Source organism: Neolamprologus brichardi, chromosome 14, assembly GCF_056152115.1.
Source record: "Neolamprologus brichardi isolate AB-2024 chromosome 14, ASM5615211v1, whole genome shotgun sequence".
In the NCBI taxonomy this organism is placed as follows: domain Eukaryota; kingdom Metazoa; phylum Chordata; class Actinopteri; order Cichliformes; family Cichlidae; genus Neolamprologus; species Neolamprologus brichardi.
Genome location: NC_142117.1, coordinates 18,376,432 through 18,520,610, shown reverse-complemented (window position 1 = coordinate 18,520,610; position 144,179 = coordinate 18,376,432). Strand labels below are relative to the sequence as shown.

General features: G+C 40.6%; 3 protein-coding genes across 4 annotated transcripts; all 3 read right to left on the bottom strand.

The window, feature by feature from the left end:
* Positions 1 to 34,768: 34,768 nt before the first annotated feature.
* rab38a (RAB38a, member RAS oncogene family) lies at positions 34,769 to 42,483 on the bottom strand. The gene is made up of 3 exons (XM_006802090.3): positions 42,160 to 42,483; positions 38,829 to 39,109; positions 34,769 to 36,028 (listed from the first exon to the last, which is right to left on the bottom strand). The coding sequence occupies exons 1-3, from the start codon at positions 42,359 to 42,361 to the stop codon at positions 35,873 to 35,875; spliced, it is 639 nt and encodes a 212-aa protein (XP_006802153.2). The 5' UTR covers positions 42,362 to 42,483; the 3' UTR covers positions 34,769 to 35,872.
* Positions 42,484 to 43,957: 1,474 nt separating this feature from the next.
* ctsc (cathepsin C) lies at positions 43,958 to 52,649 on the bottom strand. Its single transcript, XM_006802091.3, has 8 exons — positions 52,296 to 52,649; positions 51,811 to 51,956; positions 50,852 to 51,006; positions 49,258 to 49,413; positions 48,267 to 48,385; positions 46,473 to 46,604; positions 45,641 to 45,873; positions 43,958 to 45,118 (listed from the first exon to the last, which is right to left on the bottom strand). Exons 1-8 carry the CDS (start codon positions 52,453 to 52,455, stop codon positions 44,852 to 44,854), a joined length of 1,368 nt encoding a protein of 455 aa, XP_006802154.1. The 5' UTR covers positions 52,456 to 52,649; the 3' UTR covers positions 43,958 to 44,851.
* A 6,191-nt stretch (positions 52,650 to 58,840) lies between these two features.
* On the bottom strand, positions 58,841 to 141,980 carry grm5b (glutamate receptor, metabotropic 5b). Of its 2 annotated transcripts, none has more exons than XM_006802092.2 (18): positions 141,902 to 141,980; positions 132,585 to 132,978; positions 131,614 to 132,042; positions 131,299 to 131,413; positions 120,907 to 120,981; positions 120,311 to 120,485; positions 82,784 to 83,019; positions 81,893 to 82,014; positions 78,726 to 78,850; positions 78,465 to 78,633; positions 78,038 to 78,164; positions 75,111 to 75,228; positions 74,818 to 75,004; positions 74,486 to 74,644; positions 73,692 to 73,817; positions 72,778 to 72,960; positions 72,053 to 72,219; positions 58,841 to 67,993 (listed from the first exon to the last, which is right to left on the bottom strand). In XM_006802092.2, exons 2-18 carry the CDS (start codon positions 132,738 to 132,740, stop codon positions 66,913 to 66,915), a joined length of 3,750 nt encoding a protein of 1,249 aa, XP_006802155.1. In that variant the 5' UTR covers positions 132,741 to 132,978; positions 141,902 to 141,980; the 3' UTR covers positions 58,841 to 66,912. The 2 variants fall into 2 exon arrangements, with proteins under 2 accessions (XP_006802155.1, XP_006802156.1); XM_006802093.3 differs by lacking the exon at positions 141,902 to 141,980 and adding an exon at positions 138,741 to 138,901.
* Positions 141,981 to 144,179: the final 2,199 nt, after the last annotated feature.

The window sequence follows — 144,179 nt, the reverse complement described above, 5'->3', positions numbered from 1 at the left end:
AACGCTTTCACCGGTCCAATGTAATCAGGAGGATAATGGCTGTTACACAAGAAAGCAACTGTGTTAGCACTTTTTCTAATATGCACATAATGAACCCTCAGAGGTGTAATCTGTTGTGTACAGTGGTTTTTGTATGAGAGGAGAAGCAAATGTGTGACGGTGGGAAAAAAAGTGATCTCGTGTGGGTGAAAGGCTGAATGATTCTGTGTTATTTTAGTAGGACATTTGTCAACTTTAGAAATGTCAACGGTTCAATTCAGTCACGCTCACACTGATGGATTGCGGGGCAGCAGGGAATATCTGACAGAAAAACAGACTGAAAAATGATGGGGGAGAGATGGAAGAGCAGGGGAGGAAATGAAACAGAAGGGGAAACTGACTGAGAAAAAGAGGGGCAGTGTTAAAGACAAAGTCAGAGAAGAAAATGCAGCAAAAAGACTGAAAACCAAAACCAAAAAATGAGTCCGTTGCTTTTGTCAATTAGACAGTCAGTTTGGCAGACTGGCTGACTGGAAATGACTCATACATAATCTAAATTCAAGAGCCTGTCAGGGTTTGTTTCCTATTAGTTTTTCTGACCAGCAGGTCTCACTACCAACTCCTAAGCCTTCCCTATCACTCTTGAAGCTATCCTTAGGTCACATATAATCCTTGACACTCACCTCCATCCACTCTACCCCACCTGCACTCTCTTCTTCATCTCTATTGTGTAATGTCTGTTGCTTTCGATGGTTGGCCCCATCCACTTTTACTACAGCTTCTCCTTAGACGTTCATATTTCCACCTGTCTCCTTCTCATTCATCTGTATTCTGTCTTCTTTCCAGAGCATACCTCCACCTCTCCAGCCTCTCTTCCACCTGCTCAATGCTCTTAGCACATACCACAGTGTCATCTGCAAACATTATAATCCACAGAGACCTCATCTGTGAACCTGTCCACCACTATTGCAAATAAAGGAGTGCAGATCTGATCCCTGATGTAATCCCACCCCCACCCTTACCGCACATTTCATGACTGTCTTGCTGTACTCATACATGTCCCACACCATCTTCACATACTTCTTTGGCACTCCTGACTCCGTCATGCATCATAGTTTCTCTCTGCACTGCAACATCCTCTGGCCTTCTCGATACTTCACCATCAACAGTCTCAAAGCAATCATCACATCTGTAGTGTGCTTTTTTTTTTTTTTAGATGAGGCCGTACTGTTACTTCATGGTACGGCTCATAATCTGACCCTTAAGAAAAAGTCAAGCTAACAGTAAAGTCAACTATAAATTTTGACTCTAAACTAAACCTAAAGTACAATTTGGAACATCTGAACAGTTAGTGAATGAAATGGATCAGACGTGTGTGTTCTCTCAACTGTAAACCTTTAATTCCCTTATTCTTTCATCCGGTTTGAATAGCTTATGTGACTGAATGTCGGGCTGTATTAGTAAGCTTTATACCGTCGCATATTTGACAGCATTTGTGGGTGTGTATGTTTGTTTGTTCACTCATGGGTCACCCACTTTGTGCTGCAGCCTTTCTATTTCGTTGGACACCCGCATAGGAAGGAGACAATTATCTAAAGCCTATGATCCGGGACTTGCTGCGCCCTGCTTATTAGAACTGGTCTAACACACTACAGCTGCACCCAGTCACTCCAATATGGAAATGTGGGACCATGCACAGACAGATTAAAACTCAAAGACACTACAGTCACAAAACAAACACAATCAGATAAGGAAGATGAAAGCAGCCATAATGCATTTTATCATTCACATGACTAATGGACACATGAGCTCTTTCCAAGAATTTGTACTTAAGAAAGAAATCTAACAAATATCCTGTATTTTGCTCTGAATTTGTGTTTTTTAGTTTTGTTCTATTCCACTGCACAGCTAACTTTTTTAAGTGCAACGAAGCACCTAATTTTGTTTGCCTCTCAGCCCCCAGCTGAGAGGCACTATTGCTATAGTGGTACTATTGATATGTTAGGGACAGTCAAAGGTTATTTTTGTTGTTGTTTTTGGTGTTTGTTCTCAGTTACAACAGAAAATGGGCTACAGCAGTGTAACATATGCTTTGAAGGGACAGTTTGGCATGCAGTCGAGACGTTTCCTCATGTAAAAGTCTCTTGCTATAACAAAGAAACTGGTATAATTACTGTTGCTTAATCCATGTGATCCTCCTAAAGTAGGTTGACCTTTCATCCCAGAGAAATGTTTGATTGGATGTATCATATTCTCCTGGTTTATGTAAAAAAAAAAAGTGCTATTAAAGTCACTGATTTATCAAAGAAGGATCTGTAAATTGTACAGGCCTTAAATCTCATGAATTCTCCTAATAATAATAATCTAACCATATCCCTAAACTACCAAGCAAATACCAAGTGAAATAAAGAATTGAGGACATTTATGGGGCTTATTTTTATTCCTTGGCATTAATCCAACAGGTCAATGTGAAAAGTATGTCACAAAAACTGCCTAAGGTAAAGCAGTCAAAGTATTAATGGCAGTTTCATTTGAAATGGCAACAAAACTAGGTAAAATGAAAAAAAAAAAAGCATTTAATTGAACTTACATGAAGGGCATCGCTTTTTACTCTGTGTTGAAAAGATTTTATTCAGGATAAATAAATAAAATGTCTCAAAAGCTGCTTCGGGCTATGCAATTCTTAAAAAGGAAATGAACATATCTTGAACTGAATTTTGATTAGTTAGTAAATTCAAGGATGTTGCTGGATGTCAAGAGAGAGTTTGCCATTTAATAAAGAAGCTCCATCTTAAAACCATGATTAGATCAACTTGAAATAATGTGGAAAAAAAATAGTTTTAATGAAATCATCATGTATTAGTCAGAATATTCCAGCACAAATCCACTTAGTTGGCATAGATGTTACACATAAATAGTGCTCTGCAAAGTATTTACTGAGCAGTGTAAGTGACTGTGTAACCACGAGTGTAAGTGATTGACATAATTAGGTTTTGGAGTCTGTCTCTGAGTTGCAGTCATTTATATGATGGCAGTTTGTGCATCTTGCGACTCACCCAAAGCTACAAGACTAAGTATTTGAATGCAGTATTACATGTAGCTATTGGAAACAAATAACAGACAAAAACCAAGTCATTTTGGATTCACATCATACAGAGTGTATGCTTGCTGTGTTTTCATTGCTCTTCACAATCTAGATCTAAATATCCTCTTGTCAACATCACTAGTGAAAACAATACAGTTATTACAGTGTAGATTTTTCAGTGTGCTTGTTTTTCAGTAAAAGACATAAAGCACAGCTGTAACCAATGATGGCAAAGCTCCACTAATTGACCCAGTAAGCCTCAACAGTGGCCCAGCACTGAAAAAAAAGCCAGACCGCCCCAAAGCAAATGTAGCGAGGCCTCATTAATACACCTGTGCCTCCTCTACTCAAAGTCTAATGTGAAAAACATGTGCTGGAACAGTTGAATAGGTCATTGCTGTTATTAGTAACATCTGTCCTTTTACCACTAAGAAAGGTCCAAATGTTTCCTGTGAAGTGAGCAAATCAATCACCTATAAAGGATTCTGTTTCCGGGTCTGTGGAGTCGGTCTGTGGGTTGCAGAATAACAATTACAAATCTTAGCTTTTCAAGGTTTCATGAATAATAATTGACATCAGCTGCAAGTAAATGCTTCAAAAGATGAGCCATGTATAACTAAATGGGACTGAACAGGCGAGGCTTGTAAATATAATTTTCACATGTAATGGTGTAATTGAAATTACAAGTAGTGGCATCTCTCTATACAGAAACACCTGCATCTACAATGTTTAATTAATCAGTTAGCTCCCAAGGCTGCTATAATGAAACATTGATTTTTAGCGTTTACACAAAGAACAAAGGTTATGGACAACACTTCTGGGTCTGAGAAGTGTGCTCAGTGCAGAAGGGCCATAAACCTGCATTCTTTAAATTGGCCAGCAGGGGATGAGCAAAGATAGACCTAATTAGAGCACAAACACTCTTTTGGCCTCTTACTTGACAGACGCCCTTTTTGCAGGACACTTTTTTTTTTTTTTTTTTTACAAATTCTATTTGAAAATTTTATATTTTAATTTTAAACTTAGCCATGGTATGGGATGGCTGGACTCGTGAGGAGGTGGGTCATTGCAGAGGGGATCAGAATGGAGCCACTACTCCATATCAAAAGAAGCCAGGTGAGGTGGTTTAGTTTCTGACTAGACTGCCACCTGGATGCCTTCTAGCTGAAGTGCTTCAAGAGGGAAGTCTGCAAGTCTCTGCTTAGGCTCCTGCACCTGCTACCCAAACCTGGACAAATGGCAGAAGATGGGTGGATTCCCATTTAAAAGCATGTGATGCCCAACAATTGTATTTGTATAATTCTGCATGTGGCTTACATTGCTTACTTCCATAGGGGCTCACTGAGGAAGAGCCATTTCTGAGTGGACTCATCAGGGGTAGAGCAAAAGGAAAGAATATGTCAGAGTCATGACTAGCAGCATTTAGTGTATGTGAATCTGACGTGGTGCAGAGGAAACAACAATGTCTGATAATTTGCCTGATTTTCAGACATTCACAGAGGCAGTACAAGTGCAAAAAACCAGAGTGCAGCTCCAAAGCCCCCCCATCAGTGGCTAGTCTCACATTATATTGAATACAACACGATCAAATTGCTTTTCAGTGGGGTATAGTCAGGAGGGTTTTTTAAACTAAACGCAATGCTGCAGGGGTCTGAGGGTTTTTCATTTATTGGTAATTAGAATGTACTCGTCAGTTTCCTCAGTGCTTACTGGTTTTCTTTCTTTCTTTTCCCCCTCTTTTAACACTTACCTTTAGCCAACAGTTGGTTTATATCTGGTGCCAACTGATATATCTGGTTAGTTATTACAAATGTTAGTTTGTGCCGATGAAGCCTTTGATTGACCGAACAGAGATTAAAATAACAGGATGAAATTAGAGATGGTTGACATGCAAAAATGAAAAGTGTCATTAAACTATCTGATAAGGGATTGCAGTAGTTTCCCATTCAGCCCTCAATATTCTTTTATTTCTTAGAAATATAAATTACTGAATTTAAATTAAATTAATTTTGGTCCTTCTTCTTGCTCTCTGCTTGGTAACAGTTTGCTGTGCCCTTTCTTCTGATTATATTTGATCAGATTTGTGGTATTATGACTGTAGCAGACTGTCTTCCCACAAATATCACAGCTGGCAACATTCTTATTAGTGGGCTGTCAAAGAAAATACTTGTAAAAATATATTTTCAGCCAGAAACCAGCTGGGCCATTGTGGCCAGGTAATGGACAATCTCTTTGTTTACTGTCAGTGGATATAATGCCACTGTGTGGCCTCAATTCCACAGTAAATAAGAGAAAAATGGGTGTTTTTTTGAGAGGGAGAAAAAAAGAAAGGAGAGTTGTTTTTTTATGTTCAGTGGTACAAAATATTACAATGTATGAAAATGTAGAAAATATGAGGGATTTGGGCTTTGAACACTAATGTAAGTATGGATGCAGAGCTGCCGTTTTTCTGGTGAAAGAAATGATGGATTTTGTTTTAGGAGTTTAAAAAAAAAAGCACTGAAGGCCTTTTAGGCACTTTTGTCTTTTTACTAAAATTATCAATTAATAAGTAATTACTGCTATTGATTAATTTGCTTGATCTGTAAAAGATATACTTAAATGACAAATTTTATCTCTAATAATATTTTATGTTTGCATTAATTTAAGTATTGTAATTATTATTAACCATTTGCCTACAGAAGTATAAATATAAAAATATATATATTTCATCCTACTCTTTCGTGCAATCCCTAAGTACAAGCCTGTGCTTGTGCCTTTGGAAGTACAGTGATATGAGACACATACGGAGGTGTGTTCTTAGGCCAAGAAAGCCACTGATATCACTGTGATAAAACCATAAACACTTCCCACCAGTGACTTTGGGAAAATATAACAATACAAGTGAGAGCTTCAGTGCTCTTTCTTCCTCCAGCAATGCAACTATGGAGTTGTCCAGGAGGAAAAGGTTTCTAGCTCAAAGACAACACCACGGAGTACTTTGTCCCAGTGAACATTCATTGCACTCCTGCTAGCAGAAAGCCTGAGGTGTTCGATGTCAAACCAGCGACAGTAAAAACAATAATCCACCAACATTAACAACCACATTATTTTCAGTACAATGCAAAGATGCTGAGGCAATAAAATGTCTCACATTACAGTGTAGTGACATAACTTTAGAAAAACACATTATGGGATAGGCTCCAGCTCAACCATGAATTAGATGAGCAGATGGATGAATGGATGGATGATGGATGGATTACTTCAGGTGGTATTTTCATTGCTGATACATAATGATATGCATTATGATCACACGAGGAAGTCTGCAGCATTTAAAGTCTTTGCTGCCATCTGGGTGGATATATAGAGCGTAGCGGGAGGAGAGTATGACAGCTGCTGCAAAAACAAAACAAAAAAAAAGAAATACAGTTAATACTTTTACCTGAAACTAAATGTCTGGTTATTTCTTCGTGTACAGGGATTCTTTTACAACCTCAGCAATGAAATGCAAAAAGTATTTATTTTATTTACATTTCATATTTTTAGAGCTATAAATGATCCACAGAAATGAAATAGTATAGGACTGCATACCCAGTTATCACACAAATATTCACATGGGTGGACACGGGAAGTGTTACTACAACTGAGCACACTGAGGTCCTGTTTTTCAGGAAATTCTGGGAATTCATTTTCTACAGTAACAACGTGATGCCAAAGACTTGAAGCTGCCTTGCAGGGATTAAATATTTTGAGCAGTTTCGTTAGTTGTGTGAAAAATATGAACTTTTTGTAAGACTCAGCCAATCACTTATCAGCTTTTCAGTTTCCCCTTATTCAATATGTAACTTAAAATTTAAACACAGATGTTTAAATGTGAATTGTCAGTGCTCTGTAAACACATTTAAATAAGAAAAACAAAACAAAACACGTGTACTCTACTTTAAGCATGGTTTTAAATTTAAATTTAAATGCTGTTTTGTGGAAGCTCAATTATACAGCAGAGAAATATGTTGATCTTCTTTTTGGTTTGGTTTGTTACCCACTCTGAACAAAATGTTTTGCAGCAATTAGTGCATAGTTTTGTCCATGTAGGCTGACTCACCTTTATCATCACATCTGAAGCTAAAAAGAAGAAAGCAAAAAGAATTTTTTAAAAAAAGCACAAAGTAACCCGAGGTCTCACCATCTTTTTCATATAACTTCGCTGCTCCTCCAGCAACCAGTGATTGATCTCTGCTGGTGAACAATACAATGTATCAGATTAATGGAGCATTTCTGTGTCAGTTTAATTGAAAAAAAAAAGCAGTGTGTGACAAAAAAAATGTAGCTCGAGTGTTGCTATAGAATAAATCCTGTGGTATATACCATCACATGGTGTCTGTTTCAGAAAACTTAAATAAAATAATAATATTTGTATTTTTTTTGTGCATGAGTGGAGAATAGTTCATACATGAAACTAAGTATTGCCTAAACAAATAATGTATAGATTTCATCAATCACTTAACTGACTAAGCAGCCTAGATTTAATAATGGATTCCCACATCATTGTTATTTATTTATTTATTTTTAAATACTAACATACTTCCGTGAGAATCATTCAGTTTGTTAGCCTTTTCCTGGTTTGGGTTTATCTGGTAGCAGCATCTAAATACAGGAATGCTGACAGCTCTCTGATATAGACGCTGACACTGCTGAATTTGCAGCAGCATATTAGTTATTCATGCTGAGAAAATGGACAAAGAATATAGGAAGAATAACAAACATATGAATAGTCTATAGATATGAATGAATTCTAATGTATATTATTTGAACTTCACAAAATAACCCAGGTCTATAACACCTTCAAAAAAACAAGTGAGCATCTGTTGGATGTACAGATGCTCATGTCTGCTTCATGAAACCCACATAGATGAATAAATCCCCGACATGAACATGCTCATTCATTCACAAATCGCTGATAGGTTCCAACCTGCAGCCTCCCAACTGTCTGAACTGACTCGCCACGAAAGGGTGATCAATGGAAAGTGCTTCACATTTCTTACAGTGATTCATGCCTGTGTCCACAACATATGGCTTCAGGTGTTGTTAAACAACTGCAAAGTAAGGAGCTCTGGCACTAATTGCATTTATAAACCGCCAGTGCTGTGTGGTCCAGCAGTAGCACGCTGAACATGACATTCTGCATGTAGGCACTTTTCCACAGAGCAAAGTGCATACAATGTCCTCTTAGCCAGTTTATGTGACCATGTTCACCATCATATTCTGCTTCATCTAATGCTGTTCTGCTCAAACTCTGTAGATGCTTTCCTCATCCTTCTGTCAAACTAAAACTGTATTTTCCTTCTGGTACTAGGATACAAGTATGAAACTTAAGTTAAGGGTATGATCTTGAAAGCAATAAGTAGTTTGAATATCATTCACCAGTATGATGAACACACGCATGTATGCAACTGGATTGAAAACATTAACAAGTTTATATGTCAGGTTGGGTCTTAGACTCAACCTCTCTGGGAACATCTCAGGCTCTCCGAGGTATGGAGGGCTTTCTCCCCTCACCACACTCCCTGCCGGTGGCTGATGCCCTCAGACGTTGGTGTGTTGGTGGTCCTTGTCATCTGGGGCTGGGCGCTCATGTATGTACCGGCTCACTCCTGGTGGCCGATTGGCGGGGCCTGGCGCCTGTGGCCCAGCTGGGCCCCTTCCGGGGGATGGGATGCCCTCAGGCCTCTGGCCTCTGGGCCTGAAGCTCAGTCCTCTCTGGCACAGCTGGCTGCTGGCAGAGCCCACGGGCACGCCACTGCAACCCCCTCTGGCCTCTGCTCCGTAGCTGCTGGGTGACCTCTCGTTTGGGGCTCTACTCAGCTCTTCCCAGGAGGGTGGCACGGTTCCCCCCCTTTCGGTGGTCCTCCTCGGGTCCTCGTACTCTGGGGCCTCTGGGGCCTCTGGGGCCTGGATCTCCTCCATACCTGCTTCATACCCTGGGGGACGGGGCTATGGCTCCCCACACTCCCTAGCAGATCGTTACATGGAGAAATCTTTGGAATACAAGCATGCTGATCCACACAGGCGTGCACACAGGTGTACACACGGGTGTTCACAGACGCGGACTACACCCTTCTTGGCTGCTGCCTCAAAGCACATTGTGCGCTGTCGATCTTGCGTGCTGCACAATAGCGTTTAATATGTAGTATCTACTGTTATCTACTGCTAGCTAGTTTATTGTGATGGTGCTGTATTTATTATGTTGCTCTTTTTTTGTTTGCTTTCTCTTCTGTCATTTTTTCTCCATACAGGTGATCCAGGTGTTTTGTTTGTTTTTCTTTCTTTCTTCCCCCCTTTCTCACCATCTCTTCTCCCCTCTGGTTTTCTTTCTCTCCCTCTCTTTCTTTCATTCTTTCTCCCTGTTCTATCCCCCAGTCATGTCTGTCCCGTTTGTAGCAACCGAAAATAAAACAAATTCATAATTATAATAAAGGTCAATCAAATGGACCAATATGGCCATGATGATCCACTTGGTAAAATAAATCCGCTTGGCATCTTTCTTGGCCTTAAGACAACAATTCTGATGGCTAAAGATCCAAACGGGACACAAAAAAAAGAAAAAAAAGAAAAGAAAACATTAACAAGCAGAAGCAACAATAAACGTTACATATTAGGTCACTCTTATATCTGGTTCTGGCCTTCTGTAGGTATACATAATCGCTGTCGTGCATTTAAGAGCAAAAGCACATACTGAGGTGGGTGATCAGTCTTATTGTACAGCAGCGGTGGAGTTGTCTGCAAAAATCAATGGGAAATTTAAATGTCAGACGAGTCTTTAATGTCAGTATAAGTAAAATGTCAAGAAACCTACTTTCACTTGCTCGAACAAAAATGGATGCATACAGACAAATGCACATACCCATTTACAAGCACATCGTGCATTTTCTTTTATATTTAGGCTACTTCTCATTTCTCTTATAAATCTATTCTGTACATTCAATACAATAGACATTGATTGTCATTCTTAATTAGTCACGCTATCTTTAAATGCTTGCAAAACATAATACATATTATGATGGGCCATAGACTGGATATGAAAGAAAGACTCCAGGTCTTTAAAACTGAAAAAATTGCAAAGCGTCTTAAACTGGTCCAATGGGAAATTGGGAGCAATCCTACACAAACCATGACAAAAATACCCATTCCTCACTGAATTTTAGTCATCGATCTATCTATTCTCTTCTGCATATCCAATTCGGGTTACTGGGGAGCTTATCCCAGCTGCCATCCACAAGGCGAGAGGTTGGACAGGTTGGCAGTAGCGCTAATAGAGAGACCGATGACCATTAATGCTCATGGGCAATTTAGATTCACACATTAACCCCACTAACTGCATGGGGAGAACATGCAAACTCTTCACAGAAAAGTCCCAGCCAATTTCTGAATTCAAACCCGGGACCTGCTTGCCATTAAGCAGTGCTAACCACTGTACCACTGGAGTCGGTAAGCATTTTCCTGATGAGTTTGTGGTTTTGAAAGCTAATTCCAACTCTTCTTCAAAACTGGATAATACTTATTTGTAAACTATGGTCACATTTGGAGTCTACTTTAAATAGCAGAGTTATTTTGCAGTTGAAGAGTTGCTACTACATCCAGTTGTAATGCTGGAGTCAGCTGTTCAGTTTTCACGTAATATAGATGCAGCTAGAATTAACATGCGAGCTAGCTAGCAGCAGCATCACCCCGTCTTCACTCAATAACAGAGCAGTTTTAAAAAAAAATCAAGATAGTAACAACCAAAAACCGCACGCAAGCCTTCAAAATAACAGTCCAGAAACGAATTTCTGAAAGTTGTTTCATCCATTTTTCATACATATGTTGGGCAAACAGTTTAATGTTTACTGTTGCCTTAAACGTCTCTCATGGTTCTGGGTCGGTTCGACCCAGTATTTTGAGTTTTGGTTGTTTTGGTTATTTTTGAATGATTGTTGTGTTTTTCGGGTGCTATGTGTATGTACTCTGGTCGAAAGAATCCACGCTTCGTACTGATGTCCACAATTCTTTTATTCCTCTCACAATCATGGAGCACCATGAAAACTAGAAACAAGTAAAATAATATCAATAGCACATATGATATTCATCTCAGCCACTTATTTCCTTTCACAAAGTGTACAAGTGTTAAACAAATAACAGCATAATGATTTTTACCGTGTACGCCTTGTAAAACCAGCAGTAGAAAAGTTGTACATTCCGAAAAGTCCGCCGTGTTACCGTTCTGTCTTGTCTCTCCCGCGCACAACTTCCGGTTCCCGCAACTCACAGGAAGTGACTACTTCACAATAATATTTTAACAGAAACATTTCTTATAAGAAGGATATATCACTGGATTCATAGATTATCTTTTCCTACTGCAAATGTACACAAGCATGAGTAGCAAATAAAGAAAACAAATAGAAAACAATAATGATCTCAGATGCACTTTGGTGTTGTCATGGCAACCCACACAAACATTTCAGCGTCAGCTACACTCCCACCAATTACCTTTGATTATTACAATTGTGAACGTAAATACACTTGCATTGCTCTTTAAATCAATGGTAATTCCCAAGCACCATGTTGTTGTTTTAAAACACTCTTGCATTGACATAAACAATATTCTTTTCTCAACAAATGAATTCAACAATATGAACAGTAGAATTTACATCTCCATAACATGTGCATGAAGTACAGCATAATGACAACTTCTATTTTAGAAGAGAAATCTAATCAATGAATGACATTTTCCCAATTTTAGCTGTTTTTCACCAGGACCACTAATTTCTGAATGGGTCTTTGAATGATGGAGGGTTGGACGAGGCGTTCGCCTCCCTTTCCTAACTTCCGATCACCAGTCTGGATTGTCACCTTCCGTACAAGTCCATCATCATCCTCATGTGCTTCCATAACCCTAGCGAGTTTCCATTCATTGCGAGGAACAACTTCCTCTTTAAGAATCACAATGTCACCCACCTCCACACTACGTCTTGGTGTATGCCATCGCTGTCTCAGAGCAATATTGGCCAGGTATTCCTTCCTCCATCTGTGCCAAAATTGCTCAGTCAAATACTGGACCCTTCTCCACCATTTCTTAGCATACAGGTCCTCCTTGACAAATTTACCTGGAGGTGGAAGTGGGACTGAGGATTTCATGGTGATCAAGTGGTTCGGTGTGAGTGGCTCCAAGCTTTTGGGGTCATTGATGTTATCAACAGTGAGTGGGCAGTTATTCACGATGCACATAGTTTCATAAAGGAATGTCCTTAATGAGGCATCATCCAACCTTCCCACACTGCAGGCAAGGACCGTGCTCAGTACGCTTCTCACTGTCCGGATTTGACGCTCCCATGCACCTCCAGCATGACTAGAGTGGGGCGTATTCATCTGGAAGTCGCACTGATTTTCTGCTAGGTATACAGTCACTCTTTCCTTATCAAGTTCTTTCAGAGCCTTTACCATCTCGTTTCTTGCCCCCATAAAGTTAGTTCCCTGATCGGACCTAATGTGCCAGCTCCACAAAGGGCAATGAAGCAGCGCAAAGCATTGATGAACGCGTCAGTCGTCAAATCCTCCAACATCTCTATATGCACTGCCCTTGAGCAAAAACATGTGAAGAGGAGGCCGTACCGTTTTTGATCTTTGCGACCTTGTTTGGTGTGAAAAGGACCAAAGCAGTCCATACCACAATAAGTGAATGGTGGTGTGGGATCAACACGGTCACTAGGTAGATCTGCCATTCGTTGCTCCTCTGGTGGCGTGCGTGTTCTCCTGCACTGTACGCACTGCCTGATGTAGTGGGCTACAGCCTTACTTCCACCAGTGATCCAGGAAACATTGGCTCTCAGTGCATTGAGGGTTTGTCCTCTGCCTTGGTGTTGTATCTTGGTATGATGGTGTGCAATGATGAGGTTTGTAACAGCACCATCTTTAGGAAGGATCACTGGGTGTCTTAACTCGAGAGGCACAGATGCCTTCCTCAGTCTTCCTCCTACTCTCATTATGCCATCTTGGAGGAATGGGTCAAGCTGAAAGAGTTGGTGGTTGCAAGGCAGCCTTCTTAGTTTCTGGCTGAGTGTGTTTAACTCCTCTTGAAAGGCATCTTGTTGTGCAAGCTTGACGAGAGTCTGTGCAGCTCGTTTCCTCTCTTCCACGTTTAAAGGCTCAGCGGTCCTGATCCTCTTTGCCAGCCGCTGGATACGAGTAATGACATTGACAGCTGTAGTCCATCTTGAGAACCACAGCAGATGCTTCTGGATGTCAAACTGCCTTGCTACATCAACCTTCAACACCTGAGTAGTCCTCACCTCTGGGTCTCCCACCAGCAAATCTGAAGTAGCCTGTTTTGTGGCTATCTCTCTTTCCCATAGAAAGCTGGGACCAGAGAACCAATTTGACTTGATGAGGTCAGCTACTTTGAGGCCTCTCGAGGCATGATCAGCAGGGTTTTCTCCTGTGTCAACATAATACCATTTCCGTGCATCGGTGGTTTCTCGAATTCTCTGAACGCGGTTTGCCACGAACACATGGAACCTTCTTGCTTCATTATTGATGTAACCAGGCACGACCATTGAGTCTGTCCAAAAATATTCGTCATCAATCTTGAGTTCTAGCTCCTCCCTTAACATGCTGCTCACAGATGCCGAGGTTACTGCTGCAGTTAACTCAAGTCTCGGTATGGTAACTATTTTGGTTGGTGCTACCCTCGCCTTGCCCATGACCAAGGAGCAGCATACCCTTTCTCTGCTTACCACTCTGATGTAAGAGCACTGGCCCTACCCTTGACTGCTTGCATCAGAGAAATGATGAAGCTCGGCTCTCTGAATCTCACCAAGGCTGTCAGGTATGAAGCATCTTTGAATTTCAATTCTTTCCAGGTTCTCCAAATCCTTCATCCAAGTCTTCCACCTTAACTTCAAGCCTTTGGGTAGTGGCTCATCCCACCCTGTGCCTCTCTGACACATCTCTTGCAGCACTCTTTTCCCTTCAAGAATGACTGAGGCTAGAAACCCCAAAGGGTCATACAAGGAGGCCACAATTGAGAGAATCCCTCGACGCGTTGCTGGTTTCTCCTCAAGTGAAACCTTGAAGGAGAAGCTATCATTTTCAATGTTCCACCTTATACCTAGCACTCTTTGAACTGGTAAATCATCGTGATTAAGACATTCTTTACCTCCGTAGCATGCTCTACAACATCAACAGAGTCAAGGACCTCTCGGCTGTTGGAGAGAAATTTGTGAAGGTACAGCTTTCCTTTGGCACACACAGCTTGGGCTTCTTTGACCAGTTCAATTGCCTTACCCACCGACTCTACACTTATGAGACCATCGTCGACATAGAAATGTTTCTGGATGAAGCTAGCTGCGGAGGGGTACTCTTTCTCACATTGGCCCACAAGGTGTTTCATGCCATAATTGGCACAGCCAGGGGAGGATGATGCTCCAAACAGGTGAACCTTCATTCTGGGTTCAGAGTTTGTGTCTCCATTTTCCCACCAGAGAAACCGCAGGTAGTCTCTATCATCCTCGCTCACATGAAACCTGTGGAACATTTTCTCCACATCACACATGACTGCGATGGGATATTTACGGAAGCGGCACAGCACGGCTGTTAGGCTATTTGTGAGGTCAGGTCCTGTTAGCAGATAGTCGTTTAAGGAGGTGCCTTCATACCTTGCAGAGCAGTCAAAAACCACTCTGATTTTGCCTGGTTTTCTGGGGTGGTAAACTCCTTGATGTGGGATATACCAGACTTTCCCCAGCTCTGCTTGGTTTTCCACATTCTCTGCATCTCCATCCTTGAAGACACCTTCCATAAATCTCACGTAGTCTATTTTGAATTTGGGATCTCTGTCCAGCTTCCTCTTTAGATGCTTCAGCCGTACTAACGCCAGCCTTTTGTTGTCTGGGAGATGCGGACGTGCTTTGAAAGGGAGAGGCATCTCCAGGTGACCATCCTTATTTTGTTGGATTCTGTCTTTCAAGATCTGCAGGAAGGAAATATCTTCTTGAGATATGCTTCTGTCACCAGGTTTTGTGTCTGCGAAATTGGACTCGAGGGCCTTGATGACAGCAAATGGTGTTATGGGTGGCACCTCTCTGACAGACACTCGATGGCAAAAACCAGTCACATCTTTAGCCTGCACACGCTGTGGTGCGCTTCCCACGATGCTCCAGCCAAGGTCCGTCTCAATAGCATAAGGCTCATAGTCGCCCCCAGTGATGACCCTTCTTGGAATTAATGCTCTGGAGCAGTCGTATCCAATCAACAATCCAACACCACATTCCATCAACGGGGTATCTCCTGGGCCATGCTTACAAGGTGTTTCCATTTGTTGGCTGTCTGACAAGTGGGAATATGTGTGCGGTCAAGAGGAATGAAGTTCCTTGTGTAGGCTGGAGGCAAACTGATGGAAACATTAGAGGAAAATCCTCTAACTTTGAGCTTGCATACTCTTTGACTCTTTACGACTGAGTCTCTCCCCATTATGGTGGAAAGTTTAAGTTTCACTGGTTACATTGTTGCTTGTAGCTTTTCGCACACCTCCTGATCAACAAATGTGTGACTGCTTTGAGTGTCCAATAGTGCATACACTAGGGTTTCAGTGTCCAGAGCACTAAGTGTTGAGATCCACACTGGGACTATCATCGACGTACTCCCACCTTCACCTCCACTCACACAACATGATAATGACGACGTACTTTCTTCAACTGCGCCTTGTGTTGATGCTGCTGTAGAACGATCTTCATGCAATGGCGTTGGGTGACTCTTTCTGCATATGCCACACATGGCCCTGTTCCTACAATCTTTAGAATTGTGACCCTTTCTTAGACATGCAAAACACAACTTATTTTCAAGTATGCATTTTTTCTTATCCTCTACAGACATGTCCATAAGCCTCTTGCATTTATGTATGGAATGGTTCTCACTACAGCAAATACACTGGCCATTATTGGAATTTTGTGTTGGTGTGTTCCATTTCTTTGGTTTCCCTGCATCTCCCAACTTGATTTCACCAGGGTCAGATTTGGCGGTGGAGCTTGATGGAATTGGGGGTTTCACATTTGTGGCAAACGTGTTTGCTTTTGAACGCTTCATCTCTCTTGGTGGTGCCTCTGCAGAGTGCCTTAAGGCATGTAAGGATGACACTGGATTGCATGCTATGCGTGACACCTTAGAGATAAAGGAAGCAAACTCATGAAAGCTTGGATAGTCGTTGCCCTGATCTAGCTGCTCTGTGACATTACGGTTCCATCTAGATGTCACCCAATCAGGAAGCTTGACTAGTATTTTCTGATTCTCCTCACAGTCGTTAAGAACCTGCAAGCCCTTTACGTGAGGCATGGCATTACTACATGTTTGGAGGAAATCCCTGAACTCTCTTAACTTGAGATATTCCTTTCCACCAATCTTCAGCCACCCATTTAGCTTATCTCTGAAAGCCCGCTGCACCACAAAGGAATGGCCATATCTAGCATTTAACCTATTCCATGCTTGTTGATAGGCTTCTTCATCTTTTCTGTAGAAGCTGCCTTCAAGAGAAGATTTTGCCTCACCTGCTATGTACTTTTGCAGGTAGAATAGCCTGTCTGCAGGGTCAGAGCATCATCTTTCTATGAGGGCTTTGAAGCTTATGCTCCATTCTGTAAACTTCAGAGGATCGCCCGAGAATACAGAAGGTTCTGGAGTTGGCTAGCAAGTGAGAGCTAATGACTCTTGTAGAGATTGTACCAATGATGTCTCGTTTTGCACAACCTGCCGTTCTTGATCTGGGATGTGGTGAGCGAAGGGGTGTGCATCACTCACTTTGCTGAATTGAGGAGTGCATGTCCCATCCCTTCCCTCTTCTTCAGTGTAGACATTTAGCTTTGCCTGAATTACATCAATGTCCCTCTGATTTTCAAGTTTTCTCAACTGCTTACGTTGAGCTTCGATGGCAGCTTCCATATCAATTTCAGCTCTTTTTGCAGCCAGCTGAGCAGCCACTTCCGCCCTCATAGCTGAAATGCTAGGTGACTCGGAGAGATGGTTAGAATTGTGACAGCTGGGTGCAGTAACTCTGGAGGCTGTGGATCCATATATGGACCTAGCATATTCATTATCAAGTAGCATGCGTAACCTTGATCTTTCTGCCACCGTGTCAAACTCACCTTCATCTTCAGTCAGACGCACTCTCATCAGCTGCAGCAAGTCAGCCGTCACGGCTGAGCATGCATCAATCTTTCTTCGAATTTCTTGACTTGGTGAGGTTTGGAGTCATTCTGTCATACTGTTCCTTTAATTCAGACTCTAGCTTCTCAGCCTCATCCATCATATCATACATGTCACTCTCAGAGCATACTTGCTTTAACCTTGTGCGAATGTCTCTTACGTTGCTTTTCCATTTCTCATATGTTGCTTTGAACCTCTTCTCCTTTTGAGTTAACTCTTGATCTTTCAGTTCCTGCATTTTTGGCATTAATCGCCTTTCACGAGAGGATTTTCTTGTTTTTGTCTCAGATTTCTCAGACACTACACTTTTTTCCTCTTCCAAATCAACTGCATCTTGTACTTCTGACATAACATCAGGGTGACTATGACCATCTTTAGACATTTTCAGGTATCTTATGAAGAGGACAAGATATCTAATGTAATTACAAGAAAGGAATGGATGTAATAGGCGGAGAATTATTAAAATTAACACAAAGGCACCTTAGCTTAGATTCTTACGTACGACAGCAAATAAATCTTCAGTTTCAGCCTTCATGAAGCTTGCAAACAATAGGTAAGAAAACAACAATAATTTTTTTTTTTTTTTTTTTTTTTTTTTTTTTACACAGTCTGAAATTTGAACACTATTAATTTCTTGTCCATTATAGCAAATTTGTAGCTCATGTTCTATCCATCAACTCATGAGGCATAATGGCTGCACAATATAGCCTGAGGACTCACGCTTTAGCTGAAACCGCTTCTTGGAGTGTCCGCTGAATCTGCAGCTCCCGATTGGTTGTTACAAAATGCAAAGCAACGTGTCCACTGAAGCCTGTAGCTTGCTGCAGGATGAGAAGCAACCAAGACCTGTAGCTTGCTGCAGGAGGAGAAGTGCGTTGCAAACCGAGACCTGTAGCTTGCTGCAGGAGGAGAAGTGCATTGCAAACCGAGACCTGTAGCTTGCTGCAGGAGGAGAAGCGCGTTGCAAACTGAGACCTGTAGCTTGCTGCAGGAGGAGAAGCGCGTTGCAAACCGAGACTTGTAGCTTGCTGCAGGATGAGAAGAGCTTTGTACACCGTGGCCTCCAGATGGATTGGGACACGTTTTCACTGTATCTACTCTGGTCGAAAGAATCCACGCTTCGTACTGATGTCCACAATTCTTTTATTCCTCTCACAATCATGGAGCATCGTGAAAACTAGAAACAAGTAAAATAATATCAATAGCACATATGATATTCATCTCAGCCACTTATTTCCTTTCACAAAGTGCACAAGTGTTAAACAAATAACAGCATAATGATTTTTACCGTGTACGCCTTGTAAAACCAGCAGTAGAAAAGTTGTACTTTCCGAAAAGTCCGCCGTGTTACCATTCTGTCTTGTCTCTCCCGCGCACAACTTCCGGTTCCCACAACTCACAGGAAGTGACTACTTCACAATAATATTTTAACAGAAACATTTCTTATAAGAAGGATATATCACTGGATTCATAGATTATCTTTTCCTACTGCAAATGTACACAAGCATGAGTAGCAAATAAAGAAAACAAATAGAAAACAATAACAATCTCACTTTGGTGTTGTCATGTCAACCCACAAAAACATTTCAGCGTCAGCTACACTATGATTATTATTATTATTATTATTATTATTAGAATTCCATGTTTCTGTTTATTTGTGTTTCAGGATTTGTGTCTCATGTTTAGCATTGAGTTCCATGTGTTATATTCTGTCTGTCTCTCAGTGTCTAGTCTGCGTCCTTGTGTAGTGATCTCTTGTTTCCTGTTTTATTGTGAAGATCTGCGTCTCATGTGAGTGTATTCAGTTTTACCTCCCTTGTCTCGTGTTGTTAATTACTCCCAGCTGTGTCCCCCACCTGTGTGTAATCTCCCTGTGTTTCTCTGAGTGTATGTCTTCTGTTGTTGTAGTCGCTGGTCCGTCTGTGTATCCATCGTGTTTCATCCGTGTGTTCTTCCTGCTGTCCGTCATCACTTACCTCCGCCCATCCTTCTTCATGTTCGTGTCCTGGTTCGTGTTTTGTAGTTTAGTTGTTCCCAGTTCAGATAGTCTGCAGTCCAGTTTACCGTTTTTCTATTTTGTACTTTACTTTCAATAAACCACCTTCACACCTTTACAAGTGCCTGCGTTTGGATCCTACTTCATTATCTCCACACGGCTCACTTCACTCGCCGTGACAATGTCAGATGAACCTACGTTTGCATTTATGCTAGGAAAATGGCAAAGCGATTCCTTAGTAATCAATATTGACAGATCCAATTTCCTGTTGAGAAGCTCACTAACTGATAAAATATTGTAGGTGTTATCTGCATGTTTGTCATTCATTTTGTACCAATTTTTAAAATTTTTCAGGATAAGATTCATCTTTTTTTGGTGATCTCCTGACTTTTCGAGATGAGATGATGAGATAGCCTTTATTTGTCAGTTGCAGTTCGTCTAATGTCCGTTACTGGTCATTAATTCGCTCAATTCCCGTTCTTCTTCTCCAAGATCTTATCCATATTGTGTTCAAAACACAGTCTGAGTACTCACAGACCTGCCCAACGTCTATCATGTTGGCCAGCCTTGTGGGGTTTTGAACAGCTGTAGCTGCTTCTTGTTCTTAGATAAGCCAGGTCCAAGCCCGCTCCAATCAGCCAGAACTCTGTTATTGTGGTTCTGAATTGGTAGATGTCATTCAATGTCCTCAATCGAGAGTGTCGCCAGACACACAACGCAACAGACCATCGAGTGTCCGGCAGCAAACTAAAGGTTTTAGAGAACAAGGCTGAGAAACTCTTTGAGGGTGAGAGTTAGACGAGACTAGACAAAGACATAGAAGCAGCAGCAGGAAAGATAAGGGAGGGAGAGCATGAAAGATGCGTCCACATCATGGTTCGTCTATATACATTTTTTTTGTTTCTAATGTTTTAGGAAATCAATATCTGATCGGTGAAGTTCTCTTTTAACCATAGAGTTTAATGGCTGCATGGCCTGTTTCCCTCAAACTTTACATTTTTAGCTATAATACTGGTAGCCCTAAAGCAATATTACAAATTACAGTGGAGCTCTTTAGTATCACAAGGTAAAGTGACCACATTATGGTTCCTTAACTTTACACTTTCAGTATTGACTATTCCCTTATCCTCACTTTTCTTCTGCTCATTCTCTCTCATTCGCACATTCATCTTTCCCCAATTTTAACACAGTTCAGGCTAGTTTTAATGAACCATTTAAGACCTTTGCCACTTCTTCATTGATGACTCTTCTTGCTCCTCTTTTCACCTGATATTTCCTTTATACCTTTTTCCCTACACTTAGCCTGCTTCATCCTGTCCCTCCATCTCAGCCATGTTGCTCGCTCTTCTCTCAATCTCAGTTTTCTTCCCATCTTCTCATCGTGGCTGGTTAGCACTATCCCCATCGATGACAAAATTTTCTGGCAATGAGTAATTTCACACCATGCAGTGGTGTTAAAACTCTAAATTTCTTTCAATGTGCCTATGTGTATGTATTGAACAAGAAAATTCTGGGAGGTCTTGAGTCAATGGCAGGGAAAGTGTTAAGGATATAATCTATTTTCTAGTGGTCACTGCTGGCTGGGTCCCCAGGGAAACCGCTGCAGGAGACAGGTGGAGTGACAGGACAAAAGGAGGAAGCAGTCACTGAAAGATTGTGTGCGCAACAGAGAGCCAGAGAGAGCGCATGTGAACGTAGTAGAGGTATATCTAGTTCTCGTTTAAGACGAGTGAAACTTTTTCTTCTTGTTATGCTGCCTTTTTCTGTCAAACACACACAGGCTCGCACCCACAGGATAGGATAAACACGCTCTCTCTCTCTCTCTACTTCCAATAACCAGACACAGGTTTCATGCATTATGGATGAATGTGGATGACGGTAAAGAATAGACAGTTTGAGTGTTTGTGTGTGTGCCCGCGTCTGTGTGCTGGGCAGCGCAGCGTGACAGACTGCTTGTAGACTTGTGGTTTAAATCCTCTTTTAGACAGGTACATGGCTTAGATCGATTCCTGAGATATATAAGAGATGTGTGTGCTCAAGCACATCTTCATTTTTCCCTTCAAGTCCATCTGCCTGCTGATAAATATGTGTCTGCATGTTTGTTCATCTGAGTGGTATAATTTATTCCATTAGGCATTACAGGAGGAGAGCTAATTTCAGGTGTGAAAAGCTCTCACACATATGATATTTAAAGCTCACACTGATTAAACCATTTTGTGTGAGCCAATTTTGTTGTTGTTGTTTGTTTTTTTTTTTTAATTAGATGTGAACTTTGCAGTCCATGCATACAACTGATGAGCCATTCTAAAAGTAACTACGGAAAAGCAAAACCCACGCAGAGTAAAACTGGCCACCAGTAACTACAAAAACTAAAAAGCAGGTGCATTGTGTATTTCTGCATGATCAGATGAAGTTAGTCTGCCTGACATTTCAGCAGCAGAACGGCATACAGTATGTTGGTATTAAAACACTTCAGCCCACAAACCGACAATGTTTTTGGACACCGTTAAGCACATTAACACAGAAGTGTTCTGTTTTGGAGACGAACTTGTGACCGTCAGTGCGCTCACTGTTGTTACTCATCTGTTTGAGTGATCCCATGCACTGAGCTTACTGTCTTTGTTCATTCACAAAACTCTCAGTTATATAACCAATCCGCTTTTCCTCTTAAATTCATTAAAAATGGGCTCACAACGCACAACTGGGTGAGGATTTGTGGAAAATAACAGGAAACGTGTTCACATCGAATCACAGGTAGAAGTCCCGGGTAGGAAAAAACCCTGCTTTATTTAGACCAGGAATGTCAACCAAGTACAGCCTGATTTGATCTTAAGTGGGCCTGACCACTTTTTACATCAACCTTCTGTTGGTGTAAAGAAGTTTAACTATGTATGTATTACTGGAAATATTTTAATATAAGTGCAATTTTATCAATACGTCTCATTTTTTCTACATGATAAAGATGCTGCTTTGGGCCCAACCAGCAAGAAATAAATGTGTAAAATTACAGAAAAAAAATATCTGTTAACTCCTGGTGGAAACAGTCCTATAATTACAAGCACTGAATTTTTTGTTAACTAACAGATTTTTTTCTTTTACTGTAAACCCTCTGTAAAAGTCATACATTTCTATAGTAGATGTTAATAAAAACAGGAATTTTCTGTAATTTAGTTGTTTATCTATTACCTAATTCATCTGGTTATTATGAATGGCCATGAAGTAGTGTCTTTATCAGTAGGAAAAGGTGTTGGACTTGTGACAGTACAGTTCAAAGTCTCAAATTTACCCCCTTCACATTTTCCAAAGTCATTTATTGGGCCAAATTGGAGACTTTGGTAGCCCCATTCTAGCCCCTGGGCCTTATGTTTGACACCCCTGATCTAGCTGTTTGGTTGCAGCAATGAGCTGTGACTCTGAGGGGATGAAAGTCTCACATAAACATCATAATATATTTTTGAAAAGTATAAAAGGACATGTAGATGTATCCTTGTGAGTTTACAACAAAATCTAGCAACTGAGTAAATCCGTACTGAGTGAAAAACAGCATGTGGGATTTTACTCTGCAAATTGAGTTACTGATAAAGAAGCCTCATGTTTTTAATTCTACCAACCTCTTTATCTTGAAGCTGTTGCTTTATATCGATGTGGAAGAGACTGTTGTTGTTAATGTGGTCTACATTAGTTAGTTAACTATAGTGATAAGTAGCATTCTCTCATCTGTCACTGAGACAATAATTAGGGTATGCTGCTACCTGCAGTAAGAGATAAATGCTAGACTTGTAGTCAAGACCACCTAAACTAAGACCAAGACCAGAGGGTATTGAGACCAAGACAAGATCAAGACAAAGTCGAGACGAGACCAAGACCGAGACCAAGACAAGAAAGTCTTTAAACTTTTTTACGGGTGTGAGGCATATTTAAGTGTTTTTGTGTCCCTCCTCACCGCTGTCTACTGTCTCACTCACTTACTGAGAGGACAGACGCACGCTCCACTTGACTGTCGTGTCTCTCACCATCTCAGTTTTTCACATAATGATATTATCCTATATCCTCGCATGTGATTGGCCACAATGTGGAGGGATTGGAGTATAGCTGAGCTACTGTGTGAGAGCTGAGCAGCGAAAAAAAATTAAGTGAGAAGCTGGCTCTCGCTCAATGGGAGTCGACTCTTCTGATTCACTAGAAAGCATTCTCTAAGCACGGCTCTTAGAGCTGATGCTTTTGCGCATGACACATTATCGAACATTACGTTGTGTGTCATGGATACTGTTGACTCCAAATCTCCCGACCACTATGTCAATCTGAGACAGCAAGACTGAGACAGCGAGACCAAGACAAGACTGAGGGATCCGAGACCAAGACAAGACCAAGACCACGTAAAAGTGGTCTCGAGATGACCGGTCTCGAGACATCCAACTCTAATAAATGCTTTAAAGCGCCTTAAAACCATATTAGACAGCTAATTTGTCTCCTCAGTGTGAGTGTGTGTGTGTGTGTGTGTGTGTGCAAGTGTGGACAGTTACGGAGGGAGACAGTGTGCCCATAAAGCTGTGGAGAAAGAGCATGTGCCAGCTCCTGGCACTTCATCAAAGGCAACGAGATGGGGGACAGAAAGAGAAAATGACATGAAAGTGAGGCAGGAGGATAGAGATGAGTAAGGGCTTACAAGGCATATGGCCTGTGTGATGAGCCAGATGTTTGTGTTTGGAGGGGAGAGGTGAGGACACACATGCCCTGTTGCAACTGCTTTTGCAATGCCCCCCCATGGGATGAGGAGACAGATGTGTGGAGAGGCCATACCAACACACTGGGACTCGCAAAGCGCATCCAACCTTTCCCCAATGGTACTCTCTCTTCCCCTTTCCATTTATCATCATCATCATCACTATCTCTTCGTCACATCCTCATCACACCTCAGCTTCACTATTCTTCTAGAACTACTCACAGCTTACGGCTCCATTTCACTGATTTCTTTTTACTAGCCTCTCCTACAAGGTTAAATACTCAGATTAATGCAACTTTTTTTCTGTTTGTAGCTGATCGAAAACATCAACCATGATATTGTGTAGGCTGTTACGATAATGGTATGGATACACATTCATTATGTACATGTTGATTTCAATGAAATGCTTAACACTTGTTAGTACTGATAGACGTGATGTGGTCATATTCCAGTTTTCAGGTACGACCTCTAACCTTTTAGACAGAGTGACCTTGGGACATAAATGGCAACCTAAGACCACCTCAGTTGGCAGCGCTGTCTTTTTAAGATAAATCTTGGGAATTCCTGTCTTGTGTTGATAAGCTCTGATTAGAAATTGTCATATATTTCACATTTATCTTCTAATGCCTTTCTATTATCTCTCCTATCGCTTTCCCCCAATGGATATGGACAGATGAGTGTAGGGTCAGGTCTCAGCTGGGCTCATTTGTTTGCTCTGTTTTTTCACCTTATTTCCACACCCAGGGACACATACTGATGCTAATACAGCCATAAATCACATGGCATATTACTTGCCTCTGTATGTGAGTAAAGGACTGAGAGGTGATTAAGAAATACATAAGGTAAGAGCCACCAGGGAAAAGTAAATGTGGGAAACAGGTTGTACAGAAGTATTTATTTGTCTTGCTTCCTAAGTACATTCATCCATTTTTTAGAAGAGATTCGATGGATTGGATAGAAGAGAGTCTGTCTCAGCTGTCATAGGGTGAAGCTCATGTGGCAAGGATGTGGATGTCACCCAAAACTTTTCAATAAAAACGCTGTGTAACTAAATACAGTGTAAATGAAAGATGAATAGAGTGGTATAAGAATGAACTTTCTGTCATGGTGGCTGCACTACTTTATTAGTAATTAATATCATGACTAATTAATACTGTCTAACATTAATTAGTCATCATTTATATACTGATTAATTATTTTATGATCTATTTTGTGCTTGTGCTTTAAGGCTAAGAGAGGAATCTGATAACACCTTCCTAGAGACCTTTTCTTTGCACAGTTGCAGTTATGCGTGTCACCCAGCAGAGGTCATTTTTGTATTTTATCCCGTGATTTATTGTTTGGTTTTATTGGTGTGGACTTTTTTGCATGTTTTACATTTTTAAAAATGTTTGGCATTTTACTTCGTACACACGTCTTCCAAGTTAACAAAACAGTTCACAAATGCTTAGTCTACTGTGTTTAAATGGAGACAGGAGGCCAACATACAAGCAAAGCAAGGGGTTGGCAGAGAGGCACAGCTTAATGGCCACAGAAAATGGAAATTTTCAACTGGAAATGGAGGTCATGGAGTTGTTTCTTCAGGATGAGCATCTGGCCAAGAGGAGGAGACGGAGCCAGCAGTAATAGATGATTTAGAAAGATAGAGAACTGAACATGAAAGACTGAGCGTATTGCTGTTGCACTGCTGAGCTGCTGAGATGGGTTTTACTCTGGGACATTGTGCAATTTTATTTTCATAATTTTTTTTATTTTTACTGCCTTGGGTAGTAAAAAAAAACCCCACAAAACCATTTATTTGTTATTTTTTCATAAGATTCGTATTTTAGTGGGCAGGAATTTAATATTTATTTTAAATAAATTAACATTTTTTAAATTGCTGTCTGACTCTGTGACTCCTTGGTTTGCCCCCTCTTGCTCTTATTGGCTTCTCGCCACCCAGTCACAATGCTCAATTTTGCTGTTAGAGATACACAAGTTCCTTTGAATGTTTTTACCTTTTGTGATTTTTATCAAAAGAATCCTGTTGTATACAGAGTACAGTATTATTCTAATTGTGCCATTGGACAATTGTGAGAGGACTTTTGTGGACTTTCAGAGTTGTCATATTCAGGTTATCATGAAAAACTGAAACATTCATCTTAATGTGGATACAAGTAACAAATACAAATACAAATATTTTACAAATCAGTTATAAAAGATAAGACTTTGAAAAGAGATTCGATCTTTTAACTGACCAAGGTACAATCCTTGACCTTAGATGTAATTCCCAGTACAGATCATATGACCATGATCCACTATGTTTCTCACTCCCTGTAGCTCTCCCACCCCTGTTTTTTATGTATATGTGTTCTTTCAGTTTATATATATATATATATATATATATATATATATATATATATATATATATATATATATATATATATATATATATATATATATATATATATATATATATATATATATAATTATAAACCAGTGAATCATTAACAGTGAATACTGAAATGTAGTTTGTGTAACATTAGTCTTCAAGCTGATACAGTCAGCATGTATGTATGCACTTAAATGGCTTTTCTGGCTGGTCTGAGGGCAATAATAGTTGCCTCTGGTGTGATAATGGCAATCCACGTGGATTCTTTTGTTCATACAAAAAAATCCCCACTTTGACACTTGGAAGGACACACAAAAAAAGTCCAAATAAAGGTGAGGGCATCTCACATCTGTGTTATATCAAATGAATGCATCCTCTACTGGGGTGGAAATTTGGGAAATAAGGGAGGAGCCAAATGTACCAATTTCCAGTTGCCCCTTTACACAAAATCAATGTGCAATCAATACACACATCACAATCAGTCTTTTTTCAGCTCTGTTTTGGTCTCCACCAAGTTCTCACAAAATTGGTATAAAATTATTACCAATATATATAATATTAATAATTTATGTATGTGTGATATTTATATGTTTGTGTAAGGAAACCCGACAGCATTTTGATGTTTTTTGTTCTTTAAATTGTTACTGTTATTATATGTGCAGTATTTTCCTCCCTCAGTGAAAAACCAGTGAAATTTGAGATTGAGTAAAGTTGCATCAGTACTTTTTGTATCAGTATCAGCTGTTGTTTTTTGTTTGGTAATTGGAAATCAGCATGGCTGTAAATTAATGTGTCATGTGTGCAACATGTATAGAGTTCAGTACACACACGCGCACACACACATATAAATGCACACCCCAGCACCTTCACTGCAATTTATTACCTCTATTTATATCTGTTACAGCTATGTGGGAGAGGAGGAGTGAAAGTGAGTGGGAGGAGGAGAACTAGTGACTGGAGAATGCAGGGAAATGGGGCAAGAGGCAGCGAGAAAGGGATATAGAGAACGTCACAGAAGAGAGAAGGGGATAAGAGGGGGGCAAGGAAGAAAGGAGAGAGTGGGTGTTTTGGCATTTTTTTAAAATAAAAAAAAAGTATTCAAAAACAGGAGAAACAGATTAAGTATTGCAGAGAGAGACGAGAGAGGAGCGAGGTCTGTTTGATTCTGGGACAGCTGAGATCTCGCAGAACAAGACGACATCCTCTGTTGCCATGACAACTGCCTCTCTGTGAGCCATCGCTTCGTCCCATGCTCACTCGCCCACACAGAGCGAAATCGCACACATACGCACACAAACACACATACATGCACTCGCACACGTTTGCTTACAGACACAACTCTTAAACATGGCCTCAAACTCCCACGCTGCCTGGCAACTTACCTCTCATCCACCTACCTCCCTCCTTTCTATCCTCCCACTCGCCATCCATCCGTCCATCCATGCAGTCCACCTTCTATCACATCAACATCTGCGCTTCCTTGTACTCTGTCTGCTACCTTTAAGAAGATCAAGTGAGTCATTTCCATGCTTTAAGAATTTAGGTTGAAATATCAGATATACATGTCAAGTGCTAAAAGTGCAATATGCAAGAATCTTTTCAATGTCCTTTTCTTTTCTTTTTTTTGCTCAATTCCCTAACCTTTACAGCCATAACCCTTTTATTAACATGGCTTCCTCTCTGTTTGTGCATGCCTGCATTTTTGTGTCGTTAGATTAATCCATGAGTTGGGAGTGTGCTTGTTGGTATGCAGTGCTGCACATGCACTGCTAGATAGCGCTGTAAGGCACCAGAGAGGACCGCAGCTGTTGAACTCTGTCTGCAGACATACACAGTGACTCCAGAGTACAACTATAAACAGAGTTTTTCATGCATGTAAAAATATGGACAGACACACAAACACAGACAGACAGACAGACAGACACACACACACACACACGCACAAGGTCACATTAATGTGGAGATTTTGTCCACATGCTGTTCTGTACACATCCACTAGAGGAGACACAGTTGGCACAGAGAGGAAGGGCACTGCTGACCAATTTTCCACCTAGTCTTTTCCCTGCCAAGGCAAAAACAGACAGCAAACACTTTGCAGCTACACACACACAGAGCTGCAAAAACTGAATGACAAATGCAGTAGCAGAGAGAAGAATCTGATGGACAAATAAGCAGCAGCAGCAATTAACTTCCTGCAATTATAAGAGAAAAGCAATAAATATATTCTGACATAAATTAAAGACATTTCAGAACTTTAAGGAACAAAAACACTTTATTTATATACTAAATTGCTATTATACTTAAAATTAATACATCATAACAGCATAATACATGTACTAGCGTCACTCTCAGACAGCCCCATGTTTCTTGGTTGCTGTCCAAGGTGCTGATTTCGGACTGCCTGTGGAGTAGTAAATTCTGCGTAACAGAACCATATGTAGTGATGGCAAATCTATCTCAGGGAAAGGCAATATATAACTTACTTGTCTTGAACACCACTAATGCCTCTTAAAATGCAGTCATGCATGTACAATGCATTTATTTTTAGCAAGAACTATCAGGGGCCCTTTTATTCTCTCTTTTATTTTGTTTTTCCGGGATTAATGAGACACGTCGGACACGTCATCACTCCACTAATGCACTTCTGGATGAGAAACAAATATCCTTGAAAGCGTTATTTTCTCCCATAAATCTTCTTCTCCGCGTGAGAAACAGTGTATGCTGGGAATAAAGGCAACAAAATACCCAGAAGAAGTCAGTAATCTACAAAGGCAGCATAGCCTTATACATTTACGCATCTGTGGGCTGTAGAGAGAGGCCATTCTACCTGACTATGGAGTGTCAAAGGGAAACGTAGGTAGAAACATGAGGACAATGCTGAATCAGCACAAGAAGGATGATTTTTTTCTTGCTGTGGGTTGACCAACCTAATCTCTGAGCAACTTTACAAAGCTTCTCTTTGTAAACAGAAAGGCTCTGTCAGTTCCTCTGGTGATCTCTGAGTTAGGATGGATCGCAGACAGAATTTGCATCTTAGAGAAAATTGTCAGTTTTCCAAACCAGGCACTGATCCAATTGCATAGTAAGCTGTCTGAGAAGAGACCAGCAAAAGTAATATTTGTTGTTTCAAGCCACAGATTGTAAAACAATAAATGGTGATGTTTAACCTCCTAGGACCTGGCGTCCACATATATGGACATCACATTTTGGGTTATTTAGACCAAAACACTCAATTTTGTTTTACAAGGGCCTGATATCCACTTATGAGGACATTATACTGCTACTGTTCGATCGAAATTTTAAACAAATATCCTCAAAGTTCCTTAGAAACAAAAATCAGGTTAAAAAAACCCCAAAACAAAACAGGTAATTCTTTGTGTTTACATTCATCGGGTCCCAATATGCCCAAATATCAAAGAGAAATTAAAAATGCATGCCATGAAAGAGTTGGGGTCTAAGGAGGCTAAAGGAGTTTGGTGTGACAGTATAAAAAAATCTCATATTTCATAACATGTATAGAGGTGACCTGCTCACTGGCTGATGTGGTGCTTGCTGTACTCACAATCTGAGCACTTGTCTTGCTAAGACAGAGCCCTGTGTCCTCTGTAAGTGTCCAGGTTTATGACTCTAACAAAAGAAGCCTTCAGTGGGCAGTTGTTTGCGGTCTGAACAACCTTTCTATTCAGTTACAGACTGGTCGGCATGGATTACTTTATCTATGCATTATTTATTTTTGGCCTAGCTGGCTCGATATCAGAGGCTTTGTTTCTGTATTTGACCAGCTGCAAAGTCACACAAACTAAAAATTCCTGCAGTACTTCTGGCTGTGCTTGTGTGCATTGTCATTTAAGTGGCCTTTACTTCTTATCTCAACAAAGGGAGCAGAGCAACAATGTGAAGCCCAACATTTTCCAAAACATGCTGCCAGGTAATTGTGTAGTGAGTGCAGCAATTTGTCTGAGTATACTGTTGTGGACCGATGATGCGGTTGACCAACAAGTAAGCCAGCTCCACTGCTACAGACAGAAAATGCATTTCTCCACATTACCACTGTTTTACCCTGTGTGCAGCCAAAAGCTTTCTCCTCAACTGCTTGACATATTTCATAGCTTCAGTTTAACGCAATCATGTCAGATGAATCAATTCAGCCCATTTGCTACACAAATGACAATTTTCTAAGAGACCATCTTCTGTTTTTCACTGACATACGAATGCTCTTATGAAGAGCAAACAAAACAACTCCTTAAAAATGCCATCAATTCTAAAAGCACTGAAATGAGTGCTGGCGAGGAAAAGTGCAGACAAACCTCATGCAGACGTTTCAAATAGGATCTGCTATCCTATGATGTGTAAACAAATCCTCAAGTTTAATCAATTGTGTTGTGTTGTGTTGTGTGCGTGTGTGTGTGTGTGCGTGTGTGTGTGTGTGTGTGTGTGTGTGTGTGTGTGTGTGTGTGTGTGTGAGAGAGAGAGAGAGAGAGAGAGACAGAGAGACAAAGGGAGAGTGCACTAAGTCTAGTATTGAATCAGATTCACTCTCAGGCTGGACTGGTTGTGAATGATTAATCATTCGGAGCAAGTCTTTGAGAGTCGACATAGCACTATATTTTAAATTCACTGAAACTTTTGCTATTGTGAGGTCACACAGACATGGGCACACACACACACAAACACAAAGATCAGAGCTGGAGGTGCAGCCACTATTTTCATTCATCCAGAGTCTCTCCTGGCTCCTACTATTGATTTTCTTTTACTGTGTGTTTAATTCACAGCCAAAGTAAGCCTGCCACAGCCTCCACTTCCAACACCTCTCTCAGTGTTTATCGATTATGTAATAGCACTACAACTGAGCTCTATGCCCGTATTTGTTCTGTGGCTGCTTTATTGCAGCATTTATAATTTATTTATACTTATGCTGTATACAGTATGAATATCCTTTATCTCTTCAGGGTGATTTTTCGCCTGAGAACACGTTGCTAAGTGGAATGCACATAGTTTTTTTAGACCTCTGTGGGATTTGTTGCAAGCCGAAGAAGAAATCCCTGTAAACTTAAGCTAGAGGCTACAATACAAACACTTAACAATAATATAATAAAACAAAATAAAATAACCCCCCCCCCCCCCCCCCCCCAAAAAAAAAAAAAAAGTCTGACTGACGCCATCTCAGGGTCCAAATTGTGGATCCTTTGGACTATCCGTGAAAATATATGTGCGCATTAATGCATGCCAAGGCAACGCCAAAAAACATTCTGCTCATTATCCTGCTGACAGTAGCATGGCTCTGTAGCAAAAGAGTCAGACCTCACCTGTCATTCACTGAAAACAGTTGGAACATTACCAATTGGAAAACACCAAAAAGGACATCTGAAACTGTTGAGCAGCTGAAACCAAGTAAGAATGGGAAAATGTTTTGCTTTCAAAACTTCAACTTAATTCCCAAATGTTTACAGAGGTTTGCTAACAGAAGAAGTGATGTAACACGGTGGCAAACATGCCCAAACCTTTTCCAGCAATTGATCCAGAACGAGCACATGTTTTACAAAACTAACAAACTAACTATATAAATCAATCTCCGTTTAGAAATTGCATACGTATATATGTTATGCAACTTCTTGCGTTTGGAAGCAGGTTGGTGTATTGGTGTGAAAATAGAGTGTGCATGTTTGTGTTAGTGAGTGTGTAAATAACACGACTAAAGAAAGACTTTACGCCAACCTGAAATCACATGCAGCTCATTTCCTCCTCATCCTTTCCTCCTTATTCCCTCTACTTTTTCCTTTTTGTGTAACATTGGAAAAGAAATAGAGGAGAACTACAAGGGCAGAGTCAGTCTGTAAAGAGAAACAAAGCTATGACTTTCTTGGTAGCTTGTTGCCTTAGAGACTAGCAGAAAGCGAGAGATAAAGCTGTGAAATCTTCTGATCATCTGGGCATGTGTGTGTTTGACTGTGTGAGAGAGAGAAGACTGTGTCTGTGTGGGTGTACAGAGAAGGGGTTGGCTTCTGAGTCAGAAGGAAAAAAAAGAAGAAGAAAAAAATTCTCACACAACTCTACCCTGCGCCTAACCTCTCCCCTCCGCTTCCTCGTGGTTTCTCTCTCAAATTGTTACATCAATGCTGAAAATCCGATCTAATTATTGAAAATTAGAAAGTGACACCATCTCCCTGCAGCGTGCGGCCTAACCTCTAAACCAATATGCAATGGAGAGAGAAGCGCTAGACAACAGACGGCGTCTTTGTCTCCCAAGGATTAGAAGAAACCACAGTGTTAAACGAGGCTCAAAATGTTATCTTTAGAGGGAGATAATTAGACAGTGAGTTTCAGGAGAAAAGTGCTGAAAAACGAATTCATGAAAAATAACCACAAACATCAACTCTATGGTTGCTTAGATTTGTGGGGTTAAAGGCTCATTTAGAAATAAGTCACCGAACAACTTGTGTTGTGAGCTCTAGTAAAATGTTCCCTTTTGTAAAGCATGTGATCAGCCAACTTGTGCTGCCACTGCTCTTTTGGCTTTTCAGTTGAATTTAATAAGATTTAAGCAAATGTTTCACAAGCTACATGGCCAAGGGGGTTAAAGTGGGTTGGAACAACTCCCATGCAGTCACATGCAGCATGCAGTAATCAGGAAATAAGGCGCAGCCTGGTAGCATCAGATGGTCTGAAACATAATGTCCAGGGGTGTTCTACCTCATGGTAAATGGCCTGTATTTGTATAGCGCTTTACTTAGGAGTCAGGGTTCTGTTGCCTAGCCTGTAGAGGTCTTTGTGTCCCTCCATGGATATCCCCAGATCATCACTGACCCACCACCAAACCAATCATGCTGAACAATGCTAATGTCAGTGACTGCCACTTATAAAAACACCCCTGTTTTGAGGGTTCTCTTATCAGTACCCCTCTTTGCCCATTGTTGACCACATGCTGTAATCTGATTAAAAACTGTTCCTTTAACGTCTCTGAGGATTGGAATCCTCTGTGTATGCAGCATCACATGATGGGTCAAAAACAATGCACGAGAACGATTATGTCCCAGTTTGAACTTTTCACTGTGAAATCTTATCACAGGGTGTTACATAAACAGTGTAAATCCCTGCTCCAAAAGAAATGTCTGTGATCTCCTGTTAAAGTGTGAAAAATACAATTCAAAGCGTAGTTATGAGTTATGCTTGAACTGCATCAGTGATCCTGATTTGATTTGATACACTAAACATGTGAATTTAAAATGCTATGCTGTTGAAAACTGCTGTCAGAGTTCAGTTCCTTGTGCAGTACAAATGAACGACACAGAATGTACATCACCTTTAATTAATCATGTAGTCAAATGGCATATAAACTCATTAGTTGATGTTTTAAAGCAAGTTCTGTTCTTTTGCTTGCTGTCCTGTGAAGCTCCGCCTTAGCTGCTGTTCTATAAATGTAAACCCAGTTTTTCTAGTATAAAATCTGCATTAGATGTCTGGGAAAATGTTCTTTTTCTGTTAGATGAGCATAATGCATGAAACTGTTAAAACCAAAAGAACTGAATGACACACAGAGTACAGGTGTGGTTTTTGCATGACCAATAATTCTCTTTTACTACAAGACATGATACAAAGGGGAGTAAATGCAATCACAAATTCGTATCATCAGTTAAATACTGAAGTTGCTTGACACCAGGTTTGTCATGCTGTTATATTTAATTTCAGATGGCGACCTGATAAGACTTCAGCTGGGATAGGCTCCGGTGGAATCAGTGCACGGTGATCTATTACAGCATGCTCTGATTCCAGATACTCTGAATAACTGGTTTCATGTCAATCATTGTAGTATCTGCCATTTTAAAGAATAAACACAAAGAAAAGCTACATTAAGGTGTTGTTCTGCTGTATGAAATAGCTTTAGAGGAAGGATAGAGCCTTGTGGAGCAGGATGGGGGGAGTCTCAATGTTCACCGTTGTCACTAAAGACAAGTATCACCAGTGCTGATGACTGATTCTTCTTGTGGCACAGCAAATATTTACCCTTCTTCACATCAGACCAGAGGACACTGGCTGGCTGACTTCATGTGGCTATGTGAATAGTCAGCAAAACACTGCTGCAGGCTGACAGTGATGGTTTGTCAGATGTGCTGCTTAGACACAGCCCAGGCTTCTTGTTTTGCCAACAAGAGGCTACTGCCACCTAACCCTTCTGTAGAGAAACCTGTATTGTCTGGTTATACCTCCTCCCAGGACTGCGCAGCTAAGCATATAAGCAGACTTCTTAACTGACATCTCCCTCACGATCCTTAATTTATTGAATTGTTAGGATCCAGTCATTTATGCCCTGATCATAGTGCATAGAGTGAATGTTAAAACCATGTTTGTGGTTGTATACAGACTTTTTAATGTTATAATAAGAAGACAAATGGGAAACAGCTAGTCGTCAGTAAAGCCACGGTTTATTCACATGAACATTTTGAAAACTGGATACATCTTTGGTTCTACTGTATAATCTGCCTCAGTTTGCTGTATATAATATGTACATAGTTGTATACATGTTTGCATTCATCCCATAATTACAAACATTACAAATAAAAGAAATCACAGTGGGATAGAAATTTAATAGAAAACCACTGGATAGAAATAAGGGATACAATGGGCATTAACACACATTTAGCATTATTTTTAAAAGTGCTGAAATTGAAATGAGTTCAATTCTTAATTAGCGATGAACAGAAAGAGAAATGTGCACCATTAAGAGGACTTGTAAATAATATATAGTGAATATCTCTACTGCAGATATTAAATAAAATGCTTTAAAAAGGCACTTTAATTGCAATAATCTGCTTTACAGTGCTTCACTGGAAATAGTGGATGAACATGAAAAGTTAAAAATAAATGAAGCCATATTTGAAGAAGCCATGTAATGTGGCTGTGGTCTTATTAGCATTGAGAAGGAATTGCTTGGGAGAGAGTTGGTGAGAAAAAAATCTTAACTTGTTTTCTCTGCTTGCTTGTGAATGAAGCATGAAAAACGTGACAAACCAAAAGTGCCGTCAGGTACGGGTTAGGAATTACAAACAAGCAGAGGAGAAAAATGAGAGCAGAGGAAAAGAACAGAGACGACAGTAAGAAGAGAGAAAGAGGAGCAGCGACCATGGCTTCTATATAGTGATTACTTCCACACACCTCCAGTACAGATATTTTGTGATTTGCCACAACCTTTCTGTGCATGTGTTCATTAACTCCGTCTCCATGGTAGCCGAAGTGACAGTGTCGAGGCCTGAAGTCACCCAGAGGGTGACCTTGTCTTTGACAAGAGCACAGCTGCACCCATCTCTCTTTCTGCCTCTGCTCAAATCCATCCATTTCCTGAGCCAGCTGCCTCTCTGTCCACTCAAACCCCACACCCAACCCACCCAAGCTTAAAGACTGGAAAGGAGTTGGCACCCACACCGTCTACCTCGAAAAGAGCCAAAAGGAGCTCTTCCTTGTTCTCTTTCTCACACACAAACTGAACACTGTGTGTAATGAGAATCCAACTACCAGGTCCTACTGGGATCTGAAGCATGAGGAGCATGTCCCACCTTTGTCCTTTTCTAATTGAGGCGTGATGGTGTCTGGGACTTCTGACTGGAGCATGTCTTTCTCACTGGCAATGATGTGCTTCACCAAGCAGTTGGCTGCTTCATCGATGTTTATGTTTTCCTGAAAGCAGAGAGGGGGGAACGCGGGGGGGGGGGGGGGGGGGGGGGGGGAGTATGATAGAGGAGAGGGGGGAAAGAAAGACAAAGAATATGAAAAGGTAGGAAAACACAGAAGATCAATCAATGTTATAAGGCACTAAACAAGATAGAAAAAAGTGCCTGCAGGAAGAAAAACCTGTGGAGTTAATTGAGTGAATCAAATGGACCATCACTAAACTGAAGAGGTGGAAGAAACACAACAAAACAGTCAGCAGCAACGATGTGAACACAAGCTGGAAAGAGAATTTTGCATTTACTCTGAGTGGTTGCCTCTGGTCTGACACACTGACAAATGACAATGCATCCCTCTTTTACACACAAAAAATGACGACGAAAGCATCCACAGCAAAACCTAATGAGACCTGTGATTACACTAAAAATATATATTTTTTTCAATGTAATGTATTTATACAGCACCATATACCAACAACAGTCACCTCAAGTGACTGTTGTTGTACTTTATATTGCAAAGTAAAGACTCTACAATAATACAGAGAAAACAGAGAAAGCCCAGACAATCGGAGATGATTGCAAAAATACTGGAATAGGTAAAAACTGGAATGATCAATTTGCACAGTATGGAATACTTACATATGCAAGAAAGACCTGCATTATGCAGGCCTGAATTCTAATTTATATAAATTCTCAACATTAGAGTCTTTCTATCCTAATCTTAGAAAGAATTAAAAAACCTAGAGGAACTCAGTGATGACACAGTGTGTGTCTTTGATTGATGGATACTGCAGTAGCTCAGAAAGGAAATGTCATTGTAGTCAAATGAGGTCTCTAATAAAAACAGAAATAACTTCCAGAAGTGTCTCTCACCCTGCCCTGCTCTACTCTTTCAATATAAATTTAAATAAGCTGCATTTTTTTTTCTTTTTTGATCCGGTTATCCAAGTTTAGTTAGGAGGAATTTTACCTTAGTTTGATGAATAAAACAAATGATACCAAAAAGTTTCTTCATATAGGAATTGGGATGCCTAGTTTTAACATTTCAGAGCTAAATGATCCTCTAAGGAAAGTCATTATCTACAAAGCTTCTCCACCCACAGGAATACAACTCAAATGTTCTGCTGAGCGTCAAAAAAGATGAGAAAGATGCATTTTTCTAACATGTAAAGTCTACTGCAGCAGCAGTCGTATGTTTAATATTTTAATATCCTGATGATCTAGCAGTGTGCCGCTCAAGTAAAATGTATTATATATCACGTGCCAGCTTCACTTCTTTCCTTCCGCAGAGTTTTTCACAATAAAAACTGTTGTTGCAAATTTTGGAGGTTACTGAGCTCCAAAAAAGTCAGTTATCAGCTGAGTAAAATATAGTGTTTCCAATTAACATTCGAGGCATTAAGCTCTGAACTACTTAACATTTGTGATGGATTATTATTTATATTTATGGTTAGTGGAAAAAAAAGATGACAGATGATTTATTAGGTGCGACTGTTTTGCAATGTCAGGCTTTGAGCAAAGTTAATACTCAGTTTATCTCTGAGTGTTTTTTTAATCATTCTTCCCCTGAAACAATTATTGTTGTAGCCATTATCGTCATTATTTTTATAAAGCTTCATTAACTTGTTTGGTGGTCTTTTTTTTCTTTTCTTTTTATACAATTACAATATTTTGGAGATTGTATTTTGTTTTCTAATGGTATAAATGCCATTTATACAACAACTAAAACTATAGAGGACAATAATGCTTTGCTGAGGACACTGAGCATAATCTATTTCGGGCCTGTGGCAGCTGTGGACCTCACAGATTTGTACAAATATTTGTATAAAGAAACAAAAGTGCAAACAGATTTTGTATATGGTTAAGTGGCTGAGTGTTTTTGTTAAGTTTTATTTGAACTTTCAGTGCCGTATATGGCTAAGCTTTCTCACACCTCAGTCTATTTTCTCCTCTTACCACCCAGCTGTGAGATTCCTAGCAGCCATACTCTGGTCTGAGTGTGTTACTGTGTCACTGTGTTGCTCATTTCACAATCAGAATACACCCACCGCATTTTTATTTTCTGTCGTCATGAGTGAGCCTTGAATCAAACTTTTACTGTCTTTTATTTCTTATTTGTGCTCAGTATTTAAATATATTATCCCATTTCTTCTGTTTATCTTTAAATATTATTGCTATGCTATCAGTCCAGTCTAAAATTTGTTACAAAGGCTTCAGACTGACTGAATATAGCAAACGTAACAAAGTATATTTTGTAAGCAGTTTAGGTCTTTTAGCTGAAAGTTACGTTTTGGTTAAAAATATAATTTTTATAAATTGCATCAGAGTCTCTGCGAGCCTAAGAATAAGCACTTTTTTATGGTTTGTGCAGTCAGTGGAAAAAAGTGTGCCAGTATATTCCCTCAACACTCCTGGACATCCTGTCTGGATAACAGAGCACCTGATGCAAGTGCAGCTGACCTGGAACAACACAGAAGGAACATCGACTGTGAGACTCTTGTGCAAAAGCAGCAGGGCTCTGTGATTGATATGCAAATACTGAACAGACTGGGACTGTTAAACTCAGCACTTTTAAAGGATCTCTTCACATCCTGAATGTGCCTCTGTGGTGGCATCTCCACAGGGTAATCAGGTGCTAGGTCTGATAGAGTCAAGGAGTCAGCTGCTTCCCAAGGACATCTGAGGAGACTTGCTGGCACAGGGGGATTGAACCTCAGAGCTCTGTTGAAGGCTGCTCTTTGTTTCCTTGTAGTTAAAACACCATGTGTGTACGTGTATTCGTGTGTGTGTCTGTTTGTCATCTTTCTCACCTTAGCAGAAGTCTCAAACCATCCCACAAAGCCGTTCTCCTGGCAGAACTGCTCCATCTTTATTCCGTTATTGGTCAGTACATCCCGACCCTGGTCACATTTATTGGCCAGAAGAACAGTGGCTACATGCTTCCCGTTGGCAAGTGTCAGTTTGGAATCCAAATCCTCCTTCCACTTTGTGATAGCCTCAAAGGAGGCAGGCCGTGTGACATCAAACACGATGAATGCACCCATGGCTTCACGGTAATACACACGGGTCATGTTGCCAAACCTCTCCTGACCTGAAAGACGTGCAAACAAAGTGACACACACACACACACACACATAAGATTATTGCTTGTTGTCACTGTGATGCATTTTAAACTTTTCATACTTTATTAAAGCACATCGTGAAATTTTCGACAGACCAGTATAACAATGGTCTATCAAAGCTGTCACCTTATCAGCAAAACGTAAACAATGTTACCATTTTCTCATTTTGTTATGGATGCGTTCTTTACATATTTCACCTGCATCCGATACTTCAGACACACATTTTTTTTCCATTCCATTACAAGACAAGCAGGAACAGATGGAAAAGAGGCAGAATGGGAGAAAGAAACATTGCTCTGGAGTCTGTGCGTGCCTGCTTATGAAACTGTCTGTAAAGAAAACTCCTGAGGGTCAAATTAATTTGATAAGCCCTGTTGGAGTCTTGTATCCACACACATTTTCCCATCCATAATTTCTGCTGAAGGACCATCAGATTCAGCTGCGCAGCCGCAGAATAAAATCAAGACACTTCCACACTGTGGAATAACCAAAAATCAAACTGGTCTACTCATCGTGGCATCCAAGAGAAGATGCCAAGAAAAAGGGTTTTGAGTCCCACAGCAGTGGGGTTTTTTTTTTGGTTTTTTTTGAACAGATGGATCAGACCACAAGGTCAGATACAGAACAGGTGGGAGGCAGAAAGGTTTGCTCAAGGACTTTTCTAGGGGCAGATGCTAGTTGAAACAGGTCGGCCATTGGAGTATGTCGAGCAGAAAATTATGCCCCTGGCCTTCTCAAACACACTGCTTTCTGGGCAAGTACATTATAGAGGATGTTTGAAAAAGCCCCACTAGAAAACTTAAGTATCTCTTTACAACAGATCAGATCAGGTATCTTTGGGTGTTTCTACTTATGTCTCTGTGTAGCTGTTTGCAAATATTGTATCTTTGCTAATATTTAACCTCACTCCTCAAAATAGGTACTACTTAGGGGCCTTTTAGGCTTATAGAAAAGCAGCAATAGTGTAACTCTGCAGTTCAACATAATCCACGAAAGTTCGAAAGACTGAAAATTATCTGAAGTCAAAGACAAAGAAACAAAACCCTAAAGGCTATTCCTCTTATGTGTACATGATCTAGGCTTGTGAAGTTAGCTCTGCTACACTGGCAGCATGGCATAGAAAAATGGGAGACAAAAATAGAAAGGTCGAAGTTGTTTATCTTGGTAAATGCACAGAACAGCAAGTGATTTATTACATCTGTTGCATGAGAAAACTGTAGCTTATTACCAAATCCCATAACAGAGCTGGGTGAGTTTTTTCTTAGATTCATAAAAGTGAGACGCAGTCATAAATATTTCAAGAAAAGGTTTGTACGTAGCATATTTACTTGAGATAATCTTCCATCTTGAAGGCTTTAATAACCTTTAGGTGAGTGTAAGAAGCACAATGAGTACAGTGCGAGACCTGTGGCAGTTTTCTCTGAGGGAGACCCTCATCTTTGGCTCATAATAAAAAGCTTTCTGTGTACAGGAGCTTGGGCCTCAAATCTCCCTCACATGAGTTTGAGACACATGACTGCTTGCGCTTACTGGAGAGAGAGCGCACAGGAGGGGAGAGAGCACCAGGTCTGAGGATTCTTCTAAACCTCAGCAGACACTCATGTGACATGAGGCTGTTGTAGTCTTTCTGTCATCTTAACCAACAGCACCCCAGTCAAAAGCCGGTATTATTTCTGATTTCTGTCGTCGCCAGAAGCAATTTAAAAACTGAAACCGAATTTTTATTATATTAACTTATTATATTAACTTTTGGTTTTAAAGCAAATAAAAAACTTCCATTCCTCATCCCTGATGACATGGCATCCTAACACCTACCGACAATTTACACTATTCAACTTATATAATACTACATTTACAAAGTATAGTGAAGGCGTGTGATACTTGGGATCTACTCGACTCGAGGAAACACTTTATTTAGTTACACTGTGTGTGTGTGTGTGTAAGACAGCTGCATTTAGAGCAAAAAACTCCGTACTGGGGGCCGCATGACATCAAATTATAAAGGTGATATAATAAACATGCTTTTATTATGTCATCAGCTGGAACATGAGCTCAATGTTTCGTTCCAAATTAGATAAGATTATTAATTTTCTGGCTCAACAGACCAGCTGGTGCAGAAGGTTTTGCATAAGCCTCGAAACAATCTTAGAGTGGCACGCCGTTACTATGACGACACTGATTTATCATGAGAGCATCATGATGCTCCTTCATCAAGGTCACATGGCAAAAAAGCTCATCTTATATATGACTTTAACCTTTTAACATGTGACTGTATGAGTGCATAGCCAAGCGATTGGAAGGCAGGAATTTGGAGTCAGCTGGTACAAATGACGAACAAGACTGTGTGTGTGTGTGTGTGTGTGTGTGTGTGTGTGTGTGTGTGTGTGTGTGTGTGTGTTAAAAACAAGGGTGAACTGTAAAAAGAAAAACAATTCTTGGACTGGTGTGCTTTTGTTTCCTTATTAACCTATGATTTGTTAAATCTAAAATAAACAATATGTTTAAAGTCCATAATCAGACAGCTCACAGATTTTCCTGAAATTACAAAGCATGTCGTTTCTACTGGAGCAGCCAACCTCTCATAAGTATTTCATTAATTATTTGGAAAGCTTTAGCACAGCACTTACCGAGGAGTAGAAAGTGGTTTTTACATCAACAATCATTGTGTGATTGTGTGTCATTTAATGAAGACATAACGGGCTAAATAATTGTAAACTGAATTTTCTTTACGATTATAGCTTGTCACTTTCATTAAAGAGTTTTCAAATGTTATGGTAATTTCACTTAGAAGACTAATTAACCCTCTCCAGTATGTTTTCTGCATAAGAAAATCACACATTTCCAAAGAAGTTATAAATTGATAATAATCTGCTTTGCATAACTTCTAAATGTAACATACTTAAAACACTTTTAGGCAAAAAGGAAACAAATCGCACAAATCCTCGTTTCTTACAATCCCCACGGTGTTATCGAACTGTTTCACCTCCTCTTATTTAATGTGAGTGAAAAGTTGGTTTACCTGCGATGTCCCACAGCTGAAGGCGCACGGTCTCCTGGTCCCAGTTGAGCACTTTGAGTGCGAAGTCCACGCCGATGGTGGCTCGGTAGTTGGGGCTAAAGTTGTGGTGGACATATCGCTTGATGATACTGGTCTTCCCAACCCCGAGGTCGCCTATCACAAGAATCTTATAGAGATGCTCCTTATTGTGGTTGTTCTGCATGGCGACCGAGGAGGGCGAGAGTCGAGCATGAATCCACCGTATGGGGAAGACCTGGGGATGATAGAGGGAGACGCACAGGACAGCGCAGAGAGAGCTGGGGAGAGCTGGGAATGAGAAGGGGCGGCAAGGTACGCCCTGGCCCACAGAGGGAAGCGAAGCAGAGACGTCTGGACCTTGTGACTCACGATGGGCAGCTCCAAGCTGGAGAGGCAGCACTGCTCTTATACTAGCTGACTACTACTGCTTGTTTTGTATTTGCAGACTACTTTTTTAGAGAAACGCAGTCAGCAAAATGTAACCTGCTTTATCGAAATGAAAAAAGATGGGGCATAACAGTGCCTGCCACAGGTCTGCATTATGTAAACTGAATTATCATTACCGAAACGTCAGCACTGGTAACATTTTTTGGTTTCGCAGCTTGTCGAAGCAGAGCGCAAGAACGGAATGGCCTACACTCCCCGGCCACTTTATTAGGTACACGTGTTCATAGGCTCCTTAACCTCATAAGACCCAAACTCTTCCACGGCATTCATTTTTAATTTCTCTTTGATATGTGGGCATATCGGGGCCCGATGAATGTAAAAACAAAGTTTTACCAGATTTTTTTTATTTACTTATTTATTTTACCTTATTTTTGTTTCTAATAAAAATGAGAGCCACATATGAGGATATTCGTTTAAAATTTTGATAGAACAGTAGCAGTATAATGTCCTCGTAAGTGGATATCAGGCCCTTGTAGAGCAAAATTGAGTATTTTGGTCTAAATAACCCAAAATGTGATGTCCACATATGTGGACGCCAGGTCCTAGGAGGTTAACACGAATCAGCCAATTGCATGTAAGCAACTCATTGCATTTAGGTTTGTAGAAGTGGTCAAGACGACCTGCTGAAGTTCAAGTTCAGCCTTGAAGCAGATGTGCCACTGCAACATATGTTCATACTGATTGCCACTCCTGTCACCAAAAACAGGAAGAACTGAGGCTATAATTATCACAGACTAACAAGCTGGACAACAGAGAGCTAGAAAATGTTACCTGGTCTGATGACTCATCTCTTCTGCTGCGACATTAAGATGGTAAGGACATAACTCGATTCCCTACCAGCTGCACATCATTTTAACACCAGTCCATCAGTGTACTGTTGCTGATCATGCCATTCCTTTATGACCTCAGCACATCAATCCTATGACGGCTGCATCCAGGAGGATAAAATGCACTCTGCACAGATGGCCTCCACAGTCACCAGATCTAACCCCAACAGAGCACCTTTGGGATGTGGTGGAACACAACAAGGATGTGCAGCCGACAAATCTACAGTCACTGCGTGATCATGTTAATATAGACCAAGGATCTGTCAGCATCTTATTGAGTCTTTGCCATGAAGACTTAAGGCAGTGCTGAAGGGAAGAACCTGGTACTAGCAAGATGTACCTAATAAAGTGACCAGTGGAAGTATTTAAATTTTATATTATGCTTTTTCCAATTATTTTATTTCATTTATAGAAAATTGCATTACATTTTGTCACACACAAAAAATTATTTAAAAACTTCCAAATTGAAATAGAAAGGGGATGGAGGAGGAGTAAGAGGCACTACAATCAGTTGCATCCCTTTATTAACTGATCCAGCAATCACAGCTCACTGGGGAACTCTTAAAAATCATCCAACAGGAAAACATGGCAGTTTTGGTTTCAATGTAGCAAGGACAAAAGAGGTTTCAACTCTGTTCAGTGCATTCCTGAGTCAAAGAACAAAACACACATCTGGATTTCCCTTTAAGCGTGACAAGTAAAACTTAGGACATACTGAGACAAGCAGTATGTCCTAATCCACAGTGGTAGGTACTTGATTTCAAGTACTTACTGGCAGTTAGAGCTTGGATATTCAAAAGGCAGCTAATCAGTCACTGCTTAAATCAGCAAACATAAAAAAGTGGTGGTGTTGGGGAGTGGCATCAAAAGAGCAGCATTACAGTTTCCCTTCAATTAAAAATCCATTTTAAGAGCTGTAAACATGTGTAATTCATACAAACAAAATCTTTCATACCCAAATTCTCAACTTTTACATTTGGGAGCAAAAACTATTAAAAAAAAAAAAAAAAAAAAAATCACAGCAACGTATGAAATTATGTGGATAACCTACTGTATGCACCGTACTTCCTGATCTGAGAGCTGGCAGTTTATGAAAAATATAAATAAACAATGTTAAGATTTCAGATTGATTTCCCTTTTAAACAAATTGCATATCCATTTGGAAGATTACCATTACAGCGCAAATCCATAATTTTTCATTTAATTAATCTTGCTCTGCTCATTAGTGCCACCCTGTGACTCAATTCTTTTGTGAAAACTTATACATTTAGCTTTAAATTGTCAATCGCCAATGCATATGTTGATAAAAACCATGGAATATTTGTGCTTTAAAATCTGTGACTCATAACCATTGGTTATGTCAATCATCATTGATTATGTCAATTCTGAGGTTTCAGCCTCTACAGTTTAGGTATAGGGTTGGCTGCGACAGCGATGCTCTCGATGGCACACTCGTCATTTCCGCGGCGAATTCGGAAGTAGCCTTCCTCGCCCCAGCCGGTGCCCCAGCTGTTCTTGACAATCCAGTAATTCTGCCCAGTCTTGTGGCAGCGGCCGTACCCCACCAGCAACACGGCATGGTTGGTCAGCTCAAAGGGATTGAATGGGTCTGCAAGGCCAGTGTGGTGGTAGATGCCCTCCTTATAGTTCATGAAGTCAGGATAGACCTGTGAACAGAATGGGATCATTTTATTTTTAACTGGAAAGCAAATACACTCCGATATAAAGGATCTAGAGTTCAAGGGGTTGCTGCTCTGCTCATCTCTCTGTCCGCTGGCTTACTTATGTGTTTGGGGTTAAGAAAATAATTAAAACCTGTGCTTAGAAAGATTTAGAAGACAGTTTATATTGAATGTGGTGATTTGAAACAATACAATTTAGAAAATTCATGAAAATCTGTAACATTCAAAACCCTTAAGAGACGTTGCTGAATCGGGTTTTCAGTCAGTGTTTTATGGCTGAGGTGAGCCACCCTCCAAGGACAGCCTCGTCCAACACCAAACAAAGTAATAAACTCAAGAAAATGAAAGATCTGTGAACAGCAAGTATGATCATTTGATTTTGATCTTCTTTTTTCCCCCCCATTTCAAAAACACTGGTCTGTAGAATTCTTTTTATCTCTTAGTTTATGGTGAGGGTTGAATTTGCATTAACAGATCAAGCCTTAGATCAGGGAGAAGCTGTTGTACCTCAAAAGCTACTGCCATAGGTCCATTCTTGACCAGCTCCAACATCATGGCCGCCTCACTGCAGCCGCCGTAAAAGCCACCAACATAGTTGTATTCTGCTGCGTAAATGCGCCTACAGTTCTGAGGAACACCACACGGAGTGTTCTTTCCAACATACGGAAAGCATGACTCGTCCACAATGCCAAAATCCTGTGTGTACTTCCCAATCAGGTATGGGAACCCGCCATCACAACCTTAAAAATAGGAGGAGAAAAACAAGGTTTGCTTAACATATTAAACCTGTCAAAAACCTTTCAAGGGCAAAACGTAATGTGATCCAAGATGGGGGGGCATTACTGAAAATGCATTAATATGACTTTATAAAGCCACTGATGATACTAAATGCAAAAAGATTCTTCAAAAAGGAGTTACAGCATTTGCAAAACCTGTACCCAATTTACATTTGACCAGTCAGTCTTTTTTCTGGACCTGTAGACCTCTTCTAACATGGTTGCTCATAGTCTGCACCCTAGAAATCCTTTTGTGATTTCATATACTTTACAGAACATCTTGATCCCACTTTGTACACGCTATTAAAATACTTCAGCAATATTTGTTCAGATTAGGGTTGAAGGCAACCCCCCCTCAAAGCAAACAAACAAAAATTCAATACATACATTTTCCATCGTTACAGTGTATTGTGATATTCGATATTTACATCGACTAAATATTCTTCACTTTATGTTTTGTCAATTTTCTACTTGTAGCATAAATGTGCAATAGCCAATAACTGTTTTAATATTAATTGAACTGGCAGTCAAATAACAAACGCACAGATTTACAGTTAGTTTACCTTGAGAGTACTCAGAGCAAGAGACCACTTGTTGAGGGCTGAGGGTGGGAGCGTCGCTGTTGTTGGTGAGGACTCGAATACGAGCTTCCAGCATTCCCATTGTGGCAAAGGAGTAGCAGCTTCCGCATGATGCTGAAACAGAAAATCCAAAATTTCCATTAAGAAAACACTACTATGAAACACAGCAGCACTTCAATAAATCCCAACATTGCAAAACTTGTGATAGTTGTTGTTTTCTCATTTGGTTTCCAAGCAAACTATGGCAACTTGTAAAGCTACAACGGTCCTAATTTTAACTCTTATACAAACACTTTGTTCCTACGGTAGTGGAAAAACATCTGCTGGTCTAGTTTGTGATGACAAACATTTGTATGACCAAGACAGAAAAATTAAAGCTTTTTCACAGGACTTAATAAATCTGTACTTTGCTAAAATAACATGCACCTGCAATCCTCCAGTGCTGACACGCAAGGGAGATCCAGGTGCAACATTAATAAAGAGTCATAAACGCTCTAACATTAGGAACACTAATCATGTGGGGTGGCTGCAGCTCGGGTGGCAGAGCAGGTCGACCACAAACCAAAAGGTCGGTTGTTCGATTGGGCAAGATACTAACCCCATGTTTGCCTATTGGTGGTGGTCAGAGGGCCTGGTGGCGCCAGTGTCCGGCAGCCTCGCCTCTGTCAGTGGCTAAAATGTAGCTTGCTATCACCAGTGTGTGAATGTGTGTATGAATGGGTGAATGACTGAATGTAGTGTAAAGCGCTTTGGGGTCCTTAGGGACTAAGTAAAGCGCTATACAAATGCAGGCCATTTACCATGTTCCTCTACAACACCATTAACTGTACCCACAGATGGAAGACTGCTAACATTTATATGCAATTTTTCAACCAACTAATGTCTACTTCTGGTAAATTCCCAGTGATAAATCAGACACCTTATAAAATACTGACTTTGTATAATAAATTTTAAAAATACCAGCAGCGGCCGGAGGTAGCACTCAGCCTCCAGCTAGATGCACCCATTGCATAAATTTTTGTATGAATCCACTGTCACCTTGTACTAAAGTTATCACATTCATAAGATTTTCAGAAAACTTGACCTCTGACCTTCACCTTGAGGTCAAGGTCACTGAGATTCAAACTCATCTGAGATATTTCGTAGATACACCTATGTTAGAAATTTGAAAGTCCTATGTCTTTTTGTTCTTGAGTTCTCACATTCACAAACTTGGGTGTCCACGTCACCTGCTCGCCCATCGGGGTGACGACAATACACTAAAACACTGCATTTCAAAGTAATGGGGGCTCTGATTGAGTGTATGGGCACTTTCCTTGCATTGCACCCTCTGCCAGACCACCCACACCAATTTACTTTCAAGCCTGCCAATGTTTGTGAACTGAAATGGAACCTTAAGAATCCACCTGACTTATAACACTGAAGCAGAAAAAGCTCTGCAACTCTGCACAGTGGCTGAGTGCGCTTTGACTGAAATACTTCAACCCTCTCCAGCTCCTTAAACCCCATCCTACAGAGACCCTCTCAGACACTTAAAGTACTAAGCATGCATAATCTCTCCACTCACACACTAGGCTGTGCAGAAACACAGGAGGAAAGCAGAAAGGACACCCTGGCTTGCAAAGAGGGAAGCAGGGTAGCTGGTGAGCAGTTGTTCAGTGCCTGACTTAGTGACAGCTGCTCAAAAGGAAAGGTATGGCTTTGTCTGAATCTGACCCTTTAACTTTTCTATATCGTATTGAGTGAACTTTGTATTAAATTTATTATATTGCGTACCTTGGTTTCTCACAGGGCTAACAAAGTTAACCCCATCAACCTTTCTCCAGTCCCATTGCTCAGGTAGAGCTGACGCCATCTTAGCTACGTCAGCTTTCACAGGTGCTGGGCGAGCGCGCCTAAAATGTAAAAGGGGGTAATTTTACTTAACACATTTGCACTGAAAAGCAGTCCTATACAAAACCATAACTATGGAAATGTAATGTGTGTAAATCCATATTAAGTAAGATGGATCTGTTAGTCCAAGTGATATTTGTACAAAATATACTACTGATGAATTCCATTCTTCATTGTGGCAGGACATCCTCCCTCTGTGGTAGAGAATTATATACTATTTATGGTGCTTCTTGTAAAGTTTGCCTGCAGGAGAAAAGTCTTTACTGACTTATTAAATCATGACAATAAATTCAGCTGGTGTGTTGGAGTCCAAACAACTGCAGGGGTGGAAACTCCCAGGATGGGTTGCTGAATGCTATGGAGGACTGCCACAATGACACACTGAACAGCCTTAGTTTAGTAGTGCTGACCTTTCAAGATAAGGGTGCAGGGACTGTCCACACGTAAATTCAGTTGAGCGTTCTTCTATAGCACCAAAGCAAAACAGGAGTGACTTCAAGGAGCTTTATATTTTACATGTTAAAACCCCCGAAATACCAGAGAGAAAACTCCAACAATCAAACAACACCCTTTGACCGAGCACTTGGTGATAGTGGGGAGCAAAAACTCCCTTTTACAGGAAGGGAGTTTTTGCTCTGCCACGACTGGTTGGGAGTGTTGGGAGGAAGACGGGACAAAAGACAAGCAGTCATGGCTTAACTAGACACAAAACACAAACGTGTACTAACCTTTTTTTTCCCCCTTTTGAAAACACCTCCCAAACAAATCAACAGACTAGCTCCTAATATTGCAAACATATTACCTATGTGTACATCTTTTGTCTCCTATGTCCGGACCCCGGAGTACACAACGGGAAGTGCAAGTAAATACTCACACAGGGATACGAGAGGCAGGCCCGCCTGCTCTGTATTGCAGCTCCTGTAAAGTGTACATCTCATGCTCTGGGTAGGGCGCAGCCTTCCAGGATTTCTGAACAGAGTTGATCACATCAATAAAGTCCATGCTGTGTTTGTAGAGCTTCTGTGGCAGTCTGGAGAAATAATAAAGGTACATTACAATTAATTAGGTACAAATATAAAAGATTTCAAGGAGACTCCTCAGCCCCAAACAGAGAGAGAAACTGACTGAAACAGATCTGAGTAAAATCACAACATGATAGAAAGTTGGTTAAAATGTACAGATTTTATTTATTTATTTTAAATGCACGCATCTGGTAATTAATGCTGAAAAGCAGAAGCAGTATAGTGAAAAGGAAGACCAGACAGCTGTTACAGTCACTGTTCCCCTTTTTCTGACCGCCTCAACACTAAATTGTTAAATAAGGAGGCAATTGACAAAAAGGAAAGGAAACTAGTTAATGCAACGTTGCACATGTTTGTGTCCATACCTCTGTGGAATTCAACCACATTTTATAAATAGAAGTTTACAATGTTAATCTGATGTTTTTTATTGATTTTTTTTAATACTGTATGGGATGTTGTTGCTCAATAACATTTCAACCAAATATGCATCTTTACTAATTCATAACCTGAATCAATTTGTTTTTTTCAATGATGCAGTCAATCAGTGTGGTCTTTTTATGCCACTTCAGCCAAGTTGCTTAACTGTAAGTTGCAAAATAAAGACTTGTTGTGTTGGTTGGTTACACAACTCTCAAATAAAGAAAAAAACAAAACAAAAAACAAAACAAAAAAACCCCAGCACTTCCACATACTAGAGCAAGGCAGTGATAAGTGTGGGAAACAATCGATTAAGTTTCAAATCACTCACTTCACAATAGAAGAACCTGTTACCCACAAATAACTACTACTAAGTAAAAAGACATGATCATAAGGATCCTGGCTGTGAGGGGGAAAAAGGCAATAATTTCCTAATGATTTTTACACTATATTATATTTGAAAATATTACAATAGTAAAATTGTACTTTTAAATAATACCTGCTTATTTGGACTAAACTGAATTGAATTTCCAATGGGTGATAAATATTAAATGTAGGTCAGTTAATTTTCACCCCTCAGGGTAAAATTTTTTCAAAATTATTGATGTCTGCACAGTTGTGCAGGGTTTTCTGGAAGGAAGTTGCATGTTTATATCTTGTTTAGGTTTGGACTTCTTTGGTTGACAGAGTTTTCAGTGACAAACTGTTTTTACTAACAGCAGCTTTAGGGAGTGATTTTACAACACAGAGTGGAGTCCATTTTCAATGCCGGGTCAAAATAGCTGTACTGGTTTTTAAATCATGTCTCTGCCATACAAAAGTTACTTACAACTCTGAGAATGGTTTGTTATTACTCACCAAAGATGATGACATATCCAATTTCTTAGCAATTTCGCTCTTAAAACTTTGAACCATTTGCACACCAATTTTTCTTTCAACCTCTCAGACAATTTCTTTTTATACCCAATCATCTTAAAGATCTTGTGACAGAAAAAAAACCCAACAAAAAAGGTTTGTATAGTTATGTACCTGCTGCCAAAGACTGGTTTGTATTCTATTCGGGGTGGTACTGGATTTACCCTCTTTCCAACAAAGCATGCCCAGTTACGCCCCAGGACATCATGGACCCACCCTGGTAGGGTCTGGTCACAATAGCTGGTCACCTTAGGACCTTCTTGACTGTACTGAAAGTTTAAAGAGACACGCAGATTAAAGCTGGACATCGTGTGAACAATTCAGTCAAATCATTTTATTCCAATATAAAGAACCTTTTTAAAAGCAAGTGAATTAAAATCAGATAGTTAAACTAGTATAACTCATATTTAATTAAGTTATTCAGGTAACCGTTGATGTTAAAGTTTGAAAATACAGTACAAGAGTGTTTAGATTAAATTAGATTGTTTAATTACACTGAATAAATCAAGAACCAGACAATGGTCATCAGTGAAGTGGACCACACTTGTAGCTATGACACGTCTCTGAGCTCACTGTCATGTGACTGATAAGAAACACACACACACACACACACACACACACACACACACACACACACACACACACACACACACACACACACACACACACACACACACACACACACACACACACACACACACAGAGCCAAAAGATTCTGAAGTCTGAAACTGCTGCTTTTAAATAACACGAAATTCAAAGATTAAATGAGGTAAAGAAAGAGGAAATTGAGACAGAGTTAACTCTTAGATATTTAGATAAAGGTTAACCGACGATTGAAATTCATTTACAGCTCAAGTTCTAATTGCTTTAAATGATGAGTCAAACTTTGACATATCAAGTCTTTTATCACTCTGGCTTCAGAAAAGAACAGTGCATAAAATACTTAAAAAACAGCACGACTTCAATAATGGTTGGAAAACTCAGCAAGCTGGGAGATTGCATGTGCAGCTCTAACATGGCATGAACTTTAAGACATCACTCAAATCCACAAATTAGTCGCAGCCATCTTTTACCTTGAAGAAGGCGAACCATTTGTACCCATTAATGACCACTTCAAAGCCTTGATTGTAGATGATGGTGAAGAAGCCGGTGTGCCCCAGCTCATCTGTGGCCACAGACAGTTTCTGCAGAGTCACAGTCACGGTGCTCTCACCTACAGCTGTAGAGGAACACGGCACACAATGAAAGGCAGGAAAAATCCCCTCAGTCGACCTTTAGATTGACTTCATCAACTCTTTACAACAAAGTTAAGCCAAATTTTTGTTGGACCATTTTTACTACTATCTTTAATGTATGTTTTACTTGTGCAATACTGCAAGTTTTAAAAATACAATTTAAACAAAGTACAACTTCCTGGAACTTAACACATGCCTCATCATAAGACTGTCACATGATTTCCAAAAAGCTAACTATTTATTTCCTCCTCATGTGACCCCATATTGTGTGACCGTTTGTTTGGTTTTTTAGATATGGTGTGCTTTTTTGGGGGTTTTTTTACCTTCAGCGGAACAGTTCACCGTCTTGTCGTGTCCTCCTTTGGACACCTGGAACACCCATGTTCCCACCAGGTCTTCGTAGGTGCAGTTTGCTGGTGTGTCACTCCAGCATCTCTCAACACAAAGCAGGAACAAACACACGAGCACTCCACTCAGCCTCATCTTCAAACACAGCTAGCTTACCGGACCACACAAATAAAACCTACACAGTTAGAGCTGCTCCTCTTAAAAAGATAAAAGTTTACCCTGACTAACTGCAAACTGTCCCACTTCGAGTTGTCTGCGAACCAGTCCCCAAACAGCTACCTATCCACACTGAAACTTCACTGCACAGACGCAGATTTATAACTTGCCGTGTCAAGATAGCTCTCTGCTATCAGCCCAATGCGCGTGCGCAGATTTAGCTAGCACTACAGCCAATCGGCTAAAGTTAAACAAACATGTTAGTTTGTTCTTATTTTTAGATCAATGCTAACATATGACACATTCCAGAAACATAAGCTCGTCTTCTATCAATGTGACCAACACGCATGCAAGATGTAATTACGCTGTGAGTAGCTTATCGAGACTTTAATACAGCATAGTTAGTCTAACAAACAAGGAACTGATTGCATCTGACACTCTTGCTCTCAACTGATCTTTGCTTCATAGTCCACTTCTTTAGTTTCGATTTCCTTGTCATATGACCTAGCTAAGAGCATGCGCAGTAGACATTGGAAAGACTAGCGGGGAAAACCACGTGAGTACAGTTATTTTTGTTGCTAAAAATTGTGCTTTCATAACATTGCTACTTGAATATTAGAAATATGCTAAAAAGATAAGTAATAAAATAAAAGGATGGTAAAAATATTTAAACTACTTAAATCTTTAACACTGACAAGAAATAATATCACAGTTTTAGGATGCGTTCTGTGTTAGAACCTGATTTGTGTTTTGTTTATTGCATTTGTTTTTTTAATTAGGCAGAAAAAAACAGTAGTTGATGCATCTTTCTGGTGATTTAATCATAAACATTACTGATTAACCCTCCACCTCCCCCAAAAAGAGTTGTTTAAATATTTTTATTTATTTATTGTAATGGAACACAAAAAATGGTATTTCCTGCCATATAATATAACTCATCTGTGACCCTTTGCTTTTGAGGACACAAAAGGAAGAGGTACATGCTTTTATTGCTGATTATCTGGCATAAACACAAAGTCCAAATTCTTTGAATTCATGTGAGCACACATAAACAAAAAGACAGAGACTCTAAAATGCACAAAGAGCATGAAACCAAAAATACAGAGCAGGCATAGCCAGGGATATACAGCACCAAACAAATGGATTGACAGGACTGTTTATACACACTGGTGGAGGGACTGAACAAACAGCTAAACAAGACACAGTTGAACACAATAAACAACAAGTGAACATAGTGAGGGAATCAAAGCTAGACCAACGGGAAGTAAATCTGAAAGAAGATACAACTGAAAACAAACTCACAAAGTAAAACATAAAATAAGCAGAGGAGACCAATCTTAATCTAAACACAAACACCTGTCAACAAATACAAGAAAGAGAAATACAAAGTTTATAAAAAATATACTAACTCTGAAAGCTACAGCGAGATCCAATCTGTGAATCCCAGAAAGTGAGGAACTCAAAGAACTAAATAAAGGCCTAGCAAAACATAAAATGAGCAGAAAGCACTGATAAAACTAGTTATTATCTGTTATCTCAGAAGTGCTGTTAGAGAATGAGTTAACCAAATTGTGATTCTGAAAAAAGCGCCTGCCATTAAAAATGCAGATTGGGTACATTTCATAGGATTGTCAAGTCTGCTTAATGCATTTATATTTTATGGCTGCACATACTCGCAGTAAAGTTGGTAAGGTTTAAAAACATCTAATGACAGTTTGATCTCTGAGGTGATCCTAATAAAAAATGCATTGCTCCAGAAAGTCACCCTTTTTTGGTTAATTTATGTCATAAAATCATGTTTATCTTTTATTTCTGCCTTAATTTGAGTCTGTTTTTTTAGTTCTTGTTTGCCTGTTGTGTGTATAAAGGGGTTTCAAACAGTCCCTCAGGGGGGTTTTCACTTGTCTCCAGAGAGGTCAGAGAGTCAGCTCGCCTATTTATATGTTTGTGTGTGGGTGTCACTGTACACTGATAGGCCTGTAGTTAAAGGGGTTAAAATAGCTTATTTTAGCTAGCAGGCACTTAAGGGAAGTGCTGGAGGCTTTGATCACCATAGTAACCGTGACATAAACTGATTCATCTCCTTGACAGACCATAATAAGCACTCATCTGAAGAAAGGACTGAAGAGGTATTAGTCATGCACTCTCATTAGTGCCATTGCACCGTGTTTGTGTGTGAGTGTGTTTGTGCGTGTTACTGAGGGCTCATGTGTACGCTATCACATTTATGGGCCCATGTGCGCTGATGCATACCAGTGTGTTTGTGTGCATGTGCGCCTATGCAATAACGCAAATGGAGGAGCAGGAAGAAGAGAGACGGAGGGATGATGTTTCGAATGTTAACAGCCTGATCCCACTGAGCTGCCTCTGAGAGTGACTCATTGAAAGTCGTGTTTCAATCTTGATATTGTTCTCGCTTCCCCTGGCAGGAAATTAAAACTCAAGTGACTTAGAGTTCTGCTTTATTGGCACCCACAAATTTGTTCTCTGCTCGCTTGGTTTCCTCGCTCCCTCGATCATGTTTTTTCTTCTTTTGCCAAGCTTTCACGGTCTCTGTATGTTGCTCTCAGTCTCTCGTCCCCTGGCTGCTGCTCTACATGCTTCGTGCTTGTGTGCGTTCATTTAAAAAAAAAAAACTTCCAGTGTATTTCCTGATTCCCTGATTTTCTTTTTGACTACAGAATATCATAAAAAATAGAATTAATAAACAATAATTTAGTTCATTTGAAATCTGCCTCACTTCTAAGTGTGTGTATTAACAGGTACGCAGCATAAGTGAGCCTATGCATGCCTCGAGCTAAACCTTTCATCACATTCCCTGCACCGTTTCTCACAGACCTACTTCTTTTTAAAAATTACTGTAAAAGTTGATACTAAATTTATGCAAATATACACTCTGAAATGTAATGTTTGCTCCAGTTCTCAGTTGAGAATGGTTAAGTCATTTCTGAAGCTGTTAAGTACCTGATGACATCTAAATAGAGTTTCCCTAATTTATATATTAACATGCTGTTTGAACGCTATTAGGCTACTAATGTTGCTTGTGTTACCGCTGTTTTAGTTCCACTTGATGGGAGCTTGATGATAATTTGATCAGCTAAGAGGGTTTTACTATTTATATTGTGCCTAATAGCGTCTCTTAGCAGAAGCTTAGAGCTGCTTTTGTGTGTTGATACCGAGTCACAAAAAGGATGCAAGAAAAGTATTTCATTAACTCGGAGGAGTGGGTGGAGCCTCTCCCATCACAGAGTGGGGTTAGCTTTTTAGGCCTGGTGGTGTTAATGTTAAGTTCTTTGCATTTAGATTGCAAGTCCTGTGGAGTGGCTTGACAATCAGTTACCACACCTACACACAAAAGCAGGTTACCACCTTCCTAGTGCATATGTCCATGCCCACACATGCATACGCTTAGCAAATGTCTGTATGTACAAGCACACACATGAACACGCTATCATGACACCCTGCCCACATAGATTTCACGTGGGGACCATCTGACTAAGCTGAAACCACAAAATGTCACTACTTCTTCTGCTTTTGGCTTATTGCTTTTAGGGGGTCCAACAGCAGACCATCTCCCTCTATCTCCTCAGTCACGCCACCCCTCTGCATGTCCTCCTACACCACATCCATGAAGCTTCTTAGAGATGTTCCTCTTTTCCTCCTGTCTATCTGTCTGTTTGTCAGCAGTCTAGTGTTGACAGTTTTTTTGTGACAGTATCTGAGTTGGCTAAGCATTTGACCTTGACTGTCACTGTTAACTCTCAAGATCAAAGTTGGCCTTGAAAAAATTTTCAAGAGCTGTACAACATAGTTTTTATTTTTCAATATGACATCAAAATAAAGTTTCACAAAACCCCGCACGGCATGAATAGATCTTAAAATCTCAAGTTTTTTTTACAACTTAAGAAGCCAAAGATTTCAGCTAATTCTGCTCCAATCATATGGGTAAAGATAATAAAATACACAGTTTTGGTATATAACGCTTCAAGGTCGTAGGTCAAAGGTCATGGTCACATGAATTATGGAAAAGCTTTAGTTTGTTTTCATTGGGGACATAAACACTTTGTTTCTTTGAGTTTTTAAAACATGATTTTTTTTCAATAAAATATTATGCGGCACTCAAAGATTAATACACTACACTAGATTTCCACATTACAAAGGTTTACTTCAGTTTCAGTGTAGCTTTGTTTCTAATGTTATCCTTGTCTCTCCAAATCAAATATACTAAGAACACTGATTACAGTAAATTTAGGTTTTGCTGCTTTACTAAAATTTATTTATTTGTTTATTTTGCTTTTAATGTCATTCCACAAACTAATGCACTTACTGTACTCCAAGTTTATTAACACTATGTTATTAATAATGGTGTCGTGTAGTGGTTTACACATTCCCCTAACTCGTGAAAGATCCCCTGGTCGAGACCTGGAGGAGACACAAATCCTTTGGGGGTTGCATCGGGAACCCCCACAGCCATCCACTGTGGAGACTCCCTGTGAATAGGAGAGCAGCTAAAATATAGTAATATAGAAAATAATACAGGCTCTCACGGGCATGACAGCATCCTGTTTTTGCATCTGTATGTCTGCTATAATTTCAAATTTCATTTTTTATTACTTATTCTTTTATTTACTTATTACTTGAAATTATTGTAAACACATATAAGAGCATCTCAAGCAGCTTATAGAAGGAAATGTTCATGATAGTTTTTTAAAAGCATCTTTGACTGAGCGGAGCACACAAATGTTTTTGCTGTCATATTACGCACATGCCTCAGCCTAAACTGCCTCCATTGTAAAACAAGCCATAATCTATTTTTTTCATTTGCCCATTTTTTTGTATTTTGGCCGTTATTATTATTGCCTTTTCATCCCATCCATTTACGCAAATAGCAAGCCATTTGCAGCAATTTGGAAATTTCATTTTGGAGACAGCAATTTCTACGCTAAGAGGCCAAGAGAGAAGGAAAGAAAAAGAGAGTGAAGAAGAGTGACAGAAGGAAATACAGAGGACAAAACTGGGCAGATCTGGAGGAGATTTTGAGAAAGAATGAAAGATGGCAGGGTAATTTCATTGCCTTGACCTGCATGCCTTCAGTTAAATGAATAAAATGTTTTTGGAGGCTGATTCATAGCTGCACTGTGTCACTTAGCCATCCTGGCTGCTATGTGACACTGAGGGATATGGAAGGGGAAGCAAATATCACAGAAGCTGTCAAGGTGCTGTCTAGCAGCTTCCACTGTTTGGGTTCAAAATTAATGCCAGTCTCACAAACTGTTCAGGCACATTAATGCGGACTGGTAAAAACTCTGGTTGTGCAACTCAGATGTGCACTATAACAAATAATTTCTCTACTTAAGCTAAGACGGATCCTTACTTCTTCTGTTTTATTGTTATGATATTTATTATTTACCTAATACTTTGACTGCAGTGCAATGAGCAGACAGAATGATAGTCATTTTACAAGTTGGGAGGCAATGATCCAATACCGGTGCTCTATTTTCCCCAGATTTAAAAACTACAACCTCATCGAGAGGAACTCATTAGGGACGTTTATGTAAGACTGCATTAAGTTGGCAGCCAAGCATGAGTAAATAAACAGTGACTAAACAAAAAAAACAAAGACCTTTATTTAATGTTTGCTGACTATGTCACGACTGATATTTGATGTGTTTAACAAAGTCAGAATACCTACTATTATTGCATCAATCTGCTTTTAATCATAATAATATGAATATGTTTCTATTTGTCATAAATTTGCTCCATAATAGATGCTGGATGCTGAGATTCAGTTTTAGTGCACCTTTCATATTAAAGAAGATTAAACCTGAGGTTATTGCTGTCCTTTTATCCATTTGATCAGATCATTCATTTATTTCATTCATTACTTTTTATTTCATTACTTTGCACATTCACAACAAATTCTGTAAAATCGATGAAACTGCTGTGAGTATTGTAAGTCTATAAACGATATGATTAAACATCCATTTGTGCCCACGTCCACACCTACGGCCAATTTAGAATCTTAAATTAGCCCAGCATGCATGTCTTTGGACTGCGGGAGGAAGCCAAAGCACCTGGAAACAACATGCACACTCATAACATACAGGCACCATGCCGGTGCAAACCTGGAACCTTCTAGACACTTTGAACCAATGAAAAAACTATTTGTTGGTATATTATTTTATCTTCAAAAACAGGCCTGCTGACTTTTCACTATTTATCTTGCAGTGACCCCTTTAATTAAAAGTAATTATTTCACTTAATGCACAACTATTTTTTTCCCTCACATCTTTCATATTATATGTACAAACTGTAAATCCAAAATAATATATGTAAAAAAATGTCAAGATACAAGGAAGTCAGTCATATTTTTTAATAACAATTTCAATATTGATTCAAAGGTACTTTGTAGTACACTTACACAATGATTATCAATGGCATAAAAAGAAAGACTTTTTTTTTTGTCATTTTTCCCCCCCACACACAAACCACACAACCCTTCTCCTCTTGGACTCCACAGCACTGCTGCATGGTGGTCACATTTTCTGAAAGGTACCAAAATACATGTGTTATAGCCCAGTGAAAAAACCAAACAAACCATATGTGACTCATATGTGCAAGTTAAAGACTGCTCTGTGCATTTTTTCCATGTTGAACTGGCTACTCAGGCTGTCTCTTGGTGCCCAGCTGGTGGGCGTTTGACTACAGTGAGTCAAACTGGTGACTTTTAAAAATCGACCAGTTAATGCCAAAGTACTGTGGCAGCACAGTGTTTCTGCCGAGAGGAGATATGCATAACAAAAACGTGAATTTGTACGTTCCATCATCACCTGACGCAGTTACAAAAGTAAAGAGATATTTTTCTGGTATGTGGACGTGCAGCGAGTTTACAGCTGCCTTGTGTTGACCTAACTGCTAGAGCTCACGTCGGTGATCCCTTTAATGCATCTGCACTTCCTGCCTGTCAACTCATCTTTGTTCTTCAGCTTTTCCCACTTATGGCACCAAGGAGAAAAAAAAAGTAAGCAGAGCAAAACGGCAGTGAAAAATTGGAGGCACAGGACAATGATGCATGTGCTCTTAAAACACAGATCACCTATAATGTGAACATATTTCTGAGGAGGTGTGTCCAGATTTGTGCCAAATTTAAGCGGTTTTGAAATGGAACTTACTGGCTAATGATAAAATAATGTTAACTGTGCTTTTTATTGCTCAAAAACAACAACAAAATTCATCCACACTGGATGTCAATTTGAAGCCTCTCTCGCCCTGGCTATTCTTAAAAAAAAAAAAGACCTCCCTTATTGTGTTTTTTTTTTTTTTTGCTATACCCTTTAACGAAAAATCTTTTGTTCTATTAAAAAAAAAAAATTACAAGAAACAACTGATTAACACTCCCACTCTCCTTGTTCTTTTTTTTCTATTCCCCAGTGGAGAAAGATCAGCCCAGAGAAAGGCCTTCATGAGAGTAATCGTGAGCCCGATTGGAAGAAGACATAAAAATGAATTAATTGGGAGATGAGAAAAACTCCACTTTGGCTAAATCTATTCCAGGTCTTCTGGGATCCTCTAAAAAGCCTATGAACAAAGCTCCAGTGTCAGCAACAAACAAGTGTGGAATCCAGTCCCACAAACCTTTGTGTTTGTTGCGTCTGAGGCTGGGCTAAAACTAATTGAGTAATAAAATCTGCCGTAAGCAGACACGAACAAACTCCTCACATCACTTCTCGCTAACCCACAACAAAGCCACTGAGAAACAAACTGTATTTTCCAAACAGCCTGAACCACATATTCTTATATTTGACACTTTACACAACTGAGTGAAAATAATAATAATGATAGTCAACCATCCAAAGATAAAACCATCTTTCATTACATACATAGCATTGAATTACATTCTAGAGTTCTTAACATCACGAGTTAAATGAAAACAAAACAGAAAAAATAAAGTCACACTTAAAAGTTTTCCACTAACAATCGAATCCACATGGGAGGATAAACACTGCCATTTTCCATTAGGAAATGATCAGTTTGATCCACTGTTATCATATCAAGATTTTGGCACAGGTACACAGCTTATGAAAACTTTTCTTGCTGTTTTTTTCCCCAATGACAGATGTAACTGTGGTTTAGTCAGATTTTTCGCAGTGTTTGTCCACCCATTCAAAAAAATACAATGAGAAAAAGTTGGCACTGAGTGGAGAAGCTCGAATGAATAGTGCTGTGAGGAACCTGGGGTTACACTGCAACTGAAGCTGAACTTTTCCTTCATATATTGTTAATAAATAAGAAAACTCATTTACATCCATCATAAATCTTAATTTTAGTAGCTATTTTTTCGTCTTGACTACCTAAAAACCTCTCAGTATATATAGAAAAAATATATTTGGTTCTATATACTCAGTACAGATAAATCGGCTCCTTCTGTTTAATTAGATTTATAATAACCCATCATCTTTCTTTATCAAAATGAAGATTAAAGTAGACTGCTCCGATGAGCTTGGCTGAATAACGATTTTGATAAATCTGGGATGTAAAGAGACTTGAGCGCAACACAGGCCCTTCATTTATATGCAGATGAGCTTCCTTTGTCAATAAATGAAATGTATTTTTCTTGCTCAGAATATCAGACTCAGTGTTCCAGAAAAACACAAAATGTTTATACTGGATTACAAGCTTGTAAAAACTCTCTACAACAGATCAGTCAGCAATCAGACGCCAACGCCTCAACTATCTCAAGTGAGCAGTAAAAATGTAAACGTCACTTCTGTAGGCAACATCCATCCTATTTATGTCACGAACGCTCTAGTGTCACACACTCTACTGCAAATAGAACCTCATCAGAATTTGAAGCAGGGGCATTAACAAGGATTTTACTTGTGTTTTCATGTCCACTGCGGTGATCCAAGCTTAGATTGACACAAATGAGGAATATAAAAAACACAATAATTACAGAGGAAGTCACCGTCACATGGTGTGCTGTTCAGAGCTTGGTTTAATTCTCTGGGTGTAAAGAAGTATATTTCATAAATTCCACAGCCTCCTGCTCTGTATGTAAAACGTTAATGCTCTAAAAACAACACTGACCTGGTTAAAAATATATTTCACTTCCTTACAAATCTTTAAGCCACATAAATAAATACTCAAACTTCTCTTTCATTTCTTATCAGTATAATATTACAACCTAACCTCTTAGTATGAATTATTTCTCTATACTCGGAACAACATTACCCACACTGACTACCTAAATACCAAAATATCAAAATGCACATCCTCCAGTTAAAAAAAAAAAGACAAACAAACAAAAGCAACATGAGACCAGCAGCTTCAGACAAACATACAAAAATACAGTCACTGATTTTTAAGACATCTAATTTACCACCTTCAGCGCCTCGGTTTTCAGTAAGCCGATTGCTGCAAAAGTAGTTTCATGAAACGCTTCCAAAAAGCCAACATTCGGGATGATGATATTCATCTTTTAATGTTGTGTACAGCACAGTTTAGAGTCTAAATGCCGTTATTTTATCCTGAAAATGCAATCTAGCTTTCAACTCAGTTGGTCGATCATTCAGTCATATTGAGGAATGTTTCTTTTTTGCAACACTACTGCAGGCCTGAGAATTATCTTGAAATAATCAGTATCAATTTATATCTCTGACTTCCAATAAGAAAGCTAAAATAAAGAGCAGATAGAACTACTTATAACTATATAACTGCTTGTGAGAAAAAGAGAAGAGGGCTTCGTTGCTCTCTGCCTCGAAAAGATTTCACCAACACTTTTAGGAGTTAAATTATTTATAACATCCACTAAACTGCACTCAGACGGGTGGTCATCACGATACAATATAAGTACTATAGTGACAAAGCAAACCTCTCTGGACATGCCCTGTCAGAGTACACAACCAAAAGTCTGTGTGGTGTTTACATAGTAAACATTACTCATTTTTTTCCCCCTTGTTACCAAATTAAATAAAATTTCTAGCAAGGCAGTAAGAGAGGCTGCTCCGCCACACAGCACTCCCAGTCAAACTCATCCCTAATGGAGAAATAACGCTCTTTCTCATGCCTCCCTCTGCAAGAGTCAGTGGTGAGGGTCAGCTTAAATGCACCACTCTTGGACCTCAGAGTGATAGCCTTATTCCGTTCAGTAGCAATTCAGTAGAGGAGCAAACGTTTAAAATCGAGGCTTTCCTCACATTATGATCAACAGAGGAAAATAAGCATCACAGGAGATTATTATATATATTTATATCTGGCTCTATATCAGAATATATGGGTTGAGAAGCAACAGGAATCGTCCTGATAACAGGTCGACTGATTTTATATTTTCATCCAAAAGGTATGAAAAATGACTGTGTGTCATTTTGATCAACAGCTGACCGCATCTGGATTAAAAGATATTTTTAAGCGCAGGGATTATCAGTCCAATTCTATAAAGTGCATTTATCAGACTTAGTCAACACATTTTGGGGGGACATCAACAGGAAATCAAGATTTTGCTGAACATGGTCATCACCATTATCAAGAGAACAATCATTAACTGAGTTCATGCTAGATTAATATGAGCCATCATGTTTGGGATTCAGGAGGCAGGATCAGGTCTGGTTTTCTGTTGCTTGCTCTGCATTTGTTGTGAATTAGAGTTTCCCAATTTCACCTGGAAAAAGAAATCCAATGATGCTAACTTTTCCTACTGTGTAATACTTACAACATACTCTTAAAACCTACGTCTGTAGATTTAAGGTGATGTCACAGAACTTAAAAAGAATAAGATAGCAACTGATGCAAGCACTGATCCTGTCTTTTCTGCAGGGGTAGCTCTTCTGCCTTTTTCAAGGGGGGTGGATAACACGCAGTCGAAGTGCTGAAGCAAGCTCTGTGTTACTCTATCGGTGCATTATACAGCATATTAACGGGCTCCTCCCAAATAAATGCTCAACAATAGGGCAGGTTAATTTTTAACAACAGGTCAGGACACAGATTATTAAAATTAAATGAGTAGTTAGTAGTCAGTAGTGATGCAGCAGTTTCAGAAGAAGAAGAGGGGCGAATTTTGTCTGAAGTTATATTCAGAAAATCTTAGATGATTTATTCTTTCTCATATGCAAAAACCTCTGAGCAATAATCTGAGATTGTTGTTGTGTGCATGTGTGTATTTTTCCATTTGAGAACCAAAGAAAAAAATATTTTCTTGTTTTGACTTGGATGCATACCACTAAGGAGACATGACATCAGGTTTATGACTTAATAAACCTGTTCACCCCACACAAAAAGCAGCAAAAAAGTACAACAAATGATGGCACCAACAGTTAATGTCCTTACCGATCTAAATCTGCAGCCATGTCTTAAACAAACTGGACTCTAAACTGAGTAAGTAACATTGCAAAAATTGGAAATTACCCCACATTTGTTGATTATTTGAAATCAACAAATGTCCTAATTTCATTCAATATAGATTACAAAATGCAAAGAAAATGTTCAACTAATCTCTCCACCCTCCTCCTCGTTCAATTGTCCTCCACCGAGTAAAGAATGATGAAAAAGAACCAGAAAACAGTGTTTTGATTTGATTTAACATGTGCACCTTGTGTACAGATGGATAATATTGCTTTTACACTGGAAAATGTGGAGTATTTATATAGAAAATATCCAAAACAATATAAATAGTTTTACATTTACATATTTTTTTAAGAAACCACGTATTTACCCACAACTGAGTAAGCTAGACCCTTCCTAACCCCTTTGGCACAATAGTCATATTAATATTATTATATCGTATGTATACAAGACATTTGAATAGGAATGGTCACTCACACATTCAGAGTAGTAACACAGTTTCTGTAGTCGTAACACATATTGGTACTGTATGTTATAAGATAGCTCAAAAAGATCTCTTTTTTCTTTTTCTTTTTTAACATTTGCTGATATGTAAATAAACGTACTTTCATCTGAAACAAAACAGAACTGTCATTGCATGCCCTTAGTATTTACAGAGTCATTTTGTCTGAGTTTGTTCTTGCTGGCTACTGTAGAGCACAAATTCGTAAGTAAACTCAAAAAGGAGGAACCAGACTGTGGACTATCATGATGGACAACAATACAGCACTTATTTTTGGTGTGTGTGTTTGTGTTTATCAACGGTTCAATTAGTAATCGCTTTAATGGTATGTGCACACTGTATACACGCCACATAAAAATAAAATGTATTTAAAAAACTGCTCGTGTTGTGTATGAAAACCTCCTGGTTTTAATTTTTTTTTGTATTTGTGTTTTTTGCTTTGCTTTGCAAAAACTGATTTTCTCGGTTGAAGGAGCTGAAACAAAGCCAAGGCCTTGTTTCTCAAAAGCATCTTAGTAAATATATTCAGTGGCACATTTTTCCTCCAGGTACAGGCGTTGGCACATATATATAAGAACACTCTATTTAAAGGCATACCCAAAATCTTAAAAAGCCAAATCTGATCTCCTACAAATATATGAACTACTGTTGCCAAACACTTTGAGTTCACTCACATTTTCCTCAGTCTAGGATATATGGCATGAAGCCAGACTTTAAAGACTAAACCAATGGACTTAAATTCTTACTGAAGTGAGAATACTGACCGCATGAAGCTACGGGCGGTAAAGAAACAACCAGCCTTATTGTCTTGGTCTTAATTCAATAATTAAAATGTCAAATCTCAAAAACGCATTGCTATTTCATAGGGGATCATTTGCATCTTGCTTCTATTTAACCATGACTTCCTGAAGTATTGTCATCACCACACGGTTGCCAGGCAACTAACAGAGACTTCCTACATTTACCTGACAGATAAAGCATGAGAGTGGTATCGATTGCCTGCTCTTGTAACCGCAGCCAATTTTCCACAATAAGGAAGTATTCCTTTAAGTCAATACTACTTGAGGTCTGGGTAATTTTCGAAGTCTGTGTTTTCCTGGATCTGCATCACTGACATTTTTATTTGGCTATACTGGATGTCAGTCATCATCAACAGTCAACTAGTATGGTCTTGTGAGACTAACAGTTATGTGGCAGCAGTGTATTAAGTAAACATAACATTTAAAAAAATCTACCTAATGCTCAATTTTTGTGAACATCTTTGGTTGTTCTGCCACCTTTGTTTAAAAAAATAAAAATCATAGCACCTGAGCAACAGATGGACCTCATAGTGGCTGAGGAGGACGCTCCCCAGCTTGAATCTATCAATTTGTACCCACTGACATTATAGATTGCCGTGATTTCAATTAAACCCATTCAGAGCGCTGTCTGTGATGAAACAGAGCGACTGTGTCTTGCTGACGTATTGTATAGAGAAAATGTCATGACTGGGATCCAGCTAAGCTTCGCAAAATGCAGTGTTAAATGTCACACATCAACATTCAGCTTTGAGATCAGACGTCTGCCAATGATCCACCTGAACCTCATTTAATGACTAAGATGTTTATGGTAAAACAAGGCCTGGTCTTTTCAGTCCCTCTGTCGTCCTCTTTCTCAAGTCACACACAGAAAGCTACAAAAGGTTTGGTCCCAACAGCTTCAGGAGTCATGTAGAAAACATACATTCAAACTTCTGAAGAAAACTAATTGGAAGAGTAGAAAATACTGAAATGATCACAGGATAAAAGAAAGCCGTGAGACAGAGAGGGACCAGGGACATAAATAGCTTGGAGCAGATTGGGAAGCTGAATAAATGAAAAGGTGGTTCTTAACATAGTGCCTGTATATGTTAACACTGTTGATGCAATGCACTTTGTCAGAAGCGTGTTGGATTTAATAATCAAAGAAAAATTTGTAACCTCATACATATTTACAGTGTTTCCCTTACATTGTATTTGTATCAGTGTGCCCACAGTTGTGTTTGTCAATGTGCACCTGTGTAAATGTGCCTACGAGCCAATGTATGTGCCCTTGATAGCCTCTGATAATTCTTATAGGCTGAAGGAGTCTTTATTCATCAATACTGTTTGCTGTCATGTTGCCATCACATCTGATTAACTAAGATACAGTAAAAATACACTCACATTACCCCGCACACACGCACAGACACACACACACACACACACACACATCCACAGTCTCTAATTAGTTGATAGCCAAGTTACCTTAAGGCCACTACCCAAACTTCAATGATGAGTAGCCTCAGACCCTCACAAATGATCCCTGGCCTTACTGGTGCCCAAACACTTCAAAGTTATAGTGGCCAATTTTGCAGTTTTCCATCCACATTCGTGAGAAACGGCAAGAAAATACAACATGGGCAAGTTTCTTAGACTCGCAACTCACTGCAAACATGTAAACACAAACACAGTTTGGTGTCTTCACCAAACTTGTCCTACATTTCTCGGGCAAATGGATTTGTCTACCCATTATCTCTTCTGTTTACAAGCTGTGTTGTTTTTGAGTGCTTTTCTTCATTTCTGTGATTCATCTCTGCCTCACAGTGAGGATGAACTCTGGCTGTAGTTTCTGAGTGTCAGTCTGGTGTATCTGGGCGAAGGGGGTGAGGGGGGAGGGTGGGACGGGACTGGAGGGAGACAAAGACCTGTCTCAGAGACAGGTGAGCCACTGCTGGAAGCCAGAGAGTCACGGAAGGGTGACGGAGGAGTCAAAGCGATTAGCTCCTCCTCCAACTCTGCCCTCCTCAGAGGGGAGTCGGTGAGGCAGGTGAGCCGACCCCCTCGCATGGGGGAGCGGGACGGGGAGGCCTGGGGGTGAGGGGCTGGCAGGGGGTAAGGTGAATGAGGCATAGAGTGAATGGGACAGCCACCCCGGCCTCCAAAGCTTGATTCAACAGGAGGAAGCGGCTGGACATCAGCGTAGGTGGTGAGGGTCGGGGGCATCTGGAGTTCACGGGGTAACAGATAGGGGTCGGTGGGATGAGGAGATGGAGGTGTGTGTTTCTGAATGTGTGAGTGTGATGGGGAGGACGAGAGCATCATACTGTTGAGCTCCGTTATGTTGGCAGTGAAGCGGTTAACCACACAGCTGATCTGATCCATCAGTGAACTCTGGGGCTCCCCCGGGCGATCGTCCACAATAACCAATCTACCGTCACTCCCTGTAACAATAGAGCCGCTGCTGGGAGGACCGCAACTGCTGCCGCTGCCGGCGCTGCAGATGCTGCTCGGATACTTTGGAATACTGCCCATCTGAGGCTCCTCTCCCGAAGTCGCTCCTATTCTCTGGCTGACTGTGCTGATCGGTGAAGGCGTCTGTGGCCGGTATGTGATCGAGTAGCGCTCCTCTGCTTCTGAGAGCTCATACAGGGTCTTGTCGGCGACATTGTCAGGATGAGTGGGGAGAGAGGACATGGACGGGAGTGAGGGCAGAGGGACATGTGGTGGCAGGTCAGCCCCACTGCAGTAATGTTCCTCAGGGGTTTTGGAGAAAGGCTTAATAACAGCAGTCTGATTGTTCTCTTTCTTCTTGATGTGGAATGACAGACGCTGCCACAGGTGGTTCCCACGTGAACTGCTGCGCTCTGTCTGTGCCCACGACACTGATTTACCATTGGAGCTACAGAAAAGGATGAAAAAGAGACAAGAGAGTGGTGGGGAAAGATTTCATTTATTTTGTGCATGCACAGAGTTTGACAAAAGGCTGTCTAAAGGATTACAAACATTTCTCTTACTTCTTTGAACTGATCATTTTTCTGGCATTATAAGTGGTATTTTAATATTCTACTCAGAGGATTTGCTTGTGGTTCTGTTATTACTGTATGGCACACAACACTGTATATCATTTCAAACCCAAGATAGTACTGCTAAATTCATTTTTACATTTGTTTATCCAATACAGTTCGACTCATTATGCTGTTCATTAATATTTTAAGTCTTTCTTGTTAACAGTCATGTGAAAAAGAAAGGTAGATCTTGTATGAAACTAAGTACACCCTTACTGCTTCCACAGGAACTAAGATAATAAGTAGCAGCGAGGTGTTGCTAATCAAATGCACTTGATTAACTGATCATTAACCATTGTGAACAATTCTTTTAAAACAGAAGTCTTGGCAGCACATTGTCAAGGAGGAAAATATCATCAGCAATGCTCTTAGTTGTACATTTGTTGGTGCCCTTCAATCTGGGATGGTAAAGAGACCATTCTCAAACAATTTGAAGTCCTCCACAGTGAAGAAGAACTAACAGACATTCAAAACAATTGTCAGTCTGAGGTGAATCAGGTGAATCTGTGCCAAAATCCAAGAGCTACATCTCAGATTCTACAGGCCTCAATTAACATGTTAAATGTTAAAGTTAATCACATCGCAAGTAGAAACAGACTGAACAAGTATAGCTTGTTTGGAAGGGTTTGCCAAGAGAAAGCCCCTTCTCTAAAAACAACATAGAAGCACAACTTTACAAAGTTGCATCTGAACAAATCACAAAATGATCTGAGAAAACTCATATAGAAATTTGTGAAGTTATTGAATCATAGAGTGCATTTAGTACTTCACAGGTTTCTTTATCACATGTCTGTGTTGATTAGTACTGTCAGTTAATACTATATATAAAAATGTATCCAAATGGAACCTTTACTCAGACAAAGAAACCAGTTTGACTTTATAAGCACAGTAATTTAAAGCTTATAAAATCAGTAGCTTGTTCTTCAGTGTTCTGTCAGGTTCTTTCATCCTGCTTTTATTTCTTCCTCCAGCTTTCTTTTTTCCCCGCTTCACATCAGTCACAGCGCTTCCACCCTCTTACCACCACCTCCATCCCTTTGTCAGGTTAATTAGTGTGATTAATCTAAAGTTGAACTCCTGATTAAAAGTCACACCGCCATGGCTGGGAGTGAAACGAACTGAAATCACTCTGGAGACACACAAACCCACACACAGGCTGTGATGCTTACACTCACATACACACAGACACACACACACACACACACACACATACACACACACAAACCATACGCCATGCATGTTGATTGAGCAAACCTGACAAAGCCAAGAAAGAGTTGATTATCTTATCTTAAATTTGATCCTATTAGAAATAGGGGTTTTGGAAGGCTTCTTGAGGGGCTACGGTTCTACCAGAGCCATTACAAGAAGAGAGAAACCACTTTAAGAATCATAAACAGAAGTTGATCCATCCATGCCACCAAAAGGACAAATATTTGCTTTGAAACTAGTGGAGCATCACCAGTGGTGATGTTGCACTGAAGCAAGTGAAGTTTGCAGCTCCGCTGGAATTTGCAATTCAATTATGATCAATACCTACACCCTTACAGGTTTGTTCACACACTTACTCACACATTTGTCTAAAAGTGTGATCATCTATCATTAACCCTTTACTGGGTACTCACTGAAATATTAGGAAATCTAAATTTAAATTCAAAAACCCTACAATGTTTTTTTTAATTACTTTTGCGTGTTATTTGTGTTATTATGGTGCAGATCAATTTATTACATATGAATTCTGATCTGTTAAGAAGAAGTTACGAAAGATCACAAATTTCACAGAATGAATTCGATTTAAATAAAATCTAAATTAAAGATTGAGAGCAAACATCAACTTTTATCTGAAACTGACTTTTTTTTATGAAGGAATCAGCTTGTTGATGAGAGCTGGGTCTCACACTACTACCCACAGAGGTAACGGCAGTTTATATTGGAATAGTCCATTGTGTCCAAGCCTCCAAAGAAAGGGTACTGGATAAAGACCCCATCCTAGAATGTACTCATCTTCTTTTTGTTGGATAATCACCTTGAATTCGACTCTTACAGTCACTTTCACCACACATATTACAACTGTGATATCTGTGGGCATCCGAGGAAGAACATTTGGCCCATAACACCACAAGCCATCATGCACCTGCTCTCAGTGCAATGAACAAGGCAGGAATAGTTTGACCACACAACACACTTGCTGCTTGCCACTGCCAGATTTAGCTCCCTGTGATGATTTTTAAAATGAGACGAATAAAATTCAAATCACATTTGTTTCTTACTTTTAATGTTTGGTTTCCAAACTTTAAACCTTTCACTGAAGATTTCAGGTTTATCACTATTTATCAGAACCCACTGAACAGATTCCAGGTAGAACATTTATAAAGGTTTCCACCAGAAAACAAAACTGATTCATGTATGGGGACAAGTCGATGAACCCTGTTAAGGTCTGTTTACTCCCTTAATTTCTGAGAATGTCCTGAAGGTAAATCCAGTATTTTTCCACAGTTCAGACATCAGTCAAACATGTCTTTTCTTTTTCCTCGGGTTTGCTGGACTCATGTCTGTATGTGTCTGTTCAGTTTACACAATGACAGCACCTCAAAGGCAACAGTTTCCAGCCCTGCACTGAAGAGACAGACAGCCCTCTGCCAATTATCACCACCCACAGAGGATGACAGGGCCATAAGAGAAAAGTGGAAGAGCAAAATAAAGCGAATGAAGAAGGAAACACTTGTGACATTTCATATAAGAGTGTGATTGAAATCTTGCTTGCCAAGCGGGGTGTGCTGGAGGAACCTGCTGACAAACGAAAATATTTCTTGTCTATTTTTTCTCCCCTTTTCTGTCACGGCTGGCGGGGTGAGCCGTGTGGTGTGGAGGAAACGGAGGACCCAAAATGCAGACAGCCGATATGATGATGAGAGTGAGGGTTTAATTTACAGTGTACAAATAACAGAACTGAGGGCAGGACAGAACATAACCTAAACTGGGTGAGCTAAATAACAAACCGGATCATACAAATGGGGTGGGAGGCAGAGAGACACAGACGAGGAACAGACACCATGAAACACAGACGAGCCGACAACGAACACAGACCGACACCCACTATATATACACACACACACACAGGGTAATCGGGTAATGGCAGACAGGCGGGGACACAGCTGGAACTAATGGACATAACGAGACACAACCCTACAAAGTAAAACAGGAAACACACAGACTGTTTTACATAACAACACGGGGACATGAACAGAGCACCGAGGGAGACGCAGGTAGGGAAAATAAACACAACCAAACACCAACAACCAATACAAGATCAGAAATAAACTAGAAAGTGATAATCATCAACTGAAAGGTCACCGACCCAGGACCATGACATTTTCATTTCGGGCAAGTGGCTTTGCGTCACTCCCTTTGTGTCTTTTGATCGGTTCCTTGTCACTGTAGATGACTTGTGGATGGCCTTAAGCAGGGTGTGAAAGCTATTATGTCTCTTTGATCAAACTACTCCTTTACCCTTTTCTTTTCTTCTTTTCTTATCACTTCCCCTCTTCATCTCTCTCTCTATGCATCTTCTTCTCCATTTATAATTCTCTTTTTAGTATTTTCCTTAACCCTTCTTCAGTTCATTCCAATCTCTTCCTTTGCTGTATCTCCATTAGGCAATTGTCTGCAGTTCATGTCAGGGTCAGAAGAACAGTCAGACAGAGTCGATGGAGTTCAGAGAATCAATCTCTTAGAGAGCTTAAACACACCGACACACACGTACATGCACACACCATAAATAGTCTCAGAGTGGGCTATTGGAGAAATGGTGCCTTGGAATATAACTGAAGAGCAACCCGGCATTAACCTGGTCAACAAGCCTCTTGGGTACACACAATCCACACACGCAGAAATACCTGAGTGTCTCTCCAGTGGAGCCTCTCCGTTTCCACAGGTTAACCAGACTGGAGGAGCGGCTGGCAGCTGAGGATGATTTGCCATCGCCCACATGCATGCGCACCACTGTGCTAGTGGTGAAGGCACTACGCACATTACGCTCTGGTTTAGCCAGAATGATGTACACCTGATGGAAACGGTTAGATATGAACAGTGACTACTTGTTGTCATTTACTGCAAAGATAAACGGCACTATGCAAATTTCTGGAGAGACTTTGATTGTGTTGGCTATACAAATTGGTCTTTTAATCTTTTTTTTTTCTCTTGCTCTCATGACTCACCTTAATATTCTAAACATATTATAAAAAGAAAATTCTCAAAAGAAGCTTCTGCTAAGTATTTTTGATTGACTGAATTTCTTGTTTAGGCTTTTTTTTTTTTTACTGTAGTGACACTGTACAAGAAAATCTAGATCCTGATATTACAAGTGCTGAAACATCTGTGATTAAAATATCAAAAGAGACGTTCTCTTGAATCTTAGTATTTATCTATTCAAATATTTGACTCAAATTCTCACAACTGGTGGGGACCAACAGTGAGCTCTGTTGCAATGGTCATTTGAAACTTAATGTAGTTTATGCACAGATTTAGATTACAACTATAGTCGGTTTCAGGTAATATTCATAAAAACAACAGACAAGCAATCAGAATGAAATGAAAAGCAATTTAAGCAAAGCAACCTTACCTTGGGTACAAACATGCAGCACAGAGCCACAGTGGCACTCAGGCTGACACTGAAGCACATGGTGATAATTTTGTAGTTAGAGCCAAAGTAGATGGGTACAAATGCCAGCCAGATAATACAGGTGGTGTACATTGTAAAGGCAATGTACTTAGCCTCATTGAAATTAGCTGGGACGTTGCGGGTCTTGGAGGGAAAGAGAAAGAGAAGCATAAGTAAACATTCCTTCATTTCCCTTCACAATTGCTGTTGTGCATTTCGCTGTGATCAAGAAAGCAAATGTAGACGTTCTTCACAGTATATACAGCGATACACACTCTTAACCCCTTACAGTTGTCATTTTATTGCTGGCCACACCGATCTGTGCGAGTGAATTAGGTGAGGCATTTGGTCCTTACCCTCAGCCTCCAAAGTTAAATTGGTTTACTCAGCTGCTGTGTTTAAAACTCGGTTAATTTATTTGTTTGAAGTGCAGTGCATTTATCTTCTGTCTCTTTTTACAATTCTGCTCTCATACTCAGCAGAAAATGGATGGCCGCTGGTCATGGATAATCACAACATTGACTTTATAATTTGATTGGGGTAACATTATTTCATTTACTGCCGCCAAAAGATTTTAGAGAGACAAAACCACAGTGGCTTAATAATTTTTTTTGCATTATGACTGTGTAAACCTCCTCATATGTAGAGACACTCATACAGAGTATTCTACGGATAACAACACACTGAACTTTTATTGGATGTCAACAGCGCTTAGAGTTTTGGATTTTAAACCACCTCTTACTGGCAGCTTTACCAGTTGTAACAACATGTTTCAGTCGTGTTCGATACTGTGTTATAGAATTAATGCAAAATTGTCACAGGTATTTTTGATATTGAAGTGGTAATGGGAAAAAGTGACAAACACTATCTCGTACCTTGAAGGCATAAAAGGTGCAGCTAAGGATAAGCAGGCCGTTGTATCCCAGCGGGGCAACCACGCCGAGGTTAGTGGTGTTGCAAATGAGGTTGACCTGGCGGATGCTGGGATAGTCGTGGATGACCTGCAGACACCAGAGGAAATGTGACATGCGTGTGACAACACTGTTGCTGTCACGTCTTTAACCGTAGTAAGTCAATGGCGGCATGTAACGTTAAGTTATGGAAGTAATTTCACTGACATTTCATGATTATGCTGCCCACTTCTGATGCACAATATTTATGTTTATTGAAAAGGAATTCAGGCATTTCAGCAGATAAGAACCAAATGTGATGGTAATCAACTTTACAAATTATATGTGCTGTCAGAAAATTTTAAATTGAACAACTACAGACTGACAAGTAGATGTCTCAATATGCAGCTAGGCTACATCCATTTAGGGGTATACACTAACATTTTAAGCTTTGGTCTTGTTTGAATTCTTACTGCCTTTTATCTGCCAATCAAATCAATAATTTATTAACAGTGAAATTTCTGTTGACATTCAGATGCTCAGTGTAACACCTGAGGAAACATGTGAAACCGGTGAAGTAGTTTAACACATTTAACAGAACTCAAAATACAAAAATCCAATAAGACACTCTCCTAATTTCTAATAGGGGAAATCTGCAATCTGTTATATTTCAAACTTAACATCCTCTGCTTATTGTTTATTTTGTTTTATTTTATTAATCTTCTGGTTTCTCTCCTCCTTCTGATGATATTTTTTCTATTAAAACACACAGAGCCTACCTCCGGGGGCTCCATGAGGAAGAGAGCCACAATGATGCCCAGCTGTAGCAGTATGAGGAGGAAGGCAATGATAAGCTGAGCACAGGCAGACATGAAGCGAGGTTTCTTTGTGCAGATCTTCTTCTTGCTTCCTGCCAGGATCCGAGCAATGCGGTTTGTCTGGGGTCAGATTCCAAACATCATCAGGACATATAGTACATACTGAATATGCTGCAATCTGCGTTCTCCGTTCCTACAGAGCACTCACTGTATTATGCAGTCATATCAATGAAAAACACATTAACTGCACACTTTTCACAACTTGTGGACCCACCATTTCACTCAGGCCTTACCTTGGTGACAAGTGCAGAGTAGCTCATGGCAGGTGACAGGCCTATTCCCAGTCGCTGGAGGTAGCAATGGATGACGTGGGGTTTGGCTATGAGGCTAAAGGTACACAGGTATCCCAAACAGATACCTGCCAGTATTATGTAACACAGTTCCCTACTGGAAGATTTCACGACTGGAGTGTCCCGGAATCTGAATATCCACATTCATAAACACACGCAAGCAAGAATTTAAATAAACAGGAAGGAAAACAATTTCAAAAATTAAATGATTTTAAGAAATAAAAGGGATATGTTACCTGATAAAGACTGCAGTGACAAAAAATGTAGCCATTAGACCGAGGCAGGCAAATACCACAGCAGCAATGGGTTCAGGGTCTCCCCATCGAAGGTATTCCACTGGTATTGGGTCACAGCCTGGGGACGTGGGGGACATCAGTTTGTTAATGTATTTGTTCAGAAAAGATTATTCACTGATCATCAGTTTATTTGACATGTGACACACAGGAATATATATGGATAATAAGATTTAGGTAACAATGGCAAACTATTGTTTAGCCTTTACTTTATGCTCATTCTCACACTTTCTTTTTCTTATATCCAGTTTTAACCATTCTGAATAAAATTGGACTTCAGTTGCTTTCTAAAGGTCCAACAGCTCGCACAGGTCGTGGTTAGAGTTGTACATGTTAGACCTCCAGGCAAGAAACGCTTGCGAGTTATCCATTGTGCCGAGCTTTGCCTGCAAAGTATGCAACTTTTGTATACAGATGTGGGTCTGATTTAGTATAAAAAGCATGAGAAGCAAACAGGGAGGAAGGAAGGGGGTTGTTGGGCTGTTTAATTACTATCAGTATGAAATCTCTCCACTATTGAACTATGGGACCTTTATTTATCACAAATTACAGTTTTATTTTTTTCCCCTTGCACCTCCTTCACTGCTATTTGGAATACTACTTCTAATAATACTTTACAAATACGTCTTTGTACTTCACTTTCTTCTTCTTATCCATCCTCCTGGTCTTTCTTCCTCCTTCCCTGTCATTCACCATTTCTTGTCTGTCTCCTGTTGCTCACTATTTCTTTGTAATAATCCATCCATCACTCTGCCCGCTTCTATTTCCCCAAATATCTTCCTTATCTCTCCTCATCCTCATACCTCCCACCTACTCCTGTAATTCTCTACCTCCATCTCTGTCTTCCTCATAGGCAAGGAGATAAAGTGTCATTAATTAAAGGGACAGTTCTAATTACGAGCCGTCTTAATGCTTGCTGAATTATTGGTCAGTCTAGACATACTTTAGAGGGAAGAAATGCAAATAGTCTCTTTCTAATTATCTTTCTGCCCCCTGTACATTTTATTTTTTAACCTTTTTTTCTTCCATTTTCTCTGCATGCAAACAGAGAAAAAGATCATTAAAGAAATAACTTAAGAAATCCATAAACCTTGTATTTAACATGGTTAACAAAGTTTATTAAATCAGTAATGAGATTAGGTCTAAGGGCGTAAACAAAAGCATAAATGGGAGCCAAAGGGCCAGTAAACAAACAGAAGCAAAGTCAGGCAGGACTTTCAGACTGAAATGACTGAAAAGCCCAAAGTGAAATATTAATGGTATGAAAACAAATTAAAATCTTTCTGAAATACAATTTAAAATAATTTAATGTATCCGTATCTGTTTCTTTCTCATCTTAAGAATATTTATGATGTTTTGTTTATGCTGTTAAATCTATACCTATACAGCTGTTTATACAGCTGTTCCACATATTAAACAAACTCAAAAACAATAACTACAGTACCTGTCTTTTCCAGTCATACAAGCTCAAGACCACCCACTAATGACAACGTAAGGTGGGTGGAAATTTAGCTCCAATTAATCTAGATGCTGGGTGGGAAATCCCAGATCAGTGTTTTTCCTCGTGGGCTTTCTCAGAGCAGTCAGGAAGCATTTGCAAAGTCAGCAATTTGATAATTAGTTAGTTCATGGAACCTGCAGGAAATGCTGCAACGCTTGACTGTAAACCAAACTGGTGCACGAAAGGAAGAGTGAAAATAAAGTTTTTCAAACAATCTCAGATTCAGACTGTGGAACATTACCAATCAGCAAAGAGGCTCAAATCCCATAGCTAATCCTCCCTTTTTCTTCTTCTTTCACTCTCCCTTGCTGCTGCTCACGATGGAGCCTCTATTCATCATCTATTCCACTTTCACCATGACTTTATTTTTTAAGTCTTTTTCCTCTCCCAGTCTTTTCTTGTTTTTGTTCCACTGCTGTCTGAAAAACTATTCCACATCCTTTCAATGGTTTTCGCTCCCACTTCTGTCCTTGTCAGCTGAGATTTTGCTTTACCTTTTCCCTCTGCTCCTTTACCTTTTTCCCCCTCCCCTTTTTATCTTTAATATTTTTTTTCCTCAGATTTCTTTTGGCCTCAAGGAGAAAGATCAAAATGTCTGCTGGTGGAACAGGGCAAGCAGTTTGTTTACACCTCATTATTACTGTTCCATATAGCCCCGCAGGGGGACACGCAGCACTTATTGTTGATGAAACGAGACACATGCATGTAGTCACACACTCTGAGCCCACAGTCACGAACACTAACGAACACACGGATAACCCCAATTAAGCCTCCGTTCCTTTATCTTCTTTCTCCACTGTCAGCTTTCTGCTGATCATTTTCGCACTGATTTACTCCCTGTTTCAGTTTTTAAAGATTCTTCTGTCTCAGACAGCGAAGCTCCCTCTGAATTTTCAGCAGGTCTCAATTCATGTTTTAATCATTGAGCTTGGTGAGGAGCTAGCGTGCAGTATAATGAGAAGCTGAAAGAACAACAAGGCAATAGGCAACCTCTTCGAACGCAATGGAGAGGAAATAAATTTTCATTGCAACTGAAGTGTATTTGCATGGCAAGCCGCTCTCGTTGCAGAATAATTAAAACACGAGTGACCATGTTGGTAACAAATTAACGATATGAGAGAGAGGGAGTGGCTGGGAGGAAACGGGAGTGGAGAAGAAGAAACTAGGAGGAGGGAAGAGGAGGGTATGGTAAATGGATGCCTCTCACTTTCTCTCTCTAGGATAACTTGTGCAGGATTTCCTGTGCAATGCTAATATGTAATACACACTGACAGGCTGGATTAAGACAAAAATAATCCATCATGTGAATATTCTTTATATCTTTTATGATCCCTGGGGTATTTCTGAGATTGCAGGTAAAGATACCGACCTGTGAGGTCATTATTAGGCCAGGAGCCCAGCTCACAGGCTTGGCAGGTGTACTCATCAAACACAAATTCATTTTCTTTGCAGGGGGTGCACGTCCAGCAGCAACTCACTTCACCTTTACGGATCACCTGAAGGAGACAGAATACGCACTCACGGCATAAGCAGAGTTCAAACGAAGCCACTGTATTAATGTGAAGCTTTACTTTCAGTCATGTCACATAAATGATCTGTAGGAGGAGCAAAGAGGTCTGGTATGAAAGTAGAATACAGGCTGAGGTGAAAGAGGTGTAGGCTGGTAACGTAAACATGATACAAATCAGTTTGTGATGATAATGAAAATTCCTCAAACACTCATCATACTAATAATTTTATTATTCAGTTATTTTAATCTAATTCTGGGTCTACTGTGTGAAAATTACTCATCTTACCTTAATCTGCCCTTTGTCACAGGGGTCACTGCAGACTGACTTGATCACGCTCTCTTTGCTGGGCCAGATTTCATCATCATCTATTTTTAAGCCTCTGTTGTCCCAACTGCCGACGTTTATGTAGTCATAGTAGTCCTTCCCCATCTTTTTGAAGTTCATTATTTCATACCTGTAAACAAAAGGTGCACATTGAACAACAGTGAGAGGTTGTTTGCACTCCAAAGAGATCTATGATGTCTCTGCACAGTTGAAAGCACCTACCTGCCGGGTGAGTCTCCGTTTTCATCAAATAAGATTCCCTCCCCTGACACACCGGTGAAGTTGGTTTTCATCAAAAAGTCCAGAAGTCTAGCCCCATCAATGGGTCGCATGGCATCACACAGGCCCTTAAAACGCATAGATGGTCATGTCGCACCCAGAAAAACAGTTATGACCATCAGCTTCAACAACATAAATTTCCATAATTTTATGGAAATAAATTGCGTACAACTGGCCTTTCAATTAATTATTATTCTCAAAACATGTTCACTGTACTTTTGGAAGCAACACAATGTAAAGATAAAATTTAACCAATCAGCTGTTGAGGTGAGTCGACTCGCCACATTCTAGAAAAAGTGAGAAGGACAGCGTGGCAGTATGATTTCCTATGCAGTGCCTATTCTATGCAAGCCAAACAGTGCAACATTTTCACAATCATCTCATAAAGTTTAGTTAAAATTAAGCCCATGTTGACATTTTTGCATTAATGAATTTTAAGTCATCCTCACAAAGTATGTAGAGGTGAAGCAGAAACGGGGGTTTGGTGCCAAAAATACAGAATCGTGCTGCGCTATACTTAAAATGGTTTACATTTAGCTTTTTTCCCCCCTGAATTTCTAAGTAAATATGAAGTTTGACAAATACTATCAGTGTTTGGCATCATTTTAATTTACATTTTCCTGAATAAATGCAAAGTGGGGTCCAATGGGTTTTTTTTTGTGTCCCGTTTGGATCTTTAGCCATTAGAATTGTTGTCTTAAGGCCAAGAAAGATGCCAAGCGGATTTATTTTACCAAGTGGATCATCATGGCCACATTGGCCCATTTGATTGACCTTTATTATAATTATGAATTTATTTTATTTTCGGTTGCTACAAACGGGACAGACATGACTGGGGGATAGAACAGGGAGAAAGAATGAAAGAAAGAGAGGGAGAGGAAGGGGGGAAGAAAGAAAGAAAAACAAACAAAACACCTGGATCACCTGTATGGAGAAAAAAAAAAACAGAAGAGAAAGCAAACAAAAAAAGAGCAACATAATAAATACAGCACCATCACAATAAACTAGCTAGCAGTAGATAACAGTAGATACTAAATATTAAACGATATTGTGCAGCACGCAAGATAGACAGCGCACAATGTGCTTTGAGGCAGCAGCCAAGAAAAGTGTAGTTCGCGTCTGTGTACAGGTGTACACAGGTGTGCACACCTGTGTGGATCAGCATGCTTGTATTCCAAAGATTTCTCCATGTAACGATCTGCTAGGGAGTGTGGGGAGCCATAGTCCCGTCCCCCAGGGTATGAAGCAGGTATGGAGGAGATCCAGGCCCCAGACATCCAGAGGCCCCAGAGTACGAGGATCTGAGGAGGACCACCAAAAGGGGGGGAACCGTGCCACCCTCCTGGGAAGAGCTGAGTAGAGCCCCAAACGGGAGGTCACCCAGCAGCTACGGAGCAGAGGCCAGAGGGGGTTGCAGTGGCGTGCCCGCGGGCTCTGTCGGCAGCCAGCTGTGCCAGAGAGGACCGAGCTTCAGGCCCAGAGGCCAGAGGCCTGAGGGCATCCCATCCCCCGGAAGGGGCCCAGCCGGGCCACAGGTGCCAGGCCCCGCCAATCGGCCACCAGGAGTGAGCCGGTACATACATGAGCGCCCAGCCCCAGATGACAAGGACCACCAACACACCAACGTCTGAGGGCATCAGCCACCGGCAGGGAGTGTGGTGAGGGGAGATAGGCCTCCGTACTTTGGAGGGCCTGAGATGTACCTAGAGAGGTTGAGTCTAAGACCCAACCTGACATATAGACACAGACGAACAGGCGCATGCCTGCAGTAGCAGGGAGGCCCCGCATCCCAGACCCCAATCTGATGGCCAGCACCTCCTCCCAGCCCCCTGGGAGTGGGGTCCAATGTCTATTATATTTCCGTGTAAACCTCTTTAAAAAAAAATTTTTTTCTTGGGTAGTGATGTAGCTCCCAAGTTTGAGCAGCTGTGCCAAATTCTGAAATGCTACTGCAGGAGCCTTGGTTCAAGTGTCTCCCTCCCTTCTCTCCTGTCCACTTAGTGTCCTGTCAAAACTAAAGCCTAAAAAGAGCCCCAAAATAAAATCTTACAAAAAGGTCAGCTTTCCTTGTTCGGTTTCTTCCTTTCTTTGAAACATGACAGCTAGAGGCTTGCTCAAGCAAATACACTTGCTTTTTTCACCTTTTATTAGCTGCGCCTCAATTTTCTAGCAAAACACTACTTACTAAGTAGTGTGCTGAAAGTTGGAATCGTGGCATCAGAACTAAGTGATAGCATCAGACGTCAAACTGTTATTGTAAGCAAAGAAAGACTAAGTGTGCATTAGATTATGGCTAGACCTGAGGTCTGACAGGGGGTGTATGGCAGTCCTTTGCAGAAACTGGATTTGTCTTGTCCAGTGCACAATCAGGACATCATCATTAGAACATCAGCACAACAAGCTTTGTTTGCTAAGAGATAAAAAAAGTAACTTCATCACAGTAACACAGTGCTGTGTGTGGAGATGCAAACAGGAAATAATTAATATGTTAATTAATTTTCTTTACCTGTTAGAGTATGGGATTTTTTGCACAAATCTTTAGAGCTTTAAATATCAAATGCAAACTAGGACAGGACCTAAAATGTAACCATTTTACATCTAATTCTTACCCTCTTTTCCTAGCATTAGTGTTGCTAAGCTGGTGGTCTGTTTTGGTGAGTTTGCTGAGAGTCTCTTGTATGTAATCACCATAGAAACTGCTCGATCAGCCCAGTTTAACCTGCAGGAGTTTGTGAAAGCTCCTGTAACATGTTTTACTTTTGCAGCGGAAATAAATATATGTTTGGGGAAAACAGCTGTCACAGATAATGAGCTCAAAAAATAGTCTGAAAATAGTAAAGTAACTGCTCCACAGGCACTGCTGAAACCCTTCAGAAATCTCAGCAAGACCTTGGAGAAGGATCTTTGCTGGTGTTCCCAGACTTTTGGATACCAACTTACATAATGTGATAACAAGTCAAAAATGGGCCGCGTGGCGACTGTACCATGGCATCAATACTTAGGCTCTGTAAGTCCTGCTATTTTCCCTCTCCATCTGTTCATTACCCTCATTTTGTCTGTAGCATGTCTTAGTGTACCCCTCCTTATTCATCCACCAGAGCAGCACCTACCTTGTAACCTGGGCAGAGTGCCCGTTGCATGTTATGCAGGCCATATGCCATTGAGTAGATGGCGTTAATGACAAATCCCATTTTAGTGTCCTGTGCATATTGCTGCCGAAGTGACTCTCGCTCTGCAGAGGTGAAGGGGTAGAGTTGGGGGAAATGGACAATTGGGTTAGTGAGGAACAGTAGGTAAAAAAAAGCAAACATATCAGAGAAACTTAATATCCCCTTTAGGTTTTATGAAAACACTGTCCCCCCCAAACATCAAAGACCACTGTCATTCCTCTTCCTCATCAGTTACTTTCCACCTCTGTGTCTCATTTTCTTTCTGTCTCTGTCTGTGTCCTGTTCATTTGTATTTCACGTCCCATTTCATTAGAATACACGAGACACGGGTCCCTTTGATGCTACGCTCGCACACTGTTTTGCCTATGAATGGGGGGAAAGGAACAGAGAGAGAAAGACATGGGGGCGGATAGAAGCTGAAAATAAAGGGTGGGTTCACTCACAGCCACACGAGATGGCTGCAGATGAACTGGAAAGCTCTGTGCATCCATGTGGTCTGTGTGTAGGTGTGTGACTGTGTGTTCACACTCTTTGTTTGTTATTTGCATTAACAGCAGCCATTACAAAAACCTATCAATAGAAATGCAGATTGGTACTGTGGCCTGTTATGCACACTCAAAACAATATATGTTGTCTGCCAACAATACAGCCTCTCTTTTCTTTCAGTATTCAAGCACAGCTGTAAATTTCTGGTGTTATCTCTTATGTGAGTAAAGGGACTTGACCAATAACAAACCTAATGTAAACTATAGTAACTCTACCATTAAAAATGTTCAAGTGCAATAACGGCAGTCTATTTTTGACTGTATTTCTATTTCTGTCTGTACTTACTGCTGCAGGTGCGGTTGTACTTGCTGTTCTCCTGGGTGTGACCTTTTAGTCGACACTGAAAACGATGCTGCCAGAACTCTGGAAACCAAGGGTTTCTGTGATTGTTTTCTGGACGAAGTTTAAGGTAGTATTCATCAAACCATTTCACGTCAGCCGACTGGAGCTTGATGGTAATCCCGCCGGCCGCTTCCTTAACATAGCCATCTGTCACATCATACCTGTCCGCCCATCCATCACTGCAGAGATACAAATAAAATGATGACTAGAATTAATTCAGTCCAATTATCTGTGCTCCACTTTTTCACATCCAAACAGGATTTAATTTTTGGGTAACAGATGTCAATAATATGAGAGAAGACCAACGTCAAACATCAAAATCAAAACAGACAAGCAAGAAGGCCCTGCAGGAACACCACAATACTGCACAAAAGCAGAGGAGGAGTTCTTGTAGAGTACAGTATCTCCACATTTGGTGCATTTTTTTGTCCAAGACAGCCAAAATGCAGCTCAAGTATGCAAGACTGCAGGAGAAATATTAGGAGAAATGAAAATAATGTCAGTAGTTGATATTATCACAATACTACCACAGAGTTATTTCCCACGATCACTTTGGAGTTTGGACAGTTTTTCATGTCATCTAATTCCATTAAATCACACAGTGAATGGCCATTTCTGCACTGTACAGTTACATCCTGATTGTTTGATTTTAAAATCCAGTGTGGTGGTGTACAGAGGCAAGTCTCACTACCCAAAAATGTATAAATCTAACTGTATATACATGTGTTATCAAGGAAGCTTCTAATGAATCTTATACTGGTCCTTTATTTCCCCTCGTAGTTGAGCTCCTGTGTATTTATTTATTTATTTGGCCTTTTTCAGCTTTATTTGTCAAACGCAGTGAGGAGAGGCCAGGAAAGCAGGGGCAGAGAGAGGAGGGGGAAGACATGCAGCAAAGGACTGTGGGTTGGGCTTGAACCCAGGCCGGCCGCTCTTAGCCGTACGGCATGTGGCCACCCTTTTAGTGCACTGAGCTAAACTGGCGCCAAGCTCTAGTGTTTTTAATGCCGAATAGAACCATGACTGACATCCTCATAGAAACTCCTCCACCATAGGCTTTTGACTTCACCAGACGCTAGCCCAACAAATAAACTGTAGTACAGTCTTTCTTGTCAGCTTATGTCAACTTCCCAAATGTGCCCCATCTACTCAGCCTACATCATTTCATTTTGTTTAATCTCTCCCTCAGTTTTTGTATTGCCTCTAACTTCTCTCCGCTGACTGTTCACAGTAAATGGCTGCCCATGTCTGAGCGTGGTTCAGCTGAAAGTCTCTTCCTGTCAAGAGGAAGTTCTTCTTCTCACTTTCACTAAGGTGGGAAGAAGGGTCAAATTGTGGGATTGTCTGGGTTTGCTTAAAATCCAAGGTACCTTTTCACAGCAACCGCAGAGCAAAGTGGGCCATTCGAGTATTATTATATCTTCACAGCTCAAAATACAGGAAACACTTAGGGGTGTGCAGGTTTAGCTTGAGAGGTAAAGCGCAGGGTCAGCACTATGTCACTGTAACAAATAAACCCTTTTTCGCACATCCACATGCAGACACTGTAGATGACAAGTTTCCCAGTTCCCTTGCAGGAATGGAAGAAAAGAAAAAAAACTGAAACAGAGTGATGGGAAATCAAACTAAAGTCAGAGAAACAGAAATAAAAAAGAGAACTGCCGTGAAAGCTGGCACAAACCCAACGATTATCAGAGAGACAGATGACAAGGAGGCAGGGAAAGCTTATATCATTATGGACAATGTCCAAAAGTCATTTTATTGCTGAGAAATAGACAGAACTAGGATGCACAGACACATAAACACACACGCATGCATACGCTAGCCGGGCTCAGAGACGATCTAGGTCAAATGGAGTATTTTGGCTGCAGCAATGCCTCGTCAGACACCAGCAAGACGAATATAACTTCCTCACAATGCACATACATAAACTGTGGAGACATATCGCTGCATTTTGCATTTTTTGGAGGAGATTTGGGTTTACTGTTCCTCAAGGAGGAACAGATGGCAAAGTGAGTGTGTCCGTGTGTGTGTGAGAGAGCAAGATAAAGAGAGAGAAGTGGATGTGAATGACAAATCCTCTCTCGTCCTTTCACAACTACACCCAACAAGGCCTCAAGCAAGACAACGATCTTTCTTTCTTTCTTTCTTTCTTCCTTCCTTCATTCTTCCCTTCTTATTTCTTTCTCTCTCTGAGCCTCCGGAGAACAAAACTCATTTTCTCCAACAGCATTCCTTGCAGTGTCTGTCTGCCATCAAGTGCATTCCCCTTTTTTATTTTCTCTGTTGTTGCTGTCACCTCCTGCCATGTGGCTGTTGTTATAAATCAAGGTAGAAACATTTCTAGATTGCAATCCATGACATTAAACTTACAAATATAAGTGCACAAGGGTGCAATGTGTGGTGTTCTATTGGCATGAAAGGGCTGGGGGTTGATGTGCTTCTATGAGGAAAGCTTGTTAACCTCTTTTAATGCTTTTATTATAGCTGTTCTAGTTATTATTGTGGTTATATGACATTAACCAAAACAATGGATGTTTGTTTGATGTCCATTGAAATATGGTTTTATGGTTTTCATTTAACAAAATAAATGAATAAATAAATGAATCAAACTTCCAGTGAAGCACAGAATAACCAGCCATGGAATATCTACCAATTTCATACCAGATTGTTGTAAACATCACATTTTAACTCTATTAGAGATCATGTGTCTTTAAAATGACTCCATAAAAAGTGAAAGTCAGTGGAGCTGAAAATTCTGGCCGCTGACTACAGTAAATGTTTGTCTATGGTGCCATGCAGAGGATGAGGGATCGATGAACAGCTCCCCTGCAGCATGAAATGGAAGGATTTGGGATATTTATGTGAGATTTTTCCTCCCGGACTTTGTTTAACATAGTGTTGTACTGACATTATGACACACAGCAGGTTCCAAAGAAAGAAAGAAAGAAAGAAAGAAAGAAAGAAAGAAAGAAAGAAAGAAAGAAGAGACTGACAGGCAGGCGAGTGAAATCACAGAAGTAGAAAGAGACATGCCGAGGTAAACAATCAATGATCATTAATCAGCACCATCTAATCCTCATCTCATCAATGGGTTTCTCCTTTTTTCTCTGACACAGGTTTTTTTTTCCCCCATCTGTCTTTTTTTTCTTGCCTCCTCTCATTATCGCCTCACCTTCAGCTTTCCCTTGAGCCCCTTTGCTCTGCTTTTCTATCCTGTTCTTTTTTATTCTCCAGCTCTGTCACATTCCACTGCAGCCATCTGTAATTATGTGCCTCTCACTCTCTCTTTTTTATGCCTTTTTTGCCTCACCGACTTCATTTTCTTACTTTTCTTTCCATGGATAACGCCCATACTTTCAATACATAATTACTTGTTAATACACAGGCACATTTCTCTCATTATTCTTCATGTTTAGCAATTATACTTTCCTCCTTTCCTTCTTTAACTTGCCACCACTTTGGTAACTTTCCAGGTCACACCTGCAGCTCCCAAAAAAAAATTTGCAACATGCACACTCTTCCATTAATCATCCTCCAATGTTAAGTAATGGACATGGAAACTTGTGGTTAATTATAATTAAGTATGTATTTTAAAGGTTTTTGCGTAGAAAACTTACAATGCTCACAAATACTCAATGTCTCCCCCTCTGAGTGCACAGCATGTATCCAGACATGATAGATAGTCAAACTTCCCCTATGCTTTTGGTAGCATGTCTAGTTTCACTGCAGCCACTGTTGTTGTTATGCTACCTACCGCCAACCACGTGAAACTCACAAATCCCCTATTTCTAAGAGGACGTGCTTCAGCTGTGGGATTAAATCGTTGAAATCAGATGATTCTCTTTTATACACCCCATATTTATAAGCAAGAAAATTTTTAAAGCAGCATTCATGATTGTATGGGGGTGCATTAATGCCCCTCGGCATGGGTAGCACACCCATTAATGCTGAATAATAAATACAGGATTTGGGTATGGTGCCATCCAGATGACAACTTTTTTTTTTCTTTTAATTTAATACCCATCCACATTCTCCATGTATTACAAAACAAAAATGGAAAATCTCTGGCTTTCCATACTCCTATGGTTTACTGCAAATGTGCTCTAGCATCTGCTAGCACCAAAATGAAGAAAACTAAAATGTAAAATGAAAAGTTTGCTTGCTTTCAACTATTTTGACGAGTGAACTTGTCTGGTTTAACGCAGTGCTGAGTTTTTTTCTGAATTTCAAATATGAATTTTGAATACTGTAATTCATGAAAACCCTTAAATTCTTTGCTGTTTTGCATCACACTTTATCCTGTGTCAAAGGAATAAACTGCTAAACTCATTCTTTCCTCATGAATGTCCTTTTACATACCCAATGCTCAATCACATTGCTCACCTGTTAATAATAGGATAACACAACTTTTCCAGCCTTTCATTGCTCTACCAGCCCAACTTTTGGCTTCACACTCACACTAATGACTGCAGAGGAAAAATAGAAAACAAAGAACTGCAGTGATTTATCAACAAACTTCTAATTGGGCCCTTCAGAAAGCAATATGTTTTGTGAGCTCTCCAGTACAATTGCTGCAAATGATATTTGCTCTGTTCTCTGTCTTGCATAAATAAAATAATAGTTTCTCAGATGGCTAGATGACTCCCACACATTTTGGAAAATGGAAGTTGTCTCCACAAATAACACATTTTCATCCAATTGCCAGATTCCTGTTTTTAGTTTTTCACTGAAACATTTTACGGCTGTTCACACGTGCAGTTCACTGTTGTGCTCATGTGCAAACTGTCGTTTCTTTAAACAATATGCAATATCACTTAGCTAATTATGTATTAAGTAGCATTTTTTAATCTGAAAGTAGGAACTATTAATAAAGGACTGAGTTCACATACAGAGCCTGCATTAGACTGCTTTAAGGTGCCTTACATGTGAAATGTGTCACATTCAATTATATTGTGGTGCAGTGATACTTTTGTAACACTACCTGTTTGGTATCTTGGTGACTTGTTTGTATCAAGGTAGGCTGTAGGCGGAGGCACAGTCGGGGTGGAATCTTGGTTCTTTTTCACACTGCAAACTGTAACGTTGTTGTGAAGGACAAGGACGTGCTAGAAATAGCTCTTTTTTAAATGACTGTACAGCACCTACATATAATTAATGTGTTAATCTGAATGTTTCAAATACAAATTACTCACAGTCTGCTAAATATTTGTGGAGTCCTGATTACTAAGGAGCTGCAGCATGCAAAGAAGCAAACCTGCACATCTTCAACAAGGATATTAGGATCCTTTAATAGAGTGAACTCACTTTGTTCAGGTACAAAGTGCCAGCGATTCATTGCATGGACCACACTGTTCTACAAAGCATGAGAGAAGTTGGTGTGATATGTGATGACTGACACTATTTTTCAGCACACCCACTGCTAATGTATGGTAATTGATTCATTTCAGTTCCCACCTCATTTGTGAGAGCACAACAGGCAAGCTGCATGCTTCCAATCACAAAACCACCAAAGGTGTGTGAGGTTTGTCATCACTATGCATTTAAAGAAGCTTTGTACTCTTTACTTTCTTACCAAAAAATGATTAAAGCCTACAGTTTTGAACAAAAACACAAGGATGCACTTGCGATATGCAACTGTGCAGGTGGCGTCACAAGTCTGTCTGTCTGTGTCTGACAGACAGACAGACAGATAGATATATATATATTAGTGATGCAACGGATCACGGTTGATCCATAAACCAAAACTGATCCTACTCCACGGTTCGGCACGCACGTGATCCGAAGATTCGAAAAAGAAGGAAAAAAAGTATGTGTATGGTGCGCGTGGTCAGTCTGTCAAGCGATAGTTATGGCCAGTGCTAGCGGTCCAAGTGGAGGAGCAGAGGAGTTTGCGGCATTTAAGTAGCCCTTTGCTGCCCAGTCCGACCGGGCTAAAGCTATTACAAAAGCTACTGGGGTGTTTAGCTGCAGACGGGAGGCCGTATTCCGTTGTGCAAAACAAGGAGTTTAAACTGTGATGAACGTGCTTGAGCCACGCTATGATATCTCGTTCCGCGTCCACTTCAGTGACAAGATTGTACCCACGCATGTATGAGCAGGAAAAGTTTAAAGTTATGGCTGAACTGTCCCAGGCATCTTCTGTTGCCCAACTACAAATGGGTGGACCTCCAGGTCAGCGGAAAGCCACGTGACCGTGACCGCTCGTTATATCACAGTGGAGTGGTAGATACAAAGCCCTGTACTGCCCTATATTGCATCTTAATTTGTTTTTATATAATTACGTGGAATGAGTCTTGAGTTGAATGTTTTTAATAGGCAAAAAAGACTTAAATAAGTTAATAAGTAAATGTTAAAATTTCGTCTTTTTTTCTTTTTTTTGCTAATCCGAAAATTGATCCGAACCGTGAGATTTTTGATCCGTTATATATATATATATATATATATATATATATATATATATATATATATATATATATATATATATAAAAATTCCCCACTCGCCCCTGTGGGCAGTCAATCCTTCAAGCTCGGGTCCTCTACCAGAGGCCTGGGAGCTTGAGGGTCCTGCGCAGTATCTTAGCTGTTCCTAGGACTGCGCTCTTCTGGACAGAGATCTCCGATGTTGTTCCCGGGATCTGCTGGAGCCACTCGCCTAGTTTGGGAGTCACCGCACCTAGTGCTCCGATTACCACTGGGAGCACCGTCACCTTCACCCTCCACATCTTCTCGAGCTCTTCTCCGAGCCCTTGGTATTTCTCCAGCTTCTCGTGTTCCTTCTTCCTGATATTGCTGTCACTACGGCCGTCTTCTTCTGTTTGTCTACCACCACTATGTCCGGTTGGTTAGCCACCACCATTTTGTGCGTCTGTATCTGGAAGTCCCACAGGATCTTAGCTCGGTCATTCTCCATCACCCTTGGGGGCATCTCCCATTTTGACCTCGGGACTTCCAGGTTATATTCGGCACAGATGTTCCTGTATACTATGCCAGCCACTTGGTTATGGCGTTCCATGTATGCCTTGCCTGCTAGCATCTTGCAACCTGCTGTTATGTGCTGGATTGTCTCTGGAGCATCTTTACACAGCCTGGTGTGATAGACCCCAGCCTCAATAGATCTTGTGCTTATATATATATATATATATATATATATATATATATATATATATATATATATATATATATATATATATATATATATATATATATATATATATATATATATTAGGGGTGCAACGATACTCGTATTGATATTGAACCGTTCGATACAGTGCTTTTGGTTCGGTACGCATATGTATCGAACAATACAAAATTTTTAATTTATTTTATCAACTTTTGTTCTGACGGTGCTGTCTGTGTTGAGCGCTGAGTAGATCTGCGCTCGACAGTGCAGCCTAGGCGGAGTAGTCGAACGCAGATTCACTGAGCGCAGGGCAAGCTAGCGAGACAGAAGTTAAGCTCTCCTTGCAACATGGCAAATTGAACCTCCCCCACCCTCATTCAGATCTGGCGTTTGGAACTATTTTGGTTTTCATGTGACGTATGACCCTGAAGGTAAGCGTGTCATGGACAAAACTATAGGTATGTCGGATGTGCCACGCAATGCTCAATTACATTGGTGGGAACTAGTGCGTTAGCGCAGTTAGCTCGTTAACGTGTTGGCCGTCCAGCCCCACGCACGGGGCGATCCGCGGTAGCTCGTTAACGGAGATTTGCCATGTTGTGGCGTTAACGTCATTTCAACTAGATTAACGCTGACAGCACTAGTGGGAACACAATGAATATGACTGCACATTTACTCCGACATCATCCTAGTGCAAAGACAAGTGGAAGCAGACAAAAACAACAAGCACGCATGCTACAAACTTTACCCGAGTCATTTAGACAGCCGTTAGCACATGATTCTCATTATGGGGACCTGATATGTTTAATATGCTGCTGAGATTATAGCCCAGAAGAAGCAATTAAAAAGGCATGAACATTTTTTTTGTATTGAAAAAATATCGAACCGTGACACCAAAGTATCAAACCGAACCGAACCGTGAATTTTGTGTATCGTTGCACCCCTAATATATATATATATATATATATATATATATATATATATATATATATATATATATATATATATATATATATATATATATATACATATGAAGAGTAAAAACTGATTATGTGCATACCTGTAGATGTATCTGTAAAAAGACATCAGGCTGATCAATAACTCTATTTTTGATCACAATGGCTGTTTTACATGACATCCTCGCTCTGCCTCTCTCCACATGTCTAGGAGCCGAAGGCCGTCGCCATGGTTTCCAGCCCACGCTCAACCTGCCGTCTGTACTTTGTGTCTCATTAGAAGCACACTGGATTTTAAGTGTATGCACGCACGCACACGCACACACACACACACACACACACACGCACACACACACACGCACTTTTCTATTCGCTATTCAATTAACATCAGGCGCCCCATCTCTACCAATATTGGAAATGCTATTTGCATAACCGTACAGTATGCCAGTGTTGTAGGCCACTGCACCACCTTAAGCAGAACTTTTAAAAACCAATTCTACATACAGAGGCCTGGGGCAATTGCCTTTCCATTCTGTTCATTCAGAGTATAAATAGAAACTGGAACTCATTTGCAAATTATTATTAATTTTCAGTCGGCTCTTTCTTGGTTATGAAATCTATCTAAGCCAGGCGTTTCCAACTCTTTAAGTTCCAGGCGAGGTCTTCCAGGTGGACCAAGCACAATGAGCAAATGAAAATAAAAATATTTTTAATGTATTCCCCCTTGCCATCACACTAACAATGATTTTTATGAAAATAGTCTCATGTGGAAAAGCAATTTACCCTTCCATCGATCAACTTGAAGCCGTCTCTCGGCTGACATAAAGCAGGAGAGAGGGACACACATCCTGTCTAGTGTATGCTAGACAGGGTGCCAGTCTATTACAGGTCAAACACAAAGAGAAACAGACAACCACACTCTCATATCCACATCTACAGTCAATGAAGAATGATCAAAGAACCTATTCTGCATGATTTTGACTGTGGATGGAAACCAGAAAAAACCCATGAAGGCAGACTGAGAACAAGGGGGGCTCAGCTGACCAGGAGGTTCAAACCCCAAAACAAAAAAAGTAACGTAACACATAATGTTTACGTGAGACAATTTAAATATAGTTCATTCTAAATTATTTGTGTTTCTTTTCCATATGGATATTTACAGAGAAATACATCATGCACGAGCAACATTTATGTAATCCTTGCACCTGGAAAAAACCTGTTTCTACTTGCTGTCTCCATCTGTTGCATCCTGATTTCTCTCAATTCAGCCATTCTTATCTTTCAAATTCAATTCAGTTTTAGATGTGAAAAGATGTGCAAGAAAGACAAGATGATCTGGCCCATTTTGATCCTAAACCGTTATCTTTATTAGGTCATTTGAGATACACATATGTCTATTAATCACCCGAAACAGCAATAGTCATTAATTTCTGGTTAGTAATCACCGATTTTAGATGGTTCTTTTGTGATATGGCATCCCTTTTGCCTTCAGAGATTCATCAAGGTGTTGGAAAGATTCCTTTCGTTCCATATTCACATGATAGCGTCACATAGTTGATACAGATTAGTCAGCTGTACTTGCATGATGTGAATCTCCCTATTGGATTAAGATCTTTTGACTGTGGAGGCCAGTTGATTACAATAAACTCACTTTCATGTTAAAAACACCCAGTTTGAGATGATTTGAGCTCTCTGACGTGGTGGATTTTATCCCGCTGGAAGCAGCCATCATGATTACACTGTAATCACAATAGAATGAACATAATCAGCAATGATTCTCAATAAGACTGTGGCATTTAAATGGTGATCAATTGGTATTAAGGAGTCCAGGTTGTGCCAAGAAAATATCCTAAACTCTATTAAACCAGCAGAAGCCTGAACTGTTGATACATGGCAGAATGAGTCGATGCTTTCATGCTGTTTATGGCAAACTTTGACCCTCAGAAATGTTTGTCTGCATACCTTGGCTGTAACAAGTGGTTATTTCAGAGACTGTTGCCTTCCTGTCAGCTCAAAGCAGTCTGGCTATTCTCCTCTGACCTCTGAATTCAACAAGGCTTTTTCACTCAGAGAACTGACACTCACTAGATATTTACTCTCTTCAGACAGTTTCTCTGTAAATCCTAGAGATGTGCAGGAAATGCTTACTTGGAGCTTCAGTGGATTGTTTTTACCCAAGCACCGAGCTACTGCGATATGATTGGCTGATTTGATATTTGCATTTACGAACAGACAATAATAATTAACAAAGATGCCATGAGTGTAAGTCACAGGATTTCAGCAGAGCAGAAAGGTGAAATGAAATGCTTAGTGTAGCATAACACAACATGTGTGATGAATGAACTTCTACACTAAACTAGAGCTGCTCAATTAATCAAATTTTAATCTAAATTACGATCTGGGTTTTCAACGATCATTAAAAATGACTGAGCCGATTATAAGCACCTCCCTCGTGCTTTACTCTCTCGTAAACTTTTCTACGGTGTTGTAGCTGCACCACAGAGCAACTAAACATAGATGTTTGCATTTTTCATTTATTTTTTATATTGCAAACATTTGCACTGTTATCAGTATTTGCACACTATTTTATATTATTTTTTGACAATCTTTAAAGCCATTATTCAATACATTGTTATTGTTAAATAAATATCGTCAAATAATCGAGATCTTAATTTCAGTGAAAATAACCGTGATTATCATTTATGCCATAATTGAGCAGCCCTGCACTAAACTGCAGGGACTGTACAAACTCACTGAGATATGGTGAAACTGGAAAGGTTTAAAGCTGAAACTATTGTGAGTGAAATCATGACCTGGCTGTATCATTGCACCCCAAAACATATCTTTGTTAATCACTTCATCCTAATTAAAATGAGTAAATGGAACACAGCATTTGTGATTCCACAACTTTAAATTCATCCATGCTATTGTTTCTTCTTGACCTCAGTTGTGGTTGCAGTTGGTCACAATACAGCTGTGGATGTTTTGCCAATGGGGCCCGAATTTAATTCCCAGTCTCACTTTATTAATATAGAAATTTGGATATCAGTCCAATCATTGTAGTAAAATTGGTTTAGCTCAGGAAAATAAGGTCAGAGATTTTGCTTTGGCAAAATACTTGAATCTGATCTGAGGTTGTGCTGCCAATAGGTCACTTTAGTAATTAATGTCTGAGTTCAATAATAACATGCTACGCGACCCCAACCCACCCACTCTCTAGCTGCCATGGCAACCTGGCAAAGATTCTAGATGAGCATCTGCTGCTTACAACCATAAAGAGTGCACACACGCATAAAGACAGAAACACACACACATCAGTGGTCCACCAGCAACATATGACAGCTTTAATTAGCTGGACAGACAAGTCGAGCACGTGACTACACCTAGATACTGTGGATGCTTACAACTGGAAAGTAATTGTAAAACGGAAGCTGGTGGTCCAACATCTGACAGCCTTACATTCACTAATTTTGAAGTAAGAATACAAACAAGGCAGATGTCAAAAGGATCCAAGTCACTGAATTTGGCCGCTTCATCTTTTTAAAATGCTGCTGCTATTGTAGCTGAAGGCTCCCCATGCACAATAACACAACAACAAGTGTCAATTTCTGTCAGCAACCAGACTTTTCAACCAAACAGGAAAATCACAAAAGTAGCAGCTATGTCTCTCACGTCAAGTTTTAAGTGTGAGGACTTAAATAGCGGATGCAAGATAGCTGTAATTTCCCCACAGAGGTATAGTTTTGACTCCACCATTATTATTAGTATGATTTATAAGAAGAAAGCAAACAAACAAAGAGGCATGGAGTAGAATGGGAGTTTAACCAACAAAGCCTGCATGCGCTTGGAAAAGGCTGGGGAAAGAGAGAGATTGGTTCAGTGACGCTGTGCCGGTGTGTTGTAGAAAGAAAAAAAAAGAGCTTAGCCTGAAGGTGAAGCTGCTAATTTACTCATCAATCTACATTAATAACCTGACCTAAAAACTTTGGGTCACTATGGATAGAATAAGAAAAGAACAATAAACTTCCCATTTTAGACTCTGTCTTATAGAGGGGACAAGAAGTCCAGTCATTTGGGAAGGGCTCGGAGGAGAAACACTGCTCCTCTACGTTGAATAGAGCCAGTAGAGGTGGTTCAGGAGTCAGACTAGGCTGGCTCCTGGATGCCTGCTAAATGAGGCGTTTCAGACACGTCTCACTTGGAGGAGAGCCTGGGGTAGACCCAGGGTTCGCTGGGGAGATGACGTCCCTTGGCTGGTCTTTCTGATGACTTCAACTGAAAGCGGTAGCCACTCCTGAGCTGTGCCGGCTCATCTGTTAATGGCCTCAGCCAAACGGAGGTCAAAGTTCACAGTTACAACAGCAAAACTCATTAAGCCAAATGTCAGAACTGTCTCACACATAGACACAGCGGCGCTAAAGTCTGAGCGTGTGTGTGTGTGTGTTTATGTGTTTGAGACAAAGAGAAAAATGCGAGGCCAGTCTCCATGTGTGTGCCCAACTGTGTAATTTTGAGAGTGATCGGACCACTTTACACGCCCATCGTTCAATAACACACACACACACACACACACACACACACACACACCCACACACACACACACACACACCTGCTTATCTTGGCAGCAGGTTCACTTTTACTCATCTATTCATGCCACACTTCATTACCCTCTGTCTCTGTTTCTTTGACACTCTTTTGCCTCTCATCTTTTCCTGTTTGCCTTTTTTACTACATGTGGACTTTCAACTTATCCTAACCTTATACTGTAGCACTACAATTTATTTATTTTTCTCACATTTCCATTTTATTCTACTGCTGAGGGATGTCTCTCAGTTGATAGCATTTGTATTTTTTTTTTTACAAGAATACAACTAAATTGAGAGATTATTCCCAAAATTTTTCCAGAAGAAGCAATTAAGTAATGCCTGATACAGACCCAAGCACATGCACAAAAGACTCATATTCATAAACACAAGAAAAATATATAGACTCCATTTGCATTTGCAGACAATGGTCACAGCTTTATATATTATGTTATTGACAGTGTATAATTAGTTACCTTTGATATCTACAAAGACACAGAAAGAAGCACCAAAGGCATATAGATTTTTGCAACATTATTTTTCCCTTGATTTGATGTGTGACACAGCAACATATTCCCTCAATGCATTCAAGTAAGACTGTGTTCATGAGAACGAGACATGGAGACAGACAACCTGGACATATAATGCCTCAATTGTTGCTTTTACAGTAGAAAGTGATGTTCAGACAGCCCATTTGGCTCACTCTCATTCATTCTGGACCGACACACTGCAGCCACTATAGCTCAGAGAAGGTCACTTGGACAGAAGGAGAAGTGATGGAAACAAACCAAAAGCACTTTCATAATGGAGAAAAATGAAGGTTTAAATCTGTTACTGCAGTACGACAGTATTGTCCATTTTCCAGCATGTTAACGTCCACAATACCACTGACCATCTGGACCAATTGAAAGTTACTCCAAACCGTTTGTCACCGAGTTGCTGTCCTTAGAAATAAAACAACACGCAATTAGGAAGAAATGTTTTGATCGTGTTGTGAAAACCCAGCACACAAGGTCAAACCACTGCTGTACCACACAAAATCCACCACTACGAGTTTGTGTATTTTTGATCAGTGCATCCCTGGTGACAACTAAATCTCAAACCATCTAATGCAACAAATGTATGCAGAATAAACATGGAAAAACAAAATTCAAATGACAGCTCACATTTGCATTTACACTCAAAAATAATAACAATAGAAACACCACCAAGCTCTTTTGTTGTGTGATTATAACAAAATGTTTCTCAAATTTGCTTTGATTTAATTTACTTGACTTTAACTGTGCTGCAGAGTGCAAACACAAATTTAAGTAGACACTGTATTTCAGTTTAAATACTGGCAGACATTTTATATACCTACTTTAATTTCTTCATTTTAGTTTTAATTAAGTTATGACTCTACTAATGCCCTAAATTTTTAGAAATATTCTGCTGAATTCTTGAAATTAAGTACAGTGTGTGTGTGTGTGTGTGTGTGTGTGTGTGTGTGTGTGTGTGTGTGTGTGTGTGTGTGTGTAAGGACCAACACATCATCATAATTACAATTTGAATATTTAAATCTGGATGCAACTGTGGTCTCTGTACATATGTGGACAGAGACCACAGTTGCATCCAGATAACTGTAATTCATCCTGCCTGTTTAAGTCTGACTTCATTATCTATTGCTGGGTCCAAAGGCTGGTTCACTTCCCAAAATTAAACAAACTCAGGCTCCACTGAGACTTTGTATAAATTCTTTCAGTTTCATTAAAATGATCAGTGTGGCTGTTCTCTCCCCAGTGTTGCAATTAAGTTTAAAGTCCAGGAATCCATGAAAAAGAGAGGAAGTTAGCAAGCAAGTTTCCAACTAAATATGAAATACCATGTTCTAACTGAAAGATTTTAAGTACAATATGCTGCTATAACTTTGGATGTGAACAAAAATGGAAAACTATTTAGGGGATAGCTTACATATAATAGAAACAGAGCAATGACTAGGTTATAAGCACAATAGCACAGGGAAGTTAAAGGATATGGGTTAAATTTTTCTTATTAAAAGTATTTGTTGAGGCTGAAATACCATTACACGACATGGGATGTTTGGTCGATGAAAAAGAGAGCATCCGATATGACTTATCCACAAAGTGAGGTTAGTCATTAATATGTTGCTACACGGTTCGGTTACTATTAAGGTAATCTAAACCATGGAACCTATGGATTCCTATTAGTCAGCTTAATGTCCACACTGGAGCCTGTAGCCAGTTCCAGGGTCCCAGCCAGCCAGTGAATTAAAACCTAGGACCTTCTTGCTGTGAGGCTACAGCACTAACCACTGCACCATGGTGTGTCCGCGCATATAATACTAATAATAATAAGAAGAATCAGGAGAAGAAGAAGGAGAAGAAGAATATTTTCCTTTCTTTGCTCTAGTAACTGAAACACTGAAGAAAAACACATAAAAGAAAAAAAAGCCGGAGATCCAGTGAAAATAGGTGCAAAGGGTGAAAATAACTTGCAATGGAGCATTGCCATGAACGGAGACAGATACAAAATGAGAGTACAAGGTAGGTTAGAAAATGGATGAGTGCAGATAACAGAAATTATTCCCCTCCAGCTGTGGTCTTTGTCTGGATGCAGTCAGGTGTGAGAGCAATACACACACACACACACACACACACACACACACACACACAGTTGGTCAAGAGATGTACATAGTCACCGGTTCACTAAAAATCTCATCTGCTGTGAAGGGTGTGCACGCATGTAACTAGGAGTGAAAAAGACTTTTGGAAATCTCAGTATTTGGGATGATCACCTACTTCTTGTTTATCAATCAGTATTGTTTGCCAAACTTTATCAGAGAAGATAAAACGTGGAAAATAAGTACAAGGGAGCAATAAACAGCAAACCAGAGAGAATGAGACCGATGATTGAAATACCAGAAGGCGTGAAAAAATAAAATCCACTGAGCTGAGAAAGAGAACAAGAGAGAGGTGGGGGGATAAAGTGACACAGATATGATCTCCAGGGAAGAGCTAGAATGAGTGGAGGGAAAAGAGGATCAAAAAGGACCTAGCAGCATTCTGTAAGGTGGATAAGTGTGTGCTTTGCAAGGTTATGAAGAAGAAGAGCAGTAATGTTTGAGGTGAAAACAGTTGAGTTGTGCATAGGGATGGGTATCGTTTAGGTTTTATCCGATACCGGTGCCAAACCGGTACTTTTGAAACGGTGCCGGTGTTGTGCCAAAAAGTGATTGTCTGCCAAAAACTGATTTTTGGTATTTGCCAAAAGCTGACTGCTCGTATTTAAACTGCTATAAGTAAGTTGTTGGGCTATAATAAGTGAAACATATGTCAAATGCATCCCTCATGGATGACATAAAGTCATCTTGAGCCACAAACAACATTCGTGTAACAAGGTAGAAGCCGCAATCAGTTTTTGGCAGTGACTTTTATATAACCTTTATTTATGCAGTTAAAAAAAATCTCATTAACATTAAAAATGTCTTTTGTAAGAGTAAGTTGGCCAAGAGGACAGAAGAAATGGCAGCAAATATTACAATAGTTCTGTAAAAATATTTTAAGTGGGAATAAAGGACCTGATTGGTTATAATGTAAGTACAATAACACAGAGTTGTAAAGATACTTGAAAAACTAATAGTTTTTTTAATTCTCTATATAACCCCTTTGTAAACCCTGTTCACCGAAGTCTATTTACGAACATACGTAAAGATATTACACATAAAAAATACACAGAAACATTAGAAATCAGTTTTTGGCAGACAATCACTTTTTGGCACAACACCGGTGCTTAAAGAATGAAGAACACAAACTTTGTCCTAAAACCTCTCATTTTCAGCTGTTTTTTTGTAAAAAGATAACAATGTTAGCCTTTTCAGCTATAGCGCATATATGGTATCACTCTTGGCTGGAAGCAGTGCTTAAGCAATGGAAAAAAAACACAAACTTTGTCCAAAAACCTCTCATGTTTAGCTGTTTTCCACTTTTTCTTTGGTCATTTTAGTTTTTTATGCCAGGGTGAAGGGAGTATCTGCCATCAAACAAGAAGACAGCCGCATGTAACTACGACGGTGTTTGCTAGTTCACCTTACGTGCATTAATTTAATAACGTGGTTAGTCTACTCAACGTAAATTACACACAAACAACATTACGCTACTCACGCAGAGAAGAATGGCTGCTGCTGCTGCCATCATCATCCGTCATCATTTCTGCTACACTGGCAGGGCTAGGGGCCAGGACTCTCCTCTTCGGGTTCTTGGGGGATGTTGCTAACTCCGATGACAGGCACCACACCCGCAGTAGATGTGCTCGGTGTGAGATCTCGCAGCAAGCTATCAAATACGGTGCATTTCTCAGCTTTTTAAAAAACGCTATGGGTCGCCAGGTGTTTCATCAGATTCGAGGTGTTACCTCCTTTGACAGTATCACAGTATCACCTTAAAGCACTTGTTGCAGGCTGCTGAGTTTGCATCTTTTGCTGTGAAGTACAGCCAGACTTTGACCGCTTCGCCTTGGGCATTTTTAATCTGTAGCTCTGCTCTAAAAGGACGTAAGTACGTACCTGGGCCCGCTTACTGTCCTTGGAAAGGTAAAATGATTGGCTAAAATCCAAAGTGTGTGACGTCTCACAAAAAAAAAGCACCAAAATAAAGCACCGAAATGTGCGCTGCTTTTCAGTCTGGTTACTACCATTTATGTCAGAACCAGTGCCACCGGTACCCATCCCTAGTTGTGCAGTGGAGAAAGTCTCATCCCTGGACATAGAATGCTGCAATTTTTTGAGAAGCTATCAAAGAAATACAAAGATGCCCTTTGGCGTTTGCGTTCTGATGCACCTGCAGCAGTGGTACTGGATAACATTAGCTAACAGTGCTGCTTTAAACACTGTACAAGGAAGAGGCAGTGGCAGTAGAGTTTCTCTGCCAGGTTGGATGCCGAAAACCAGCATTCCTGTTTTAGGAACAAAGTCTTCATGGGAGGCAGGAAAGGCGGAGGTGACAAGCCATAGGTTGTCTGATTTCCTTTGTTTTTGCTTGCAAATTATTTTTTATTAAGGTTCAGAAGAAGATTTTGGTTTGAGTAAGGCCTTCTAAAAATAAACCCCACATCCTGAAAAATGATGCTTAAGGATATCCAGTGCATTCAAATGTGACAGCAAGAGTTCTGAAAGAGCATCTATATATGATGAGTTGACCAATCTTGCCATTGCAGTGACCCTGTAACACTGCACCAAAGACAAAAGGACTTTCAGACTTCAGCAACTTTGACACAACAGCAGAATTTGGGTCCCTGGGAATTTGAGCAGGGTGGAAAGAGAGAGAAGGAGAAGGAGGGAGCGAGAAATATGGGAATGGTGTCAGGGTGAAAGAGATAGAGGAAAAACAGAGGCTGTATATTCTGCCTATTCCTCTCGGTCTCACCTCATCACTTTTTATTGCTTCACACATAAAAGTGTCATCTCTCATATTCAGCACCGCAGACATTGTAATATCACCTGCTGAGGTAATACACCACCAAGGTAACATTACTCCCCCCACCTCCCCACCTCTCCGTCTTTCTTATTTCTGCTTATCTTTATCACCATGGTGGCCTTTTGGTCTTTGGCTCTCTCATCCCCTTTCCGTCTCTGCTCTTCCAAACTCCTCTCTATCATTTTCTCTTATTCCTCAGCACTCCCTCTAGGTCTCCAGCTCTACGTTAAAGATATCTGTGCAAAAACCAAGGAATTTAACTGACTTTTAACAGCAATTGCCCAGCCAGAGACCATACCGTGAAGTGACTTTGCATTGAAATAGTGTTAAATTGTAAAAGACAGTAGTAATACAACACTCCATTTGAGGAAATTGAATGCACATATGACTTGTGAGTATAACATGAACATGGACTTAGATTTACATGCCATTTTTTCTGGATTATAACATTTAACTACAGTGAAAAATAAAAGCAGTCTAACATACAATACCCATTCATTTTGTTAATATTTATTAAATGTGGTTCTTTATTTGAGACACCGACATTTAAGGTACACTCTGCAAGAGAGGTTGCAAGTTTCTAAAAATGCACACTCCTCCCTGCACACATGCGGACACACAGCCATTAACAGACAATCTTGTGTAGCCTAATGATGGGCCTGTGGCTTAGAAGCAGTAGTCAGAGTTTTTGCTGCTTTACACGATGGTGATAATTATACTGGTTGGGCCTGCACGCGCTCACACACATACACAACCAGTCTGTCTGCTTGACAGCAGGGATTAGTGAGGAGAGGTGCAGCTAATGCCCAGTAACGAGACATCCAGCTTATCGCCCACAGAATCGTGTGTGTGTGTGTGTGTGTGTCTTTGTGTGCACATATGTGTGTGTGTGTATCAAAGAAAAAGAGAGCTGAAGGGAGAGATTACCAGATGGATCTACAGTAAATTAGCTGCACACTACTGTGGATTTTAATGACTTTCTCCCATTTCATTGGTACCCCATGCCATAACCAGTGCTCTCCTCTTTGTTTCCTTATTTCATAGAAGTTGGCCATTTTTGCAAATTTGAACCAACATTTTGAACAATTTGACAATGCTGACAAACCTAATAATGAAAAATTATTAAACTGAAAATGTTGAGGTTTCTTATATAAGGTTGTGCGGACATTGCTCAAGATTTGTCCACCATATTGGACATGACACCACTGGTTGCTATGGAAATCTGTATATTGCTCAACTGATTTCCTGGTAGTTGATTGCTCACACTGGAGACTTCTACAATTGTGTGTAGTTTTTCATGTTTGTCTGCATATATTTGCTAACTCCTAGCTGAGCAGGCCAAGTAAAACAGAAAGCGGAGATGGTAATCATTTGGGCTGTATGCAAAAGTTGTGACTCTGAGCCGCAATCGACTTTCCGCAGTATTTCTATACAGGTCCGTCACTTCCATGCAAGCTATGGGCAAACACAGCAATATGCTAGTGTCCAAAACAATCACAAGGAGGTTTTTGCCCATCTGGTTAGGGAAAACTAATTTTTTCCTAGTGACAGGTGGGTTACTAGGAAAAAAGGGGGCTCACTGACCAGTCTGTAGGCCTGTGTGACTTAACTTTAGCAATAATGTTAATGTTACATGGTTAGCAGTCATGTGTCTGCAAAACATCAATAGCTAACTGTAAGTGTGCAAACAAACAGATTGTTTATGTATGTAAGCTTATGCAGATATCCATGTGCACAGTTTACTTAAGTCTCTGCCCTGTTTGTATTGAACAGAGTAGAGTAAACTGCTTATCCTTCATATCCTAATTATGAATATTTAAGAAGTCTGGTCTCTGGGTAGCAATGTTTTTCTGCAGCCAGTTTACAGAAAACCAGATAATGTCCATGGTGTTTGTGCATGTTTATGAATTTTTATTAGTTCAATTAATAAGTGCCACTGTTAACTAGAAGTTAAGACCGGTGCCAGTTTCTTTGTGTATAGTGCTGGTGTTGCTGTTGTGTGAGAACTAGCCTCTGGGCCATTCTCTGGCTTTTTTAGTGCCAGTACTTTTTTATCCAAGGGTGTCAAATACTGCAATTCTGTCAAAAGCCGCTGGCGTCCTGGAGAAAAGGTGTCCTTTGTCACTGATGCCTTAAGACACCAACTGTGGCAATACTGGAGAATGTGAGCTAACAGCGCTGCTTTAAAGAGCAACAAAAAAACAGAGTGGCAGCAATTTAGTGGAGTTTCTCTGCCAGGTTACTCTTCTCTATGTCGCATTTGGGAGCTTGGTTTTGCACTTTGTTTAACTTTGTTTTTGGTTACTTTTCACATTTTCACCTCCACTTTCACCCACTGTTTGGTTTTGGTTGAGGTACCAAAACTACTTTGTTAGGATTAGGAAAATATCTGGGTTGGATTCACAGATAGCACATTAACTTGTGTGATTCCAAAGGCTGCCGAAAAAGCTTCCAGATGATAGGAGCTTGGTGTCATTATTGGGTACAAAACCACAAAGATGCCAAAGAACATTTTGTACGTATCTCTAGCACACCACTATAACAAAATGGCAGCAATTGACTCCCTTGAGAATGAGGATGGCAGTTCCGGGGGAGTAGAAAGTAGAAAGAGGATTTTATGGTACTTTTTAGTGCTTGCAGAAGCAAATTATCTATTTCTAACACTTTTCCAGATGTCAGTGTCTGTCAAATGTGTGTTTTTAGTATTATTAAAAGCTATCATTATTGTTTCATTTGTTTTTATTGATATCTCCTGCAATTCTCTTTAGAGGTTTAGCTGCACTTTTTGCCATGTAAAAAAATGTGATGGACATGACTGATTGGCTTACAATGATAATTAAACAGTGTTTCGCTGTGCTTAAGGAAGCTTATAAAAATGTAGTTGCAGAATTGTCATATACTGTGTAGTCCTAGTCTCGGTATTGCTTTGTGCATTTGGTTTACAGTATTAATAAAAACAGTGTTATTTGTAACAACAGTCTCAGTTGCAAGTTTTTATTTAAGCAGGCTTTTTGGGTCTCAGTTTTTGCACTTTCTGATGACATGGCATTCACACTGCCTCACTGAATTTGGAGCAATAAGTTGCAGATCATTATTATTTAGAGCTTTTACAGCAGATTGATATTCTTAAGGTGGACAAGTCTTCAGTTAGCTGTCGCTTTGTCCCTACACTACATATCTTTGCCTGTCAGATCTCTCCTTATAGTAATTGGACACAGATGGAAGCACATATATAGTACACAAGTAAACATCCCGATCCCTTTCTTGCAAAGTTCTCTTTCACACACTCGGTCTCTGCCATTCTATAACTTTCTTGCCTTCTGTCTCCTTTGTTGCCATGGTAACAAGCTGTGCGGGGGCTATGATGCGGCACACATCACACCCATCGAACTGAGCTCACCGGAAGAGAGGGGAAAGCAAAAGAGACAGAGACAAATGGGCGATGAGGGTCTGGCGCGCGTGTTTGCCGGAGTCTGCTTAATAGGTAATGACTGCAAACTTTATTGTAATCTGGCCCCCTCTTTGGTGGATGCTAAACCTGGCCACCACCTGCAGATTTCTGTCTGACAAAGGCTTGATATCGAGCGCAATCAGATCATCTGACACGTTCATAAAGACCCCCAACAAAAGCGTAATTGTTGATCACGGTAATGGCTCATGAGTCAGAGCATTTTAAATATTGCTTGATTATGTATGATAATAGCGATTGCTTTATTATGGTATGATTAACCTTGTCTTAATCATTACTGGACTGTACATTATCAGTAATTGGTGACACTCTAAACAGAATGATAAGTAGATTCAAGCAGAGTGACATATTAAAGTGAGTGGCATTAGGTCCCTTCCAGCAACATACTTTCTGATCTAAAACATTAAAGGGCCTTGTTACGCACCAATCTATTAGAAAAAAAAGCCAACTGATTGCCAGTTTTTAACCCTGTCCAATTCTGGAGCTTTATTCATCAGGAACCTGTTCACACTCTCTATCCTCACTTTTGATCACTTTCTACACTTTTTTTCCCCGTCCATTGAAGTGGAGCTCTTTTTCTTTTGTCAGGTAGAATTTCAGCAGGCATGCATATTGAAAGAGAGGCTTTTCGGGAACAAAGCTGAACGTCAGTGGTCTTATTATTCTGCAGGCACTAAATTATGTATTCAACAGTTACTTCATAACAATCAGTTACAGCAAAAGGCAAAAAAACAGTTCATTGCTATATTTAGACTAAGGTTATTAACTAAATCTATCATTACGTTTCATTTTATAGCGCCAAATTGTTCCAGGTATAAAAACTGTTCATTAAACCCCTCAGAAAATAATGATCACTGAATGGGCAGCTCATCAGGATACAATACAGAAGCCTTATATAGTCCAGCAAAATGGATCCAGTCTTAGCACCACACAGGAGAAACAGTCTGTGCAGGTGCAGATACAGATATTGGCAGCTGATCGGAGTTGTGCCAATGGACAACTTTGGGAATCACCAACAATGAGATCACTAGGCAGTAGGCAGCGGCACCAACGATATGGGATGGAGAGATTTCATAGGTCTTTCCAGCTGCTGTCAGACTCTAGAGCAAAGACTTTACAGATGACCACAGACATGCACACAGATACACACACACACACACCTAATACACAATGGTAACTTTTACCCTGTCTCCCTGATGTGCAATATTACCAAGTGCAATTTTCTTGATATAACAAAGTATTTTATTCTATTTCGTATAGTATGTCATTCTATTTTATCTTATTCCATTCTATTGGGAGGTTTTTTCTTAACTTTTAATGCTCTTAATTTGTATTGTCCACTTTCTGCCATGACCAAAAAATTTGCACATGTGGGACACAAAAAGGTTTATTTTATCTAATCTTATCTTACCAACACATAGCTTAGCTTGCTTTTCTATTAATGCAATGAATAATCAATATTATTAGATACATCTCACTGGTCGTACCACCATCAGCACATAACCAACATGTAAAGTTCACGTTCACACTTTCTCTGATTTTCTCCGTCTCCTTCATACGTACATTTACAGTACTTAGGATTTTAAATCAGAAGTTAAAGTGTTTCAACAGGGTAAAAATGTTGATCTGCTATCCTCAGTTTTTTGGTCTCACTTTGTGAGTTTGTTTGTCAGCGAAAGACTGCATGTTTGTGAAGCTTGTGGCAAAGAGGGAAAAGAAAGACCATTTTTCAACAAAACGGGATTAGGTGATGTATTGAATGACACATAACTACAGTATAACACTTAAGAAAAAACAAAACAAAAAGGAGAATCAGGCAATTTTGTGATTTAACACCATTTACCACTTATGGTCAGTAATAAAATAGGCATCCCTGTCTTCATGACAGAAGTGGGAAATGGACATCCTGGTGTGTGCCTTTCATTTACTACAAGAAGTAGTGCTATTTTTGTGTGTTTGGGTCACACAGTATGCATTATGGAGGGCAAATAGTGCTGCCTTAACGAGCGCATGTTAGCCTTTGATCCTGCCCGCTAGCAATCGTACAGGTTATTATTAATCTCACAGGGGAACTACAGGACATTGGAGAAGATGGCCCAACCCTAGAGCTTATCCATTAAGTGGCTGGAGATTGCCTAACATTGTTCCCACAGGGATTTTGTTGGTTTGCTGTGTACTTTTGCTTCACCTCCCCCTCTTCCTTCTTGTTATTGGAGGTCCAACTAAGTTGGTAACTCATGGCTCAACAGCAACAGAAATGCAAAGAGAGCAGGGAGCTACCAGGTCATAACAATCAACGACATTCATTCACATTTAGTCACCTTCACACACTCACAGTTCAGGATCTCACCCAAGAATACTTTGTATACTTTGTACCCACAGCCATACCATCATCTGATGTCTGTACAATGAGACCCCCCCCCCCCCCCCCCCCCAAAAAAAAAAAAAAGAAAAGAAAAGAAAAGGAAACCGAGCTTACCAAATACTCAGCGACAAAATGAGCGTTGGTTCATAATTTTCCCATTTCAGCTCAGTGGTCTTATCAGAAGCCGATGTGAGTCCATTTCAAAAGTTATGTGTTACTCAGCCAAAGCAGCCCACTCTCTGTTAATGTTCCTGATAGGTTTGTAGCTTAAACCTATTCGCTGGAACGTTGAAGACAATTTAATTACACAGCAAAGCAGGACCCGAGTAGGCAAACTTCTTTATGTTTCTCGTGTACGGGAGAGAACTGGACAAACGCCATTCCATCGCTTGACCCCAGTTGCTCTCATCCACTCCTCCGAAACACTGCTCTTTTATTGAGGTTACATGAATATACATAGGTTCATTAACATATGACGTCTACATACACACAAAGAGTACCTTGCCTGTGCGTTGTGTAAGTATGTGTGTGTGTGGGGGGGGGGGGGGGGGGGGGGGGGGGGGGGGGGGGGGGGTCAGAGTGTGACCCGATAAATGACTTCCCTAAACCTGCTGGCCTGGAAGTCCAGCAGTTCATCTAAACAAAAGGCACTTAGCCTAAAACAGATATAGATACGTTTAACCTACCACAAAGCAATAAGAGAAGGTACGACCTCTCCCATGCTCCCAGAATGTGGGTGTGAATGCCAGAGCACTCTGGAATGCACACAAAGTCTTTGCAGACTATTAAGGATCAAACCTCTACCAACATGACATTGATTATACAACTCTAAGCATATATGAGTAGATATTTCTAAGCATAAATGACAATCAACAATACAAATCTAACAGTTCCATTTAATCTGATGGCTTATTTCTTGCTGTAACATATTAACACATTAGGCAACGGAACCAACCGACAAATGTGGTAAATCAATACAAGCATCTGCTTCACTGAACATATGAGATGAGAAAGCGAGATGAGAACAGTTCATGAAATACCAAGGATGAGCTGCATTAAGTCATGCAATCCAGTTTCTTTAATTGCTCTCATTTGTTCAAATTCTCTTCACACAAACCATGAAAAAAAAGAAATGTCATATCACACAAAACACTAAACAGCTTCACTTTCTCTAGATTTTGTTTTATTACTCTGCACATTATGTTTCACCAAGAGTTTGGAGCCATTTCTCAGAGAAATCTCAGTTCAGATTTCTCTTAATTACCTTTGCCTGGTTCAGAGTCTGAGCTAAATTAAGGGCCAATTAATTTCCTGTCCAGGCACTTCAGGACATAGAAGGCAATTCATATACAGATAGCCCTTCAAATGTGTGATGAATAGATGGAAAGGCAAGTGAACTGGGAAGAGAAAGGAGGAGGTTACAAAGTTCCTGCTGATTATGGAAATGAAGTCAAGAGAGAACAAAAAAAATGTGGAGAAATGAAATGAACAATACAGAGAGATAACATTAGTGCTTTTTGTGTCACGGTGTTGGCAGTGTTGATTTGTGTCATCGTGACAAGCAGTGTGAAAAGGCACATAGTTAGATGAATATTCAGAGCAGTCACATATCTCAAAAATGAAATTAAAGAAACGAAGAGGAAAACCCGTTAGATTCCAGTGTGGATTACTCTAACAACCATAAAAAGGATTTTGTGTGTATTGCTCTGTGTGTGTGTGTGTGTGTGTGTGTATTTGTGCATGAGCGGACGTGATGTAACACTTGGTTTAATCCCTCGGTGTAAATCTCAGAAATGAGCAGCAAAATACAGAACGGAGAGCTCATAACACACTAACAGCCCAAATAACTCTGTTTGTTGCACCAACACACCAATTCATACACACACACACACACACACACACAAGGGCAGATATATATCAACTCTGGATTACCTTCTTTCTCCCTCCCTTTCCTACTATCACTTGTTCCCTGTTTCCCCTGTCTGTCAGTCTGTCTTCCCCTCCTAGCCTCTCTAATTCCAAGCACTTTTCCCATTGGAGTGCTGTAAGAGGATAAGGCCATTCCATGGGAGAGCAATAAGAGGATGAATATGTGTGTGTAGGTGTTCTTTGTGTGTCTGCTTATGCCCGTGACTGTGTGTACATAGAAGTGTGTTTTTTGTATGTTGCACATGTTGATCAATCTATGCACCACTGACACAGGATGTTGACGTATACAGCTGTCCATCTGTGCTTGTTTATGCGTGAAATATCATTTTTTCCTGTTATGTTTGATGTGTCTGTGTGAGCATCAACATGCCCAAGGCACCACCCTCTTCATTCGCTTGAAAGAGATGCAACGTATTGGAAAAACACAGCAATTCCTGTTTTTCTTCTTCTTTGTAACCAATCCTTTAATGTTTTTCTTTTTTTTCTTTTTTCTAACTGTACATTGATCATTAGCAGTCATTAATTAGTAAAATCAGAGAGAAAAGAAAATACGAAACATGAAGCCTCTGAACGGTCTAATGCACTCAAAACTTCTACTATGAAACCAGAAATAGTAGCAGAAACATTGATGGTGACTGGAAAGTTTATATTTAGGTTATATTTTGAAGAACGCTTGATTCAGTTGAACTGACTGATTTATCTGGCACCGGAAGAGCTTTTAGTCAATTAAAAACTAAAGATTCAGTCTAAAAAGCAAAAGAGGGCAAAAAATTTAACAAGTGAGCACCATGGGTGGATTAACAGTGTTGTACTGATTTAACCAATGTCAAGCTTGGTGTCATGGGATATGTTTAATGACACTGGTCACTTGTCTTGGGAACCACCTGAAATCGTGGAGACTGAAAGCAATGGCAGCCTGAGGATGGAAATAGGATATAACATTTTTTAAATTCTGAGAGCCATTATTTTCTACCTAATTGTCTTAAAGGTGGCTGACGGTGAGACAAGCAAATTACCTAAAATATAGGCACAAATATTCAACTGTTGGTGATAGTTTACTTGATGTTACACCCATTGTTCCCTACTGTTGTTGGAGTTTAATTCTGTTGCTAAAAATAACCTACTGCTAAATTGCCATGGACCACTGGTACAAGGTCAGTGCAGCATTAGACGTAGCACGAGGTTTTGGTGATGCATGATGTAATGCTATTTCAGCAAACTCGACATCACATCAAGAAGAATTCACAATTAAAATCTAACTGCAGGTTCTGACCTGAAGGGAGTGAGCACAATAACAGCTGTGCCAATAGCACCAATGCCTATGAATGCTGCCCTAAAACTGAAACATATACAAAAGTCACAGATACTGAATTCTTTATTACTGTTAATAACAAGTTGCTATTATGTTAATCCCTCATACCATCACACTGCCACGAAGAGCTGCTGCCATGTTCTACTCAAATCCCATAACACGCTCTTATGTATCTTTTAAATTGGATGAAATGTCAGACATTATAAATTAATGCATTAAATATGTGGTTTATGTTTATGAATTATTATCACAGATGAATAAAAGCTGCTTCCTTAGGTCTTTTTCCTCTTTCACTTCCTCTTCTCTCTTGGGGATCCTTTAAAGGGTTTTTGTGGTTTTAGTCTTGCTCTTATTTCTGATTAGTTTATTCTCACTGGACACTTTATTTTTAGTTACACCTCGCTGGTACTGGGTTGGACCACCTTTTATAATCAGGATTGATTTAATTCTTCATGGCATAGATTCAACAAGGTCCCCAGAAATTTGCTTGTATAGCTGTGGTGTTTGAACAATGCTTAGCTGGAACAGACCAGGCCAAAAGGTGCCAAGAAACCCCCAAACAATTAAACCACCAGCAGCCTGAACTGTTCATACAACGCAGGATGGATACCTGCTTTAATGTTGTTTGCACCACATTCTGTCCATACCATCTGAATGCTGCAGCAGAAATTGAGTCTCATCAGATAGGACAACATTTTTCCAATCTTCTATTGTCTAATTTTGGTGAGACCGTGTAAATTATAGTCTGCATTATTGAATTAATCCAATTCCTCTAACTGATAGGAATGGCACTTGGTGTGGTCTTCCGCTGGTTTAGTCCACCTGCATCAAGGTTAGACACGTTGTGCGTTCAGGGTATGTCACTGTATTTTCCCTCTTTCTGTTGGAGACACCTGTGCTATACACTTCAAGAATTTTGTACATTTGAATGTTAGTGTGAAAATGTATGCAGTAGTAAATTAATCTGTTTTGACACATTGGCTGGAAAATCAGCTAGTGTGGTAAATTTCTGTTTTTTTCCTCTGTTATTAGCAAAAGAGCGATGTGCAAAGTCTTCAGACAGCTTTTGATTTTAGCAGGTGCAGACTGTAATTTTCAGTGGGTGAAATTGTAAAAGCAGAGAGTGTAGATTGTCGCTAATCAGAATTAGTTCACGAGTAAAAATTCAGTCTTGTCAAGTTTGTTTTTGTAGAAGCATCACCCTGCATCATAGCCGAATAACTGCAAATAGGCTGGGTGTGTCTGTGGCTGCAAAATGTCCCTAGAATGGCAGGTTTTCAATTTCAGGCATCATACTGAACAACAATGAAGCTGCTGTCCTTGATATGGCTTTAAGTGTTTCTACTCAACTCACAAAATTCATTCATGAGAAAGACCCAGACAGAGAATATAAAAGCAGGGCACAAAGAAAGTGTCAAAAAGTGAGGAGCATGACAAAGAGGGAAGGAAGCAAGTCGGCCAAGGGAAGAAGCAGGTAGAGACAGACAGATAAAGACAGGGAACAGTGTGTGAGTTGAATAAAGAATTCTGTGATGTCGGGTAGTTTCATGCAACAGCCTTTTGATCGGCTGTCTTAGCGGACTTCACCCAAACTGACAACAGAAAATGGAAGCTAAGGCAGAGTTTTATTGGAGTTTATAAAGTAAAGTCATACACCTTCTGCCAGAACTCTTTGATATGTAGTTGACACTTTTGACACCACTGAATGAAAAGATCCAAGGCTCTTTGCTTTATGAATTTCTTCCATTGTCAAATTCACAAGGAAACTTTTGATGTGGTACAACAAAAGAATGTCAGGAACAGTGATGAAAACAGGATGCTTGTTTAAAAAATTCAAATATCGTGAAGGATGTTTCTACAAATGTGCATATTTGTCCAATAACAAGCTGTGTGGATTATTGTTGTTATTCCTTTTTTAAGTGGTATTAAAGGAATACCTGTTAGCTAGACCTGAACCATTGCTAGCTACTGTTAATGTAAAAGTCACAAAGACAGCAGTTTTTTCTTAATATAATAGGCACCTGACATGAGGAGGGAAGCAGGGTTATGTCTGCACATAACAGACAACTTAGGAAAAAAATTAAATAATATCTTTAGGTTTGTTATTAGCAGCCTGTTGCAAAAACACCTCATTTGTTCCCACTTCTCAGTGGAAGGGTGGCTGTCAAGAAGCCATTCTTAAGGAAGGGAAACATACACGAGAACTGGACAGAAAATGCATCTAGCACTTTACACTACATTCAGTCATTCACCCATTTACACACACTGATGATGGAAAGCTACATTGTAGCCACAGCTGCCCTAGGGCGCACTGACAGAGGCAAGGCTGTTGGACACTGGTGCCACCGGGCCCTCTGACCACCACCAGTAGGCAACGGGTGAAGACTCTTGCCCAAGGACACAACGACCGAGACTGTCAGAGCCGGGACTCAAACCGGCAACCTTCCGATTACAAGACGAACTGCCAACTCTTGAGCCACGATCGCTCAGTAAGTACAGAGGAGGTCAGAAGAAAGGTACAACAGTGGATTTCTACAGTCATCTGTAAAACAAGATGGGTCTTTCAACCAATGGTGTTGGGAATCTTGTCAAATTTGATGGAATTACGAACACAGAAAAATACCATTAGATTTTAAACCACTATGCAGTACTATCTGGAAAGCATCTGATTGACAGCAGTTTAATTTCTATCACTATCAGTCATGGATTGACCTTCACAGAGCCCAAACCTCAACATTATGGAAACAATCTGGGATCTTTGTATCCCCTTTTCCATTACTATCTACTCAGATTGACCCGGCACGTTTTGCCACGGTTTTCAGCCACCTGGTAGCAGGTACTTTTTTAATTCCTTGGAGTTCCAAGCGATCTGAGCGGGTTCTAAAATGTGATGTCATCAGACTGCATGGCACCGATTGGCTGGTCAGTAGCGTCACTCCATGAGTCATGAGAGCGTCTCGTTTACGAAAATCAAAACTGCCACTTTTAAAACCTTAAAACTAGAAAAATGGCTACAAAAACAACGCCATGTTCCCAAGTCTAACAAAAGCTCATACCAAATATTGACTTTCAAGCTCATTAGAATTCCACATTTCTATTTTTGCTTTACCTACTGTATTTCAATGAATCACTGCAACCATTTCTCGTTTTCCTAGCAAAATACAAAGAAATGAAAGGTGGCTCAAGACTTTTACACATTACTGTATGCACAGATTTTTTGTTTTTTTTAAGAAAACCTATTGAACTGAATGTTCAGCAAGAACAAACTGCATAAAATAACAAATTAAAGGAAGAGAGAACCAGGCCTCAGCTCTCTACAGACAAGCTTTTAGTGTTTTCTGCAAATTCAAATTACTGAAATTAGAGCACTGGTTAAAGATTCACATTTCATATACAGATGGACATCTTCACTGCTCCAAGGAACAGTTTATTCTTTTAATTAAAAGTGTCTGATAGAGATTAATTCAAAGCTAGATGCTTCTGATGCCTCGAATGTTGAGTCATTAGCACAGCTTTCCAGTGTTAAATTTTTAAATCCAATTTACACCCATGCCAACAGTTTACACTGGGTTATAAGAACACACAGTACGTGTTTACATGCCTATATTCAGTTAAAATGCATCTATCAGTGAACCTCCGGAAACCGTCAGTACACCACAGGGAGATCACTCACTGTCACACGCAGCTGCACGCATGCACATTTACACACAGCGGAGGAAAATAAACACTAACGACGCATAATCACACGAAAAAACAAAAGGTCCCTCTTTCTCTCCCTCTCCCCCATTTTCATCCTCCGATCATTCATTACGACATATTCCCTCGTGCCTAATTGTCATCCGTCTTTTATTGCAAAGCTTTAAAAAGAAACGGCAGAATTCATTTCTATCATTTCACCAATTAAATTACATGAAACGGCTCTTGTTTTAATCAAGGGTTAATTAACATGATACTAGAAAACATTACACAGCTCCATAACCACTAACAGACTGAAACCTGCACTTGTACGGTATGAGTGTGCGGATCGGCACCTGCGGGTGTCCACATGTAAATGTGTGCGTTTGTAAGGGCAGATGTATCCAAAGCGCAGCAGTGATGCGTAAATTACATTCCTACTGAGAGATTTGCTTCTTATGTGCGACAACAAATCTTTTATACCCTGATATGCGAATGTGACACACACACTGTCTGCTCTCTGCCCTGATCTGCTAATCTCTCCTCTCTTCAATCACAGTCTCCCTTCTTCTTTCTGAATTGCTTTTTCCCCTCCTCGGTCTGATTCCTTTCTCTGCCCTCACTATGTCTTTGGCCTCATCTCACGACTATACAGGTGCACAACCCACTAAAAACCAATTCTGAAGGCAGGCTGCTTTGAGTCACTCAAACATTTTACCATGAGATTTTTTTTTCTCCAATTTCTCTCAGTCTAAAACACAGGCATGTTGGGCCTTAACCCACAGCTGGGGTGTGAAGTGCGACACTGCAGGGCCTCCATGCACTGATAAGCCACAACGTAAAAATCACTGAAAACTTTTTATAGTTGATCATGTTGTTACAAAGCAATGTTCTGCTTTGAAAGCTTGGGTCCTGGTGTTACCAGCGCCATGCAGCACCCAACTAAACCTGACTGCAGACCATGCACGCCTCTCACAACATCCTGGTGCTGGATATCAAAGGATACCACTGTCAGTGCTGTTCTCTAGTGGGAGGTACACAATATTGGGCAGGTGGTTACAATGCTGTGCTTGACAGGTATACATCACGCTGTTAATCTCTGAAAAATGCAAGCAGCTGGATTCATGGGAAGAAAAGAAAGCAGCAGAGAGCGAGAGATGACAAGATAGAGTCATAAGTTGGTGGTACAAAAAGAGTGAATGGAGAGATGATAAGAAAGGAGGAAGAGTAAATAGACCTGTGGGGACAGATCTGGACAAAAGATGTATGGAAGTCAAAGCGTTGTGTGTAAGAAATTAACTAAAATAGCCATAAATACATATATATAAGCCCTTCTTCCAACAGAGGCAGAGATGATGTCGGGCCACAGAAAACCTCAGAATACAAACACATTTACTGACAGTCAAACACACACACACATATATAGATGCACCCACGCATTCACATAGCCATTCACATAAACACATGCGCCTGCGCCACATATCACCCCAGCTGCTATGCTGGATTCATCCAAATATGGCTGGGGATATTTCCATGGCAACAGCAGGCAGAAGGGGTGCAGACTCATGCGGGATGATCTCCAGAGAGACTCTGCTTTTTGACTTTTTGATTCAAACTATTCACTTTCAATTCATTCAGCAGTATATGAGCCTCTTCAGCAGAGTCAGAGAGTCTGCCTCTTATGAAAATACAGACAAACCAGCACTGGTTACACGTTGGCTGACACAGTAATTCCCTGCAGCACCGCAAGCCTTCAAAAATTTCCATCTACTGGTTTTAAACACATTTTGTAGTTGAAGCATTTGCATTTTTTACTTTCTAACCAATGTTCTCTATGGGTTTTAATGCATTTACTTTGTGAGAAATAATGTGCACATTGTTACTAACGCTTACCTGAAATGTGGCGTAACAGGTAACTGAGAAGCAGTGCTTGAGCAGGAGACATATCAAAGTATAATAGCCGACCATAAAATGCAGAAAATCTCACTAAAGTGGCGGCTGAAACTGATTTATCTCTCGCTGTCACTAAAAAGACTTCATCAGACTTCATAAAGGAGATGGTGTTTCACTTGAAGACAAATAGGAGGCTATTAAGTTGACAGAGAGAAAAACTGGTGCTATGACAGAACTTGCATTTATGTTATTGCACTGAGTGTGCGGGGGTATCTACGTGTCCCGTGTGGATATAGATATTTATCTCAGCCCAGCTATTCATTAATGGGCTTGTAGCCCTCTGGCACCATAAGGAATTATAGAAGAGAAGCAATAAACATATTCAGATGCAGGAAGGAGAATCTTTGGGTCTACATTATGCTGCCTATGGGTCCGTGTGTGTAAGACATTAGTTTTCTTGCGATGTGATAGTGAGCCCCAGGACATGATTTGGGTGTTAAGATTATTTCAAGAGGGAAGAAGATAAAAAATATAAAATCAGAAAAGCACTTAAACAAAGCAACCATTGGGGGTTCATAAAATCGGCAAAATCTAAATTTCAAGTTGTTGCAAAACTACTGAACTGAGGAGCTTGTAACAAATACAATGTTACGTGCAACACTGTTACACTGTTAATGTAGGAGCCGAGCCTAGATGCAGAATAGTCTTAAAATGTGAAGGGCACAGTGAGGGATAAATTACAGACCACCAATTTACTCAGATTAAATGCTTGTATTTCATGTGGCACTTGGCTTATTTAAACAGTATAAATATGGACCCTGGAGATCCAGAGATCTTGTGGTATTCTATGCTCATTTGCCCTCCATAAACCTGCTTTATCATCATCTTTGTGATTCTGCGGTAATCTAATTATCCTGCATTATACACCTGTCTCCCCAACTGGATTAATCAGAAGCTCCTTTCACAGACCTCCAGTTAGCAGGGCGCCCACCCGTGACCATCTCCAATTTACAACTACAGTTCATTTATGATAGTGATTCCTAAGGAAAGCTGGTTTTTAATTAATTGACCAAATCAAAACAGACTGGCTGATTTTTAGTCCTGATAACTTCTGCTGAGTGAAGAATAACTCTTCTGTTTTCGTTACTAAAACAGAGATGACGACGATGTAATTGTGACACCATAGTGATGTCCCACAGCTAACTTTTTTCCCACACTTCATTATGCATTGCAATTGATGGGTCTCATTCACTAATGTGGAAAAAATTTGTTTTTTGTACATAAAATAACTGTACAAATTTGTGACATGTGCACACCAGATAATTTTCTTCTTACCACCATGTGTAAAGTCCAAACAAAAGAATTAAAGTAAACTTAAACAGATGAGGAAAAAAGAACGCAATGCAGGAAAAAAAAAACAACAGAATCTCTTCAGTTACTGGACAAACATCAGTAAGCAGGTATTTGTCAAAACATTATCCGGTCGTTAAGTCTGACGTGACTAGCCGTGTCTGGGCCTAAACTCCGCTGCAGGTCCATATATCAAACGATCACTATGGCATTACTGAGAGTTGAAAAACTGTCTACAGTCTTTCATCTTTAATAAAATGATCAGCGTTCTGCTCTACCAGGTGTAACAATTGAGTTTAACATCCAGACATCCATGAAAACAGCATTTATGACATTTAACGGAGTTAGAAGTTAGCAGGAAGTTAGCTCGCTAGCTTCTATCTAAATACAATATAGCATCCTGACTGTGGGGTTTTGGAAACAAATTAAAACGTACAGCTCTGTTATCACTTCCAACATAAATGAAGACAGAAAACTAAACAGCAGTGACGTTTGTAGGGTTACTGAAGTTTGGCTAGCTGGTATATAATGATGTGCTACGTGACCGCTAGCGACACAGCTATGTTAGCATAATATAAACAAGCTAACCTTTTTTCCACTCGATAAAAGTTAACGTGAGTGTTCTCAGTGGTCAGGAACAAATGTAATCACATGGCAGGATGCTGTAAAAGAACCAAACTTCAGCCAGGAGAACAACTGAGATAATCCATCCACAATACGAGGTTAGTCATTCATATACTGCTGCATGGGCTGGGCTGTAGTTACATCCTAATTGTTTTAAAAACTGAGCTTAAATAAATGATTAGCTGTAATAAAAGCCGAGGGAGGTCAACAGTGATCACTGACTGTTTTAGGAGATTTTTGAGATTAAATAAAGAAAATACAAAACATTAAACATGTTAACAACACAAAAGCCATATTAAACGCAGACTACTTTTCCCGGAAGTAGGATTCGTCACGTCATCACTTAACGACCGGATAGTCACAATGACAACATCCCGCTAGGATTAATGGGTCATTTTCATTGTTATTTAATGCACTAGTAACGAGGTGGTTTAATTCAGATCTTTTTTGTGAATCAGCTTGACTTTATCATTTGTGAATACTCATGATATCCAGCAGAGTGTGACCAAATTCAGGCAAGGAAACATTGATGAATCACAAATTTGTATGTAAAACTTTCGCATGCACAGTTTGTGAATGAGGCCTTTTGTCACTGTTAATTTTATTTTTTCCCCTGGAGGTTCTGTGGAAATTATCCATTAAACTCTTTATATCATACATAGTCAGACCTAACAAAGAACTTCTCCCCTGACAGTGCATCAAAGTTACGACTGATTAAGTCCTTTAATTCTGTGAGGACAGAAAATGTCTGCCTACTTCATGATCGTTCTCTCTCTCACACTTCAATCTCTAATTGCAGACTGAGTACAGTAGACTTTACCTCATATAGACAGCGATGATGATGATGATGTTGATGAGGAGGATAATGATGATGATGAGTAAGATGGTAATGAGCATCAAGGTGGTGATGACAACAAATATGATGCAGGGCATGATGATTTAGTGAAACAGCAGAGATCACTGGGGGGAAAAGTAGAACAGAGTTGGAACCAGTTACACTTGTGCCATTTTAAAGGCAATCCCATCAGGTTGTTTCCAGTATATGCAAAAAGCTATTGCTTTTCCTCTTCGCATGCTGGCTGGCATAGGTGCTAAAATCATTATTCATCTTATGTTAATCAACAGTTGGCATGGCAACCGTAACTCGAGAGGCTTAGAAGCAACTTTCATACAGACGTATGTAGCCACACACACACACACGCACACGCACACACACACATATATACACAGATGTAGGTAAAAACTGTTGATTTGGAAAGTTTTTCTTTCTGCATATCAATTCATCCACACAGAAATGGAGCTTTATGTGAAAACGACCTCATATAACCAAATGCTAGTGCATACTGTACCACGACAATGTCTCTAGTTGCAATACTGAGTGTTTATCACCACTCCCGATGCAAAAAATGTAGCTTTTCCATAAACTGGCTTTTTGGGTTTGTCCGTTCATTCATTATTAACCGCAGATATTATTTTATTTAAAAATTAAGGCAGCTTTTCTAAGGAATACCTCAAACAAGACTTAGAAAATGGTTGTTACATTATCTAATCATTTCCTGCAGCCTTCACCCCCGTCTGTGGCAGAGACAGATCTCTTTATGAAATGCATCAGTTTTTATTTCAGTTTCTAGAATTTTATAACGAAGTCTTTGTCCAACTCAGCTCAGCCGTTTACAGCAATTGGTGTGTCCATTAAGCTTATGTTTCAAAATTGCAAAAGACACATTCATTTATTATTATTATTATTATTATTATTATTATTATTATTATTATTATTATTATTATTATCATAGATATATCCAACAAATACAGTTCAATCAGTCACAACCAGCTGGGGATGTGTGCAGCACTGCTAGTCAAAAACCAGGTTGATGCTACTTTGAAGCACAGACTGGGCTTTGAAGTCTATTCATCAGCAGCAGCATGCACATTTTATGCAAAAAAAACAAAAACAAAAAACAGAGCAGAGACTAGCTGAAAGTATATATTTACCAGATGGGCTCTTATTAAATGTTCATAACTGTGGCTATAATGGCTGTTATTGACACTTACATTTCTGATTTTTTTTTTTAGTTTCAGTTACATCAGTCAGTTGACCTCCAAACATGCAAAAACCATCACAAAACCATCCAACAGTGCAACATGAAATCACTAAATGTCTTCTTTTACCAGCAGACGAAACAAATTCATGAAAAGTCTGTTTGAAAATATCAAACAGATTTTAAGCATTTTTCCAGAAAGAAGTGCTTAAAATATTATTTTTTAACAAAATGTTTAAATAAACATTGATCCAGTTATCGACTGATCAACTAAATAGCTGTGTCTGCAATTCTCAAAGACTGAGAGGGTTAGTTTAGAGAAGAGCACTAAGCCACAGCATCTGCCTTGTAAGGACAGATTTTTTTCATTATTTTCCAGCTAATGTTTTTTAATTGATTTAATAACACTGCAATCTGCAAACCCACTAGCTACTCTGCTGACTGAAAACAGATACTATTTTAAGCCTTCCTGTAGTTCTTTCACAAATTCCTGATCGGTCTACTGGTCAGTTTGTGAATGCAAATAAACCTAAAAGGCCTATGAAAAACAATATCACTCTCATTTGAGCTTGCATTGTGGCCTAAGGCTTTTATTTTCATACAAACCGCACAAATTGAACCTCCAGCACCAAAAACACAGAGGAGTTGCATGTTATAGAGTACATATTTAGCCCCACTAACCTGCCGATGAGAAGAAACTCTCCAACCAGTCCCTGGCGCCTCATAGCCATGAGGATATTTCGGACAGTCATGCCTTCACAGAAACATGCCACTACTCTAGCCTTAGGCAGATGGGCCCTCAGTCTCTCCAGCAGCCGATCAAAGCTCTGCTCTCCGGCATTGCTCCAGATTTTCCCTGTCACACAAATCGAAACACAGTTCTGTGATTCTCATGTGGTACTCACAATGTAACCATTTTAGAAGAAATTAAAAAATGAACAACACAATGACTTACAATCTCACCTTCTTTAAAAAAAAATACTATTCCTGTTTATTTAGAATTAAGCTGTACTTTAAAGTAATTTTAACTTTTGTTTAACAGGCTGTTTGTGTTGACAGCATTAGGTGTACGACACAGTAGAGATGGTAATGCCCTTCCTAATGCTAAGCAGCACTTTATGTGGGTAATGCACTTCTGCTCTATTGCTTTTGAATGAGTACTAAACTATATACTAACTAAAATTCCAGCAAGCCTTTTCCCATCTAATATTTTTTAAACAATGTTTATGACTCATACAGTTGACTTCACTGTGGTTTTTTTGACCTGCGTCTCTTACCAGAGTGGGCGATACAGATGCCCTCCTTGGCTGCCATGTCCTTGAACGCCCCCATCCCACTTTCACCATAGTTCCCTAGAAACACACAAAAAAGGTGACATTTTTAATTAGTTCAGTTTTGAGGCAGAATTACTTAAACAACTTTTTCAAAAGGAGAGGAAAATGTCTCTGTGTCGACAGATGGAAGCACATAGAGAGATAGATGAACTGCTCCACACAGGAACTTGGGAAAATGTCAGGAGAATCAAGTCTAGACATTGCCCAAAGTTGCCCTTTCTCACATTTATCTCACAGCAGTTGAGAGTCCACTTCTGATAGTTTCTCTCTACTGGAAATCCAAGTGAAATAATGGGTTGCATGGACAGAGTAAGCCATCACACAGATTTTGTGGTAGGGAATTGGCAGATCAGTGATGATTAAAGATCACTTAATATCGGATTCAATAGCAGACAGACAGAGTTTGGCACCTTTCAGACCTGATGTTGCTGAGCTGGCCATTTCATTCCCCCCGTTTAAAAATGTACCAGACTATTGATTTTTTTCCCACTCATTAAGTTTTTCCTGTCTATCCGATGAGTTTATTTTGGGCTTTTTAGACTAATAATGGCATCGCTGGTGCCCTGTTCCAGTCTGAGGTCCAGTCCGGTGGTACTGAATAGACTGAAACATTGATTTAGGTCAGGCAATCATGGGGGCTAGTCAATAGCAACGGTTTCCCAAGGAACTGCCTGTATACTCTCACCATATGAGGCCGGGCATTGTTGTGCACCAGGAGGAACCCTGGACCTGCTACACCACCATAGGGTCTGACGATGGATCTAGGCATTTCATCCCAATACCTAATGGTAGCCAGGGTAGCGTTGCCTAGCTAGAAAAGGTTTTGTGCGTCCCTCCATGGATATGCCTCCCCAGACCATCACTGATATACCATCAATGCTGAACGGTGTTACATTCTCCACGACTTCTCCATGGCTCAGGGTGAACCTCCTCTCATCTTTGAAAAGCACAGGGCACCAGCGGTGGACCTGCCATTTCTGGTATTCTATGCAAATGCTAATCAGACTCCACACTGCCGGTCAGTGAGTACAGGGCTCCCTATAGGATGAAGTCCGTTTCTGATTCGTTGGTCAGAGACATTTTGTTGTACTACCTGTGTAACCTCTGTAGCATCCAGGTATTGCCTTGTGATACCAGTAGTGACACTGACTCTAGCTAAAAGTTAAAACTAGTGAAAAACCAGTCCAAAAAGAGGCGCAGGGGAAAAAACATCAGTGGCCTCCAGCTGTAACACCTTTCCTGTTTTAGGGGTTGTCTCACCGTTGCCCCTCTAGTGTACCTGCTCTTAATTTCATTAACACCAACAGCTGAAAGTAATTACCCCTCCTTCTTAACTGACCAGATAAATATTGCATTAGTTTAACTGGCTTGATGCTACATCCTGATTAAAAACGTTTTCACTTTTGTCATTCACAACTTGATTGTCGCATTTAAAATCCACTGTGGTGGTGTACAAAGTCAAAATCACAACAATTGTCTTTGTCCAACAAATTGTGGACTTAACTGTAAACAGATAGATGCCTGCATGCTGAAATTTGTGTCAGAGAAAGCATCTCCCCACTGTGGCACCCCTTTCTTTGCCAGAGAAAGTGGGTGACCTGGAATTTATGCTAATGAAGGGTTGTACACACTGGCAAAGAACATGATAGGATTCCCCTCTCTAATTTTTCCTCCTCTTTCCTCTTATCTCCTTCCCTTCTCAATGTTGATTGAAGAAAAGATCAAACCCCCCCTCTTTTTATCTAATGTTTGTTTCTTCCTGTGTGTTTGTAACAGAATGCAACCTAATTACGCATCATTGATCTGTGCAGCACATAAATTGATGAGGAGGAAAAAAGAAGAGGTCAAGGGAGAAACGAGGAAGAGAAAAATTATACAGAAATTAGAAGCGGTCCCACAGTCCCAGACCACTGTGGATCTTGCTCTGTGTGTGTGTGTGTGTGTGTGTGTGTGTGTGTGTGTGTGTGTGTGTGTGTGTGTGTGTGTGTGTGTTTCTGTCTACAGTCAGGCCAGTCAGTGTGGTGGAGTGAAGTGTAAAGTCCTGTAATTAGTGTCTCAGTGAGAGGAGTGGGAGACAGATGGTGCAGACCATCCTTTGACACACACACACACACACACACACAGACACACACACACACACACGCACACACACGCACGCACAAACACACACAGTTACCATCATCAAAATCGATAAAGCTTGTAACCTACTTCACTCAGGACTCAACAGGGATTTATGTGTGAGACATCTCGCCCTCTCTCACTTTTTCTCTTTCAGTAAAGTTGCCGTGGTTCTCTTTATCTCTCTTTTTCTGCCTCTCACTCTCTCGGTTCTACTCAACAATGCTAACACACTGTCAAACAAACACACTTTTGCTCCCACCATTCCTAAACAAAAGCCAGCCCACACGCATAAAAGGGCTGCAACTGGTAGCAGTCTTCTCTTCCTCTGTACTGGTTCCCAAGTTCATTTGTCTGTCAGGGAAACTTTCTGGCCATCACTGGCATGCATTTGGATTCCAAGCCTAGCATCACTTCTGATGGAGTGATGGAGCTTATGTTTGATAGCAGCAACAGAAATTTGGACAGGGGCAACAACAATTGTATAGTGCAAAAAAAAATTGTGTTAACTGTCAACAGTTCAGTAACATGATTAAAAATGCATCTTAGAGAGGCGGGGTTTCTCAGATGTAAAGATGGGCAGAGGATCATCAATCTGCAAACAGCTGTGCCTACTGTGAATAATAATCTTCAATACAAAACTGTACAAACTTATAATATCTCATCATCTACAGCATATAATATCATCAAAAGATTCCAGGAATCTGAAGAAATCTCTGTGCACAAGGGACAAACCCCCCAAAATCCATATTTAATGCTCATAATCTTTGGGCCCTCAGGCACCGCTGCATAAAAAACAGGGATGATTCTGTTATGGAACATTCCAGAAATCATTGTCTAAACACAATTCACTGTGGCATCCACACTCCAGGTTAAAGCTCTATAATGCAAAGAAGAAACCACATGTGAACATGACCTAGGAAAGTGGAAAAGCTGTTCTCATCAGGAATCTGGGTCTGCAGGTCTGCCTGTGGTCAGTGGAAATGTTATGCATCTTTTCCCTCATACACAGCTTCATTTTGTTGCATACATAACAATCATTAATTCCCATTAAAAGCATAACAATAGGTCAGACATGTCTCCCCTTTAATGACCATGCAGTTAGTCCCTCTAGCGCCTGGTCTGCAGGATGTTTGGCAAACTACTATCTGTCTTAACAGAAGCCATTAAATTGATTCCCCAAACATGAGTTCTGAAACCTGAGGACAAGCCAATTTGAGGAGATGCAGTCTTGTGACCCCATGCTCATTAAACCACAAGCCATTGTTGTTGTTTGGGGACCCATCCAGAAACTGTCCTTCTTTGAATCTTCACCCTTAGGCAACACTTTTTTTCCCTTCTTGTCCATTCATTAAACCTTTCTCTACACTGCCCTTTCTAACCCCTCCTACTTTCCTCTTCCTCAATCCTAAAAAGGCACAGGAGTTAAATAGACAAGGACCATGTTTTGTCCCAGAGTCTGAGTGTGAGACACAATGGCAGAAAGGAGGACGACGAGAACAGAGAGAAAGACAAAACGCAGAGGATGAGAGGCAGAGGGAGAATCTGCAGTGCTAGGATCAAATGAGTCAATAAAGACCAACAGGAGAAAGAAATGAGAAAAGACAAAACGGTAGTGTGGAGGGAAAGTTGACATCTTGATTTATTGAGACATTGATCAACTTCTGTTTCAGCGTGCTGGGGTGACACATGTCAAATGTCATGCCAATAAATCCCATTCAGCTGAATTGGATTGAGGTGAACAGAGGAACACAGATTGAAATGGGAGAGGAAGGCCACAGAGAGAGAGTGAAACAAAGAAATGGTAAACTCGGTGTGGTGGAGGATGATAATGATGATTCTGGCTGATTAAAGTTGCACAATGAACAGTAAGTGAGTTGTTGGACTCGCAACCTATTATGATCCTGTGTGGTAGAAACACATGTGATGGTAAAGAGAGGGTCCCTTTCCCTCCACAGCATTTAGTGATGCAGATAAGTATATTCAGCTATAAGCAGGTCTCTCCAAGGTGCTCTACAAAGGCTTTATTCCAAGAACTGTCAGTGTTTCTGCCACTGTCCCACAGACATCACCTAAATTAAAAGGTCCTTTATGAATATTTTTTTTTAATATATGCTCCATGCAACTGACCTTTCATTTCTCTTGATGCTATTTTATCAAATGTCTTGGAACACGATATATCTGAGGTGTTACATTACGTTACAGTTCCTGCCATAATTCACCTTTAGCATCTGTGGTTAAAGTGACCAAAGGAAAGCTACATAATGATATTCTACTAATTCTTTGTTAATAGTAGTGGCCTATGTGATACATTTAAATCGACTTTTGATTTTTTGAGGATTAGACATTGACATATTTGCGAGTTACAGAGAGAACCTATTACTTTGCATTAAAGGTTGTGGGAAAGTGCTTGGCTCGAGAGTTCTTACGTCCATCTCAGGCATCGATTTTAGCAGTCACAGCTGAAAAGATATTCTGTCAGGCCCAGACAGTCTGCGTTACACAACCAAGAAACAGTAATAACATCAACATATTGCATGCATGTACCTTATATCCTCCCGGTGAAAAAAATAATACAGTATTTCATTACTTCAGTGTAATGACTTTGCTGATATTCCATGTATTCCAGTATCTTGCATATCACTTTCCCCCGTCTTTTGCCTCCAGATGCAAAATTTTAATGCAGAGAATTAATGAGTCTCTGTAACACCCCCACCACCAGCAGCAGCAGAAGCAGCAGCAGCAGCACCACCACTACCAATCTTGTTCCAAATCTTCAGCTCCTGTACGCTCTCTTATCTACTGCAAGCACTCCACATCCTAATACACACACAGACACACCTTGAACTCTGTCTTCTGTCGTTTTCTGGCATTATCATCATCGGTTCCCTGCATTCTCTCTTCTCTCCTTGTTCCCCATTCCCAATTTATCTTGGTTCTTTTAAAAAAAAAATAAAAAAATAATAATAATCCTTCATTTCCCTTATTTTTCCTACAGTTTTCTCCCCGCCCCCACCTTATTCGTCCTCTCCCTTCAGTCTCCACTTCTTTTCCATCCATTACATTTCGTCTTAATTCATTCTCTCTGTCACACTAATTGTTTTTGCCATGTTTTGTGTTTGATAAGGCAGAATCTGACCTTGAAAACCTGTTTCAAGGTTAAGCTGAGTCTTTGTAATTGAAAAGTATTTTCTGCACATTTAAGCTAAGACAAATACTCTAAGGCATAAATTTCTGTAGAAATGTTGATAATATCGTGCTGCTAGAAGTGTCAGGACTCTGGTGGTGTCATGCATCGTATGGCACCAGGATGCCAAAAGAAAATCTTTTGGGTCCTGTGGAACACGCAGTCGAGCTTCTGTGAAGTGGGTTTATTACAGTCCATTCAGTAGATTCTAGATAAATCCAGGGTGTAGGCAGTTTGGAGGTTTGATCAATGTTTTGCTGGAATTTTGTTGGATTCCCTGCCTTGTGCTTAAGGGTGGAGACACACACTGTCCTTCTGGAGAAGACCATTGCCATCAGGAGCTCTTGTATAGTCTGCCAAGTTGTACACACCTAAGTAATGTCCATGTGAATGTCAGGACCCAAGGCTTCTGCACAAAACAGTGCTTAGACAGTGATTTCCTACTTTATGTTCCTCAATCATCCATTCACAGCCAAACAAGCACTTTTTTCTTGACTTGCACAAAGATATTAAGCATGCAGAACAGCCAGGGATCCAACCAACAGTGGTTTTAATGTTGTAGCTGTTCTGTATACATGCTGTTATAACATTATAGGTAAGCCCACAGGCACACTCTTATTACAAAGAAAACAAAAATGTCACACATATGCACTATATTGTTCTAAATATGTGACCTGATCTTTCTGTAGCTCTTCATTTAAATAAACAAATTCAGACAAGATTTATAAATATGTCTCAACATCTGTGAACAAATCCCTTTCTCAGTTTCACCGGAGGAGAATTAAAGCAAATAAGGATTTAATTTCACAATGTTTTACTAGAATCTGTCAGGGTTCCTGGGTCGGTGACCCAGTGCTTTCCGTTTTGTTCACGTTCAGTTTATTTCGTCACTTCCTGTTTGTTCCTGTCACCTCGTCTCGTGCCATTAGCCAGATTATGTTCAGCTGTGTACTCACCGGTCTCTCATTATCATCCTCATCAGTCTGTGTATTTAAGTCTTCTGTTTCCATTCGTTCTTTGTCGTGTCATTGATGATGTTCGTGTGATGTTGTCCTCCCCGTGTTCTCTCAGTCAGTCAGCCATTCAGTGTTCCAGCCATCCAGTGTCCGTTCACCCTCTGTTCCTCCACTCCTTATAATAAACATCCACCAGTCTTCACCTACCTGTGAGTCCTGCGTTTGGGTTCCTTCTTCCTCGCCTCCACACAACGCCTGACAGAATGACACGACCCGTGCCACGAAGACACGATTGGGACCCAGCGGACTCTGACCTCAACGAGCGGCAGGTGGCAGCGCTTTACCGTTGGGCAGAGTTGGTCAGGGGAAAACAGCGGCTCTTCGCGGAGAGAGAGCACGTCTTCGAGGGGACTCGCCTGGCTCTGGGCGGGCCTCGGAGACGCCGCGTTCCCCCACCTGCTGCCTCACCTGCCCCGGAGCATTTGCCGCGGAGAGTGGACGTTTCAGGCCGCGTTTCGGCCGCTCCCTCTCTCGCCGCTCCGCTCCTCGTTCACACACCCGCCGCCTCATTCGCCGGACCTCCACCTTCGCCACGACACCGCGGCTACGCCTCCCACCTCGGCTCAATGGAGGCTACCGCGCCAGAGGCTCAGCTGTTCACCCCGGCCGCTTCCTCTTCCCGGAGAAAGCGGCGCACACGCCGCCATAACACGGACTATTGTCAACAACTCCCGGTGGTGAGTTCCGGTACTTGTTTTCCACCCTCCTCATTTGACACTTCACCCAGATTCACTAAGGGACTCATCTCCGATTCATGGGGAGATTCCCTCCTGGATGATGTAGACTGGGAAGAGTTTTTCTGCTGTGCTCCCGCAAAGACTGTAAATCGTGGTGGCAGAAGAAACAGACCGAACTCTGATAAACCTGCCAGTAGCACACACCCGGTCACCATTTCCACACCCGTCACTCAGCCATTCCCCACCAGCACGGCAGCCCAGATTTGGCCTTCTTCTTCAGCCATTTCACCCCCTCAGATGTCTAGGGCCCGGCCTACACCCACACCGGTGCCAGCTCCCAGGAGGAAGGCAGCTGCGACGCAGTCTACCTCCACATCCACTCTTGTTTCCCGGGTGGGGGTGACTGGTGTCCAGCCACCTCCCGTGCCTGTCCCAGCGCCCAGGCTGAGGGCAGCCTCAACCCAGCCTGACCTCCCTGGAGGCTTGGAAGAGCTAACCGGCCCACCTACTACTTCACCTCTTCATCCACCTCCTGATCCAACCTTTCACGCCCTCGCACTGTCCCTGGTTAGGCTAGCTGAGGTGTCCCCTGCTCAGGCACCAGCCTTATTAGCCCAGGCCGCCATCTTATCCCCCTCGGTAACTCTGTCATTAGCTCAGCCATTAGCATCGCCAACCTCTGTTCATCCCTTAGCTTCCCCACTCCAGTCAGTTCACTCACCTGCTCTTAAGCCTCCCGTCCTCCAGTCCCCTGTAGTCCAGTCTCCTCCCGTCCTCCAGTCCCCTGTAGTCCAGTCAGTAGTCCAGTCGCCTCCCGTCCTCCAGTCTGTCCAGTCTGTAGTCCAGTCAGTCCAGTCGCCGGACCTGCAGCCACAGCACCCAGAGCCAGCTGTGAGCCCTCCTGCTTGCCAGCTTCAGCTTCGCCGGGTCCGGCCTCAGCCTCGTCGCCAGCCTCCGCTTCGCCTGGTCCGGCGGCTGCCGCACCGTTGCCCCAGCCACGTTCTGGACGTCATCGCCGGCGCGGCCGCCCACCGGACCTGCTCAGCGGCCGCCGCCGCCTTCCTCGCGGCCGCCCACCGGACCAGCTCAGGGGCCGCCGCCGCCTTCCTCGCGGCCGCCCACCTGAACTGTCTCGTCTCGGCCACGCGGCCGCCCGCCTGAACTGTCTCGTCTCGGCCACGCGGCCGCCCGCCTGAACTGTCTCGTCTCGGCCACGCGGCCGCCCGCCTGAACTGTCTCGTCTCGGCCGCCGGCCACGCGGCCGCCCGCCTGAACTGTCTCGTCTCGTCTCGGCCGCCGGCCACGCGGCCGCCCGCCTGAACTGTCTCGTCTCGTCTCGGCCGCCGGCCACGCGGCCGCCCGCCTGAACTGTCTCGTCTCGTCTCGGCCGCCGGCCACGCGGCCGCCCGCCTGAACTGTCTCGTCTCGTCTCGGCCGCCGGCCACGCGGCCGCCCGCCTGAACTGTTTCGTCTCGTCTCGGCCGCCGGCCACGCGGCCGCCCGCCTGAACTGTTTCGTCTCGTCTCGGCCGCCGGCCACGCGGCCGCCCGCCTGAACTGTTTGTCTCTCTGTGGACTCCGTCCCTCCGTCCTGGGCCCCCTCCGCCCGCCCTGTTCTGGTCTTTTTCTCTTTTGGCCGTCGGGTGCCGTCCTTTGAAGGGGGGGGTACTGTCAGGGTTCCTGGGTCTGTGACCCAGTGCTTTCCGTTTTGTTCACGTTCAGTTTATTTCGTCACTTCCTGTTTGTTCCTGTCACCTCGTCTCGTGCCATTAGCCAGATTATGTTCAGCTGTGTACTCACCGGTCTCTCATTATCATCCTCATCAGTCTGTGTATTTAGGTCTTCTGTTTCCATTCGTTCTTTGTCGTGTCATTGATGATGTTCGTGTGATGTTGTCCTCCCCGTGTTCTCTCAGTCAGTCAGCCATTCAGTGTTCCAGCCAGTCAGTGTCCATTCACCCTCTGTTCCTCCACTCCTTATAATAAACATCCACCAGTCTTCACCTACCTGTGAGTCCTGCGTTTGGGTTCCTTCTTCCTCGCCTCCACACAACGCCTGACAGAATCAATCCATGTTACCAGGGTTTAGTGAGTCATATGCTCACTCACGCTCAATCAGTTTTAACTAAACATTTATTATCGCACAGCTCTACAGTGAAAGCGTTTGTGAGACAAATTTATAGTGTATGAAAGTCATTTGGGCGCACTAGCGCAAATTACTTCGTGCTGACTTGTGGCACTTATTAGCAAATCTCAGGGTACAAAACACTCAACAGCTTTAGTTCTTCAAATGAACAGATCTGCTGTTTCTCACATACACACATAAACTTATTTCTCTTATACACACAAACCTATATGCATATACACATATATACTCTTAGATAATTGCACACCACTAACACACACACCTACGCGCACACACACAGACTCATTACACCTAAATTCAAAAGCTCTTGCAGCAGCTGGAGGCAAAGCCAGAGGCCCGGATCAACAGTCCTTGATATGTGTTTGTGTGCGTGTGCTTATCGCTCTTTATCGTACACTTTCAGGTTCAATAGCTGTTCTCTCAGCGGGCACAGAGGTACTCATTGTCCTGCAGTTCAGGTAGCTGTTGCACTATCTTCAGCATCTTCCACCAGTGAACCAAGTGACTCAACTCACCGATAACTTCAGGGTGAGAGAGTGAATGAATGAGTCACACAAATCCTGCAAGTATTCTCTCTGTCTGTACTACACAATCCTCCTCCAGGTTTTCACGTGCTTTTCCCTTGTTGTTTTCCACTGAGGATGGAGGCATATATTTTGATATGAGTTTGAGTTCGATCTCTGGCATCATTTTTAGTTCTCACGACCCTTTTGTCCTCCAGTCATCACCTTCTTATCTACTCTCCATCAGCTTCTTGGCATAGAGGTAGCTTTAACCCATCTACAGTAATTCCATTTTAACGCATTTCCTTTCATAAGCCGAAACCTCATCACTGTAATAACCACTTCTCCTTCGCTCTCTGCTGCAGCGTTGCTACGCCGTGGCTGATCTCGTCAACTCCCCTCTTCCTTCACATCCTTGCACTGATAAAACTCCTTGCCTTGTTTCAAAGACAATTTTACCTCTTTTTCTTTTTAGCTGGAATTTATGAGAAAGTTCTGGTTTTTTGTTATTTTTTTATTGAGGCATCACAGATTTCAGATGTCTTTCAGCTTGGACATGGCTGCGTTCGAAGGTATTTCAGGCAAATAAATATAAAGAGGAGCCAAGAACACAGTATAATGAGGCAAACACAGAGAAAAAGAGAGAAAAGGACAAAAGAAAAACATAAGAGTCTGCGTGGGTGACCGTACCTTCTGTGTGTATTGCAGACACGTAGCTCCAGTTGTATCTCTTGACAATGTCCACCATAGCTCTTGCCTGCTGGGCATCTGAAGGCACCACCCGCATAAAGTATTTGTAAAGGCTCTGGAACAACAGAAACAAAAAGAGCGTCAAGCTGTGTTTTGCAGGAGCATGCAGGGCATTCAACTCGGTGAGTAATGAATAACTTCGCATAATTAAAAGTGGCAGTAATAGATTTTCTCTGTAATTGATTCTTATATAATATTTATTTGTATGTATCTGTAGAGCTTCAGTAGCATTCGTCTACAAGGAACAGAGCTCACCTTATCGCTGAGGTCCATACTGGTGGCAGAGTAGGCAATCTGTGGTATGTTGAATAGCTGTAGCAGGTTCTGGACCTGGATGGCCACTGAGCTTGAGCCAGGTCCAATTAAACCCACAATAGGTTTCTTCCCCCGCATTGGAGTGGCAGAGGGGTCTGAGCACTTTAGGGTCCCTCCTCCGCCTCCCCAAGAAGTTCCGCCGCCCCACTCCTCGGCCTCATCAGAGGAGACCAGCGAGTCGCGTATGAACTCGATGCTCTGCTCCAGAGCCACAGCCGAGTGCCAGCAGGAGTCCCTGATCTCACAGCCCAGGCTGATGTTGGGAAGGATGTGCGGGTCAGCATTAATGCGGTCCAGTGTATGCATCATGGCTTCCACCCTCTGGATGCCATACTGCTCTCGCACCGCACCACACTTGCGTTCATGCACCTGATTAGACAACACAAAGGAGATAGGAATTAAGCCAAAGTGAAGTGACATTTAGATTATTATAAATGGTTATTTTTACCCATATGAATGCAAGAGACCGTGCTTTTTAATACACAGGTGCTTCACTGTTGGAATAATATTGGTTTTGTATTCACATAGCTGCCTTGTTCTGATTTTTCCTGTTTGCAATTATCCTTAATGAGATGGAAAAAGCTTGAATGTCAGTGGGTGACTTCTGGTTCCCGGGGCAGCTAATGGAACTTAAATGTCGATGGACTCACAGAGAGCTACCCATTCTACAAATTGAAAGCATTCTTTGGGTCTCAGAACCAGAGCAACATTATAACCTTTGGTACAGGAGATTGGACAAAATGCATCAATTTTCTGTCGCTGTGTTAAAAGTATTCATCTCTATATCATTTCATGGTGTTTCTCTGAAATCCAGCAATAATTACACAAGGTCAGTTGAAGTAAAATGTAATCATTTTAGCTACAGATGATTCATTTATACCAGTATTAACCACACAACCACTTCAGTTTACCTTATCAGCAGGAGGCTGGTGATGGACAGAGAACAATGCTCCGATGATTATGTCACCAGGCATGTGTGCTACAACTCGCCGTTCATTGGACTGAGCAGAGTTGGCTTGATTGGGACCCAGCCAAATGGACAGAACTAGCAGCAGCCAAAACATCATCTTGGTCCTTTTGGGTTACTAAGAAGAAGCAGACCTCAACTTTGTATTGTGGATCCGTCACAGGGAACTACTTTTCCGAGAAACTGTTTTCCTGGCCATGGCATGAGCTTGTGGCACGGAGGAGTTTTCGAAAACTGAAGATCTCAGAACGATCCTTTCTTCTGACTCGTTTTTGCTCCGTCTGGATTTCAAGGTGGGACCATCACTGCAATGGCTGGTATAGGTGCAGCGGTGCAACCTGGGAAATGTAAAAGAAAATTCGGGTTAAATCCCACTGACTGTAATAACTCCTGGATCGTCAAATTAAAAGGCAGAGGAATCAGTGATAGACAAACATGTTCATGTAAAGCTATGGGCATAAAATATAGCTAGAAATTTAGCATCACGTATAATAACCTGGGTCTTTAATATGTATTCATAAAACCTGTGGTTGAATAAAAGTACAATGGGTGACAAAAATGGTCCAACCTGGTACAAATGGATAGTTTTGCAAAGTGAGAAAACTGCACAGAATAAGGACAGAAATAGCAGCTTTTCACTGTACCAGGAAGCACTGTGTTAAAGTGAAGAATGCTTCACATCATGAGAGTGGTTGTCCGAACTGTTTATTTCACCCTAGAGATCTGAATCATCGGCAGTTTTACAGCCTTCTTACTGGCAAACACATTACACATACATTACTCCACACTTGCCATACTTCACTAAATAACAATGGTTAGGCCAAGGAGCTTTGCCGACACATTTCTTTGCTTTACGACAGCACCATTTCTTTGTAACATATACAATTGAATTTATTAAAAGGAATAAGCCATCCAAAGCTACCTACAGCCATATCAAAAAGTAATTGCCCTCTAAACCTAAAAACTAAGGCAGGCATGAACAGCGTGTTTAAGGTTATGCCAAACCATCTCAAGCTGATTTAAGTCTGGACTCAAAAATCTTTGTTATGTTTGGAGGGGGGGGGGGGGGCGTTACCCAATGAAGGGTGGACTTGGTCGTATATTTTAGATCCATGTTCTGCTACATAACCCAGACATTCTTCTTCAGGGTTTTCTGGTAGAGAGCATAATTATGGCTTGTTGTCTGGATCTTGAAGCAGCAAAGCAGGCCCAGACCATCACACCACCCCCACCGTCTTTGACAGCTGGTATGGTATTCTTTTATTAAATGATTTTAGTTTTATCCAGATGTAACAGGACTTAAACCTTCAGAAAAGTTCTGTTTTTGTCTCGTCAGTCCACAGAATATTTTCAAAGGTGTTGGAGATCTTCAAGATGTTATTTGATAAATGTGAGTCGAGTCTTTGTGCTCTTCTTGATCAGCAATGGTTTTCTCCTTGGAACTCTTCCATGGATGCCATTTTATCCAATGTCTTTCTTATTATTAAACCATAAGTCTGACCTTAACCTAAGCAACTGAGGACTGTAGTTCTTTAGATCTTGTTCTGGGTTCTTTTGTGACCTCCTGCATGAGTTAAGGGAGTAGTGTTGGTCATCCAGGCACTCCTGGGAAGGCTCGCCACTATTCCAAGTTTCTTCCAATTTTGGATAACAGCTCCCACTATGGTTATGTTAAGTTAGTATTCAGCCTTAGAAATGGCTTTGTAGCCCTTTCCAGACCAACAGATGCCTGGAAAAGCCTTGGTGTGGCTTGTGAATTTGAACTTTCCAAGGTATGTAATTACGATTTAACATAGGGAGACAATTACTTTTTTTTTTTTTTTTTTTTACACAGAGCCAGGTGAATCATGATTTACTGTATTTTGTATTTACTCTGGTTATCTTTGTCTAATATTAAAATTAGGTTGATGATCTGAAATATATAAGTGACGTGAAAAAAACGTGAGAAATCAGGAAGGGGTCAAATTTTCACAGCACTGAACATGCAAGTACTGGCTCAGCGCCCTTGAGCTCAGATTGAATAGTGCATTTTTTGAATCATATTAAGTGATGTTGTGCTTTTTTCCAGCTACTGTTGGGAAAGTCCAGAAAACAGGACATTAGCACCTAAGTTTGTATTTTCTACCTCACTTTTTGTCATTCTAATCATTTCGTCGCTAATATAAATGGAAATTGTGCAAATAAAATCAAAATATTGATCATTGCATTTGCCAGCAGCTGTGTCACACCTCACAGCTGCTGTGAGGTGTTTTACACAGTGCACAACAACCACAATGCCAACAAGTGTACATAAACCCATTAGAGGTCCCTTTTTTCTCTTTAATTCCTTTTTATGTTTTTGGTCCTTGAAGATTAGCTGCACTGTTTGAAACCAATGATGAGTACCAAGTAAAACCATTAACATGGCATACCACAAGTCAATCCTCAAGTGTCTGCCCCCCGACTCTCTCCAAATCAAATTTGAGGGCATGTTATAGCTAATTCTCTTGCTGCTTTAATGGTATTACTCTAATTGTGAATTTTGGGTGTTCTCTCTAAACTAAGCCCCCGTTGTGTTTTTATCATTACAATTTAAATTGTTTTCGAACTGTACCAAGACTGCTATACATCCTTCCGGCAAAAAAGCAGTGCTTTCAGGGGTATTTTGTATTCCTTTTGTTCTGGCAAAGAACGCTGAGTACTCCATGTGTCTTGTTATTATAAATTATAGAAAGGATTCCTTTAATGAAGTGCAGAGTTTAGGCAACAGCAAAGAATCCCCTTTTGCAAGACGTGGGCAAGTCAGCTACTAAGTGGATGATTCAAAACAGCATATGGGACATATCTAGCTAAGCGATGTACACCAAGCGCCCTGTGTTTAACAGTCAGCCAAGTGCGGGGGCATCAGTTTCATCCTTTGGGTAAACTTTCAAGTAGCCATCCCTCTGCATTAATGGGTAAGACTTGTAATTTGCCTAACCCCGAAGCTGCACAAATACTTTCCTTCACTGCAACTGAGAAATTTAATTGACCGTAAACAGCAGGGGAGCTGGGACAGTTCAGCAGAGGATGGCATCCACTGCTTATGCAAAACAGGATCAAGGTCATGGCAGGGATGTTGGGCGGTTAGCAGACTGCTGTTTGGGGGAAGAGAGAGAAAACGAGCGAACAAAAAAGGCAGATGGAGGAACACTGCAAGGAGAGGAAATGAGGAGGAAGAAACAGCGTGTATGCTGAAGAAGGTAGAGGAAGACAGAGACAGAGTAGGGGATAGAGGAAGAAGGCATGAACGATTAAAAAAAGAGGCACCAGGGGACAGAGTCTCTCTGTACGTAATTAACGTGACAGTGTCAGGATGGCAACAGGGCTAACTGCTGCTCCAGTAATGAACAAATCAAACAAAACTCTGCTCTGTCTCACATGCGCTCGCTCTCCATCAGTGACGCAACTCTGTCTCTTTCTTGGCCTCCTCTTTTGTCTTTCTACTGACACGTTAATACAAAGATGAAGATGAAGAATCCTCATAGAAGAATCTCTCCCTAGAATTTCACTGCACAGCAGACACACATTACCCCCACACCAAAACCGCTTCACCACGTTCATTTCATCATTTCTCTCCCTCCCTTGAACGATCCACTGCTTCTGCATTGCACGCTCAGTCAGACACATACACTGTGTCTGTCTGTCCCTCCCTCCGAATCATTCTCTTGTTGGCCAAACTGAAAAGAAAGTCAAATCCTTATTCCCTAAACAAACATCTTGCTCACGCCATTAGGCATTTATATCTCTAGCTCCATCCAAACTATGCACACGGGCATTATAAAACCATCCAAATCAACTCTTACACAGACAGAAACACACAACACAGGCAGTAACAAACACTCTCCCTCCCCCTCCGCGCCTCGCATACTGCTTTATGTGTTGAGAAAGCATTTAATTTACTGCGTATTAAACAGGGGCGTTAAGAATTACACTAAATTTAGACGCATGGCTTGTAGACAAATGCATTTATCCTCTTTATCTTGTCCTGTATGACGCACAGACGTTTGTGTTTGCATTTAATGATGGGGTGAGGGGGCGATGTCTGGAGTTTTCAGAACAGATTATAGTTGTGCTTTCCATCATCTGAGCAGTTTGCGTTTGACTGTAAAAGCTCTCCACTGACTGCACATTCTGACAGGTTAAATGAGGGGAGAAAAAGAAAGCATCCTAAGACAGATGTATATCAGTAAGCTCACCGCCGTTATTAACAACACACGATCCCACAGAGAGACACATATCATGTCAAATGAAGTGTGCCAAATACAAATGGATGTGCGTTTACCCACATACCCTATTTCTCCAGCGCGCTCATTTAACGGCATACAAGTTTTGACATGTGTCATGTGACATGTGTCAAGATAAATGGATATCTACACAAAAGATGTTTTGTTGCCTTTTCTCTGAGCACATTGGTGGTCAAAGAAAACTAATATTTGACAGGTTCTCTCAAAATATCCCCCTGTAAAACATTTTGAGGGGAATATTTTTGCGGTGTTTGCAGCCTTTATAAAAGGTTTGAGTAAACATGACATTTAAGTCTGAGATGTTATCAGAAGTCTTTAATTTGAATCATTTTGTATGAAAAACGAAATGTTCACCAGACGTAATCCTGACATTAATAAAGAATTACTTCAATGCTCGCAAGGTGTTTTTATACAACCGAGAGAAACAGGAGCTGCAATACTATACTGCAACATACCACATAAAATAATAACATGAAACATAAACTGTCAACAGGAACGGACAAATGATCTGGCATAATGGTGTTTTTTCAAATTACTTGCTGGTATCTGAAATGGTTCATATTGTTTTTCTGTGTTGTGTGCACATTCACTTATGCAGGGAAGGCTTTTGCTGATTGGGCTTGTAACAATGGTTCTCTCCATGTGCCTCCTATTCCCAGCTAAAGAGATGCTCATTATTGTTGCTGTTGTTTTTTTAGTTTTTTCTGCACAAACCCTTTGACACAATGTGCATCTGCAGGTTTTAAGAAGACTAAAGATTTATTTTTGTAATTGCTGCCTTGTCTGTAGAATCATCTCAGCGCCACAGATGAGTGATGTTCTAATGAAGAAAAGCGCCAAGGCTTGGAGACACAAACACTCTTTTTGATTTTACGTTTCACCTGTCTGCAACATCCAGTACACCCACTAAGTAAAAGAACCACTAAACAGCATTAAACCTCTATAACTCCAGTGCACCACAGTGACATAGCTTATATGGGCATTTTAGGTATGTCAGTGCAGGCCTGCCTTTGAGGACGGATCACCAAAAAGCTCCCGGTATTAATGGGATACAAATATCACACATGCATCGTCACGCCAACAAGGCTTAGACAGTAAAGACTTAAACCGCTGCAGCCACATGAGACAAGGCGCCTGCACAACTCCCCCAAAACAAGATGTGACCTTACAGCACTTATCTGGGACTCGCAGTCTCCATTAGTAGTAAGACTATCGGCAGTTTTCAGCCAGGTGCATTTATTTATTTATTTATGTCCTTTTTAATCCTTTGTGGTTTCGTTGGTCTTCCTGTACCATCAATTTAAAGTAATTAATTGAATGATGTGACGCTTTGCAAGTGCTTAATCGCTGACAGGCACGTACAGTGTCTGCTCAAACTGAGTCTCTCCAAGGAGAAATCAAATCCAGAGACAACAACATCGACTGGCGCAGCGCTGCATCCGTTAACCGCAAGAAGAGGGGGAAAAAGAGAGAGAGGGGGGCGGGGGGGGGGAGTCCATCATCTGCACAGATCCGAAAAAGAGATCGAAAGGTGCGAAACATGAAAGAGACACGGTCTGAAATGAGCACAGCTACAACACGCGCCGGTGAAAACCGCCTCTCTGGCCGTCCTCTGTCTCAGTGGCATGCCTGTTTCTCCCATACATCAGCGCAATTGGCTGCTTTCTTTAACTAGGTTACAGCGAACCCGTGTAATTCAAGGATAAGTAAGCCACGTGTAATTGCAAGTCCATTCAGGAATACTGCAAGAACAGTGGGTTATAACAAAGTGCGACAATATGAGTCTGAGCAGAATACAGGCTATGTGCATGCAAAAACTGGATATCAAGCCTTACCTATAGGAGCCTACGTGCCCCTCCGACAACACTGGCACGGTCCCGTTTGATAACCGGTGTGCAAGTTCCTACCGTGGAGCAAAGACGCGGCTAATAATGTGGAGTCCAATGTCAAGCTGCCTCTGGTCGCTGTGCAGCTTCCGAGCTTCCTCCGTTTTCCAGTCACGCACACCTGAGCCTCTCTCCAAACACCTCTTCTTCATCCCGCCCCCTTTTCCTCCCTCTTCTCAGCCTCTCTCCCCCGTATCTCATCCTCCGCAGACCCCACTTTCTTTGCCCCCTCCTGCTCTCCATCTTTGTAAATGTAGCCACCATTTTTCTGCAGTTTTCCCTATATCCAATTGTACTTAAACACCCACTTCCCCATTTCCCTCCACTTTTCTTCCCCCCCCCCCCCCCCCGCCCCCTCCCATCCCTTTGCTGTTTATGATTGAGACAGCGTGCCCATGGGTCATTCACTTTCTTTTTCTCATGTTTTTTTCTTCACTTCATCCATCTTACCACATCATCCTGCCCCCTCCTCCCATTGACCTGATGTGGAGAAAATGAAGACAAATCGCAAAAGTCTTGCTGTGAATAATAGACATACTGTACAGCTGTACTGTAGACGGTAGAGTAATCCTTCGAGTGTCGGGGTTTATCTGCAAAGCTTTATAGTTTTATTTCATTCTCATGTAAGACAATATCCTACAACTGTTAGGCTAATCCATTTACATCACAGGGTAGTGATTTTTTAATGCCAAAGTGTGTGTGTGTGTGTGTGTGTGTGTGTGTGTGTGTGTGTGTGTGTGTGTGTGTGTGTGTGTGGGAGGGGGGGGGGGGGGGGGGGTCGTCCTCCAAATAAGAGGTTTGTGCATATTTGCACACAACATTTTCACAACCTGAAATGTTATGTTATCTTATGGTTGTAAAACTGCCGCTAAGACTGTCTCTGATCACTATTTTCTTGTTTTTGCTTTAACATAGTGGATCTGGCATGTGCCCAGCTTTGATGCAGAGTGGTCCTGGTCCATGCTATTCCAACTGGAATGGGAACAAATCAAGCCCTGGATAATTGAAAATATGAACGGTTTGTACTGTACCTGACGGGCGTAGCACACTTTGGTAACGTGGGAAATTTCCTAGATTAACAAGCAAAGCTCTGTTAAAACACAAGCAATGCCCCTGTGTAACCATAGCAAGGCATGAACGCTATATCCCACCAAAAACAAGCCATCCTCTGAGCTGGAATGAAACAGACTTGGTTATGTTGCAGCAGTCTCCCCAAGCAGGATAATATGCTTGGAGAAACTGCAAAAACCACTAGGGAAAAATCAGGAACAGGACAACGAAAACTCCCCAGATCCGACCATGATCTTTGGGATACACTGGAACAAGCCCAAATCATGGACGTCCAAAAGATCTGAACTAATTTTGCTAATGACAGTTTTGTTCAGACATGTTTCATTTTAACATCCATCCAATGGGCATTCTCCTGCTCCATACATTGTGATGTTTTGATTCATTTTTAAAGCATTCAGTAAACTCTATTGGGCACTCCCAAAGAGATCCTTTCTGTGTTCTCTTATCTATTGGTTTGCAAGCGCTAAGTAATATTATGAATAATAAGCAAAATTACCCAACAATGTATTGTTTGAGCACCTTTGAGGTCCTCAGAGTTCAGTTTTAAAGTTGAAATGTCCAAAGACAGACACTGATTATTTAATCAGTGTCTGTCGTGAGCATTCAACATTCTTCTCACAATTCCAGAATTAAACCAGAATAAATCAATCAAATGTTTCTTGTTACTACAGCAGCGTTCAGTGAGCTCAGTATGAAAGTATAAAACAGTGCATTAAAAAATTCGTTTTATTTCCTCTGTGGCAACTGATTGATTCCAGCTTCTTCCTTCCCTAACACACACGCCACCAACAACCTTTACAGGTGACAGTGGATGTTCAGTCCAGCCTCACCTTCAAAATAAGCAGTTACAAAATGCCTAAAGTTACTGAAATACACTCTTGAGAGGAAAACTCAAACCCTTGTAGGTTTGAGTGTAATCCAGCAGATCAAAGAAGAGTTGACCCCCCCCCCCCCCCCCCCCCACACACACACACACACACACACGTTTTTCTTTAAAACTTAAACTACACTGTCCAACTTTGTTCTCACCAAAGCGCGCATCCCGCAACGGAGAGGACGTGACCGAGTGAAATCCACGAGTACAACACTGATCAGTGCGATGATGGAGCTTACTGATTTTGTGAGCCCACTGTCTAACTTCCAATGTCGCATGTAGCCTACGTGTTTTCTCCGTGTGTCGCTATTTTCGTTCTTAATTCCTTCACTCCCACGCATCTCTAATTGCCCACCTACAAACAAAAATTAGATCCGGATACTGTAGAGTAAAAGTACGCAACACAAAAACCCCGGTTGGGTTGCTTTGCCCCGTGAGCTGCACTGCCACATAATGTAGGAAGAAGATGGGCTAGACTATGAGAGTCTGTCTCCTCTCTGATCAAACAGACTTCAGAGGTGACACTGTGGGCTGAGACGACGGCACTCTGGATGAGATCGATAGCATTTGAAGTTTCATAGCGGTCAGATGAGTAAAGAGCCATTAACCTACTGCTTTGGCTGGCGTCCACCTAAAAGATTTAAAAATTAGAACTAAATCAATACAAATGTAAAAGAAAAATCGCGCTCTGCTGCAAATGTCTCTGGGCACAGGCTTTAACACGGACACTGCCATTAACCAATTTTAGCTTTAGAGAGAAAACCTAATTTTGCATTTGTAATGGCATCTTTGAATTTAAATTAAGTTTGCGAGTCCTTTTAAATATCTCGATTCAATAAATTATAGAAAATAAAACCCAATTTTATGATTTCATCAATATATGCTTGTAGGTAATACAATAACAATAAAAATGCATCTGATAATGTGGCTCTTTCTTTCTCACATAAAAGACAGGTTTGCTGTTCTTTTCGTGTTGGCTTTCCTCTCATAAATGGGCCTATTAGTGTGAAAGCCGGTCGTTTGAGGAAACGTCTCCTCGCACTTTGAGACGCAAAAGTCGTGTGGTTTAGGGAGAAAAAACGAGAATTCATGAGGTAATCCACGCCGTTCTCGTGCCACTATGTCTGACTCTGTCCACGAAAGGAGAAGAGAAGTTGTAGCCTACCTTTGCTTGCGGGACAGGTGTATGTTCCCAGAGAAACACAGCATCCCTCACGAGTCCGTCAGGGCACTGTGCTCGCGGTGGTTAATCTACTTTTTCACTATGGCAACAAATGAACCCCCTCTCCTCTCTCTCTCTCTAGCGCGCCACGCGCTCCAATGAGGAGGCTCCGTTGAGGTCATCCGCCCTCTCTTTCTCTGTCTGTCTGTCTCTCCCGCTTTCTCTATCACACCTACCTCCAAGATACCATCTGGAGATAGATGTTGATAGAGAGAAGCAGGGATCGAGGGGAGAGGCAGGGAGATGGCAATGTGGGATAGAAGTGGGTTTTAGAGCTTGGCTAGACAAGCATTGGATTAGTTTGCCAGCCAAATGCATTTGGGATTAGTAGACCATTAAAAGCACATAGACATACACGCAAGCATGCACACACACATGCAGGCTGGACAGGCTTTAGATGTTGCAGTGATAGCCTTACTGACTTTTATCTCTCACTTCCTCCTCACCCTTCTAAGCTTGCTTTGACATGAGCACATGGGCTGACAGGAAAACATAAGAGTTCACATGCACGCATGAACAGACTCTCACATTATTTATGTGTGTTTGTAGTCTTCCAAGGGTCAGAAAATGGGTAAAACTCCCCATAAATGACAACTGTCTCAAGACTCGAATGCAAACTTCCATTGACACTAGTGAATATATAATTTATTCAAAGCTTCTACAAGGCTGTGCAGCACTATAGATGTGTTTAAAAACTGCACGGTGTCTTTGTCTACTACAATGTTTCTATTTTCAAGTTGGGAAAATGTGTGCTTAATCTAATGAATCAAGTGAAGGAGGCTACCTTTAAAAGTGGAGGTACCTGTGAGCAATGCAACAGATGCAGCATGGCTTACAAATGATAAGAAATTGCCTGAATATGTGAGAAACAAGTCTGTGAGACTTCACAGTTGCAGCAGTAGCAGGTACAGGAAGAGCAGTGCAGCAGATGTGGTGTTTGCCCTCCCTTATAAAAATGACACAAAACACAATTTTCTGTGCACGCTTGTATTAAAAACAGATGAGTAAGTGCAGGCTTCTGAATGGGGAAAAGGACTCAGCATGAATTCAACCTTTAAGGCTAATGTTCAAAAACAAAACACAAAGGTAGGAGTGTTCTGATGTGGGGCCATATTTGGCATAGACAGATGGCATTTATAAGTGCACAAGGACCAAAACCCCAAATGTGTAAATAATGTTTATAGATGCAGGTGCAGACCAGAATGATGATAGGCAGCTGAGGACCAGTGAACTGGGTGAGAGGTTGCAGTTTGGGGAAGGTTCTGCTGCACCTAGTTAAACGGTTTCTGGAAGAATATCTATGCATGACCAAGAAAATCAAATCTGTCACTGAAAATAAAAATGGATGATGTCACATTTCTTTCTTCTTTTTTTAGTCTTGTATTGGATTCTTAAATGTGGATGTCAGGCTGTAATTCAATTAGCCAAGCAGGTGTCTAATAGGTTTTGCTGTATACAATTACCACTTAGTAAACTTCTTTAATGATAACAATTTGCAGTTGAGGTCCAACATTTGCTCCTTTTTCAATCATACCAGATGTGTCATACATTTTCCAGTTACTAATGACTGCATTGATACCGGTGTGATAAACACCACTTGGTTACCAATCACTGAATACAGCATTAAGAAATTGACTAAGTGCAAAAGGCCTATGGGAGACAGATTGCAACAACTGTATGCACAGCTCCAGTTGTGAAAACATTGGGATGATGTGTAAAAATTTAAATAAAAACAGAATAGAATGGTTTGCAAATATCATAAACCCTTATTTTATCAACAACAGGCAAATTTATAAACTGAGAAAATGTATAATTTAAGGAAAAATATGAGCTCATTTTTAATTTGATGGAAGCAAGATGTTAGGATTGGGGCAACAAAAGAAACAGTTGGGGAAAGGTTTTGCAACTAGTTAGGTTAATTAGCAACAGGTCAGTAACATGACTGTGTATATAGAGAGAGCGTCTTAGAGAGTTTCTCAGAAGTAAATATGGACAACAGTTCACCAATCTCTAAAAAAAAAAAAAAAACTCATAAACTGATTGCAAATTGTGGAACAATTTCAGAATGCAAATACTTTATTCGTCAAATCATCGACAGTACCTAATATTTTAAATAATTTCAGAGAATTTGGATAAATCTCTGTGCACAATGGGACAAAAACAAAAATATCCAATGCCTCAGGTAGCACTCAATTAAAATCAAGCACACTCAAAAAATGTC

Excerpts from the sequence above, each read along its gene's own strand:
- rab38a (XM_006802090.3), bottom strand. The coding sequence starts at position 42,361 with ATGCAGAACAACCACAATAAGGAGCATCTCTATAAGATTCTTGTGATA. Across the intron at positions 39,110-42,159 it reads TCAGCTGTGGGACATCGCAG|GTCAGGAGAGGTTTGGCAAC; the intron begins GTAAACCAACTT and ends CACGTCTTTCAG. Across the intron at positions 36,029-38,828 it reads GGTTTGAGACTTCTGCTAAG|GAAAACATAAACATCGATGA; the intron begins GTGAGAAAGATG and ends CTCTGCTTTCAG.
- ctsc (XM_006802091.3), bottom strand. The coding sequence starts at position 52,455 with ATGAGGCTGAGTGGAGTGCTCGTGTGTTTGTTCCTGCTTTGTGTTGAG. Across the intron at positions 48,386-49,257 it reads CCTGCCTCTCGTATCCCTGT|GCGCGCTCGCCCAGCACCTG; the intron begins GTGAGTATTTAC and ends TTTACATTTTAG. Across the intron at positions 45,874-46,472 it reads TTGCTCTGAGTACTCTCAAG|GTTGTGATGGCGGGTTCCCA; the intron begins GTAAACTAACTG and ends CCTATTTTTAAG.
- grm5b (XM_006802092.2), bottom strand. The coding sequence starts at position 132,740 with ATGATGTTTTGGCTGCTGCTAGTTCTGTCCATTTGGCTGGGTCCCAAT. Across the intron at positions 78,851-81,892 it reads CACTCTGCCCAGGTTACAAG|GGCCTGTGTGATGCCATGCG; the intron begins GTAGGTGCTGCT and ends ATGCGTTTTAAG. Across the intron at positions 75,005-75,110 it reads GTCACTGCAGTCTTTATCAG|ATTCCGGGACACTCCAGTCG; the intron begins GTAACATATCCC and ends GTGGATATTCAG.